Source organism: Astatotilapia calliptera, chromosome 18 (assembly GCF_900246225.1).
Source record: "Astatotilapia calliptera chromosome 18, fAstCal1.2, whole genome shotgun sequence".
NCBI classification, from domain to species: domain Eukaryota; kingdom Metazoa; phylum Chordata; class Actinopteri; order Cichliformes; family Cichlidae; genus Astatotilapia; species Astatotilapia calliptera.
The window spans coordinates 24,446,287-24,571,791 of record NC_039319.1 but is presented as its reverse complement, the minus strand read 5'-3'; the positions used below and the strand labels follow the sequence as shown (position 1 = coordinate 24,571,791).

The 125,505-nt window shown below is 41.6% G+C and overlaps 6 protein-coding genes across 22 annotated transcripts; 3 read left to right on the top strand and 3 right to left on the bottom strand.

Moving 5' to 3' along the window:
- Window positions 1-34,850: 34,850 nt before the first annotated feature.
- On the bottom strand, window positions 34,851-51,708 carry mfsd8l2 (major facilitator superfamily domain containing 8-like 2). 9 transcript variants are annotated; one of them, XR_003270369.1, is made up of 14 exons: window positions 51,593-51,708; window positions 50,769-50,855; window positions 48,131-48,447; window positions 47,846-48,031; window positions 45,116-45,178; window positions 44,903-45,022; window positions 44,567-44,646; window positions 43,828-44,098; window positions 40,331-40,404; window positions 39,839-40,052; window positions 38,754-38,876; window positions 38,448-38,578; window positions 35,451-35,691; window positions 34,851-35,132 (listed from the first exon to the last, which is right to left on the bottom strand). XR_003270369.1 is itself a non-coding variant. In XM_026149759.1 (13 exons), exons 3-13 carry the CDS (start codon window positions 48,204-48,206, stop codon window positions 35,611-35,613), a joined length of 1,419 nt encoding a protein of 472 aa, XP_026005544.1. In that variant the 5' UTR covers window positions 48,207-48,447; window positions 50,769-50,855; window positions 51,593-51,708; the 3' UTR covers window positions 35,202-35,610. The 9 variants fall into 9 exon arrangements, 8 of the variants coding, with proteins under 8 accessions (XP_026005544.1, XP_026005545.1, XP_026005547.1 ...); XM_026149759.1 differs by lacking the exon at window positions 34,851-35,132 and having other exon boundaries at window positions 35,202-35,691; XM_026149760.1 differs by lacking the exons at window positions 34,851-35,132; window positions 38,448-38,578 and having other exon boundaries at window positions 35,202-35,691.
- A 115-nt stretch (window positions 51,709-51,823) lies between these two features.
- Window positions 51,824-55,562, top strand: kcnmb3 (potassium calcium-activated channel subfamily M regulatory beta subunit 3). 3 transcript variants are annotated; one of them, XM_026149804.1, is made up of 4 exons: window positions 51,824-51,894; window positions 52,827-53,036; window positions 53,863-54,046; window positions 54,581-55,562. In XM_026149804.1, exons 1-4 carry the CDS (start codon window positions 51,890-51,892, stop codon window positions 54,947-54,949), a joined length of 768 nt encoding a protein of 255 aa, XP_026005589.1. In that variant the 5' UTR covers window positions 51,824-51,889; the 3' UTR covers window positions 54,950-55,562. The 3 variants fall into 3 exon arrangements, with proteins under 3 accessions (XP_026005589.1, XP_026005588.1, XP_026005590.1); XM_026149803.1 differs by lacking the exon at window positions 51,824-51,894 and adding an exon at window positions 52,502-52,715; XM_026149805.1 differs by lacking the exons at window positions 51,824-51,894; window positions 54,581-55,562 and adding exons at window positions 52,502-52,715; window positions 54,213-54,473.
- A 1,898-nt stretch (window positions 55,563-57,460) lies between these two features.
- On the bottom strand, window positions 57,461-72,190 carry LOC113010568 (phosphatidylinositol 4,5-bisphosphate 3-kinase catalytic subunit alpha isoform). Its single transcript, XM_026149686.1, has 21 exons — window positions 71,668-72,190; window positions 70,445-70,860; window positions 70,091-70,300; window positions 69,738-69,988; window positions 69,121-69,366; window positions 68,808-68,893; window positions 68,601-68,706; window positions 67,107-67,259; window positions 66,569-66,703; window positions 65,915-66,039; window positions 65,338-65,419; window positions 64,674-64,838; window positions 64,469-64,572; window positions 64,070-64,241; window positions 62,962-63,068; window positions 62,543-62,664; window positions 62,116-62,194; window positions 61,722-61,892; window positions 61,458-61,575; window positions 61,199-61,350; window positions 57,461-60,412 (listed from the first exon to the last, which is right to left on the bottom strand). The coding sequence occupies exons 2-21, from the start codon at window positions 70,794-70,796 to the stop codon at window positions 60,142-60,144; spliced, it is 3,207 nt and encodes a 1,068-aa protein (XP_026005471.1). The 5' UTR covers window positions 70,797-70,860; window positions 71,668-72,190; the 3' UTR covers window positions 57,461-60,141.
- Window positions 72,191-73,232: 1,042 nt separating this feature from the next.
- kcnmb2a (potassium large conductance calcium-activated channel, subfamily M, beta member 2a) lies at window positions 73,233-78,066 on the bottom strand. The gene is made up of 5 exons (XM_026149829.1): window positions 77,946-78,066; window positions 75,012-75,149; window positions 74,715-74,885; window positions 74,243-74,438; window positions 73,233-74,019 (listed from the first exon to the last, which is right to left on the bottom strand). The coding sequence occupies exons 2-5, from the start codon at window positions 75,068-75,070 to the stop codon at window positions 73,735-73,737; spliced, it is 711 nt and encodes a 236-aa protein (XP_026005614.1). The 5' UTR covers window positions 75,071-75,149; window positions 77,946-78,066; the 3' UTR covers window positions 73,233-73,734.
- A 4,626-nt stretch (window positions 78,067-82,692) lies between these two features.
- tbl1xr1b (TBL1X/Y related 1b) lies at window positions 82,693-109,065 on the top strand. 6 transcript variants are annotated; one of them, XM_026149745.1, is made up of 17 exons: window positions 83,018-83,334; window positions 84,851-84,917; window positions 87,319-87,429; window positions 89,356-89,459; window positions 89,633-89,778; window positions 90,282-90,498; window positions 91,892-92,024; window positions 95,364-95,505; window positions 95,883-95,946; window positions 96,035-96,132; window positions 96,835-96,895; window positions 97,282-97,403; window positions 98,894-98,968; window positions 100,582-100,709; window positions 101,439-101,604; window positions 101,712-101,813; window positions 107,347-109,065. In XM_026149745.1, exons 4-17 carry the CDS (start codon window positions 89,402-89,404, stop codon window positions 107,371-107,373), a joined length of 1,539 nt encoding a protein of 512 aa, XP_026005530.1. In that variant the 5' UTR covers window positions 83,018-83,334; window positions 84,851-84,917; window positions 87,319-87,429; window positions 89,356-89,401; the 3' UTR covers window positions 107,374-109,065. The 6 variants fall into 6 exon arrangements, with proteins under 6 accessions (XP_026005528.1, XP_026005526.1, XP_026005530.1 ...); XM_026149743.1 differs by lacking the exons at window positions 83,018-83,334; window positions 87,319-87,429 and adding an exon at window positions 82,693-82,712; XM_026149741.1 differs by lacking the exons at window positions 83,018-83,334; window positions 87,319-87,429 and adding an exon at window positions 82,765-82,914.
- A 4,264-nt stretch (window positions 109,066-113,329) lies between these two features.
- b3gnt5b (UDP-GlcNAc:betaGal beta-1,3-N-acetylglucosaminyltransferase 5b) lies at window positions 113,330-124,923 on the top strand. Of its 2 annotated transcripts, none has more exons than XM_026149782.1 (3): window positions 113,330-113,420; window positions 120,469-120,575; window positions 122,196-124,923. In XM_026149782.1, the coding sequence occupies exon 3, from the start codon at window positions 122,493-122,495 to the stop codon at window positions 123,654-123,656; it is 1,164 nt and encodes a 387-aa protein (XP_026005567.1). In that variant the 5' UTR covers window positions 113,330-113,420; window positions 120,469-120,575; window positions 122,196-122,492; the 3' UTR covers window positions 123,657-124,923. The 2 variants fall into 2 exon arrangements, with proteins under 2 accessions (XP_026005567.1, XP_026005566.1); XM_026149781.1 differs by having other exon boundaries at window positions 120,400-120,575.
- The last annotated feature ends 582 nt before the right edge of the window (window positions 124,924-125,505 follow it).

The window sequence follows — 125,505 nt, the reverse complement described above, 5'->3', positions numbered from 1 at the left end:
CATGCCAAAGTGGAAACGTCTTCACGAGAAAAGGATGAATAACGGTCCTCCTTAACTGTTGCTTTGTCGGCATCTTGCTGGATGGGCTTTAATGTCCACGTTTTTTCTTAATCTTGTTTGACTCACGGACGCATTGTTTTGAATGCTAACTTATTATCTGGCGAAGAGGTGATTCCTACCTGGACTTACCTTCTTTTTTTTTAATCACTTGTTTTCTGACATAAACAAAGCAGACAGACATGAATGGGTGAATTAGGAATCAATAGTTCTGCTCACACAGAGTACATTACCTTTAAACCCACTGAGCAGACATGTTCAAGGGCCTGTCTTTTCATTTTGTTTTTGGTTGTTGTTGGATTTGGGGATTTTTTTTTTCCTCAAATTAAAAGCGCCTGTGGTAATGCTGTGTTGTACATTAAACTCTGGTGTTGCAGGTCAGTGTGAATCTAAAAGGTCGTTATCCAGATGATAGCTTGGTGACCTTAATAGCGACCAGACCTACAAACACGGATGTAAAATCGACCGCTCGCTGGTTCATCTCTCCTCACGTGTTTTCTCCAGCACGCCGGCTCTCAGCGCAGTTTCCTATTAAAACGACTGCCTGTATATAACACTATATTTGTATTAGACCAACCTGCTCGGCATTTACAACTATCTGACCTGACTTTGGCCTCTCTATGACCCTCGTTTATATGCTTGTTTGTTTAATGTTGAGGAGCAGACAAATAGAGGAAAATTACAGTTAAATGGTCATTAAATATCTGAAACTATATGTCACGCTGAAAGAAAATGTGTCTGTTAGGGCAGACTCTTTTTTTTTTTTTTCCTGTGCAAGTAAAGGTGTATTAGATTGTAAAGAAGAAAAAAATTTGCCAGAAAAACTAGAACAAAAATAAGCATTTCTCTTTCAGTATTTTTACGATAATCATATGCAAATAAATTATTAAATGGATCTCTGGTATTCTCTTTGATTTCTCCGTGGGTTCACTAGGCCGAAGTTCCCGGCCTCCTCTCATCCAGCCGTGGGATGAAACTAGGCGAGAAGCGAGCGTGTTTTACCTCCTCGGTCGGAATATCACAGCGGCTTTGGATGAACTCATTAAGATTTAAGATTAATCAAAGCCCCGTCCGCACAGCTCGCCAATTAGCGAGACCACAGGACTATTCTGGGGATTTTGCAGTCTCTGTTGCTGCTGGAGAGGCTTCAAGGAGGCAAAGTTAATCTGGCTTCACACCAAATGTCAGCGTTATTTGGCTTTAATCTGTCTGCCAGGACACAAACCAGGTCCCTGCGTACTGCCGCGGTTGAGTGAAGCTGTCACCCACTGTTTTTATTGACTGAGAGGAAGCTCGACTGTCGGGGGGTTCATACTTAACCATCTCTGACTCACAGCTCAGGCTGCTGCTGTATGATCAGCCACCAAAGGGAAGACTGCTGCCGTGTTCTCCACATGTTCTCTAATCATCTCTGCAGCTCCCACAGGATGTGCACACAGCAGTCAACACACAGCCCCGTGGCATTTATCAAGTGTGTCAGATTCTCAGGTAGATAAGGTAGATAGATGCTTTGTGGTGGGGTTTTTATGGATACATCAAAAAAGGAAAACAAAGAAATAGAAATGCCCGACCTTGGGGAGCAGTGTTCTGCACACGGGCCTGCAGAGGAGGAAGTCTGTCGGGGGGAAGCTGCATTTGGGGGGGGCCTTGCTTTTAATCACGGTCTCTTGGTTTTCACCGCTACATCTGAGATCTGACACGGTGTCAAAAGTGAGAATTTGCATCCTGTTTATCATCAAAACCTTTGAAGCGTTTCCAGTTTTTGCAGGCCGCTTCAGCCTGCTGCTCACTATAAACCAGCCTTCACGTCCCTTCCAATCACAGCAGAGCTGCTGCGGGGCCCTGATAGATGACGCAGGACGGCAGCAAACCTAAAGGAAAATATCTGGATTTGTTGTACCATCAGCTGAAACGCTTCCTCACAGAGATTTTAATGAGCGTGCTCCGTGGAGGGGAGGGGGGGGGGGAGCCGAGGAAGCGGTGGCAGGATGACAGGCAGGTTTTTATTTCGCAGGCTGCTCGCTGCTCATCACTAACCCCGACCGTCTGCGGTTCAACATCAAATCGCTGCGTCGCCGCAGCGATCCCAACGATTACTGAAAGATTAACACCAGCCCAGCCGTTATACTGGATGTATATAATCACACGAGAACACCAGCCAAGACAGGACCCACAGAAGACATGAAAATAACACACACACACACAAACACACAGGCTCACTACAAACATGCCCGCGTCGCTCACGCTCAGATCTGCTGGATTGGCAGCAATTAGTCAGATTTAGCTGCATCTACTGCTGTAGCCCTTCTGAATGCAGCAGTCAGTTCTCTTCCAAGCTCAAAGCACTCATTTGCCATCCTGTCCAAAGCAAGTTTAATGCCTCCAATTACAGGGGGTCTGCAAGCAGGCAGATTTGGAGCGAGGCGGCTTGGCAGGAGTGTTTGCTACGCATCAGGGCCTTTTAACAGAGCAGTGATTTGCTGTTGCTTGCTGCTGCTGCTGCTGCTGCTGCTGCTGCTGCTGGTGGTGGTGAAGCCGCCTGCGCCGGCTCATCAATGGAAAACTACCCTCTTTATGGTGAAGCGCATGCAGCACTAAGCCAAAACTGTGAGGAGACACACACACGCACACAAAGGACAAAAAAAGAAGACGAAATCTCGGGCTTTTTAACGAGTTGTTGCTGGCTGTTTCTTCACACTCTCTGCGTGGAGGAATTTCTGCATCTCTGCACCGCAAGCACAAACGGAAATCAAAGTCTTTTCAGCAGCCATTTGGATGTAAAACGGGCTCTATTTTAATTGATACTGTACAGCAGAGTGTCAAGGGTGTAAAGCGAGCGAAATGAAGGAATGGGTGCAAGAGGATAAGATAGTTGGCGTAAGACTGACACGAAGCACGGGATGTGCTGCATTAATTATATATGATAGTCAAGGAAAAAAAGAACTTTTCATCTCCCCAAAATTTATATATATATATTCTTTATACTAAAACTGGCTTTGATTTGATTTTTTCAAATTATATAGTTAAACGGATTAGCTATATCCTGTTTGTATGTACATATATATATCATGCAGTAGTAGATTTGACTAATCCATGTCCATATTATTAATGTGCACCACCATCTGCAATAAAAAATTCAAGGGGGCCTATTATGAAGAGCTTTACATGATTTACAGAGCAAAATCTCATATCTCTTATCTCACACTGAGTCTTGGTGACTTTCAGACTTGCCTCTGATTGACTGCTCCTAGTAAACAAAACAGAACTGGAGGTGGGCGGGGCTTCTGATATGACCATATAAGGGATATGTGCTCTTACTGACATCATACAGATCCAAAAGTAGAAAAAAATGTCTGAGATGGCACAATTAGAGCTTTCATTCACAGCGATTACTTGTACACATGCTAAGATCATTATGTCAAGCTCTGGATATTTTTATCATGAACATCAACTATTCAAAGATTATAGCAGCCATGTGAAAAGGGAAGTTTTCACAGCAGCAGTTTTTTTTGTATTACTTTCTTAGTGTCACACATCTTTGGAATTTGCATTTATTCATGCACTGCTCTCTTAAAGTTCCACTGCAGCATTTCAGACAGGTTAAAGTCTGGAGTTTGACTGGGCTGTTGCAGATTTGCTGCTGTGCTTGGGACTATTGTCCTGATGCATGACCCACTTGCAGTCAAGCTTTATCTGTCGAGCAGATGGCCTCACATACTTTGGTATTGAAGTTTCTCACGTTACGTCATGCGCTCGTTGCTCAAGAGTCATCACCCATACTAGACGTAATACAAGGACCGGTTGCTAGGGAAAAATATGTATTTCCCGACTTCCTGGCGGTGGTTTCTTGAGGTTTCTGACTGTCGGTGACTGAAATTGGTTGCAAAAAAAGGTGCTGCACTAAAAACCTCCTGCTTATTGACTTGGTTGCTAGCAGTTTGCAATGGCTGCCTGTAATATCCCTGTAATTTGTCATGATTGTCTGCAAATGCTTGCTAACTACTAGCCGAGCAATAGCAAAGCTTGAAAAACCCCAACACAGACCAGAAATTGAGGTTTGTCTTTAAAGTGTTTTAAAAATGTGTTGAAGGCAAATGCTCTCCACAGTTTCACTGCACCTCGAAGAGCAGCTGGATGTTTGTAGATAAGACTCACTACCATTCAAACTATGACCACAGCAATATGCTAGCAACTAAACCCAAGACAGATTTTACCACCCAGCTGGAGAATACATATTTTTTTCCCAGCAACATGTGGTTGCCAGATAGTCATGGACTGGTCACAAGGCCTGCGTGACAGAAGTTAGTCTCATGTGGTTAGCAGCCACGTGTCTGCAAAACATCAGCACAGAGGAGTGCATGCAATTGCTGCAAGGTGCCCATGTCCTGTGGCTGCAAGACAAACTCCATCACTCCTCCCCCACCGTGCATGATAGTTGGCATGAGACCATTGTGCTGATATGATGTGTTTGGCTTTCTCTAAATATGGTGCTATACATACAAATGGTGCTATGGTGCTATACATATCTCCACTTTGGTCTTCTCTGTCTGAAAGATATTCTTTCAGAAGTCTTGTGGGGGGGTTTTCAGATGTGACTTTGCAAACCTAAGCTGTGCTGCCATGTTCTTTTAGAGACAAGATGTTTTTTCCTGGCAGCCTTTTCAAACAAGCTGTACACATTCAGCGTTTTTCTAATTGTACTGTCATGAACTTTAACATTCAACATGCTAACTGAGGCCTGGAAAGTCTGAGATGTTACTCTGGGTTTTGCTGGGAATTTGCTGGGATGTCTGCTCCGGCAAAGATTGTGACCTTACAAACCTGAATGCTCCAGACCACACAACTTTTGCTTTTATTGAGGTGTTCACAGTAGCAGCACCTGGCTGCTACTTACCATCTTAATTCCTATGAAAGCAGTCGGGTGTAGTTAGTTTTTCACTTCATAGAGTCTTGTGAAGGACTTTCTTTTTCACTTGACTGTGTATGACAGAAAATAAGAAAAATCCTTAAAGGTCTGTTTGATAGCTGCAGTTATATTTTATTATTAAAATGAAAAAATGCCTCGGCAACACATTCCGTATTTCAACAGTATTACTAGGCATGAAATTTTCCGTACTGATAGACACTAATTCATCATTAAGAACCTTTAGAAAATGAACAGAATTTCCCAATCTGCCCACAATTTAACACTGAAATCTGAAACTCATTATAAAGCTATAAAGTTATGTGACATTCGTCTTCTTTTAATCCAAATTAATGGATTACGTTTAACATTTCTTGTAACCAGATTATTGTAATCTTGTTAAAGATAATCCCTCACCCTGGTCTTCAAGTAGCCCATTATATCTGAACATTTCTGCAAAGCAGCTGGCGCTAAATGCAACTGTAATCTGAGCTGCAGCCTCGCACCTAATGAAAAATATATGGGGAGCTGCAGAATATCTCATTACAGAAATATTCAATTTTCCCCTCAAATGATTTGTTCACATTTAATTAAAAAAGAGCTACACAGAAACTCTCACACGTACACACACATGCACATCTGGGATAGTAAATAATGCTTTCCAATTTCGCCTTTACCTCCCAGCACTTTCCCTATAAAAGCCCTCAGTGTTGCAGGGACGGGTGATTAGCATGACAGTGCATTTTGTGCACAGAAAGGCTTCCCCACCTCTGCCAGTCTCTGGCTCTATCTCTGCAGTGTGAGCCATTAAATGGCCTCTGAAGCCCCAGCCATTGATTAACGGGTGTCAGTACCCTGTTGGGTTTGAAGGACGGGATGCATGTGCATTAGAAAAGTGCCTGCTAGCTGCTAACCCCCCCTCCCATTCTCTCGCCACCTCCACAATCACCACCCCCGTTCCACTACTGTTGCTGCCAGGGCTGCTGATCTCTGGGCCACAGCCGCCACAGTTTGAAGGGAATCAGAGCTGGCGAACGAGGTCAGGAGGAGGAAGGGAGCGAGGGAAGACTTAGGAGCGGAGGAAATGTAAAGGATGAGGAGGGATTGGGGATAAATCGCTGCAGTTTAAAGCTGCGCCGTATTAAACATTTTCAGACTCACGCTTATTCACTCTCTAGCAGAAAGTTGATTGTGTCTGTTACGTGTGACGCTTTATTCACCCTAGCTTGGCAGGAAAACTAGATACTTCAATTGCCACACAATATTCTGCATGCACAGTAAAAAACGAGTGCATGCTGTTTTAAGTGCAGCTACATGTTGAAGTCAAGTATCTTTTCCATCTGGCAAGATAAACAAATAAGGCTCCTATTATGTTACTTATTTCTTCGTAAGCCCGGAAGGTTACCATTATGTGTGCATGTGCAGAGGAGGGATAGTGGACATACTGGGCAAAGGATGTTGAAGCTGCCGGGCATACTAGAAATTGGAAAGTAAAAGACAGAACCATGCTTTATCATTTTTTAAAGACTTTCAAAATAAATGTTAAATTACAGGTGACATATAGGTTCTAAAACCTAAAAATAACACAACTTTAACTGCGTTTAACTGTAAAAGTAAAGGTTCCTGTTACATTACATGAATAAAAATATAATCAGTAGATGTTTTATGACTTTTTGATATACTTTATATAAGACATTGACAATACAATGCCACTGTAATATAACCCACTTGGTTTTAGAGTCCACAAGCTAGCAGGCTAAAGTGATTCATCCACTCATAATGCAACACAATAACTGTTGTGTTCACTTAACAACACTCCCTGCCCAGTATTATTGCAGCTCTCTTGGATTGGTTTCTTCCTGTTTAAAGGGAGTTTTTCCTTCCCACTGTTGCCAAGTGCTTTCTGATAAGGAGTAGTATCTGGGTTTTCTCTGTATAATTGTTGGGTCTTTACCTTACAATATAAAGTGACTGTTGTGAATTGGCGCTATACGAAATGAATTGAACTGAACAGCAAAGTCGTGCGGCTTCCCAGCTTGAGAGAGCCTTCTAGCTAAAAGAAAATCTGACTTGGAACTCAAGATTTCCGACTTCCCACTTCAAAAGGAACACGGCATGTTGACAATTTTAACCCTCCATTTTTTGGACTGGGCTGTAAACATGTTTTTTAATGCTGCTAACTTGTAAATGGGACTCACTTCTAGAGGAAGTGCAGCAAAACTCTGGGACTTAATTTTTTAGCTCCAGGCGTTGCTGCTTGGTTTTTATGCAGGCCTACATGGATGACAAGCTTCTCCATCTAAGCACAAAAACAAATAACTGTATTTCCTAAATCGTTAGCTGCTATCTGTGATGGATAAGGATCTAACATTTAACAGCTCAGTTGTGTGTTTGACTGAGAGGCCGTGACTGCGCTGTCACGTTGCCATGAGATGAAACATCACAGGGAACACTGTAACAAATCTCCATTGTCCAGCATAAAGAAAACAAAAACACAAACAAAACCAAGCCCGATGCAGCATGTGAAAGACCACATCTGACTGCCAGGGCGTGTGTGTTTCAAAGCCCTGAAGCAGTGAGCTCTGTGTGAAAAGAGAGGCCAGCAGAGATCATTAGCATGCATGTGAATGGATGGAAAGAAAGAGCAGATTATGCATTTGTATGTTTGCCGATGAGATAGAGGGGTTTAGGTCCCTTAACCCAGTTTGAATCACAAATCCCCCACCAGGGGAGGAGAGGGGCTATGGATAGAGAGAGCAGGAAGAGACCGACTTTAGGCTTTTGAGTAAACGTAGAGGGGGTGTGCAGTGCTGTGGTCTCAGAGCAGATGTCCCAAATTGGCAAAGAAAAGAAAAGAAGACCAAAAGGGATTGGTGGTTCCCGAGCTTAACTCCTATCTCAGTGAATCTGCAAAGTGTCTGCGCGGAGCATCAGGGCGGATCGCATCACCAGGCTGCCAGTCAAAGTTTTGAGAGCTTGTTTTCAGAGCTGCTTTTGTTGTGGCCTGTGGGGCGTGTTAGCAACAAGGCCGAGAGTGAGAAGGCCGAGAGGCCGACTGGCTCCGGGGACTCTTCCCCCTACATGTGGACGACTTTACAGTTCGCTGCAAAGATGAGGAGAGACAAGGAGCAAAAACACTTCCTCGCAATCCGCGCAGAGAGCGGCGATGAGCCAGTGCGTCACACTGTCTCGTCCCGTTACCGGGGTCAGCGGTGCCGATGCTGACAGTGATGGGTGTCACTGCGGGTTTGTAATTAAATGGCAAGAGGCTGTTTGAAATTCAGTGCCATTTCTTTCTTCTTCTTTTTTTGCCTATATCACAAAGAGACACAAACACACACACACACACACACAGGCTGATTCTTATCGCCCGAAACTACCTGTATATTCGAAATAAATGGCCTGCCAAGCAGTTGATGGGTTGGCTAGAAATCCCAAATGCTTATACTGCCTTGGCTGCTTTCAAGTAATCATCCCCATGGTAACACCTGACACCAGCTATTCATCATGCAGCCCATATAAACTCCAGCATATTCACAACAACAAGTCAGAGTCAACTTTTTATACCAGCCGCTGACAAGTAGCCACACAAAACATGTCAGCGCATGATGACGCGTTCAAAATCTAACGATCTGCCGCGCACGTGTGTCGCCTTGCATCATGCTCTTCCCTCGGCATTAATTGTCAGTCGTTAGAGCTAACGTGACAGGGGGAAAGTGAATTTGTTAAGATGGAGCTGACTCTCATGTGCCGCCACGGTTCACATCAGTCAGCGGGGGATACCGAGGAAGCAGGCCTTCATTTAGCATTTATACAAACAGAAATGGAAATTCTTTGGCTTTAAATTAAACAGGATGAGGATGCGCGCACGGCACAAATAGTCAGACTGTATGAAGATGTTATTTTTTTTCCCTCCCTCACTCTTGCTGTGCTTCTACCATCTGTCAGAGATATTGATGTTTCTCACAAAGGGCTAAGGGGTGCGGGATGAAGGAAAGGAGCGAGCGTGAGGAAATATTTGTGGGATGTAGACATACACATCTTCTCGTCACTCCTGGGGACAGATGTAGAGACCTGGAGGGTTTATGTCGACGCTGGACCGCGCTCGCTCAGTTTTAGTCAGCGGTGAATTGATCTGATACCAAGTAATTATACGTCCAGTTTTGCAGATACTTTCAACTAAAAGGCAGCTTATGTAGGGGAGAGCAGTGTGTCATGATTTATGAGATGACTTTGCAATTTCCACAATAATTACTTAATACGACATAAAACACCTTTCAGCTTTTCATGTATTTTGAAACATGGGTGTTATTAGAGACCTGGAGGGCAAAAATGTGCCTGTCTGTAAAGAATTTTGGGTCAACTTCTGTGGTTTGAAAGTGCTGTAGGCTATAAATTAAAATAGAGGTGACAGTCAACACAAAAGGGTTCAGACGTTTTTCATTATGCATGCTTGAGGTATATCGTTTCGTTTCCAAAAAATAATTTATTTTAAAGGGTTCAGTGGGCTGTATGCTGAAGCTTGGAGGATAGAAACAAAGTATCGATCATATCGCCCTAGTAACAATCCGATATTAGTACCAGTGTCGGTATCGATCAGCCCTCCTCTAGTTCCTGCATAAGAGCAGAGGAGTTTGTGCAGACGTGTCTCCCTTCTGATGAACAGGAACAGCATATTGAAGCCGATACCAATACCAACGATGCATCGATACTATCCATACTTGGATCGATCCGCCCACCCCTCGTCATGGGTGTTGCGTGTTAATTTCCACTCCTCGTTAGCATTGCAAGCGGTGCAGTTTTAAGAAATATGCAATGCCTGCCTTCGGTCAACCACTTTGGTTCGGGCTGAAATATATAAACACTAAACATGTGGACAGGGGATCAAGCCGTTTCAGTCAACAAAGCCTCAGCTCACCCGCACTGCAGCATCCGCAAACACAGATTTTTCTCCATCCATGGCGGCACATAGATGCTCCTTGTGGTTCAGATCTCGTTTCTGGCCTAAATCCCATAGCTAAGGCTCGAATTTCTCTCGGAAGGGAAAATATTCTTTCAGCGTGTGGCTGCTATCCTTAAACACTTCAGAGTTTATGCTTCCATCTATAAATACAAGTTCACCTAAACCGCTGTAAGAAAAACAGCACCAGACTTTGTTGTTCCCACCTTCTTCCACCACTATACCCTTAGTGCAGGCTGGTTGGAGCTCGCGCTTCACAGAAACTTTCTGCCTACAGATCAGTCTAGGTGGGATTTGGTCTCATCTCAAAATAACTCATGTTCACATGCTGCTATTGTGCAGTTTTTGTGTTTTTGTGCTTATGAAATAGGCTTCCTTTGCTAATAGCTTTAACTGTCCATCTATGTTTTTTGGGGGGAGAAACAAATGATCTTATAGTGGAGAAATGGATGAGTTTCAGCTCTGTTTGATGCAGATATTCATGTTCCTCTAAGGGTGTTTTCACACCAGTCCCATTTAATCTGTTTAAGTCAAACTCTGGTTTGTTTTCCCCCTTGGTGCAGTTCATTTGTGCAGATGCTTGGACCAGAGGAAATGGACTATTGGTGTGAAAATACCCTAAAGGTGAGCTATCATTAATTGCTGGTTCAATCCCCGGCCTCTTTCACATACTGAAATGGAGGAGAATGACACTGAACCCAAAGTTTGCTGCTTCTTTGCCGTGCCATTTCTGCCACCATTGTCATGAGAACATACACTGTATATAAAATATGGGCATAATCACCACTGTCTGAAAACAGACGTCACTGGCTTGAGACTCAGGCTCGGGGAGAATGTGCTCCGCGCAGAAAATCTATTTAATCTATTTAATATGAGGCAACAGTGTTTGAACAAGTACATGATGAAGTTATCTCTCAGCTCTCTGTTGTAGAGTTACTTAGCACATTAACACATCATCTAAATCAAGGATGGGTCATTAATTTTCCAAACGGGGCACAATTAGTGCCTGGCTGTGCTGTCTTCTGTTACCGGTAGCAGTTTATAAAGAGATTAAATTAATATTGAAGAAAGTTGAGTTCAGCTTATTGGTGCAGTTCTGGTTCAAACCAGTTCTAGTTTCTCACGTGGCCTCCTTGGTAAAATTAATTTCCCACCCTGCTCTGAGTCCAACATGTAAACACAATCATTTTGCACATGTTAGCATGGATGCTAATAATAGCATTAAATAGTAAACGGACTGAGTCTTATAGCGCTTTTCTACTCGACTACTACAGTACAGCTTCCCTCATTCACCCAGATGTACAAGCACTTTTTAACCATCTTCACCCTCCGATGGATGCACCAGAGTTCAACTTGGGGTCAGTATCTTGCCCAAGGATATTTGGCATGCAGACTGGAGCAGCCCGGGATCGAACTACCAACCTTCCCACTCTGCCTCCTGAGCTGCAGCCACACATATTAGCAGTTCATCATCAGATGGCGAGTGCAAAGATCTGCGTGGACAGTTGCTTGCCTTCCAGTTTTTTGCGGCCGTGCAGACTCCTCCGCGAGGTCACATCATCAGGAGGGAACCAGGAGTGGGCGAACACACCACTTTCTCACTTTCCTCACTTCAGCTTTTTTTTGTTGTTGTTGTTTGTTTGTTTGGGCCAAATACAAGAAACAAAGCGGCTCTTCTTTCTCGTGCATGGATGTCGCCAACTGACCCGAGAAGCAGACAATGACAGCGGTGAGCAAGGTTGGAGGTTTTATTTACAAAAGCAGAAACTTTAGAAATCAAGGTAGAGGGAACGGAGCAGGAACTAAAATCTAGGCTGGTGGTCGGGGAGGGTCTGTGGAGATGGGAGAGACATGGTTAGAGAGGGTGGATGGACAGGGGCCATATGGATAGGTGTGGGTTGAGTGGATGTCTTACTTGCAGTCCAGGGAAAGGTACTTGAGAGAGGGGTGGTCAGAGGGCAGGCTGTTATCCGGTGGTACCTTGGAATGAGCAGGCAGGTTATAATCCAGAGAGAGGTGTTTACCAGAGTGAGGTGGCTGGCTGGGTGGACGAGTGGAGTTGGATCCATCTCAGCATAGAAACCAGAAAAAACCCACAGCCTGCCCGGACCCTGACAAAATCCTTTGCTTGGACTTTTGCAGGTCTTTGTGACTGCGTCCATGTAATTGTTCCTTTATGCTGCAGACTCTTAGTATTGTGTAGCTAATAGATATTCATTGTTCACTCAGTGAATATACAGACAAGCTTTAAATGTTATCATACTCTGGCTGATGATAAAGTACCTGCAAAAATGACTTTCCAGTCAATCTCAGCTAAACTTTAGTGTTAGTGCGCAGCAATTAGCAAGCAAGCCTTTAACTCAAAGAGCCCCACAGCCTCGTCAAGCTGCTAGCATGGCTTCAAACTCTTTAGCCCTTTTTCCATCTGGATATATTTTTTTTCCTTTTCATAGCCTGCAAAGTATTTTAAATAAATTATTTGGCACAAAAGAGAGCTTTCTTTGCACGGGGTTCGTCAGGCTGAAATTGTGGAGTTCATTGTTTTGGGTTTTTTTCCCTTTTTTTTTTTTGCTCTAGCTTCAAAGAGCGGAGCAGAAGAAAGCCGGGCTTCTAACTGCTAGAGGTTCCCTATCTGTGGACTGCAGATAATGAGGTGGTTGGTATCTGTTAGCTTGAAGAGAGCAGCCTAGCCGGACCGGAGCATCTGTCCGCAGAGAATTGACTTCTCGTCCGGTCACAACGGTAGCGCGAGGTTTTGTTAGGTATATCCTGAATTCCTCCAGGTTTAATGTCTCCATCAAAAGGAGATCAAAAGGATGGGATTAGAGCTGCATAACAGAGGTAAGTGCGGAGAGGAGTCTTCACTAAACTCCGGCGCGCTTTTGATACCACTCATCCCTGCCAAAACCGTAGCCATGGCAACAGTGGAGAGGGAAAGTGTGCAGCATTGATAAGAGTGCGACAGGGGATGAAGGGGTTGACAGATCATTTTGGAGGAGTCTGACCCTTCCGCGGAAGGACCGTCGTCTTGTCTGGGAAATTAATACCATACGCAGATGGTGTGTAGAGATTGACAGTCTTGGACCCAGTTCTCTCTGTGAGAGCAATTTAACACATATCATACTACAAAGTGTTAACTTCAGACACTAGTGAGGGTATTTTCACACTGTAAATGCCTGTGACTGTGGGTCTCTTCTTCAAGTCCTTTAGGATTTATCTGCTGTGCCGAGCTTACTCTGCCTCTCATTGTTAGGAAAATATGCACATAACTCCGCTGCCATGCCTTTAGCTGGGCTTTAGCACGCTGCCACGGTAACGAACGTCACGCGGAAACGGATGTTCGGCTTCTAGTTTAAACGGGATCAGGTAAAGAGACAAATTAAACATCAACGCTTTTTCCTTTCACCTAATTTTTTTTCCTTTTAAACTTACTAAGTTTGAGTTTGTGTCAACAAGGCCGGTACATGTATATGTGTATGTACCAGCTCTGGAAAACCGCGGGGAATTCTTCATTTCTTCTCTTCTTCTCTGAACACATGAAGACAGATAAAAAAGAAAAAACAAGAAGAAGAGAAAGAGCAATGTACAGTATAAGGGCCTCCAGCCTGCCTCAGGGGCAGCAAGCCGGATACAGCCTATGATTTGACAAACAACGTTTTTGCACCACTGATTCAGACGGAGTGTACTTAATTAGCAAAAATGGACACTAATTGAGCCCCAGCTGTATGTGTGGGGGGAGAAAAAGGAAAAAAAAAAGATGTGAATCTCTAAGCACACACCAACCCAAGAGCTCCAAGTCTCTCTGATCCTCTTCTCCCCCCCTGAGCTCCGTCTGTTCACTCACTGAGCGTAGCGGCTTGTTAGCACACTGGGAGATTTGTAAGGATAATGAAAAGTCGAGAGAAAAGCATGAAGAAGAGGGACTTCAGGATTTGTTCTTTGCTAAACAACACCTTGTCCTGCAAGTCTTGACGAAGCGCTAAAGAAAGAAAGAAAGAAAGAAAGAAAGGCTTCATTTTTCACTACCACTCTAGTGGATGATTTAATCCCAAATGTTTAGCCCTTTATATTGCAATAAAGCGTGGTATTGCATTGAGCATTTCATAACACGCGCAGAGATTGTTTTGCTGCATCATTTGCACAATTTTTTTTCCTCTGTGAAGGAGTGTCCGACTGTAAATGCGATTCCCGAATCTCAGCCAGACTGACTCGGGCGCTGCGGATAAATGAACGAGCACAACAAACTCAAAAGCAGACTTCACTAAAACATGTAAATGAGCTTTTCACTATGCTAATGAATATGTAAATTTCCCACCCTTAAAAAATAAACTATACAGCCAGAAGGCAAAGTGGAAAGAGTAAAATACAATAAATTTGTCCTTCTTCTTCTTGGGAATCCACAGGGGCAGGATTCATGTTTTTACACAAATCCCTGGAAATTATTTAAATCAGCTCCTGCTTCGCTCTAGCATGTAGTGCATGTTTGTTTTCACTTGACAGTGGGCTATACGTTTTAGGCTGGCACATGTCGTCATGTTCACGCAGACTAATCATGATGATCTTTGCATTTGTGCCACAGCTGCTTGGTATTTTTCAGTCTTCTGTTTGTTGTGATCATGCACTACATAGCCTTATGTGTCCCTTTAGAGGCACAAACCAACAAGCAAATATATTATTACAGCATACACTTTGGACCAGGAAGAAAATACCAACAATACGACCTGTTCAAGACGTTTTGAGCCACCATTCATTTCTCCATATTTTCCTGCCAAGGAGCCAGACTTTCTTGTCTTGAGCAGTAGTTCTCCAGGATGCCTGAAGGTCTTTCAATGTTATTATTTGGACATTGGCTGCTTTTTCACTCATTTTCAGTGCACTCCTTCTGCCTGACCATGTTAAGAGGAATGTTTCGATATTTTTTAACCCATTTAACTCTGACCTATCACTCATCCAAGCATAAAAAGGCACCTAACTAAAAGTTTGAACCAGTTTTATGTACACACTTGGCAAAGAACCCGTTTTAAATGGTATCTTTAGGTGCTTTCTTAGCAGCCTGTTGTAAAAAGACATCATTTGTTCCCATTTGTTTTGTTGAATCTATGAGAAATGCCAAAGACAGCACAGTTTGACGGGCATAAAATGGCATTTTTGCACCAACAAGGTGATTCTCAAAGAGATGAAAACTCCTATACCTCTGCGTGGTGTGCAGTGTGTCCTAAAACAACATCTAGAGCTCATAAAAAGTCTCTGAAAGTCATAGTGGCTGTCAAGAAGATGTTCTTTAAGAAGGAAAGCAAAGAGAAAACGCTGAGGTATGCCAAATTACAGAAATAGTGGACTGCATTGTCAACATGTATGATGGAGGTCAAGAAACAGTACAACAGCGAGTGTCTAAAGCAGGGGTGGGGAACTCCAGGCCTCAAGGGCTGGTGTCCTGCAGGCTTTAGATACCATCCTGGGTCAGCACACCTGAATGAAATGATTAGTTCATTACCAGACCTCTGGAGAACTTCAAGACCTGTTGAGGACATAATTTAGTCATTTAAATGATCTATGTTCGATCAAGGACACATCTAAAACCTGCAGGACACCGGCCCTTGAGGCCTGGAGTTCCCCCATCCTTGGTCTACAGCAATCTGTAAAACACTGAGAAGCTTCTGGTTTGGATCTGCATTTCAGCCAGTGCTGCTGGAGAAACTCATGGAATTGTGAACATAAAATTCAATTCAATTCAATTTTATTTATATAGCACCAAATTACAACAACAGTTGCCTCAAGGCGCTTTATATTGTAAGGTATACCCTACAATAATACATACAGAGAAAAACCCAACAATCATATGACCCCCTATGAGCAAGCACTTCGGCGACAGTGGGAAGGAAAAACTCTCTTTTAACAGGAAGAAACCTCCGGCAGAACCAGGCTCAGGGAGGGGCGGGGCCATCTGCTGCGACCGGTTGGGGTGAGAGAAGGAAGACAGGATAGAAGACTTGCTGTGGAAGAGAGACAGGGGTTAATAACAGGTATGATTCAATGCATAAAAAAGTACCATCAAAATTTTGATTGACCATGTAATACATCTGGTCCAGATGAACAGAATCAACCTTTTGGGACTTACTTACCTGGATGATTGAACATGCATCAAGACCTAGTCATAGATTGGCCTCCCCAAAACCCAAACCTCAACAATACTGAAGCAGTGTGAGATCATCTTCACAGAGAACAGAACAAAAAGCAGCCAACGTCCAAAGAAGAGCTTTAAATGTCCTTGAAGAAGCCTGGAGGAGTATTCCTGAAGACTACTGGAAGAAATGACAAGAAAGCTGCCTGAGAGAGTTCAGGCTGTGTTGAAGTATAAAGGTGATGATACCAAATATTGACTCTCAAGTTTGTTGGAATGGCAAACTCTGTTTTTCTTTATATATTATATGTTTGCACAGATTTATTGCACCTCTTTCACATTCTTTTAGCGAAACACAGAGGAATGAGGAGCGGCTCGAGACTTTTGCACAGACGCCGTAGTCTTAAAAGAGCCATCTCTTTAAAAATCATCGTACAGATGTGTGCGTGTATAGGTCAACTAACTAATCTAATCAGTCCTAATAAGTTAAAAAGCATAATGCAAGACATGCTCACAGTTAATGATGTATTTTTTTGTTATTAAAGGAAAGTCCAATTAGTAATATCCCAGAAAACCTGTTAAATCTGTCTCAGTGAACCCAATTAAACTAATTCACATCTTTAAAATGAAATATTTATGGCAGATATTCAGTCCAGTAGCAGCGCCTGCTGTTTATTCTTTCAGTTTACTGAATGAAATATATCAGCGATGGCCAGTCTGGAGGACATCTTGATGCTAACTGTTGATAGCTTACAAGTTTCTCTCAACAATGCTGCAAAAGCAGACACTGTCTGTTCCCCCCCCCCCCCCCCCATAAGAGTCTAAAAAAACCATGTTTTCTTGTGAGTTTTCTTGTCTTCCTGTCATCAAAGTATTGGCAGGAATACAGACTCTGTAATCAGATTTTAGGAGGCCAGGAGAAGCGGAGACTTTCCTGCTGGTTTTGGTATAAACAATCAGAAGGAGAAACAGTAACTGAGACAACACAAGCCAGACTGTGCATACAGACATGTGTTGGAGGAGGTAAAGATGCTTTTCATATGTGAAGATTTTGAGAAATTGTGAACATTTGGAGCTCTGTAGACACATGGTGTGTACATTTTTTTAAATACCTTGTTATATTCATCTTGATAAATGGTAAATGCTGATTAGGAACTAGGCAAGATTTCTATTTTAACTTCAACTTTATGTAGTAAATGTCACTCGACGGTGTAGTGGCTATAAATTAATAACATCTATAAGCCTCCTTTTAACTATTCACTTGTCTTTCTAACGGGCACTGAAGTCTCCTGAGATAGTGAAGGCTTTATTGTGCTACCTGAACAGGAAGAGGAAAGCGCTTCTGTTTTGCCCAGCAGCCATTTATATCTTTCCCCAGGTAGCTGAAACCGTGGACAGCAAAACAACTGGGGTACCCGTGGAAACACTGCCTGGAAAAAAAAAAAAGAAATCCATTGTCGGTGTGCCAAAAAAGGTGAGAGAAACTGAAGGTAAAACAAGAGTGAACTTCAGAGAGCTCAAGGACCTGTGAGGGCTCAGAAGCAGCTTTCAGTCAGCAATATTCCTCTCAGTAACAACACAAAGCTTTGTAGTCTTTGCAACAGGGTCAGTGGGGGGAACGATGTCAATCTACTAATCACAGAACAAGCCGGTGCCACTGATCTTGGAGGTCACTGCAAGTAACTGTACGCTGGAATCTGCCACTTGTATCTACATCATCTGGTTGGACATTAAGCTTTTCATATTTGATTCAGTGGGCTGATGCTTTTATCCAGACCAAGAGACAAGAACTGAAAAATAAACCCAAAGCTTGAGGCTGTCTCCTAAAAAAGAGTCACTCCCAATAGACTCCCATGTTAAAATGTCCAACTTTTAACCATTAAAAGCATTTTTACAGCGTAGATCTCCATGGATAGCTTCCCCTTCATAACAACTATGAGTGCGGTGATTTTCTTTCTTTTATTCTTCTTTTTAACTCCTCCACCTGGATTATTGATTTAGTGGGCGTGGCTGCATTGACCGACAGAACACAGGCAGCGGGAATCGACTGGTGTGCTCCACCACATCCATTAAAATAGATCGCTTCACTGAGCGACTAATGTTGTAGCTCGTTGGGTTGTGCTTCAGTTTTGGGGGGTAAAATTCTAATATCTTATCAGTCTTAGCACTAATAGCTGATATGTGTGTTTGTGTGTGTGTGCATTGCACCCATGCAGTTCATGGACGTATATCGCTAACCATGCAGGAGCGCGTTGGCTGATGAGTCACGACTAAAAACTTCGAGCTCTAAAAAGCATCACGTTGGTGGTCAAAAATGTGAAGTTCAAAACCAGTTAGGTGGCATCATAGTGGCTACATCTGTCTTTCTAAATCATCAATTTTAGAGTAAAACATACTGTAGTGTTTAAGATGACTCAGGATTGCACTTCTCCTTATTCGTCTCCAAATGTATGAGGTTAAATATGTGCCAAAATTATGTTCCCATGGACACTGGACCGTCTCACTGCAGCATTAAAAGCTACATTTTAGCTATTAGCAGTGGCTCATGGTCAAAGTAGCCATTCGTTTTACCTAAATCCCCTCTCTTCCTTATGATATCACTCCATCTATTATCCTACCCCCATCTCTTCCTTGCAGCTAACTGTAACAACAGCAGCCTCCTGTGACTGCAGGGCCTGTTTCTAGTTGTTTCTGGTAGTACTGTTGACGGCGCAGCAGCTGCAGCCCCAACAGCTATCAATGCAGGTTCATTCGAAACATTTTGCTGCATCTATTTTTAGTTTAGTTTATCTCTTTGCTTTTCAGCTCCACCTTTTTTGCTGTTGTTTGTCTATATTTATCAACCACCTCTTCTACTCTGTTCCATTAGGTGCATGAGTGCGGTAAAGGTAGGGGAGGGGCCAGCTCGTTAAGAGATTTGATTGGCCAATCCAGTGCCAGTAATGAAAATGAACGAATGGGCTATTATCAGTGCATACAAGGCCAGCGCATAGTGGCCCTTCAATTGATCAATGGTCCTAAAAGTGCATCGGCCCACCAGGCAAATGCCAGATCACCAGTCCAGCCCTGTCCCCATGTATCACCTGACTTATGTTTGCATTGGTCTCGATATTCGGCACTTATTCTTGAGTAGTTGATGTAATCGACTGTACCGTAGCAGTTGTACTAATTTGTGAATGATACCTGGCATCATGTTCATTCTATTGATCATTTCATACTATTTGTAAGATGTTATAACTAATCTAATATTCTTATTTCTGCCTGATCCATTGTGAGGTGTTGATTTTTGCGATGATGGTTTTTGTAGTTATGAAGAAGATTTTTAAACTTGTATAAATGTGACTCACAATTACTCACATTGATGTTTCTGCTAATATCATCACCCGACTAATCACATCACATGATGTTTATTGGGTTTATTAGGCAGTAACCTCTAACTGGATGATTGAAGGTTTTCCGGTGGATGTGTGGGAATACACAGATATTCCCATTATGCCCGATGAAGGTCAGTAGGAACAAAACATTTTAATTTAATAAATGTATTAGCAGGCTGTAGGAGTTACATTGAAATGCAGGGGTTTTTTCTGCAAATATGAGACACATGAGCACAACCTGCAGAGCAGCAAAGAAACAGTCAAACAACAGGAAGTGGAAGAAGACGACTCAAGTACTGACACAAAAGTGTTGTAAAGAATAGACAGTCTGGTAGTCATGAGTGAAAACGTACAGCTAAACATTAAAAATAAAAAGGTTTGACAAAATTAAGTAAATCAGAATCCCATTAAAAATTGTAACATTGTGTTCATTTATTCCCTGTCATCTTCTGTCTGGGTGTAAAATAACGTGAACTACATTTCCCACGTATAATCCAGCCTTGAACGCCGGGTTCGTCACTTTGAGCGCTAGAACTGTTTGACAGCTTACGTAGATGGTTGGAGACTTGATGAATGACTGACTTCCATATCCTCAGACTGAACACAAAGATAAACGCATGAGAAACACATGTTAAAGCAGCATTTCTGACTGTTATCAGAGATACATGATGAACACCTGCCACAGAGGGATGTTTTCTACAACCTGGAAACTTCTTCTCACTGATTGCCTGTAACAGATGGATAAATAATTAGTTAGTGTTTTAAATAAAACCAGGCTTTAGATGCTTAATTATAGCAACACTCCTCATAGGCAGATGTGCTGCTTATTAGAGGACAGAACTTTGATTAAATGCTCTAAATAACATTTTAATGTTCTCCTTTTAATGACTTTTCATAATGTGACGCTCTATATTTTCTAGAAGAGAATGAGGATCAATCTAGCATTTCCCTCCTTGCACAAAAAAGTGAAAACACGATTAATTAACTTGTTTTTAAGCCTTTCTGAGATTAGCTGGCTACGTTTATTTTATTTTATTTGAAGTCTGCATCTCATTGCCGCAGTTGCCAGTCTGAGGCCTCAGAGTAGTGGACCTTCTGTCTGCATCAAACCGAACCTTTCGCTCGAGTGATTTCCATTTAAGGACGCTGATGAAAACTGCGAGAAGCAGAGTTTAATCTAATTCAGGGACTTTATTTTTCAGACATCCTGTGCAGGTTACCAGCGGCCACCACGGGATCAAAACAAGATCTGGAAGTTTAGTGAAGTGAAGAGTACGCTTGATTTAATTAGAAGGGAGATTTTTTTTTCTTCTGTTGCTGGCTTGTTTTTCCTCTGCTGCGCCTTCCCATTATTCGCCAACATACAGTAATGAAAGTCTGTGCTGATTGCAACCACATTGGTGGATCCTTTTGCTCGTTTTAACACATTAACATAGTTTGCAACAACTAGATGAGCTCTTGATGAAAGCGATTTGATTAGAAAATGCTGGATGGTTATGAAACGGAGGCCGAAACACCTCAGTTAATTCAGCTTTGAAGTGTTTTATTTGACAGTCACTGATTGCACTCATCTTAAAAAAAGGACCCTTTAACACAGACAAATTCTCTCTTATTATTCACATTACTCGCAAGTTACCTAAAAAAAAACACACACACATAGCAAATGTTGGTTTTAACAACATGAGCACCAAGCCAGATTTCCAGGAATTGTTTCTGATATAATTAGTGCCATTTCATGAGGAAAATAACATTTGGGTATTATCGCAGCAGAGTGGTCCATTAAATAGAGACCTGATAACTGTTCTGTCCTGAGCTTTTGTTTCTTATAGCACCCACTTGACCACACCACCAGAGGGTAATTGCAAATGTTCGAGGGAGGAATATCACCAGAAGTGGGAAAAGTAAACCTCAGGTGGGTTGACAACACCATAAATGTCACTTATGGCCAAATTTCTAAAATTTTGACACCAAGGGCAGAGTTTCTATAAACTGTTTGGCAGATGTCCACTTGAAACTGCCAGTCATAGGCAAAATACAGCAGTCCAGAAAGTTGAAATAGACGGTCCACATTAGACACTTTTAATCCTACACAGAATTCTCCAACATTTAGAGACAGAGAGGAGTTCTAGATAAATATAATTTAGCAAACCCCATAGGGATTGGGGGGGTTCGAATCTATAATATTTTGAAATAACACCCAATAAAAACGTTGACCATGTTGATTATGTTCATTCTAATCTGCAGAGATTGGCTAACCTGACCAGGGAGTGCAATAAACAGGACTGTCAGAACAGTCGGCGTTAAAGTCACTTTTGACAGTCCACAAATCCTTAATCACGGCAGCACATCAGTACATTTAGGCACGAGACAGGGTCAAGATGACCCGCTGAAGTTCAAATCTCACAAATCCCGATCTTGAAATCAAATCTTTAGAGGAAGAAAGGGGATTTAACTAATTTTGAACGCACAACTATCTCCACGGTTTAGAGAGAATAGTCCAAAAAAAGATCAGATACCCGTGAATGTAATGTTAATGTGGGAGCAGAATGGAAAGATGTTTTTGAGCTAACAGGAAGGCAGCAGTAACTCAAATAACTACTCGTTGCAACTAAGGTATGCAGAAGAGCATAGCAGATGGGCTACAGCAGCAGAAGACCACACAGAAATCTGAGGCTCTAATTCACAACTGGTCATTAAAGATTGGAAAACTGTTGCCTGGTTTGATGCGACTTGATTTCTTACACTTTTGGATGGCAGGTTCAAACTTTAGTCTAAACAACATGAAAGCATGCTGCTGGTGTGATAGTGTGGAGGATATCTTCTTGAGCATTGTTGCTGTCTGCAGTTTGTGTTTGTGGCCACAATTTACCCATCTTATGGGCACACTTGTGGGTACACTGAGTACTTCCAGCACGATAATGCACCATGTCAAAAAGTAATCATCTCAAACTGCTTTCTTGAACATGACAATGGGTTCACTGTAGTCAGATGGTCTTCACAGGCACCAGATATCAGACCTATAGAGCAGCTTTGGGATGTGACGAAACAGGAGATTCACTTCATGTTTCTCCAGCTGACAAATCTGCAGCAACTGTGTGATGGTATCAGGTCAATGTGAACCAAAATCTGTGAGGAGTGAAGTGACCTGTGAGTGGAAATGATCAGCATGGCCCACAAGGGATGCAGCTAATGTAAATTACAATTGCTTTTTCCACGCTTCCATTTTTCACACACTAAAACGTGCTTGTTATAAAGCCTTGTGTGAAGCGCTTTGGAAAACCGCTCTTAACTACATCTGCTGCTGCATAATTAATCCTGGTTAAAGTGCAGTTGGATCCTCGGAGAAAGACAGCCACGGCATTCAAAGTTCTTAAACATTCAGATTTTTTTACTGAAAGGTGATCAGAAAAGACACGGAACATTTTTCTTTTTACAAGTTGAGTCAAAATACTGAGCGTGACCTATAACCTCCCTGTGAAAGAGGGACAAGGATACCCTTGGGAGAGTATGGACACCAATAAAATTATCCACAGTGTAAATCAGCTGAAAGGGAACAAAACTATCAGTGTGTTGCTTCCAATTAAAATAAATTTTGTGGGGAGAATTCACTGCAGTCACTTAAACTAATAATCTAGTGATCAAAGTGGAAGATTTATATGAAATAATTGATTTTACAGTGATAAATAATCATCTCGAGGGCCTAGATGCTTGAACGGATCTTAAGTTTAACAAATAGTTTTTATTACTAGAAAATATCCCCTGATGAATGTTGTATTGTGCCCTAACACCGTTGTGTTGAAATTATTCAAGGACAAGGCAGCTGATACTCATTACTTTAGTCCAACATGTCCTTTAGTTTATGACCTGCAAATGTAATAGCATTCAGCGGTTTGTGCTTAGCATTAATTAACAAATGCTAACACGGTAGCACACTAAACCAAGCTGGTGAATCTGGAAAACATGATACCTGCAGCATGTTAGCGTTCTTCTTACTGTTTTTAGCATTTAGCTCAAAGCACCGTCTAATTACAACCTAACGGTGCCCCTAGCGCGCCTGCAGACACGTAGCTGCCAGTGTGCTACAATAAAAGCTAAGAGAAGGTCAGAAATTTGCTAAAGCGGCTGAGCGCTGAACTTTACAGGGTTTTATTTGAAGAGGCCACTTTTAATGAGTAACTTTTCACCTGTGGATTAACTTGTATTAGTGCAGTGGCTCTGTGGAACAACTAATTGCAAGTTTGCAGCTCCCACGAGAAGCAAAGGCGACAGGAACGAGGGACTGAAGTCGTTCACCTCAGCCTCCCGCCACCACAGCAGTCGACCTCCTTTGAGACTGAGCAGAGAAAAGAGTTACATTGTTTTTTATTTAAAGATTTCTTAAAAAAACACGACTTATCTGAGTATCTTTGGGATTAAACCTGGGTTTTCAGTGTTCACCTCTTACCAGGGTACATCGCCATGGTAACTTAAGCTCCAGGTTTAACCTTCTTGGCAGCAGGTTGTGTTCCAGATTAGAGATCAGTCAGCTGTCCAGAAAATAACATCACCAGTCCTGGAAGATTCCTGTGTCTGTGCACAGATAGCAACAGGATCTAGAGTTTTCTATTTCCAATTTATCAAGAAGAAATATCGATTCTTTGACACTAATCATTTCACTGCAGTTTTTTTTCTAAGCTTTAATATATTGTACTGTGCAAAAATCTTGAGCTGTTCCTCTATTCTTTATATAATATTTCCGGAGAGCCAGACTTTCTTCTAATTTTGCAAAAATAGTTCTTTCAGAGTTTTTCTTTGCAAATTGGCTGCTTTTTTACTCATTTTTATGGTGGCGTTAGATGTTGGATTTGTTATTGATCTAATTACAAACACAGAAACATACAGTCTGAATCTGATCTGATATGCAGAACCATGTGGAAAGCATATGATCCACGGTGGCTTCATTTTTCAGCATGAAGATGACCCCAAACACACTGCCAGTGCGTATCAATCATGCCTTCTCCTCCACAGAACCAGAGCACAACATTGCTGAAGCAGTGTGGGATCATGTTGACAGAGAACAGAACAAAAGGCAGAAACATCCAAAGAAGAGCTTCAAGAACTATTCCTGAAGACGACTTAAAGAAATGACAAGAAAGCTCTATCAAATGCACATTTCAAATGCTGTGACGACAGAGCATTGATCCTCAGACACTTACATGCACAGTCAGCGTTTTTGCTGGCTTTCCTTCCTGGTTTCAAAAAAAACTTTATTAGTGTAGTAGGTCTTGTCCAGTGTTACTGACCAAAGCACAAACATTCATATAGCTCTTTGAACACTAACACTTTCACTTTGTCAGTATGTATCATGTGTTTAAGCTCTTCATATTTTCCTCATATTATCTCCTTTAGTAAAATCAGCCGCTCGGCTGCCAGCACACTTATCCATGTTTGTGATTGGTCACATCCTGCCAGTGCCAACCCTTTTCATGTGAACGTGCTGCAGCTAGACTGATAAACCCTGGATTAGCCTGTTGAGTTTATAACCACCTTCGTGCGACGGCTTCATCTGATGGCTGATGTCAGGGAAAGTGAAGCCAGATTGTGTAAAGATACTTTGGGTGTACTCAAAACCCAACTTTTAGCCTAAATTTGAGAACAGCCCACCCAAATGACTTAAAACTCGACACTGCACTTACTGTGGCCTCCAGCAATATACCTGCCAAGGCTGAAGTAAATCATATCACCCGAACACACACGTTCAGAGATTCCTTCCTTTAGATTTAATGCCCTAGTGAGTATTTACAGCAGCATATGTGGGACCGACTTAAAATAAACAAAGGGTTCGTGGCGGTTATAATGAAGGAAAACGCGTCCCAGTGCAACAGCATGGCTCACTGGTGTGTTTTAATAGTTTTTGAACAACAATTAAGTTATGACACAGAGGAATAAGTAATATCAGGCTACTGCTACGCATACAGTACTTGCAAGGAGGCACAATTCTCCGTTGGTTTTCCTATTTTGGAAGGGATTTAATGACAATTAGAAAATATTTTTAATAATCTCAGAGCTTTTGAGGTTTCTGCACATGCATCCTTTTACTGATCGGGTTTGTGGGCAAAGGCCAGTGTATCTGCATTCTTTTCTGAGACTGAATTTATGCCTCACCATTCCTTTTCTATGAATCATAAGCAGAGCTAAAAAAAAAAAGAAGAAGAAGAATAAAAAAACGTTCTCAAGGCCCACAAACATGAAAACAGCAAGGTCAGTGTGTTTACTCTGCCGTTGGTAATATAAAGCTCATCTCAGTGCGAGTGTCTCCAATTACAACAAACCACTGGGCTCGCTGCTATTCCTTAATAGCTTCTTCCATATCTGACACTCTTCATTTCACGTAATGAGGGTCTTCAAGATGTGAATAAAGGTATGCATATGATTTGGTGCGAGGGCTGAAAATGAGACGTGCCTCGGGGTTCACTTCAAACAAGACAAAATTTGCAGCTCGAGAGAAACTCGGTGGCTTTAAAGCCGACATCTGTTCTTCGTCCCTCGTTTGGGGGCCAGAAAGGAAGCAGCCTGGGCTTCTGTGCCAAGGAGCCTCTTGTCTAAATCTCTGCCAACTTATTTGTCGCTGTGGCCTCATTGCCCGAAGAACCAGCCAGCCACTCCAGCCTAATGGTACGGTCATCTGTCGGTTCATCTCACAGCTCGCAGCTAAAACCTGGTGGCACAGAACATCAGAGAGCAGAAAGGAGGAGGAGGGAGGGATTGAGAAAGGGAGGGGAAAGTGAAACCAAATCCCCGAGACTGGAGTCGGTCCTCGCTGTTAACACCGTGAAGTCACCTAAAGTTTATTGCTTGTCCATTTGCCAGCAATCCAAAGAGAGGCTTAACTCTCCCAGGAAGCCACAGAAAGCTCTTTAACTGCCTGACCTTCCTGTGTTTTTATGGAGCCGGGGAGCAATTTAACATGTTTTAGTTAGTCTGCTTCACCTCAGCGGAGATGCTAGAAAGTGATACGATGCTCGGAAATCAGCATTAGCCGAGCCTGATAGGCCCAAAGCCCATATCTGCCTCGAACATCTCAACTGCATTCACATTTCCAGCAGGAATTCATCATTAGACTGGCCTTGAAGTGCATTATACCGCTACCTTGAAGTCTAATGGCCTGTAATAGAGACATGTAAGTATACAATGAAGTTAAGGCTGCGAGACAGAAGCTGAACGGATCCCCCCAAAAAAGAAGAATAGACGGGGTGAAATTCTGCTACCTCTGGGATAAAGAAACTGTCACACAGGCACGGCTTCCAGTTTATCTTTTAATTAACGTCTCATACACCGAGACAAACACACCATCAATAATGCAGCGGCAACATGCTACAATATTAATGCCAGACGAAATGAGGTAATTAGACGGGGGGAACTATTTCCAGCGCATGTGTGCGCCCAGCTAGCTAGCATCACCGAGCGGGAATTACTCGGCGGGATACAAAAGGGATACCGCTACAATGGAGTCATGAGAAGAGGGGAGCAGCTGATCCCATGTGTGCCAGGGCCAAACGGGAGGGGACAGAGGGCCAACGTTTTGTTTGTCAGGATGAACAAATGGTGACAAACGATAGCAAATTGGAGTGAAGGCCCCCTGCTGAGCTATGGTCTGCCCACTGAGGTCTCAATAGAGCAGAGGTGCTATGGCTCGGGAGGATAAAGACACACATATATAAAGTTATCGAAATGTAATAAAGTTCTAAGGCGTGCCGCGCATACAGAAGCAGGCCCAGCCACGACAATAAGATGCCAGAGACAGGAGCCATTGGAAGCTTGGAGACGACACACAGAAACAAAGGGCTCCCCTGACTATCTAATCCAATGTTTCACATGAAAGGCTTGAGCCTCTGCCGAGGACTAAAACAGCATTTGGCCTAATCCTATAAATCTATATGATCGAGACAGATGGAAAGTAAGTTCTCTCAGTCTGTGCCACTGGGAAAGAAAGAGAAAAAGCCTCATACCTCTCACCCCCATAGCCCTTGTTTCCAGCCTCATCTGCGGCAAGCTGCATAGCATAGCAGGCGTATAACCACAACACGGTCTAAAATAGATTTCGGGGGCCAGCTCAAGCCACGTACAAAAAAAAAGTGTATTTCATTTAATTGGCTGGAGAAGACAAAGATTTTTTAATTTCCCCTGAGATACGGGTTGCCAACTTGTGTTTTTACACTGAAAGAAGAAGAACTGTACTCAGAGCAGTGCCAAGAATTTACAATGTTCTCTCTCTGTTTCTTTTTTTTTTTCCACGGGCGATGCTGCGTTTTTTTCTCTCTCCTCGGAGAGCTCTGCAGATATTGGATTAATTATGCAGATGTTTAAATATCAACCTCGATCAAAGACTCCTTCTAGTCTGCGAACCTTAGTTTGTCTGCGCTCCGTCTCCTAAGACCTGTCGTGGCATATGCTCCGGCACGGAGGACACACTTTCAGCTTTTCCTCTCCGTTTCGTGATTCTCCTTCCCTTCCTCCCTCCTCAACACAGACAGGCCATTGTGTGCGGGCACAGATGAGATTTGCATGCATGTTAGACTGGATTACACATGCAGGCTCTGGGAACCCGGACCCCTGTGGTCTCCCTTCACCGTTTGGGCCCGAAAAACCGGCGAGTTCTCCTTTCAATCAGCAACTTCAAACAAATCTCACAGCTTAATTGGCTCAGGAAGATACAGAATCAAAGGTTACATTCCTTAAAATTTGAGAGAGTGGGAGAAGAAGAAAAAAGTTTTGCAGTCTCTCTGCAGCTGCCCGTTTAAATTTGTCTCAAAATCAACTGCAGTGAAGCGGGGCCCTCATCAAGTTTTACATCCATCAGCAGCCAGGTTCCTAACTCGGGGAGATAAGGGTTAATCCTCTAAGTGATACGTTTAATCCCCGATCTTAAGATGCTGTGTGTAAGAGGGTGGGAGATGCCAGATAAGAGAAGGCAAATCTCCTTAAAAATAGCTGAGAACGCAGCATCAATCTGCCAGGAGATGCAACAAACATTTGATGATTTGATTTTAATTTCATATTGCCTCTTTCGTCAATACATCCTTGATCATGCACGTGTGTGTGTGTGTGCATGCGCGCACGCTTTCCGGTCAAGCCTCTCCAGCCTCGTCAGTGTATTTATAGAGCATTTGTTGACACTGACACAGTATTAAAGTGGCTGCCAAACAGACAATGAAAACATCTCGTCTCCAAGCATTTGTGTGTCATTACATTTATTCATACGAACATTAAAGTAAATTGTCAGCGCTGTCTTCTTTAAGCAGCTAAGCCCCGCGGAGCGCCTCTCCTCAGCGGGATTATAAATGAGATAGGATTTAATATTGATCCTCCGCTGACCTCCTATGAAGTTCTCATCATTTCATAATATTCTCCACAAATGCTGCTGATGCGATCAATGAACTCCCACAGGTCCGCGCGCGTAAACCTTGACCTTAGCGCTTGAGCATGACCGGGCTGTGCGCGGCCACAGGAGAGAGAAGGCGAGGGACGACGCACGAGGATGCCTTGTTTACTTGATATGGCGACTCTCCGTGCGAGCCCCCATCACCCCCCCGGTTCTCATCATCTCTTCATGCTTGCATCTCTAGTTTGGACACTATTACATTTTTAGGCTCCACAGCACGCCGCTGAGTAACGCCACCTTCAAAGGGCTAGACCGTGAAGTATTGGATAATTTTTTACCTCGCACTGGAACGAAACTGGTTGATGAGCAAATTTACTGTCAGCTCTGAGGCTGTCTGATGCTGCTCCTCAGATGAAAAGAGGAAGGAAGGAGGAAAAAAAAGGAAAAAGAATCTGTCTCCTCACAAAACACGGGGCTCATAAGCAAGCCACATAAATAAATGAGCTTGATAATTATCGGAATATATTTCCATTCCTCTTACAATGGTCCCCAATCAATGAGCCTGCCTTTAAAAGTCAGAGCTCGCATATGTCCCAAAGGCATTCATTTCACTGACGCTCACATATGAGTTTGGGGGTGGATGCTTGGTGTGGGTGGAGGCAATTGATTCAATGTATCTGAGGCGATGCCAGCCGTACATAATACACAAAAAACAGCGACGGAGGAAGGGTGTGGGCGGCGGGGTGTGTGTGTTTGTGTGTGTGTCAGAGTAGGGAGGCTACCTGAGTGACTGTAGCCTCTAATAAATCAAATCATTTGCCTTCCCGCCAGCTAGTCCTGTTTTGGAGTCTAAAGCTGCTTATGAGAAAAAAGACATGAGGAATTGTGATTTGTATTCATCGATACTGAGCCACAAGCACACGATGTCCCCTCTCCCACTCCCCTGTCAGCTCATTAGTCGCCCATCTCGATATTGCTATAAGGTGTAGATTCAAGCTCTCATCTAATTATGCCTGCACACACAGAGAATTAGATAAAGAAAACCTTTGCATAATTGGTCCAGAAATGTCCCTCCTTTAGTCCTGTGTGTATGGGTGTGTGTGTGTGTGTGTTGGGGGGGGACAGAGACACACACACATATTATTGGACAGGAGCCACACCCTGGCAATGACATCCAGAAGTTAGATTTTTAAGCCGGTAACAATAATGTGTGTGAAACTGTAAATCTTCGGCCAAGCTGGCAGGAGACCAACCGCCGACATCTATTTAAAAGATTTTTTTGATGGATAGTCTCCTCCGAGGAAACAGAATCACATCCTGGATATATACATTCCTGTATAATTAAACCTCTTAATAAATGATTTGCGAGGACAAATCTTTCTGCACAAAAATATGGATGGCAACCAGAAAAGGAAAAAGAAAGAAAGAAAGAAAGTTGTGGAATGAATATATCTGGCCTGATTCCTCCCCCCTCCCCCCACCTCCGTAGCTAATAACTCATTTATCATCTGCGACCTATTAATGACCATCTTCAGTAGAGCCGTAATACCATCAGGAAGAGGAGAGACACTCTTTGCCTTCCTGTTGCTGCTAACATAATTGTTACAGATCATCTCCATTCGAATGCGGGTGCAGGTGTTTGGTTTTTTTCTTTGCTTTGGGACCGAGTACCTTTATCTTTGTCAGATGACAGTGTCAATTTGGCTTCAAAGCCGGTCAATGCTAAAAACAGCCGTTTGTACATTTTTCCCTTGATAAAAGTGGAGTGGATGCATTTGATCAAATCTCTGTTGCATTTAAATTTCTATGGGGAGGAGGAAAAAAAGTCATCTTATGTTGACTAATGTGTTAATTAAAAAAGCACCCCAAACCAAATAAATTATAATACAAAAACACCACAAAATTTACATTCTTGCATATGGAAATGTGTGCATTAGAAAGGTGATAGAAGATACAGTTCATGTAATGCATGTAATTACATATTCTGTCTTCACTCTGTGGTTTCACATTACTATACTGCCCGAAGCTGGCACTTTTCAATCCATGAAATCCACAGACTGTATATTAAATATAGACATCCTTAAACCCCCAGACTCTAGCTTGATCATCCATGCTATCAGAAGTAACCAAGTATGCTAAGCTAACATCGAACTCCAGTAAGGATAGTTACCAAGCTTGTTCCATAGACTCCGTGTGTGCATCATATACAGATACCTGCTGAAGTAATGTGAAAATAAAACATTACCACACAGCAGTGAATATTATTCCCAGGAGGATATCTTTACAAACTAGTACAGAAAGAACCAACATCACAAACAGGTTATTGCAGTAAGTAAATAAGTAAGCTATAGAAAAATTAAAAACCTGTTTATTTCTGCTGTGAAGTTAGTTTTGGAGCATGGACGATGAAAAAAGATGGATTTAGCTTCTGCGCTGAAAATATGAAGCCAATTCTGAAGTGACTTAAATCTGCTTTCTATCTCAAGGCCACCAGATGGCGATAGCTGTGGTTAGCCTATTAGCCCCTTTCCACCAGTACTTATTCGGCTCGATCCGACTAAGTTTGTAGGGTTTTTGATTAGGTGGTAGTACCTGCACCACTAAAATTTTTAGTAACAGCTCAGCCGGTATGACACCAACAGACAGCATGCCACCGACTGGCAAGTCACTGCCGTCACTCAATGAGTGAAATGGCAACGAGACAATGGCAACACAAAAATCAGCACCCTGGTCTCAGAGCCTGACAAAAAGCCATACTTAGATATACCAGCGCCTCGACATCCTCCGTTTTAGTGTTGTGTTCGTGTCACATAGATATGACCTCACAGGGTTTTCGGCCGCGTTGTTATAGCAACCTGATGCACATTAGGTGGCACTCAATTGTAATGGAAAAAGAGAGAAACCCAGTAGAGTTGAGTCAAAGCACGCCGAGTTGCACTATGTACAACTGGAAAACAGCTACATGTGAAATGGCTTTCTGCTCTGACCTCTGTAAACACTTTCCTGCTGAGTTATGGTCTCACTAACTCAATATGAATTATATTGAATTATAAAATTAAATCTATTTTGTTACTTGTGGTCGCACAATGTTTCAAACTGGAACCTTATCAGTGATATGAAACCGTCGTTATCCAATGAGTGTGTGGTTACACAGTCAGACCCGCTGCTCCCCACCAGCCTTCAAAACCAAAGGGTGATGTCATTATGCTACACATTATCAAGTCACTTTAACCTGTGGGTTATTGATGGGGTCAGTTAAGTAGCAGAGGGGATTGTTAATCAGTTTTAGCTACTTTGGTATTAATGAAATTAACAACTGTTGCACTAGAGGGGTAACAATGAGACAATCCACAAAGCAGGAATGTTTTTACAGCTGGAGGCCACGGACATTTTATCTGACTGGATTTACATTATTTTAGCATTTGGCTAAGATCAGTGTCGTTGCTGGTAGCACGAGGCGATACCTGGACCCTACAGAGGTTGCACAGGTAGTCCACCATCTCCAGGGTGGCACATCAATATGTGACATTGGCAGAAGGTTTGCTGAGTCTCCCAGCACAGTCTCAAGATCATGGAAGCGATTCAAGGGGACAGGCAGTTACTCTAGGAGAGCTGGACAGGGCCGTAGAAGGTCCGTAATCCAACAGCAGGATCAGTATCTGTTCCTTTGTCCAAGGATGGACAGGATGAGCACTGCCAGAAGTAGAGCCCTACAGAATGACCTCCATCAGGCCAATGGTGTGAATGTGTCTGACCAAACAATATGAAAAATGGGCTTCACGAGGGTGGCATGAGACCCCGAAGTCCTCTGGTGGACCTGTGCTCCCTGCAGAATTGGCAGGTCAATCACTGGTGACCTGTACTTTTCACAGATGAGAGTTTGGTGGTGGGTTGGTGATGGTCTGTGGATGCTTATCCATGGAGTGCTGCACTGCCCTCTATAGACTAGGCAACAGCACCCTGACTGCCATTAGGTATCTGGATGAAATCCTTGTGCTTGTTGTCAGACCCTACGCTGGTGCAGTGGGTCCTAGTGCATGACAATTCCCGGCCTCATGTGGGGAGAGTATGCGGCAGTTCCTGGACCCCACACTCGCCTGACCTAAATCCACCAAAACACCTCCGGGACGTTTTGTTTTGGTCCGACACCACAAAGTTGCTCCTCAGACAGCCCAGGAGCTCATTGATGCCCTGGTCCAGATCTGGGAGGAGATCCCCGAGGACACCATCTGTTGTCTCATTAAGAGCATCCCCGACGCTATCAGCCATGCATACAAGTATGCAGGGACCATACAAACTACCAAGTACCATTTCAAGTTGCTGCAAATTAATTTTCTGTCAAATGGACAAGCCTGCCGCATTGTTTTTCCACTTTGATTTTCAGGGATCTTTGAATTCAGCCCTCTGTAGGGTCCTGTCACTCCTAACACATTATCCAGTCCGTATCAGTCCAGATATCCAACATATTTTTTTTCCTCATTGAGATCTGGTGTATATTAAAAACTTTCTTTTAGCTTTTTATTCATGAGAAAAATGTCATGACAGTAAAACCACAAAGACCTGGCACGACTGGTTCAGACTGAGTGTAACACATTAAACTGTAGTTACTTCACTGTTCACAGCTCGGTTCACCACAGAGCAGCAGTAACATAAAAACCCGGAGTAATGGCTACATCCAGCAAGATATTTTTACACGATAGCTAAAATAACCGCACACAGCAGACTGATTGTTCCTCGACATGGCATGAAAACAGTTTGTACACAGAAAGCAGACTGAGTCATTTATAGTTATGTGGTACTACAACATGCAGATGCATTCACTAAAGCTCCACGGCACCTTCATCTGTTCCACAACCAGAATAGCCAGGGTTTCCGCTCTCCAATTACACAACATTACTTCATCTTTTGGCCTCTTTCTATCCCACTCACAAAAAAAATAAAAAATCCCATCTCCATAGCAACAAACTCTCATCCATAGTTCACAAAAATAATTGTTTGCTCCCGCATCAAACAGTTGTTCCGTGGAAGCTGTTAAATTTTGAGAACTTGTGCGTCTGTGCCCACCTTTGGTATATTTAACATAAAAGCCCAAGGCCTCTGACTTTTCTATTTATGTCCTTTGTGTGCTTCTGCCTCTATACGCTGCTGCAGAGGCTGAGGTGGAAGATAGTTGACTGCGCCGGTCCAGACGGTCTTAAAAGCAGGACTGTTCATTATTCACATGTCCTTGGGTTGAGTGGATGCATGTCTGTATTGCTTGTTATTGGTCAGCTCGGCTCTGATGCTATCACATAAAGGCACAGATGCTGGAAAAAAAAGCACTTAAATAAAAAAGATGTCAATGTTTCTCCTGCTTGTTGCCCCAGAAAGACAAAAGAACTTGTCGCCTGGTGATGCGATGACGCCACCATGTTTACCTGTTACAAAGGTGGTAAGACCACACTAAGCTAGCTTAGACTTCTGAAATTAGCAAGAGCACATTCGACTAATTTAAGTTTATTAAACCGCAGATATTTAACAGATTTAAATGTCTTTTGTTTATATTTATGTTGCAGTATAGGAATTTCTTTCAACCCACAGGATAGCAGGAATCATGCTGGAAAAAAGGAGAGTAAATTCAGGATTGACCTGATTCTACGCTCCCTCTTATCTCCCTTAAAATGTCAAGTACCTGAATGCGCTGATCAGGCCATGAAAGTACTTATATATATTATGTCCTTGAGTCCCAGAGATTAGAATTTCCATTTCAGGCAGAAAGCCTCTAGAAAAACCAAACATCACATGCTGAGTGAAGAAAACTGGAAAGGTTACTGAGCCTTATCTGCAATTATGCAAAAACAGAGAGATTGGCCAAACCCATGTTCATTGCTACAAAGGGAATCTACAATGCCTTGATGTTGCATTCTCGTCTCGTAGTGCAGATATGTAGCACGCAGCACATCCTAGAGGAGGCTATAGGCAAGAACAGCTGACTGTACACTACTCACACCTAGTCATGTTTTGAATTATGAACACAGGCAATTAAACTTTAAATCCCCCCTTAGTAAGAAGATAGAGCCGACTAATTAAGTAAGTCCTTTTTAAATTTGGTTTTAATTCAGAGCTCCTCGAATGCCAAGCCGGCGTAGAGGATCAGATCAAAACAAGCTTGGTTTACTTTCATTCAAAGCTTTGCATTTTTGTTTGTGTTACATTCAAGTACCTAGTTTATTCCAGCATTAGAAGGGAACAAAACAACAAATCTGAAAATCTTCACTCTGTCTGACCTTCTTCTATCAGCAGCACTGACATGGAGCTTCTCAGATGTTGACAACTCCACTTCTGGACTCATTGTGTCATCTGTTCTCCGTCTCTCTCTTTTTTTTTTCCAAAGGAAGAAAGACAAGAAACAAAGCTTTGCTACAAAGGTCACTCGGAAAAACCTGCTTCTTTCTCTCATTTATTTATTTTTTTCCAACAAACACCGGGGGAATAAAAATAGTTTGGTTTAAAAATAATGGCTTTCATCTTCATTTATGCCTCTGAATATTCAATATGAGAGCAATGGTGCCCCCTTGTGTAAAATATAATTAACAGTCTGATAGTAAATATGCACCTAAGGTCAATTATAATTGAATCTGATAGCACAGCTTAGAAACGAACAGTGTTATTTAACCGTGAAAGAGTGTGATCACCTTTACAGCAGCTTCTGAGGTCCAGCATGTGTTTTGAACATTTTTTATTCCACATTCATACAATTCCCTCTGCAGTAAACCTGTATTGATTCTCTCAGAGGTGAAGGGCGCTCCCTCTGTCCGTCTTTAGCCTCTCCTGCTCTTCACAAGGACTGCAGCTCTATCCTCCGCTGTCAGAGCTCTGTGCACTCTGCACCGCTCGCGGCTCAGTCAGGCGGTCGTAGGACAGCGCTGTCATAACCTGTGAAAATGTACAGTGTGATATGGCTTTGGAGAATAGAGAGAAGCAAGTAATAAGTAGAGGCTATCAAAGACATGCTGAGTTAAAGATTTTACTGGCTAGAACAGCCTGTGGCTACTGTTTTTCACACTGGATTGGTGAAAAAAAATTTTTTTAAGCAGTAGCTTCGGCTAGTTTCAAACAGGGAAGGTAGATGAAGGACAGAAAACAGAGCTCTTTCTCTCTGCTGACATTAAAATTAAAATAACCATTAAAGATTTTGTAAGCGTTAAATGATCAGTCTGAAGCCACACTCGTGTCTATGCTAAATGTGAAGCTACAGCTAACCACACAGCTTAACTTAGTTTAGCATGCAGAATAAACATAAATTCAAAAGAACTATTTGGAATTTTATCACCAAATTACTTTTTTTTTTAAAAACAACAGTAGAATGTAACATGTTATATTCCAGTGAGCTTTCCCACCTGCTAGTTTGTAGCGTCTGTTTTCAGTCTCAACGCTATGTGAAGCTAAAGTAAGCTATCCTTTAGCAGAAGGCGATTTTCTTAAAGCCATACACAGTCAGTCTGCCTAATGACCAAGACTATATTAGAGAGACACACTACCCAGACAATCACGAAATGAACTATGGGATAATCCAAAGCACAGATGGCTGTATTAAATATAAGTTTAAAGGGGAGAAAGGCGTTTTAAACCGTATTTTGAGCTTTTAACAGATTATGGAGTATATATATAATCTAGGGAAAACTAAAAGGAACATTTTTGGTTCAGTCGCACTATAGCAAAAATTGAGCAACAACCTTCTTGCAACTAGGAAAAATTGGTGATTGCAGGGTTTATGCACTGATGTTGTTTGTTGTGTTTTGTCTTTCTCCCCTCTCACCCTCAATCGGTCGTGGCAGATGGCCACCCTTCACTAAGCCCGTTTCTGCCGGAGGTTTCTTCCTGTTAAAAGGGAATTTTTCCTTCCCACTGTGACCAAAGCACTTGCTCATAAGGGGTCATCTGATTGTTGGATTTTTTTTTCTGTATTCTATGTATTATTTTAGGACCTTTACTTAGGGCTTAAAATCTGGGACTGTCCACCAATTGCTCTTAGAACTGAAGAAGCTTCTCAGAGGAGAGATGAAACGTCTTCAAGAAACCTAAAGAAGTCCAGACGCTTTTCTTTTAAACCTCCTTAGACTATGATGACCTGGATGACTGAGAACCTTCACAGACATAGGTCTTAACCTTACAATCTGGTTGTTCAGTGATGACACGACGAATCCTACTTCCGGGCCTAAAGTAGTCTGCGTTTAATATGGCTTTTGTGTTGTTAACATGTTTAATGTTATGTATTTTCTTCTATTTGATCTCAAAAAGCTCCTAAAACAGTCAGTGATCACTGTTGACCTCCCTCGGCTTTTATTACCGCTAATCATTTATTTAAGCTCAGTTTTTAAAACCTTAGGATGTAACTACAGCCCAGCCCATGCAGCAGTATATGAATGACTAACCTCGTATTGTGAATGGATTATCTCAGTTGTTCTCCTGGCTGAAGTTTGGTCCTTTTACAGCATCCTGCCATGTGATTACATTTGTTCCTGACCACCGAGAACACTCACGTTAACTTTTATCGAGTGGGAAAAAAAGTTAGCTTGTTTATATTATGCTAACATAGCTGTGTCGCTAGCGGTCACGTAGCACATCATTATATACCAGCTAGCCCAACTTCAGTAACCCTTCAAACGTCACTGCTGTTTAGTTTTCTGTCTTCATTTATGCTGGAAGTGATAACAGAGCTGTACGTTTTAATTTCTTTCCAAAACCCTGCAGTCAGGACATGCTATATTGTATTTAGATAGAAGCTAGCGAGCTAACTCCCTGCTAACTTCTAACTCCGTTAAATGTCATAAATTCCGTTTTCATGGATGCCTGGATGTTAAACTCAATTGTTACACCTGGTAGAGCAGAACGCTGATCATTTTATTAAAGATGAAAGACTTTAGACAGTTTTTCAACTCTCAGTAATGCCATAGTAATGTTTGATATATGGACCTGCAGCGGAGTTTAGGTCCAGACACGGCTAGTGACGTCAGACTGAACAACCGGATAAAAAGTGCATGGAGGCAACTGTTGTTGTGATTTGGTGCTATATAAAAAGAATTGAGCTGAACAGAAAAGTTTGTGGCGCGCACTTTTAATACTAAGGCAACTGCACAGGTGGATGATCATGGTCCCCCTCAGACTGACTGCAATCACTCTCAGATACCTTGTAGAGGTTGCCAGCTCACTGCAATCAATCAATTATTCTGCACCAAAGAGTGCAACCTGTCTGCAATAGGTCTCCTTGCAACAGGGGACTTGACTCAAGTGATTGCAAAACAAAATTAATTCTCTATTTAAGCAAGCTTGCTGAACGCTTATGTCATTTTGCAGTTAAATCGCTGTCCTGCAGCAGCTACATCACTACTTCTGGAGGAATTTCAGGTCTGGATCTATGACGTAAACGCTACAAGCTATAGCTTAGCTTAGCACTCTATAAAGAATAAAAATTTGAACAACACAAAACTTTCCAGTTTCTCTTTTGTATCGGTTAAATAACTGTATATGGCATGTCTTATCCCGTTGGTTTATCAGTGATAGTAGATATGTGTTAGTACCACATAATAGATTACATGCTAAGCCAAGCTAAGCTAAACACCTGACAGAACACAGCCACATAGCCAGTCTGTGTAACACTACACTATTACTGAGCGCCTTGTTCTACTTACTGTGATCATAAGAAGTAGTGCCAGCATCATGCCCAACATTATGTACAAATTATTAGTCAATCCTCCAGCCCACAAGGGACCCAAGATTGTGGCCAGGCCCCCAACTGAGCGTCTGACACCTTGGCTGAATCCTTTTGGTGAGGTATCACAAAATATTAGGTTATTTATTTCAGATATAAACATAACAATATGGCTTTAAAGTTCGCTACGTGTAATTTTTTTTTCTATGCATCACATGCGCTGAGCAACAATCTGTTGTTTTAATGTGTTGAGCCAGCACACGGTGCCAAGGTAATATGAGCCAACCTTGTGTTTTCTCAGCAGTGACTTTGGAGAAGAGAGACACCTGAGACACGGCCACAAAGGGAAGCCCCAGCAGCTGCAGAAACACTCCGATGATGAAGGCCGACAGCTCCCATCCATAACCACCTGGCAGGGGTGGGAAGATGATATCACAGGATCGCTAAATTAAAGTAGTTTATCACAGAGTAAATGGAATACATAATTCAGCAATTACCTTTAGCGCAATCCAACATAAACCCTCGCATACCTATATTTGATAGACCTAGTGGCCAATAAATATGACAGTTCTGAAGCTTCTTATTTCTCATGTGGAGTCATGATCATTCAAAGAGTGTGGCAGATCATGCTTCGGTTGCCCAGCTCGTCCGTCCGTCAGTTTTTAAGTTTCTCCCACAAATGGGCTGGCAACACCAGAGACGGCTCAATCCGAAAAACGAAACCCCTGCCAAGCTGGCAACCACTTGATTTTTGTTCTCTGCTGCTTTGCATCATGCACATGCCTGTATGAATTTGTGCCGACTCTAATTGTTGGAAGTTCTTGCATGAGCTGAAAGTCTATCATTTTACGATCAAATTACAGTTTCACCAATCAAACATGCCTCTCGGTGGCCCCAAAGGATAAAATAGTTTTTCTTTAGGTGTCTTTCTTTCGGGTTTTATGTCTTTGTTCGGTTGCTTTAACCACAACGGTTAACAAATGGCAAACAAATGACAGCCACGCTTTAACAAATAGCATTTTTGCTAAATTTGATTACTCTAATCCTTTTATATGTACTCAGGCACTACCCAGCTCCAGCACCTGTCACTTGTAATCAGAGCGATAAACGTGACGAGCTGCAACAGACGCAGGCCAACATTAACATACAGGATCCGGTTTGCCTCTATGGTATCCTGCTGAATGATATCATTTACAGAGCACACTCAGTTCAGCCAGTGTGTAACCCAATATGGCTCTGCTGTGCTCTACACACCGACACTGGTGGAACAGAAAGGATTTGGCTCAGAAAAAGAGGCATTTTTGTGTCTGTGTGTGCCTGCATTTGTGTGTGTGTGTCTGTGGGTGTGGTTTTTCACAGGCAGGTTAGCACCTCGGGGGTTGCAGAGGAAGATGAGGCACCAGATACAGGCGGTGCAGCAGATGACCAGGCCCGCTGCCAGCACGGCGCGGTCCGCCACCTTCCTGCTCAGCCAGCGTACAAAGAAGAAGCCCAGGATGACCTCCACCCCGCACAGGCTGTACATGAGGCTGTTGCCCAGCTCGCCAAAGTTGAAGTGGCGCTGCGTAAGAGGGGTCACCATGGTCTGTGAATTTTTAGAAAGACACCAGTCATTTAGGCAAAGCGGTCCATTCAGAGGTAAAGAAAGGTAACCAGAGTATCCAGTTAGGTCAGTTTAATAAGAGGTGAGAATGGATCTTTACACAGAGGCTGATTATGTGCTTCAGCATTTAACTGATTATTTTCCCAAAAGTTTAGGTCTTAGAAGACTCAGTGTTATTCACTCTGGATGATAAACAGTGTGACATAGTGTGAAATGTTTGGAATCGCTGCCTGATGGATCTCGATGGTCGCTGCTCTCACCTCCAGCGCCGTCTGATTGAAGAGAGTGATGAACTGAGCCGTGAGGACAACAACTACCTCTTCTCTCAGGAACTCTGTGCAGAGAAGGACAGAGAGAGAGATACCAGAAGAAATAAAATAGGGAAGTCAGGGAGAAAAATCCCCAAAAATCTTCAACTGCTAGCTTCAAATCGAAAGTTTCAACTGGCAAGTTAATTCGAGATCAAGAAGTTTTAAGAGAAAAGAAAAGTTGGACGATCTCAAAGCGGTTGTAAGATAGAAGGAGGCGTGACAAATCCTGGCCGCCTGGTCGTGTTGATCATGTCGTCCAAGACGCTCTATATCTATTTCTTTTGATGGAGAGAAGTATGGATTCTGATATTTATCTTATATCCAAAACATGATTACACAGGAAAAAAGGGGGGGGAAGCTTTCAATAAATTCCAAATTTTGATACCAGCTTTTCCTGGAACAAATTCCTCCTTATGGGCTTGGAGAGGAGGAAAACGAGCTGGGCTTGCTGCTAAATTTGGATGCCAGATGGCTGGAGAATCGGCTTGATATTACACTGTGTGATCCACTACAGTTCAGTTCTCTGTGTTCAGCGTTTGCACTGCTATTGACATGGTTTGATTATTTTATGTCACTGGATGTGTATGTGTGCAGGTAAATACCTGATGTGGCTTTAAAATGATTTATTGTACCTCAGAAAGTTCTGAGACAGATTTTTTTCCCCAAGATTTCCCAGCTTTTATTCCAAAGTCTGAATCTACAGACTGATTATTAGAATCAAAAATGCTTAATAATGGACAAAAAAAGTTACAAAGTGGTTGCTAGGGTTGCCAGGTCTTTGGTATTAAAGCAAAGGGCAACCACTGGAGCTGAAAATTGCCTTGCTCTAAAAGAAGGTCAATCCTAATGTTAAAATATCCAGACAGTAGAAAGCATCGTTAAAGAACAAAAAATAGTTTGTGCATTTTTTCACTTATTACAAAATCTCTGAGCAGAGAGGGGTTTTTTAAGGACTCTGGATACTAGAAGCTGGGGGCGCGGCCAATTTGACCAACAGGCATCCAGACACAAGCAACTGTAAGCAGTTTGGGTCTTCTAGGTATCACCTCTGCTAATTCAAGCCACTGAGCTGGATCTTACCTCCATGCTTGTGCTGTTGGTGCCTTTTATGACAATTTTAATTGGCTAATATGATGTGTTTCTGCGTGGTACGAACTCTCCCAGAAGTTTGTGTTTCTGGTTTGGTGAGTAAAAGTCTAATATTTGATTATTATCTTTGTTAATCAGAATCAGAATCAGAATCAGAATACTTTATTGATCCCTGGGGGAAATTATTTCACTAACTTAATTTAACACTAATTAGCTGATTTGTTTGTCTGTTCATTGATCCTATGAAGTTTATGGAAGCAGACTGGTAACCAAACCTGCTAGAGTGAGCTGAAAACCTGATTCTTCATCCAAACATCAACTCTGTCTTCAAACACCCCCCCCCCCCAAAAAAATGGTGACAGCAAAAACATCAAAGCATCAATTCAAACGGCAAACGACTCGGAAACTAGTTTTTATCCCATCTATGGATAAAAGCAGCTCAGCGGCCAATCCAAATTAGCCCAAGATTTATTTATACTTTTTTTTAAAAATCCAGGTGGCCACTTTGATGCTTTTCCTTTGGACCTTAAAGACATGCTCTTGCTCAGCCGATACATTTTACATTTGATGCTGCACAGAAAATAAGTAATAAAAAGATCTATGAGGAAAATGCTTTGACCTAAAGATGGTTTTCTGGTGACGCCACAAGTAGACAAAGCAAAACAGCAAGTTCCACCGTTTTATTCATTGTATAGCTTAGCTTAGGAAAGAGACTAGCTAGCATGGCATTAAAATTAGCTTACCATTACTTCTAAACATTTCATCACTCGTGAGAGGAGGGGTACAACCTGAAAATATCAACCCAAAATTCAACCCTAAAACTAATCATACTTTCTTGATCTAACTGAAAAAACTAAGAAGCTATATAGCCTAGAACTGTTTTAAACCACATATTGACTTCATTGATATCATTGTTGTTAGTTATCCAGGAAGACATTTACTAGCAGAGGATCTAGCACAGAGTAAAACCTGCATTTCTTTTATTTCTATATTTTTATACATGTTAAACAAATGAAGGCATTCACTCCTGCATCTGGACTTTTTGCTCAGTATGAAAGTGGAATCTAACTCTTGATTACAAAATATCTCTTAAGTATATTTCAGATAATACATCTTTGAATGTTTCAGTCTTTTCAAGGGAGAAGAACTAGAGCGTGAAACAGAGCAGGCTACAAACCTGCAGTGCCGTGTAAGCATGTGTAAAATCTGATCCAGTTCAGATACAATACAAGTACATGGACTAAAAAAGGCAGTTGTGTAGTTTTCCTTGTTCCAAAAGCAAAGATTCACAGAGATTTTACTGGTGCTGTTATGTACTTTTTTCTTTCCACGACACCTACCAGAAAAATCAAGATTTGATGAAAGAAAGTGAAAGATCTGCCCTGATTTTCAAAGCTTCTCCACAAAAAGTCAGAAAAGATCAATAATTAAAGAGAGCGAATACCAGACACGCTGTAAGGGCTAACAGACACTCCTACTGCATGTGCCAGAGAAAACATCCTCCGCTCCTGCTGCGTTTCTGGTGTTGTAGCTTCTCTTCGTACAAAAAGGAATCAATAAGAGGAATGTTGGCCACATTACCAATTCTGTCTCCATTTCATCCACAAGTCAACCACAGCAAGTCAGTCAATAAAAAAGGAAGTCTTCCATCCTTCCCTCTACCACGTCTTCAAAGAGTGAGAGAATCAATACAGCACATACACACAAACACACGCACTCGCAGTTGTGTCTTTAGAGGACACAACACCGACTCGCATTTCCTGGAGAGTTACTTCAGTCTTAAACACAACTCTGACCCCAACACTCACCTCGACCGTAAGCTTTAAACACGTCTGCAGCTTAAATTTAACGACGTCCCCAAAAGAAAAATAAATCCCCAGAATGTGAGTGCGTAAATCTACGATCAAAGCTTTAGGTCCTCACAACATGGTTAAGACAAATGAGTAAGTACTCAACCCACTCACTCCCAAGACACACACACAGTCAAAGAAAGTACAGAAAGGATATTGAGTAGTGGCAAACAATCGCAATCGCCATGTAAACGTACTATGACACTAATCCAATAGTGCACCTGACATCATGTATATACATGCTCTGACATAAACCAGACATGTACACGCAAGTCCAATCAATACACCGGGAATCTGATCTGACATGCTGCAGAAAATTCCTCAGAGAGACCTGGAGAATGGAAAGTGTGTGCGAGACTGAGTGAGCAAATACAAGCAAAATCAATAGAGCAGATATGAAACATGTGCATTGGCAGTGACACCTCTTCCTACCTGAACGCTGCAAAATGGGGCAGAGGAAAGCTGACTGTAATTGCTCGAGACAGGCAGTCAAACCTGCCGGCTCACCTCTGCTGGCGCTGAAGTTTCGGAAGGGGTCCGAAGCTCTGTGGACGGGTTGCATGTCAGACGAGGTGGAGGTCTCCAGTTGGTCGGAGTTGAGGGCTCTGTAGGTGTGCACCGGCTCCTCGTCAGACCCCATCAGCGGCACCTCTTCCTCTACCTCCTCCTGTTTCATCTCCATCATCGTGGCTCCCCCCTCGCAGCTAACGGGTGGTACATCCCAGTACATAGCCAGGACGACAAACTGGAGCAGCATCCACAACAGGCACATGAAGATCTGACAGCATGGAGGAAAAACCCACATGTCTTCAAAGATCTTACAGTTTAAACACACAAAAAAAGATATTTTCACAGGACCAGAATCCCTGGAAGCTTTCAGGAGAGATAAAGTGGTTCAGCTATGGAAGCGCTGCCTGGCAGAGTGAACTCTAGAGAGGGATTCTGGGTCATATTATGCGGAAAAAAATGGAAGCAGGCATATAAGAGCTTTGTTAAGTCTCATTTAAGCTTCATCCACGCTACAGGTGTTTTATTGAGGCACACTTAGATAGAAACAGATCGATACAGGTTGTTACGGGACCGAGTACCGCTGCAGGTGTTTTGTATTCCTCTTACTCACAGGAGAACAAAGGAGGAAAAATATATATGTGAGCACAGAATGTAGAGCGACTATTTCTGAAGGTTATTTCTGTATTCATGAGCCTTTCACAGAACCTTAGATTACTGATTATCTGGATGCTGTTACCCCAGGAGACGTATACTTGTTCACAACAAAGGGCCCCAGTTTGAAATCACACAGCCGCAGGAACAGGTTGAACGCCGGCCCTGTAGAGACAGGAGGAAGTGCTTTAAAGATGAGATAAATGGAAGATGTGTGGAAACAGTAGCCTGCTCCTTAGTGATTTTATTGAATGTTTTTTTCTGCTCACAGTTTAAATGAAACATCAAAAAAGAAAAAAGGGGAAAAAAGGATCACGAAATCCTTCCCGTTGTCTGATATTTCCTCACAGGGCAGAAGGGGTGGTGAGAGGTGAAATAACACCTATTTCTCTGTGGATAAGTGGAAAGGGTAGAAACTGACCAACAAGAAGACCGGCTTGTCGACCAGCCATGATGGCGGCAAATATTCCAGCTCGCTCCTCCGGCTGAGTGCTCCGAGTCAAAAAGCCAAAGATGGAGGACCCAGCTCCTGCTCCGACACCTTAGGGCAAACATATCAAACTATGATATATTACATGCATTGAGTGTTAACCGTTTTACGTAATGCATGCGTGCATGTGTGTGCATTTGTCACCTGCTACAATCCGACTGCATAACAAAAGCCACTTTGAGTATCCAATGAAATACATAAAGTTACCTGAGAAGAAATTAAAAAAAAATAAAAAATTGTTGTGAAATGCATCTTCATCTGAGGCAAGATCTTTGTTTAAATGTTTCCAAAAAAGTACTGGCTTCACCCTGTAACAATTCCATTAACTTCTATACTATTCTATACTTTGGCTAGTTGGCTAATGTTAGCATGCTAACACGCCAACCAATGACTGTATAAAAAAAAACTTTTCTTTTACTAAAAAGGTCTACAGTCATTGATTCCAACACATTCGGTGACAATAGAAAAACACTGTATCTAGTAAAGTGCACATTAACAATAATAGACGATCATGTGGTACTGCTGTTTTAGTTAGTTGATTTTAGCTGATAGTAGCTAGGTTTTAGCTAGTATTTACTAATATTTAGCTACTATTTAGAATATACTGTTAGTCTAATAGCATTCAGGTGATTTTGTTGTTTGGTTGACAACATAAATTTCTTAACAATGACTCACATCATCCCTATAATGCTTTGCTTAAAGAACAAATAAATACCGTATTTCCCGGACTACAAAGCGCACCTAAATATTAGCCGCACAAGCTAAAATCAGGGGAAAATCCTGTTTTGTACATACATTAGCCGCACCTGACCAAAAGCCGCAGGTGTTTCAATGTTGACTTATCATATGTAAGAGAATATGCACAAAGGGAATTGTCAGGAAAGAGATGGCTGTTTGGAGACATCACTTTTATTAATATTTTGAAAAACAAGTTATGGGTACATATTTGCACATGTAGTACATAACAGTAGCCTACAGCACACCAGAAAAATAGATTCGGACTACCTTTTAGGCTCAGGTGCAGTGACACAGCTTTAACAAGAAGAAAAGTCAGTCATTCACCACCATCTTTCTCAATTTCCCCCAGGGATCAATAAAGTATTCTGATTCTGATTCTGATTCTGATTCTTCCTGCGCACTAAAACCACCAAAGTCCTCTTCTCCAGTGTCGGATACAAACAGGCTCAGGATGGCTTCGTCATCCACTCTTCTTCTCTCCTTCGTTGTCACTTTCAAAACCAAAGAAATCCTCATTGTCAGTGTCAGAGTCGAACACCCTCAGAAGGGCCGTGGCGGTGTCCTCCTCTCCATCATGCAGCAGTCCAGCCCTTCAAAATCCGTTGGTGATCGTGGATGTTTTCACACTTTTCCACGCTGTCAGAATCCACCGGTGGAGTTGGGCATAACTTGCTTTTTGGGCATAACTTGCAAGTTTATCGCCGCTCATCATCCACGACTCCCGCTGAACGCGTACCGCTACTTTGAAGTTTGTTTTTCGCGCTACTTCGTACGGCACTACGTTGCCTGGCGGACGGACATGTGACTAACATACCACTCTTGAACCCCGATCCTTCCGCCAGGCAACGTAGTGCCGTACAACAGCGGAACACACAAAACAAATCGTCTTACGATATCACAAAAATCATGGACAATCCATAGAAAAGCCGCACCTGACTAAAAGCCGCAGGGTTCAAAGCTTGTGCAAAAAGTAGCGGCTTATAGCCCGACATTTACGGTAGTTATTTTAGAAATTCCCATAATCCATTGTGTGCATCCTGTAGATAAAAATTTGAATCGCAGAGGCAGCTAGAGAGTTCTCTTTTGAAGCCTGTACCTTCACACAAGCCTAGAGACTAGTCAGTGGCTATCTGGTAACTATGGTCACTATGGAAACATGTGCATCAACTAACAGATTAGCCAGTGGCTGCAGGAGGTTAAAGGTCCACTGTTAATAGCCCTCTCACCACTCACCAACCACAACTGCTTGGAGAGTGGTTGCTAGAGGTTGGCACGCACTAGCATGAAATTGGTCACAAAGCGGTATGGAGGTATACCGTGCGCTACCAGGAACCTTCTTGCAGTTGCTTTGGTCTCTAGCAAGTTGCTGCTGTCACCAGTAGTTTGCATGGAAGACACGTGAACCTTCTCTGTTTCAAGTCTTATTTTAGTTTTACAACAGCAAGCTATGGGGCAACTGCAGCAATCTGCTATCAACAAAAGCAATCACAAGGACGTTGTTGGTACAGTACCCTCTTTGTGACTGATTTCACCTAGTAACCTCCAGCAAACACTGACCAACACAACCCAGTGGGTGGTTGCCATGGGGTTGCCAGCCAGTATAGGTCTACATAACTAAAGCCTTTTTTTTTCTTTTTATGAAACCACACGTGATGAAGTGTGACTGACAATCACATGGCAGGAAATGGCCAAACACAATTTAGCAAGCACTTCCTGCTTAACTGTGTCTTTTATTCTAAATGAGACTCAGAACAGAATCAATATTTTGGGAAGGGACCAGTAGGGTGATTTCCTCTTTGACTTTTCTACAATCAGACTTCTTTTTGCAACTGCAGAAGCCACCTTCTGCTGGCCATTAGAAAGAAAGCAGGTTTAAATCAATTCTGCGCCTCTTTCACTATTCACTTGACTTTCTTCCTCCCGGAGGCTACGTTCAAAGAGAAATTTAGATTGCATTCAGATGAAAGGAATGACCTGATATCAGATTTTTTGTAAGCTCGGTCATCTATAAGGAATTCTCTGTGTTGCATGAGGTGAAAATAAATGCGTAAAAGATGACCCACAGAGTCTCTTCATACAGAAGCGTGACGCAGAGTCTAAATTAGTCATGTGATGTCTCGTGGCTTGACTACTTACCAACAATCTCGAAAACATTTGAGAAAAGGACAATGGACTTTGTAGTTTTGCTTCGATCTGACCAGATGCCAAATAGCGGGCCCGTGACCAGTGCACTCAAGCTGAAGGCAGACAGACCGAGACCTAGGAAGTAAGGTGGAGCCTCCAAAATCTGTAGATACCTCCATATTGTAGGAAGAATGACAGCTGAGGCCACCACAGAGGAACAACAGAGAAGGGTTGAGACGTGTGCATTAATATGCCAAAAGCAACCCTGAAATGATATCCAGTTCGATATGAACTTACCGTACTCTATGCCACTCAGCATGAATATCAGTCCAATGGTGAGAAAAGTAAGATTCCTCTTTTGGTGATTATCCATTGTCCTCACTGACTTGCTTCTTTTTACATGCCAACCTCTATCTGCGCATGCTGCTCTGAAACATTCTTCAGAGCCATAATCAGATAACAAGAGACACCATGCATCCTATTACAGCTGCCGGCCCAGATAATCAGAGGAATCTGTTGCAGCGCTTTACAAGGTCACAGCAAAACTTCTTAGAGATGGACAACAAAGACGATGGGAGGCTTTTCTTACAGAAAAAGCTCAGGACGAACGAAGCCTGGACCACGTCACAGCAAACATGGAAACAATACAAACAAATATGAAATGATTGCAGTAGTCCAATTCCATTAGGCATTTATGTTAAAGATGAAATTCTGTTTGACTCCAGTCCTCGGTGTAGCACCACGCTGCGAGATCGAGGCAAGTTCTCAGGTTGCCCGGTGAGGTAAAGTACCCTGAGGTTTATACATATTTAAACTTGTTTGCTTCAGTTTCATCAAAAGCACCTCACAACCTTGTGAAAAAATGTGCAAGGCCTATCTGCCCCTTTTGGTTACACAGTAATATGCAAAAGTCTTGAGACACTCCTCATTTCTTTATACTTTTCTTCCAAGGAGGCAGACTAAAGAAGAACATCTAAAGAAGAGCCAGGGCAATAGTTCTCCAGGCCTTCTGAAGGAGTTTCAGAGTTTTTCTTGGAACTGACCGTTTTCATAGTAAATCTTTTTTTTGTTGTTGCTTTGCTTTGTTTTGTTTTTTCTGTTAAGCCACTTAACACTGACCCATGAATCATTCAAGCATAATAAAAGCTCCTACACATAACAGAGAATAGGACAAATTGTATCTTTAAGGCACTTTGTTACTTGAAGCCTGTTGCAAAAACACATCTTCTGTTCAATTTCTGTAGTTAAATCTATGAAAAATGCCAATGATAACATAAAATAGTAGTTTTGGCGTAGTAATGTGATTCCCAAAGAGCTATTAGCTGAAAACTCGGCATATCCCGGCATGGTGTGCAGTTTGTCCTTAAGGATTTTAGGAAACTGCTGAAGAAATCCAGCAAAGACTTGACACAGGACCTGACAGATGCATCTGGTGCTTAAGTTGATCCATCTACTGTTCACTGAAGCCTAATGAGAAATGATCTCAATGAAAGGAAGAAGCCAAAGGAAGAGAAACAGGGACAAAAGGCTGAGGTTATCATGTAATGCCAGATTTTACAATAACTAAACTAAAAATGAGAAACAACAGATGGAGTGGTGAATCCAAATATGAAATACTTGGTTCAAGTATGTACAGAGGTCAGGAAAGAGGTACAACATAGAGTGTGTACAACATGGTGGAAGCTCTATCATGGTTTTGGGCTCCATTTCGGTCAGTGGTGTTGGAGATCTTGTCCAAATTGATGAACACAGAAAAGCACCATCAAATTTGGATCCATCATGTAGTACAATCTGGAAAGCTTCTGATAATGTTTTAGCATGACAACGATCCCAAACACACTGCCAATGCAGTAAACACACAGTGAAACACTACCAGTCATGAATTGGCCTCCCCAGAGCTCGGACCTCAACAAGCAGTGTGGGATCGTGTTGACAAAGAACAGAAGAAAAAAGGCAGCCAACATAAAGTCACACCAATTATTGCCGTTCATGTTTGTTAGAATTGTACAAACTCTGTTTTTGCCTCACATACTGTGTGTTTCCATGCATGTTTGCACATGCTTCAATAAATCCCTGCACCTGTTTCCTATTTCTATAGCACAATATAAAGAAATAAGAGGTGGTTTGAGTCTTTTGCACAGGTCTTTAAATAGGAATTGTGCTTTTTACAAGCATGGGGCTAAATTTAGCTGTTCAAAAACACAATAAATCACACAGTGATAAAACAAAAAGTAATGAAATACATCAGATAAACAAGGACTATAGCTTATGGAGCTTTAACAGCAGAGCGGGCAACGGAGGAAACTATTCAGCTTAACGCTGCAATGTATTCAATACTGAATAAATTAGGTATGACACTGCTGTCTGTTGTGTTGAGCTGTAGCTCCTTTTTTCAAGCTGCTGTGGTGTTCCTAGCCTTGGGCTCGCTGTATTAAACAGAACTGTCACCAAGTTAATACCGCCATATGTTTTTCAGCAACCCATGAATAATACAAAACATTTGATTGTTTGAATAGCAGATATAAACTCGCTCAGCATCATGTGCTCATGCCAAATAACGTCCAGACAATCTGAGAGGTTTCGAGCTCACCAGGCCCCTGCAGTGATGAAAAGTCGCAGGACTCATGTATTTGGGTAGGAATCTACTATATATGTATGCGTGCATTTGTTGGCCATAGTGTTGACCTTTCTGTAATTTTTTTAATGAAAAATGATTTCATAGAGCATGTGTACTCACCAGTGTAGCGTCACTGCGTGTGTTTCATTCTGTGGAAACGGTAATCAAGGAGGGATTCATCCGGCTCGGCTTTTCCGTGACAAACGGCTGCTGCTGAGTGTCACAGGCCCGCTGAGAGGCCATTAGCATCCTACCTGCCTTACCTGTGGTGGTTTCTATAGAAACACATATGAGGGTGGAAGGTGTTTTTGCACTCACCTTTGAGCCTTGGTAAACAACAGGAAGTTCCCCGGTGACTAAACTGATATCGAGTCCACTCAGCCAGTCACAGCAGTGCCCCGGAGCCTGTTGGAGATATGAAATGATCAGCTGCTGGCAGAAGGACATTTGACTTTCAGATAGAGAGGAGCTTGTTAGGTGGATATACTGTACAGGAGGTAGCTCAGATAGGAGTGGGCATGTGGTTGAACACAGATTCTCCCCGGAGGTCATCCGGCATCCCCATTAACATTAACCTGCACGGTGCTCGCAGGCGGCAGACACGGTAAGAGCCGGCAATCGACTGGGCCAGGCAGCAACACTTTTGGGTTCATTATGAAGGAAAAGCACGGCTGAATTTAAACAGAGCTTCACATTATACACGCTATAGGTGCTCACTGGGTATGTATAAAAACCAGTTTGTGGTGACATCAGTCAGTTCATACTGCATTCCACTGATTGGGCATAGGATTACTACTATAAGCCTGGAAAATGTACATCTTCTGTTTGTAAAGTTTTAAAAAAAAGCCTATATTTTGTATCCTGTCCTGCCTCCAACAGGTTACAAAACCAGTAAGTTTCATGACATCCTGCTGGTCTGTTAATGGCGTCGGTTAAAAAGAAATATTGTATAAATATACAAACAACTGCAGCAGTCTGTAACAGATATGCACTGTTGTAAACAAAGGACTAGTCAAGATTTTAGAAAAAACGATTCAACATATATGCATGTGTGAGATTACAGCACATGCACAGCACAGAGTATTTCTAAATGTATGGCTTGAAGGGGAATGATATATCAGAAATAACCTGTATACACTCACCAGCCACTTGCTACACGTTGCTAGTACCAGATCAGCCCCACTTTTGTCTTCTTTCGTTTTAATTCCTCATGGCACAGATTCAACAAGGTGCAGGAAGCATTCCTCAGAGATTTTAGTTCATCGCACAGGTTGTCAGCTGCACATCCATGATGAGAATCTCCCATTCCACTGCATCCCAAAGGTGCACTGCAATGTTCAAGAAACCAGTTTGAGCTGATTTGAGTTTTCTGACACGGTGCATTATCCTGCTAGAAGGAGCCATCAGAAGACGGGGACACTGTGGGCATAAAGGGATGGATGTGGTCAGTAGCAAAACTGTGTTAACAAAATATCCCATGAAGCTGAACTGTTGATACAAGGCAGGCTAGATCCATGCTTTTGTGTTATTTATACCAAATTCTGATCCAACCATCTAAATGGTGCAGCAAAAATCAAGTCTTATCAGACCAGGCAACATTTTCCCAGTCTTCTGTTTTCCCATTGTAATGTAGCCTCAGTTTCCTGCTCTTAGATGACAGGAGCAGCACCCAGTGTTGTCTTCTGCTGTTGCTGTAACAAATCTGCTTCAAGATTCAACCTGTCCTGATCTTCTGCTTACATTTGGTGTAACGAGTGGTTATTTGAGATACTGTTGTTTTTCCATCTCACAGCAGTCTGGCTAGCCTATGTTTATATGGCTAGATGCATTGCTTGCTGCTGTGTGATAGGCATGAACAAGCAGCGAACAGGTGCAGCTAACAAACTGCCGATTAAAGGAAATACTAAGGCCCACATTATTAACACAGGACTAATTAAAATGATTCCTCCAGCTTGACCTCTAATCACTGATTTATTGTTTATGGGCAGTGTTTTTCTCTTACAGTGTTCATGTCTAGCTAAATAAGCTAGTTCCTAAACTAATGACCTTCCCATGAGCCTCTGCTGCGCTTCCTGTTTATTGCTAATTAGCAAGTGGTACAATGGCATGCTACCATGCTAAGTGGCGTTTAGCTCAAACCACCCGTATTTTCAAACACAGCCTTACAGAGCTGCTAGCATGGCTCATTTTTTTGAAGTATTGGTTACATTTTGTTGTATTTCATTTCATTTTTATCACTTACATTACTTTAAATACATTTTGTATGTAAGTCATTTATTGTTTTAAAGAGTGTAAAATTAACCAAACGTGAAATCATTTAAGTTTGAATCACTTCTGAATTAAATCCCTGTATGTGTGTGTGTCTGTGTGTGTGAGGCCCGGGGAATTCTGTCACACTATGGTGGCTCAGGACCGCGATCGAAGCCGAGGAGCTGACGGGCACGGAGAACAGGGGATTCGGACACAGGTGCCAGGTGCAAGCGTCGGGGAGGACCGCGCCATCCTGCTGGGCTGCACCATGATGGCCTTCTCTGTGCTCATGTTCTTTGTAGTCGGCATCACAATGATCAAACCCTTTGTTAACAGGTACACTGGGGAGTGTTGTCTCGTTTCCAGGCTCAGTTACAAATGCATCCCCTCACTGAAGGCTTGTTCTCCCCGTGTCTGTGCGTCCAAAGACGTGTGTGTTAAGAGTGAATGCGAGTGTGAATGGTTGCCTGTCTCTCTGCGTGTTAGTCCTGAGATAGAGTGGTGACCTGCCTCTTGCCCTGTGACAGCTGGTGTATATTTTTCCTTCTGCTGAGCTTTCTTAATCATTTTGAAAGATTTCTCCGCAACAAACTGATAAAAGGCACTTAAAAACACATGACATGTGATTGTTGTTGCACCCTATTCTCCTGCAATAGCTTTTACAAGTTTTATTGGCATTCACCATCAGTTGTGTCACATAATCTCCTGTCAGAATAACAAAGCCGGTATAACAGGAATCACTGATGATGCTTATGCTCTGTATTCCTGCATGGGATTTTTATTCCAGTAGTTTTTCTTGCCTGTCTGAGAGTTCCCAGAAGAATTCAGCACAACAATGGACAATGACCGACAGACCAATGACAGACGATGCTGAGCAAGTCTAAAGCTTCCACGTTCAGGATCTTAATTTAACTGTTAACATGCTAAATATTGGCTAACTGCACTGAACCACATAGATGAAGTAAGAAATTATAAAAACTTGGGCAGGAACCCTGCTCCTGTGGAAAAGTTGATGGGTCAGTCTATCCCACACTAATTTTGCTACTACAAATTGCAGTAGCAATCCTTTATGCAGCTGTTTTAATTAGTGCCATTGAGGTGTGCATGTGAATTATGTAAGTCTGAAGGCTTCTCTGAAGCTTCCCTGCTGGTTGTCTTCCAGTGGCTGGGATGATGGTAATGCCAGCTGTGTGCTGCAGAAGAGTGAGATACTGGAGGAGTGGGTGGACTGCAGAGGTGTGAGCACAGTGCCGTGCCTCAAGGCGACGGTGACGGTTTACTTCAATGGCTCCACCGAGGAGGCCGTGCTCCACTTAAATGAGGATTCTGTTCTCCTCGCGACCGAGGTGTGGATTTAAAACACAAAATTCCAGGTTTTAGGAATTGTTACATGAACTGCTCAGGAGGAGGACATCAGCTCTGGAGCATTAAATCTGAATATTAGGTCTTTATATCTATATAGCACAGCATGTAAGATTACTTTGTTTAGTAATTCTTAATTTTAATTCTCAGGTGTTTTATTATCCATCTAAGCATGGACCTGGGAATGCATGTGAGAAAGCGATGAAGGCTGAAGTAGCTGACAGGATGGAAAAGCAGCAACACTTTTAATGCCTGTGCCCTTGTGAATAAGCCAGTAGATATTATTAGGAGATGCTCTCACACTGCACTTCTGCTCCATTCAGAGAGATGCTATGAAGTATTTTTCGGCACCGGTGCAGAAAACGGAGGCTTGTAAATTCCCTTTGCTTTTTTTAACAGACACCAAAAAAAAAAGACCCTTGCAGCTCGTCGCACTGATTGCAATCAGTCCTGCCAACTGTAAGGGGTAGGTCACTTGATAAAAAATTACACTTGAATCTTATCTTTTTCTCTCTCAGTGTTTCTACATGCCCAAATGCCAAATGGACAGAAAAGCACTTCAGGATCAAGTCCAGAAAGTGAACGGCAGCCTGGACAGTCTGCTCGGGAACAACACCGCATGTTTAACTGATCAGACGAGGTATCCCAACCACGCCATCTTACGCAGGAAGTACACTTTGCAGATGGTCCTGTTTGCACTGCTGTGGCCCTGTATACTTCTGGGCGGTGGAGCTCTGCTGGTGGGCCTTGTGAAACTGACTCAGTGTCTAGCCCATCTGTCCACAGAGGTGATCAGTGAAGCTGCAGGGAGCCGGCTGACTTCAAGATACACTCAGGGCAAACTGTACAGGCTGCTCCGTAGGTCCAGCGCACAATCTCCCTCATGACATGTCCAGAGCTTAAGCTGTAATATGCCAAAAAATGCCATTTTTGTAAGCCTTTTAACTGGTACATAAAGTTATCTAGTGTTGATTTGTAAAAGGTTAGTCAAAGTAAAATGTTGGTCTGAAGTGTGAGAATTGAAAATCTATACAGTTTTTGCCTCCTTATTAAAAAGTGCCTTCCTCTGTTATTAAATAGACACTGATGTCCAAATGTTGGCAGAAAGAAACAAAGTCTGCTTGACCAGCCACACCATTCATGATGTTTCACACTCAGTCAGCACCAATTAGTACCTCTCATGTTTAATTAGGCATATATTCAATATTTGTTAAGTGTCGAGCAGGTAGCGCTCCAACTTTCTCGGGCCAGGGATCACTTACAGGAGAGAAGCATTCCATTGCTCTCCTGATAATCCAAACACTGATTTATCTAGCCTGGGCTCTGGGTCACTGACTAATACTTTTTAATGTTTTCCAGATAGCAAGCTGGCTAATAAGTCAGTTTATGAGGGATGATTATTTGCACCCTGAGAGAAGTGAGGAAATTCGTGACAGATTGATGTTATGTGTCACAGTTGGATGAGAGTTTCTATTGGTCCAATGATAATATGCGAGGGAGTACTGGACACAATATATTTAGAATAATAACAGACTCTGCTTGAATGTCTTTGCATGATTCATGGTTAAAAATAATTCTCATCCTGGAGTTTTGTGTAAAACTCTCAATGCACTTCCCGTGTCTTTATGTTTCACTTCAAAGGATTCAGACTCTCTTGTTATTTTTAAAGTGCTTTTGAGAGATAGATCTACAGGTTTTTTGAAGCTTTTTCACAGTATCTCTTTTTGGACACTTGTTGTTCTTCATTCATTTTCAGTGCAATCCTTGAATAACTGAACATGTCCAGAGGATTTCTTCTTTGTTTGGCGTTTGTTTTTAAGCCACTTAACACTGGCCTATAAATCAGTCAAGCATAAAAAAGCAACTAACTCAACGGATGAACCAGTGTTGTGTCTACATGCAACAGACAACTTGACAAAGACCATTTTAAATTGTATCTTTAGGCACTCTGTTAACTTGTACCCATTTGCTTAGATGAAAAATTCTAAGAAAGATGTATAAAATAACAGAGACAAACATGAAGTAGTATTTTTACACCAACAAGGTGATTCCCAAAGCGCCAGTAGCAGAAAACATGACCTAACTCAGCACGGTGTGCAGTGTGCCCTTAAAAAACCATCTATAGCAGATGAACTGTATCTGAAAGTCATGTCTGTAAGAGATAATATCCAGAAAAGACCTGACACAGGACCTAAAGATACATCTGGCACTACTGTTCACTGAAGCCTAATAAGAAACAACCTAAGTGGAAGGGTGGGTGTTAAGATGCCTCTCTTAATGAGTGGACTGGACTTAAAATCAGTGGCAACTGACATTTTTTGTTAAAATCATTGTCAGTATGTATGGAGGAGTGGAGGAGAGAGGTACAACAGTGGGTGTCTACAGCCTTCTGTAAAACACGGTGGAGGCTGTGTCGTGGTTTGGGGCAGCGTTTCAGCCATTGGTGTTGGTGATCTTAACAAAATTTGTAGAACAGATCAGCATGAATGATCCCGAACACACTGCCAATGCAGTGAAAGTATACCGGGATAGAAAAATGCAGAATGCAACATTATCGCTCCCTAGATCCTGGACCTCACAAAAAACAGTAAACATCCAAAGATACGCTTTGAATGTCCTTCAAGAAGCCTGGAGAACTATTCCTGAGGACTACGCGATCGTGGCTCAAAAGTTGGCAGTTCGTCTTGTAATCGGAAGGTTGCCGGTTCGAGCCCCGGCTCGGACAGTCTCGGTCGTTGTGTCCTTGGGCAAGACACTTCACCCGTTGCCCACTGGTGGTGGTCAGAGGGCCCGGCAGCCTCGCCGCTATTGCCCCGGGCAATGTAGCTTGCCGTCACCAGTGTGTGAATGGGTGGATGACTGAACGTGTAAAGCGCTTCGGGGTCCTTAGGGTAAAGCTAAGTAAAGCGCTATACAAATACAGACCATTTACTTAACAAAATGACAAGAAAGCTGCCCAAAAGGGTTCAGGCTGTGATGAAGAATAAAGGTAGTCATATAAAGTACTCACTGCCAACCTTCACCTTGTATACAGTTTCCATGTTTTTACTTTTCAATAAATGTATGCACTTATTTCTCAATTCTGAGCAACATATAAAAACATGAGGAATGACTCAAGACTTTTGCACAGTAGTATCAATTACGGTACTCTTACCGTAATCATTTAATGTTAGATAATGTTAATGGGAGTCATTTCACAAGTGTGCCATATTGCACAGACCCTTCTAATAAGTCTTTTTTTGTATTTTTCTATGGAAACCTTTATAATGCTTCTCTTCATGGCTTTGGCTCACTGTGTAAATATTATTCTGGAGTTGTTTTTTTGTAAGCATGGAAATGAAAAAGTGGCTTGTAAATGACCTAAATTTTTAAACGAGTAAAATAAACCGACAGACTTATTCACGAGGAGAAATGTTTTTATTCAACAGCACAATAAATGAATGCATACAGACATGGTGATATGAGGATGACTAAAAAGAAGTATTTGAGGTGTTTTTTTTCTGACATATACAGGTGGAAAGATAACTAGCATGGGTCTGGATCATTTTAAAACATGCAGGGTAGTTTCTTTGTACGCGTTGTGCTTAGAGACTTCCACTTGGGGCAAAAATTCCCTCCACTTGATGTGAGAATGGTACTCCAACTGCAGCACCAAGTCCTTGTCCTTCAGTCACATCCTTTTCGATGACAAGAGGCTGTTTGCTGGATTTTGCGTGAGGATGGTGAATGTTACACGTGACTCCTCCTTTTTTTTTTTTAACTTTTTTTTTTGCCTTTTTCCTGGTTAGCCGTTACTCATGAGATTGCTTACATTTAAAAAATACAAAAATATATTACCTCTGTAGTTATTCAAGGAAAGCATTTGCACACGTATCAGTATCTGTTAACTTCACTGTGACTTTGTTGTACCTTAAACAAGTAACAAGGTCATTTCTATACATGAAATTCAAGTAGACAACATCAGGTCGAAGAAAAAAAAAAAAAGTAGATAGTCATGCATAATGCAGTGTGAGAAACAAAACAAGTACAAAGGGAGAGAGCGTGGTTTAGATAGGGCTTCTATAAAGTATATGTGAGGGTTAGTTCTGTCAGTTCGGGTCCGGCCCACTGCTCTGTATCCCGTACAGAAGTGCGTGCATGTCAGTCGACAGTTTCCTGAGCAGTTTTAAGTCCTCGCTCAAACTTCGCTTACTTTAACAGACTTAACGTTTCCAGGAAACCGCCCTGTTAGGCATCACTTTAGTAAAGCTACAACACTTATGGACGCGTACGAGAGTCTGTGCAGCGATAACGCCGGCCACGCTTCCACGCACAGGGCAACAATCACAGGTATGGAAGAAGACACTTGGAAGGTTTCAAAAATATAACTTCGGATACTTTTCTTTCTTTGCTCTCTGTGATTGAGAGCAAAAAAGTTTTGTTTTTTGTTTTATTTTTTAAACACATGGCTTAGACCGAAGCTCCAAAGTTTCTCAAGGACAAGTAAAAGGCAGGGTGCAGAGGTGTTTTGCACAGCTCTTTCTGCTGGGAAGTAGACGATACTGTTACACGGCAACTTAAGTGAGTTTTTTTGGGTTTTTTCCTTCTTCCATGCACTTTCTATACAAAGTCCACCGACGGTTCTCTGTGCGAGCACGCCAGGGGGAAGATGCGATTCCCTCTGTGCCCGACATCAGTATACAGTACATGTTATAGTATTATGACTTGCATAGAGTAACTGCACAGCACACGAAATGAACACCGCACATCCTTTGTTTCCCACCCGTGTTAGCTAAACGACAATAAAACCACCAAACAGGAAAAAACAGGGATCTGCTGATATCGAGTTATCGAGCCTGACGTTTATCGACCTGTCAGTGTCGTCCAACATGAATCTGGTGCTGGCTAAATGTTCCGAGACTCTGTGATGAGGATGACCTTAAAAAATGTTTTTTCTAACTAACGTATTGAGCAAAAACTTTGTTTTCCTGAAACAAACTAGCGCAATACAAAAACAAAAAGGGGGGAAAAAAACAAAAAACGCTTTTGGCCAAATTCATATTTTGGGGCATCCAAAAAAGAAAAGAAAAAGAAAGACGAACCCTAACCAGCTGGTCATCAGAAAGGTTTTCTCGGGTCCATGTGCACTGAATAGATGACACGTTTGTGCCTCTACATGTGACACAAACTAATACTGACAGACAAGAAAAAAAACAAATACTGCAGACATCAGTGCTAAGAGTACACACAAGACTTGGAATAGTAGTGATTATTTGGGGGGGGGGTTTGTTTGTTTTTAACAATAAGACTGCTGACTAGTGGAGTTATGCATGTAGTACTTTGGCTCAGTAGAGAATAGATTCAAAAAGGAATATGTGCACCAAATGCATACAAGTATATGGATATACTGCTGTACAAAAAGTCACTTATATGACGGGACATGATTTGTACACGGGTAGGTTACAAATAGGTCATCATTGCAATTTCTTCAAATAGTGTTAAATGCTTAGTTGAGGTTTTCCCAAAAAACTTTGAGGTTTGTTCAGTGTTTATATAATCTTATTGGAAAATTCTGAGAGTACCTGGCAGGTGAGCTGCCCGCTGCAACAACAGCCCCATCTTCACCTGGCCCCGCCTTCATCAGTTCAAAAATAGGTAGTTGAAATCATTCGGTTTCAATCTCTCTTTATAAAAAGCTAGCTGTGCTCATCGTGTATCACTTCATGAAGTTCCTCTCTTAATGTTGATGGTTGTAGAAGCTTTGAAAATAAAAAGATAAAATGTAACCTGTCTATACTTGGTTCACATAAAGGCCAATGCTGTCCAGGTCCACGCTAGCTTAGCTCCTATGAAGACAACAGGTGAAATTTAACTCCACCTTCTTAAGTTCATAATGCAGGGAGAGAAATTTCAGAAGGAAAAGGAGCATTTAGGCATTTCTTCTGAGCGTGCTCGTTTTGAGTCTCGCTGGCAGGCAAAGTTTCAGAGTCAAGCACTGGCAGAAATATTCACCAGGCCTTAGTGTGTTAGGGGAAACAACTTGCTTATTTTTTATTGTTCTTGTGGTTCTTCGTGTCCTGCTGCTGCCACCATTCTTTCCTCAGTTCATGGCATGCTGGCGAATCGTGTGGAAGATCCAGTCCATCTTGGTAGTCCAGCCGCCGTGGTGAGCGTCGTTCATCTGCTTCATGAAGTAGTCCAGGGCCTCCTGCTCCGACTTGTCCAGGGCCAGGGTCTTCCTGATGTAAGCGATGTCGTCGAACGACTGCAGCTCAGGCATTCCCGAGCCCAGCATCATGGAGAAGAGGTTGATGAAGAGGTTGGCGTGCTGCCGGATTGCCAGGTACGCTTTGTAGCACATCTCCTGGAATCTGAAGAGGGAAGCAAAACGAGCAGGGTCAAGTTCTGTTACCCACCCCAGTTACCCACCAGAGACTGCTGCTATTTTAAATCTGGCACTGTGTGCAGTCAAAGACAACAGAAGAATCATCGACTTTCTTACATTTGAAGTGCAAGACCTCAATTAGAACCTATTCACACTGTGATTGGCTGTGTCCAAAAATTCATTCCCTAGACATTTTTGCAGGAGGTGCAAAAGATACTGGGAGAGTCTTTGAACATGGACCCCTTTATCTCTTTCGGGACATCCAATTTGGAACAATATTGCGGACATCAGCTTCATTAGACTACATCCTTGCATACGCTGCAAGGAAAAACATTTCCATGTCTTGGATAAATGACAAACCTGATCCAGAATTTCTATGGAACATTTGAGCAGCTTGCGTCATTCCGCCAGGAAACAGTTTATGAGAATCTGGGCTCCGGATCTTTGTTTCACAAACTCTTCAGTCACTTTGTTGCTCTCAGATCTCATCAGTGACAGAAAACCTTTGGTGTGTGTTTACAATAAGATCACTAGCGGCCACATCTGTCACGGCTTGACTGTCTGATCTTTTGTCTTTGCTACAAGCCTGTGGTGCCTACCATTTGATTTATATTTATTTACTTCTTCCGTTTCTCTCCTAACACCTTCAGATTTTTATTTTTACACAGACTAGTTACTGTGCTGAGTCATTTGTTGTAACAAAAAAGTTTAAAAAGAGGACTCAAAAAGCACCTCATCCACCCTTTCAGCGTCGCTGTGGGTGAAGCATTACCTTTCAAACTCCCTCGTTTTGGTGCACTCTTGCGTTCCTTTGCTAATAACAATCAAAAAGTCCTGTGTGAGCACAAAGGGGACGCGCTCCCTCTTGTACCCAAACTTCTTCTTTTTGTGGTCAAGGAAGTGACCAAAATCTATGTGGAACAGCTGAGAACACAGAAAATATGACACATTAAATTATAAAGGATAAACCAAAAAATCTAAAGTATAGAGATGAAGTTTAACTCAGAAAGAGAAGCGGCTGTAATCATTACCTGCCCATCATCTTTAACCATGATGTTGCTGTTGTGCCTATCTCCTATGCCCAGGATAAATGTAGCTACACAGTAGCCTGCGCACGACCGTGTGAACAGATCGATGGCCTGGTCGTACCTGAGACGGCAAAAAAAAAAAAAAAGGCAAAATCATTTGAGGCAGTCTAGGAAATTTATGCAGATGTCGTCACAAAGGAAGTAGAAATAGAAAAAAAAGGCTTGGCATTAATAATTAACATTAATTAACATCTCTACTGAGCTCACATCTCTCCCTTGTTCTTATCCTTGAGCCACTGATGTAGAGTGTGGCTGTTGAACTGCAGCGCCCCCTTTAGGCCTCCTTTGCACTGGATCTGCATGATGGTGTGAGAGTTCCTCACCACCTCGATCAAACCCACGCAGTCGCCGATAGACAAACAGCCATAGGGCAGCATCCTGGAAGAGGAAGCGTAGAAAACATGAGAGGCAAGGCGATAAAGAAAAAAAATATATATATATATCAAGACAGCACTGATGGACTTTATATTAAATGACGTGAGGTGGCTGGCAGGGTCTGCCTGCTAATCTGCATTCAAGTATGGCTCGCAGAACATGAAAGGTCCGGTGCCTGTTAATGGATACCTGCATCCCTGCTGTCATGACGAAGTGAGGAGCCTACCTGAGATCAAGGCCTTGGTTCTGCCAGATGTTCTCCATTATCCTAATGATCTGTAGCGTCAGCATGTCCTGCCTCAGATCTGCAGAGGCAAAGAGAGACAAGGAGGTGGATAACGGTGAGGTGAATATGAGCTGCTGAGCTGCTTTGATCAACTCCATGATGCATTATGGAGCAGAGCTTTCAAAGTCATGTTGGTCACAGACGCTGCAGCAAAAAAGCACAACCTGCTGCCGTGAAGCGGGGGTCAAATACGAGCACTGCTCCTTCTGAGTTCTGCATTAAGAGCGCAGTTATAGTTGTATTTATGTAGCATGAAACGACGCAGCGCAGGCTGAACTGTGCGCATGCTCGGCAGGTCTGTGTGTGTGTGCTGAGAGTGTCAGCGCTGAGGAGAGGACAGACAGGCGGAGGTAGAGGCACAACTCACCATCTCCATTTTTGAAGATGATTTCATTGTTCTGAAAGAGCAGCTCCGACATCATATCTGGGTTTTCCCAGTTAAGCCACAGAGGTCTCTTTGCTGACGACATCATCCTGCATTCCTCCAGGCTAAAGTAAAGACATGGATATGTTTTAGCAGGAAAAATACACATACATGTATATAAAAGGAAAGGAGGAAAGCCCTCTGTAATTGTGGTTGTGTTCATCACAGCAACAGAGCTCTACAAGCATTCAGTTCATAATGGTCCTAATGTGCTTGATATGAACCAAACTGTTCAGCTCTTATCACATCTGGTAATACTTCAAGCCTCGGAGAGGAGAGGGCGAAAGCATCACCTGCAGGGGGAATAAAAATCAAATGCCAACCATTTGAGCGGACTGCGTTAGATAAGAGTGCTGAAGTACCGGAGGTTTCCCAGCTGATGTGCCGGATTCAGCGGAGAGGTGAAGCTTTGCAGTGCATCCATGTAGTCAGGTCTTTTCATCTGCTCCACCAGAAACTTCATTTGAACCTTAGAGGGGATTAAACAAATGTGACAGTTAGTTTCCTCAGGTGCTGAGCAACTGGATAAACGGGCTGGCCTAAGTTCATATGCAGCAATCACAGTCAACTTTCTGCTGCTTCTCTTCAGCAAAATCTCTCACAATGAGGTAATGCTCCTTCACTGAGGGCTTTCAGGCAATGACATACACCCTCTGGTGGCCATGCTGAACCATCTAAGAAGCACCAGGTAGATTTAGATTGGATGGGCACTTCATACTGGTTTAATACATGACCAAGCCATCCAAGCTAACCCCTGTGACTGGCATAGCAACTAGTAGCAAAACATTTTTATAGCCTGTAGCTACATATTAAGTTCACTAACTACTAACGACTGCTAACCTTAAGTTCCATATTTAACTGGAACTAGTACTATAAGGATAAGAGACCCATTGTTCTCATTTCAATGAAATATTTTCATTTGACTCTTCTGGGTTTGCTCTGCATGAGTCACAGTTTAAAATAATCCTTGTTTATTTCATGCTGAGCCTTTGTGGAGTCCCTCGGGTCATCCTCTGTCTTAAACGAGGAGGTTGCTGATTAAGTCCAGCATCCCTTCTTCTGATTGGCTACCCCTCACAAACAGAAAATTGGAACAGCAGGTGGGTGGGGCTTCTGTTATCTATGTTTCTGAGATGATTGAGGTTTTTCACTCTCACTGATGTCATAAAGACCCAAAAGCAAAATAATAATAATAATAATAATAATAATAATAATGATAACAAAAAATACACTGAATGAGTGATTACAAAAAGCTTTTTAAAAAGATGAAATATCTTATGCCAGTGTGGCTGAATATTTTACTACAAGCAATTAAGAGGGAAAAAAAAAAGAGAGAAAAAGCAAAGCTCCAAATTCTATCACTGCACTCTAATGTGGTGTCCCTGCGGCCAGGCCGGTCCAGATGTTGTCAAGATTAAACCAAACGATTCAGTGGATCACATTCAAAACAGCTGCCAGCTGTCAGATTACCTTCTGAGCCTCATCTTTTTTCTCCTGTTTGAGGAGGTCAGTGAGATTGATGAGCTTCTCCATGGCCTCCACCTGTCTGCTCAAGTGCTTCAGATACATGCCACAGGCCCGGCAGTAGGACTCCAGAAGCAGACCAAACCGCTGGCTCACTGTCTTGTTGTGCATCTCTGACCTTCACGCATAAAAACAAGGAAAGAAAAAAAGTTTAAGAGGTTCTGTCCCAAAGAAAATACACTCTGCCTCCCTGGAAATCCTAAAACATAAACCAATGTGAGGCATCTTCAAAGTATGTTTTTTAAATTCATCCGTACCCGAGGCCAAACACTCAAACAAGACTTTAACCTTTCGCTTACAAACAGTTCCAACTTCCTGAAAGAAAATCCTTTTAAATAAACTCACTTTAAATGCCAGAAGAAGAAATGTCCTATCCTCTGATTGGTTAACGCCTTTTTCAGCAGGAACCGTGCGAGTGGGTTATCAAGGTACTGCTCGTACTTCAGAACCTAAGACACGGCCACAGAGAATATATTGAAAATACCTTCAGTCCATCAAGCAAAACATGTGACTCATCAGCAAAACATGGCTTAGTTTGATCTAAACACACCTGAACCAGCTGAATGAGATACTGGGAGAGTTTGTCATCAGTTAGGTATTTCTCAAGGCACTTCACAGCAAACTCTCTGACCATAGGATCGGGGAAGTTGCAATCCAACAACTCCATGGCTTGTTCTGGTTTGATAGCAGGCCAGTCCTTTAGAAGGCAATACATCTGAAATGAGAAAAGGCAGCTAAATACAGAACACAGATTGTGAACAACCCTGTAATACACAGCTGTATAAGGACTATGAGAAGTTGCCCCTTCATACATGTTGCAGACAACAGATTCTCTGTGTCAGAGTTGTATTCTCACCACTGCAAAGTTCTCCTATAGATTTAGGTGTGTAGTGTTCCCTAGGTAGCTGCTGAAGGAGGCAGGACACATTACACTCACTCACTCCCCGTGAAATCTCCAGCCTGCCTGCTCTATTCTCACACTGGCTCAATCTGACATCACACAGACTTTGTACTAGGGAGCTGGCAGGGTGAAGACTGCTCGAGTTCAATCCATCTGAGTATGACATTTAGGTTCTCGCATCAAGCCCTGCTGGGTCTAGAAAAGTCATGCTGTGGCTCATGTGCAAAAACAGGTCGAGAACTTGAGTAAGCATATTCAATCACTGTTAAAAAGTGATATCAAGGTGTATGAGCTGTAGAAACCCCGCACTCACCTGTGCAACCTCATCTCTGGAGTTCCACTTCACAGCCAGGAGGATCTTGGGAAGGATCTCTGGCATATTGATGCAGTCATGTCTAAAATAAAATTGGTGACAAAACAAATAAGTTATAACTTTTTCCACCATCAGCATTAAAGACTTCTGTGTACAAATCTAGCAGCTACTCGTCCTACTGCTCATTTTGTCATTAGAGTTTTCCATTAGGTGGTACTGGTGGTGTATTGTATTGCCTACTCTTCCAGGGATCCAAGCGAACTGAGTCAATCTGAAAACGTGACATCAACAGGCTGCATGCCACTGATTAGACTGGACAGTGGCGTCGTGAGAGCCGGCAACGGCTACACAAAAAACAAAATCGTGCTACCCCAGTCTGAGAAAAAGCCATACACTGAGCTTCAGGTGTACCCTCTCCTCTACATCCTCCATTGTTGTGTTGCATACAAATGATGTCGGCACATTAGGTGCTATTCAATTGTAATGGAAAAAGACTGAAGCAGAGTAAAGACGAATCGCCCCGAGTGGGTACTAGCTCAAAAGCCCTTTATAAAAGCATACCAGCACACATCATTACCTGTGTCTCCACAGGAAGTCCTTCTCCTGCTCAGTGATTTCAGAAAGCGGGTCTCTGTTACACACTTGCCGTAGCTGCTCATTGTCGCCGTCAGTCAGGGGGTTGTCCCGTGCCAGTCTGTTACTCTATGACACCAAAATAACACAGTTTAGCAAAACAAACCAAGGAGGTCAGAGTCGGTTCTAGAGCCACTTGTCATATAACAGCGGGATGATTATTCTCATTTCCAGCTCCACATTTGCTATAGTGACTGCATGATTCACAGTTCAAAATAGTCTAAGTCTATCTTGTACTGAGCCTTGGTGAGGCCCATCGGTTCATCCTTTGTCTAAAACGATCCGTTTCAGCTCCTCTCCCTTTAAGGAAAACCTTTCTTCTGATTGGCTGCACCTGATTGAGTCCCTGAGATGACATTATTAGGGATATCCACTCTCAATCACATCACAGAGCCAAGAGGCGAAGAAAATGACCTTATTATATAACTGTGTATATATTTAACAGAAAGATAAACCTTATAGGCCCCCATACTTTCTGTGTAGAGTGCACATGAACTATGATGTGGCAGCTCTTCAATGAAAATCACGTCAGATAATGTGTTCATGTATCTGACCAGCAAAGCAAAACAGAAACCAACAAACACGTGTTTACTCTTACCAAACCAGTGTGGCAGTAATTAAAGCCAAGCTCTCTGGATATGTTCCAGTTTGCATGATCCTCAATGGTAGACATATCAGGAAACTTGACAGGGGAGCTGTAATGGTCAAACTCCAGCTCCAGACATGGGGTTTCCTGTATGTTTAGAAAACGGTAAAGAGGGGAAAAGGTCATTCAAGGTGTTTATTGTAATCAAATTAAGGCGCCCGTGTCAATGAGTAATTAATTAATTGGGATAAGGAGCTAGGTTGCTTAAATCGAGCAGCTTAAGCAGCAGCTGCTGCATTACTGAAACTGTACAAGGTGTCGCCAGCTTTGCTATAACTGGGTCACGAGGCTTAAAAGTTATTATTATGCATAATGCGTGTATGTGAAAAGCTTCAGATGCTGGCAAAAACTCAAGTGTTTATAAACTGCATCCTGATCCATTCAGGTTTATGCAAATTAAAGATACAATGCTACTATTATCAACATGTTTGTATATACAGAACAGAGAAACACTGGAAGTGCAAACAACAAAGAAAGTTTTGCCACTTGCCTTGTTAGGGTTGGAGCCCGTGACACCGATAGGGTTGAGCAGGTCTTCCAGGCCATGTGGGACAGGCCACAGGTTGAGAGCCATCTTCCCTGCTACTAGTGTGTGGGTGTAGTCAAACAGGTTAATGTTGCCCCAGGCGAGGGGACAGTGTTCCTACAGGAAACGAGTAAAAAGGATCCATGTGAAAATCATCAGCAAGGCAACATCTGGTGGATACGGAGCAGACAGGTGCAGTGGAATAAAAACAAACAGGGAAGTTGGTGATAATAAAGTAAGAACAGGTAAGACGATAATGAAATGTCCAAAGTACATGTGCATCATTGGTTTGGCTGATCATAACTGTTAATAGAAACATGGTTTTTAAACAAAAAACCGCAAGAAGAGAAAAAATAGCTGCAGCAGGCAGACTGCACAGCTCCAACTCCTGCCCTGCTCCTGTATGGAAATCCATTTAAACCACGCACACCATGAAACTTAATCGCATCTGCTGCTGGTCTGCTGGGAAAAGGGCCAATTACTGATTGACTTCTTAATTAAAACCATGCTAGTTTGTTTGGCTGTCGGGCAGATACACCACTTGTGCTTTTGATACATTTCTGACAGAATAATTTCTCCACGAGTGTTTGCTGTAATATTAAAACACACTTGTTGGCCAAAATCAACAAGGTGTTAAATCGTGGCCTCTTTCACCCCGGAGGGGGCAAACAAAACAAACCAACCACTCTGTGGCTAATGAGATGGTACAAGAAAAACACAATAGCTAAGATTAATGTGCTTCATTTCTGTTGCACCAAATTCAGTGGAGGTGCAGAGAATAATTTTGAGAACAGTTTCGATAACATCTGAGGCACTGATTGGTTTATATTAGGCTGTTATTCACTCTCCATATTAAAGGTTTGATTCAAGAGGAGCAAAGACCATTTTTGAGGCTGTTTTTCAACCCTTGTAAGTCACACGATGAGACACGGATAGAATAAACCAGTCGAGTTCGATGCATGAGGTTGCGTGATTGACAATGCCTACTGAATCACAGGCTATGACACACCAACGCAACATCGACGCTGTTTCTTTCTCTGCTACACCCTCCTTGGCACAGACACGATCATAGTTAAAGAGCATGTCATTTTAAAAGATCAGCTACATTTTTTTCTTGGTTGGCATCCCAAACATTTTTTTTGGCACATTTTACTTCCATCAATTCGGTTTGTGTTTTTTAACAAGTGCCCGTGTCGAGTAGATCGGGGCATGAGTTGTAGTTGCATTCCAGTTGGCTGACTGGCGAACACAGGTCCCAGAAGCAGTTGATGAAAGATTAATTTCTAACAATGCCTTACTGTCAACAACCATCTTTGGCTACTGGACCATTATAAGGGCCAACTTCACTTACTGTGCCGTGACTGATTCAATTTCGGGATTTTTTAAAAAGAAAATATGCGAATTTTACGACAATACCTTGAAGATTTTAATATAAAATGCTGACATTTCAGTGCTAACCTCTTTAGCTCCCTTCCGTCCTTTGACAGAGCAAATGGAGAGGCAGAGTCGGGCAGCTCGGGGGACTTCTGGAATGTACATGTCGTAAGTCAGCCACTCGTTCCACCTGCCACAAACAGGAACATAACCACAGATATGAATCAGTCACATTAGTGCCACAAAGCTCAGTAAAATCATAGAGTACAAAACACTTTGATTATGCACAACCTGGGGTTTGAGCACGGCACACGTAGCGTGTTGACATTGTCGCACAGCTGCTCTCCACCATGGTATATCCCAGTCCTGACATAGATCTAGATCAGCAACAAATCAAAAGATTTATAAAGTAATCTAAGCGATAACGATTTCTTTCAGCACATTTCTGACTGAGAGAGACGGCTAGACGCAGTGCAACATCTTTTAATAATCTCCAAGCTACTGAGATGGAATATTACAGTCAGAATAAATTTTACTCAAATGAGAAACAAGCCAGATGAGCTTTAAAGAAAAACAAGATGACAACAATGTACTGCAGTTGTACCTTGTCAATGTCTCTGATGTTGACATTGACATAAGTGGCGCACAGTATCTTAATCCTTAGCGTTCCGTTGATAGTCCACAGATTCTTGGTGGCTGTTTCCCCATTCATGTAGGGTGTTGCTGTGGATATTCGCCTTGCATATGACGGCATGGTGAAGAAATCCATGGGCAGTTGGGAATACAGGCTGTCTTTTGACATTAGCATCAGGTTAGGCATTCTTCCCAGCATGATACAGCTGCGCACATACTGTTGAGGACAGATAAAAGTGACATTTTGAAGTAGATGCGATTGTGACATTTTGACGCCGCTCGTGTCATTTTGACATTTTGAAGCCATTCGTACACATCTGGGCCTATCAAAATGTAAATTCCAAGAATTTATAATTGCAGCTCAGCAATAACTGACGCACTCAGCACTTTGTACTTGTGTGATGTGTGTGGGGCTTTTCTCGAACGTGCACACTTGACTGGCCGAACATTTCCTCAGAAATTTAATTTCATGCCCTAAGTGTCGAACACATTTGTGTTGGATGATAATTTGATGTGAGGTGGATCTGTCTCTCCCCCTCTAAGTACAATAGAATCAGCTGCAGCTAAGCTAAGATTTAATTAGATTACCTTGTACTGACTCAGAGGGTATTTCTCCAGTAAGTACTCATCACAGCCGCAGACTTTGAGGATGTACTTTCCCTGATACTCCTGCACACACATCTTTAACTGCTCCTGGGAGAGCAGCATGCTGCGCGTCTTCTTCCGAATGGCTTCTGCAATCACTTGCTCTGGTACATAATCATGATTGATCTTCAGGGTGTACTTCTGTTTGTCATTGGTGGGCGAAACAATGACCCAAATGACCACAATGATTTGACCTGAGGGAAATAAAGTAACAGATGAAACGGAGGGCAAAAGCATTGGCAAAACAGCTCCAGCACAGTGAGGGGTGCTGCCCACCTCGGAGTAAAATGCCTCACCTTTGTCTAGCTTGCTATAGATGTGCCTGGGAAGCTCTGCTGAGGATTCAACATTGGGAGGGTAGACGTACAATGCTCTGCTGTGGGGTCCGTTGCTGTCTCTGAGGTCCACGGCTTCTTTGCAAACGTTTAAAATGTTCCTTCTGAAGTCCTGCACCTCAGGGTCTTTCACCAAATCAAACTCACATATAGGCATACCAATAGCAAAACCTGAAAGGGGAAAAAAGCAATTGCGTTTTGTTATTATGTATTAAAAAGGAGAGCCAACGACAACACAATACAGTGTATATAACACACAGTATAACCAAATAAATACGGGCTGTTTTTAACTGCATAGTAACTCAGGAACTGTACCTATCTCTCTGTTGAGAATCTTCTCTTCTCTGTTGCCTACTGGCTCAATAACCTTGAGGAAGGCCTGGAAAAGCCTAAGATCACATAACCTCCTGGTCTCATCATAAAACTCCTCCCGCTCTGCTTCCTGGGTGACACTAACAAAGATGTAGGAGCTCTCCTCCTGCAGCAGATGGTAGAGAGGGTACTTCCTGGCCTCTTTGAAAAGCTCATGCTTGACTGTAGTAAGTGTGGCCTCCCGGAGGCACTCCAACGTGAGAATCATGCCATTTGGCAGAAGGCAGTCCACTAGAATGCTGGGGGGCATCAAGTGCATCCCCCATAGTTCTCCCGATGATGGTCTGGGAGCCATGGCTTCGCCAGCAGATCCTCTCTATTCTGAGCCCAGTAATTACCAGATGAGCAATTTCGACCAACTGAGAAACAGAAAGGAGCAGAATTACGCCTGTGGTAAATATTTCACTACAGTTATGGCAGCTGCTTCTCAGTGACAGGATATACAAAAATGTAACTATATCCAAGGGAGTTGGAAACATCAAACTTTAACTGATTATGAAGAATTTTAGAAGAATTGCGAACAAAAATAATTGTAGAATACCTGTAGTGTCACTCTTTAGTATTTGTGTGCTACTTATATAACAGATGTTTCTTTGGCTCGGTTAACACAAGAGCGGCAGCACAACATATGCCAACAACTTGACGTTACAAACTGATCCAATGATAACAAAAATTGTCAACTCATCAGATGCGCAAAATCGACCACATGTGTCAGCTGGTGTTGAATTAGCTCAAGTTAAAGTGGACAGAAATGAACTGATGCAGGGCTGTGGACTCAAAAGGTCTTTGAGAATCATGTAAACAAACTTGTTAGCTAGCAAATTTCCCCATATATTGGTTTATCACGGCTAACACAGCTAAGCCTTGAACTTGACATACACATTGACTGGTTGGATGTGTACTGCTGTCTGGTGGTTTAACTTTAGATAATGTTTCTTTGACGAGCTAGCTAGCCACGCTAGCCAAGTTCACCAAGAAGATCAATGTCATATACAGTATGAAGACCTCTCCTCATGCACACGCTATTTTCACGCTGGCCCTAATGTAATTAAAGGGTAAGAGTGAACAGTGTTGTGTGAGTAACTGGATAGCTTTATCGATCAACAGCAAAACCAAACACACTGCAAAAAAACAAAACAACAACAAAATTAACATGTTAGGTTTACCTGTGTCAGCTAACGGCAACCGGTTAGCCGTAAAGCTAGTCGGACTGCTCAATCATTAGCCGCGGCTAGCTGAGTAAATCCCATCCGCTCCAGAACTCCCAAGCAGCCGCGCTACTTTAGTCCATCCGAAGAGTGACACGGGGTGGTCGGGACAGTGCCGCTTTTCAGAAGGAAACACGTCCCTAGCTCCCACCGAGGTTGTCAATATTCTGTAGTGGAGTAAGTCTATAACACTTCTTGTTGTTCGTCATCGTGCCGTCCCGAAAATATACTGCACTGCTTGGTAACACGCTAGCTCCACACAGCTAGCCTGTTCGAGGGATGCTAACAGGCTCATCGTCTCGGACCGCCTTCCCACACTGACCGAGCTGGTGGAGGAGTTTGTCATGAGATAAGACTGGGGAATTAACGGGAAACTGCCTGCTCGCTGTTTTCTTGAAATGAAATGTCTCCAAAGAAAAGCTATCAGATTGCACATGCAGAGTCCAAACCCTTTATAGAAACGTGAAGTGAACAAGCCTACAAAATACGATTGCAGCACTATTTTATTTAATTATATATGTACACTCAGGGGCAGCACGGTGGCACGGTGGTTAGCACTGTTGCCGCACAGCAAGAAGGTCCTGAGTTCAATTCCACCATCAGGCGGGGGTCTTTCTGTGTGGAGTTTGCATGTTCTCCCCGTGTTTGCGTGGGTTCTCTCCGGGTTCTCCGGCTTCCTCCCACCGTCCAAAGACATGCAGCTTGTGGGGATAGGTTAATTGATTAATCCAAATTGTCACTAGGTGTGAATGTGAGTGTGAATGGTTGTCTGTCCCTATGTGTTAGCCCTGCGACAGACTGGCGACCTGTCCAGGGTGTACCCTGCCTTTCGCCCTATGACAGCTGGGATAGGCTCCAGCGCCCCCCGCGACCCTGAAAAGGATAAGCGGAAGCGAATGGATGGATGGATGGATGTACACTCAGGGCATTATATTTCCACACATTTCTCGAGTATCTGTAAAACAAACAGTCTATATTCAATAAGCAAAGGAATAGATTAAATGGTCAAGATTACTGAGTGATTAGAGTGTGAGCAGCTTAAAACTTTGAAAAATTGATAATTGAAGAAGCCATATTCAAGCAGAGGTGCATCTGTATTTGTTTTCTACCTTGTAAATGCTGAGGGATTGATCATTTGTTACAGTTACAAGCCAGACACAGCCAGCGAACTACCACAATGTAAGATGTAATTTCAAATAGAAAATTATTATAGAGATGTAATCAATAAAAATTGTGATCCTGGAATACAAAATCAATTTATTTAGTCTGGTAGGCTGAGTCAGCGCACATGTACGCTGTGTCATGATGTCTCTGATTTTTCACTCATTTTCAGTCCAGTCCTTGTACATGAACATTTTCAAAACAATGTTCTATTTGTTTGTTAAGCCACATAACATCTATGAATCATTCACCACAGAACAGACAACCTGGCAGCGCTGCCATGTTGTTACTAGTAGTCTGTCACAAAAACACACAATTTGCTCCCATTTCTTTAGTTGCCAAACACAGTTTGACAGGCATAAAACAATACAACCAACAAAAAAGCTATTAGCTGAAAACTTCACTTATCATGGCATGCTGTGGAGTGTAGCCTTAAAAATTCTGAAGAAACTGGACAACTGATGAACAAAAGAAGAAGCGGCACATGTTTATCAAAATGCTTTCCTATCATTGTCACATTGTTCGACATCATCAGCCACAGACACTTCTGCTCAGACAGCGATGTTTTTCTCCATCGGTTCAAATATTGATTCGTTTTCGTCGGGTATGTAACACTTGTAAACAAGCACTCTCAGACATTTTTACCATGCTTTAACATCTTCCCAACCGCGCTCAGATCTTTATACAGCTGACAGTTCATTCACATTTATACACTTGCTCTGAGGTGAAAATCAGCTGCTCTGAGTGTCTCAGCTGAAGAGAACGGTTTGCGAGATGCAACAAAACATTCATTTGGTTCCCAGCAATTCCTTTATGTCGTGCGTCCCTCACAAACCATCAATTTCTTGGTTTATTTTGATTTTTTCATGTCTTGAGCTTCCCTATCTCTTCACACAGTCTGGAGAGGTACTGCGTTAGCTTCACCATCATGATGATTAGGGCCCCTCCTGCGAGCGTGCAAGACGGCCAGAGCAGCGAGTGGAAGACGGCGCTGTGATCGTACAGGCGAATCAAGAGAGTCATCTCCTGCTGCTCGCTGGGGTCGTAGTAACACGGGACCTGCTGGTTCGCCTTCAGTCGCTCAGAAATGTTCAAAATCATGGCGTGCATGGCTGTGCTGTCCTTCTGACACCTGGGCACATAGAAACACTGCAAGGACAGGAGTGAGGGACACAGAGGTCATCCAGAGGGCAATCAGCCAGTCATACTTTTTTGTTTTTTGGCACTCAGAGCTACTTTTGTTTTATTTCACAACACGCTATCTGACATTTCTGAATTGGGCATCTATCGCCGGGCCAACATCTGACAGCCATTGTCAACATTTGAAACAGTTCAGTAATTCCCAGTATTTTCTCTCTGGCACCGTACTCACTTCAGAGCTGGCATCACGGGTCTCTTCATTGTGAGATAAACGGCTGACACGGCCTGTGTTATTGACGCTCACATAGACCTGCAGGCAAGGGTATCTGGATATCCTCCAGCAGTCTGACCCACAGCTGTAGGAACAGTTCATGTCTGCTGTGACCGTGGAGTTGAGAACAATACACACACCCTCCTCCGTCCACACGCTGCGTTGACATTTAAAGGAAGATCCAATTTATTACGACAACAAAAAAGAAGAAGAGGAAAGAAAGACAGCATTCGGGATGTTATGCCATGAAACGAGCTCAGTTTGGAAAGTGTAATCTGCTCCTGGAGATCTGGTTTCATAAAGTATTCATTTTTGCATTTTTCCCGCTTGAACGAGCAAAGAAACAGTTTGCCAACAAGCACATCTGATGAATAAAACATGTTTCTGAAAGAAATATCAGAGCCGCCTCCTCCAAACACTAGCAGGCCTGTACCTGTCTGCATAGGACCGCAATATGGTGATACCCAGGACAAAGTACATCATGACTGAAGAGAGGATCATCCCAAGTCCCAGAAGAATGGCCCGATCTTCTCCGGGCTTCAGAGCGGTCACCGTCTTCTTCTTGTCCAATATATCTACCTCTCGAAATTTCTGGTAAATTGTCCTGATGATGGAAAATTAGAAGGAGTTAATTTTTTTTTTTTAAAGCTGTAGCTGAAATACTTTTGGCAATCGAAGTCCTCTTGACATTTCATACTTTTTCAAGCCTGAAATGATGAGAATCTGTTACCTCCTTTCATTTCCTCTTCCCGATCCTGCTGTATTTCTGGCCCCTGCCACAAAGAACATCTTTCCTGGCGACGACAATGATGGTGATGCACGTCCGCCTGTGTCTGATGAAGCAGAATGGAAAGGCTGCTGGAAAGACCTGTGAAAGAGTGCAGCCGGTTTTATTTTTAAGATCCTAAACCAGTGGTTCTTAACCTTGTTGGAGGTACCGAACCCCACCAGTTTCATATGCGCATTCACTGAACCCCTCTTTAGTGAAAAATAAAATATGATTTTTTTCAAATTCAAGACATAGATTTGTTTTTTATTGGTGCACAAAATGAGCCGTGCATGTCACGGTGGAGGCTCTGCCGAACCCCTGAGACCGACTCACCGAACCCCTAGGGTTCAATCGAACCCAGGTTAAGAACCGCTGTCCTAAACAGAGCACAAATCCCGAGTCGGTGGTTCCAAGGGAGATTTGTAAGACGTGAGAATCGCAAATCACGCTTTACCTCTGGTGCATATTGGCTGTCAAAACACACTACGTTCCGGTTAAAGTAAACACTACTTCAAATAGCCCTCGAACAACAGTTCCTCATTATGCTGCACTTGATATGGCACGCCCCGCCAGGTAAACATCTCATTTTGAACACAAAGAATTCTACAAGATGACGGACTGCCACTGATGAAAGGCGTTCATGCTGACGTGGCACACGTGAAAAGAAAAAAAGAAAAAACCTACCTGCTGTTTTCTGAACACTGTCAACACAAAGTCATTTGCACCTATTGAGACACAAGAGCAACACCTTGCATGGGCCTCCTCCACAGGTCCTACCACTGCAAGAAAACATGCAGCATTCAGTGCCGCTGTACGTACAGCTTCTTTAATATCATTAGCTTTCATGTAATTGAATAAGCACCTGAGACATTAGGAGTAATTGGTCATCTTTAAGTTCTTAAAACACTATTAAGACTGCATGTGCACGCTGTAACTTGGGGTGAATTTCCCATATTGTCACTGCTTTTATTTGAAAATCAAAAATCAGTTCCTCCGCAGGCTGGAATTTATTTAGAAAAAGCTTCTATTTACGCCCCAACAGCCCTCCAAAGAAAACATTAGCTTCATTCAAGGCTCAAAATGGAAGCAGAATGAACACGGCCTCTTTCTTTTCTTTCTTTTTTTTTCTTTTTTGTTTGTGAGGGGATAACAACCCTGCCAGAATGCTGGGACCAGAATAGTTAGAAAACAAGCCAGCAAGTTCCTCTTAGATGAGTAATTTCCTTATTGTATCACATTCCCAGCTGCTTAGGGGAAATGTAGCTGAGAGACAGCTCCAGTGTGACACAAGACATCTGAAGGAAACCATTAATGTTATCAACAAAATGCGCTTCTCTCCAAACACTCCACACGAATTTGCATGCATCCCCACAACAAAGGGAGTCACTCACACAAATTTTACGCTGTGTCTTATTACTTTTAACCAGCCCCCCACACACACACACCCTGCCGTTGCCCCTCGAGGGCCTCAAGCTCGGTGCATAACTGTATTGATTTCAGCTAAACGTGGACACCCGCACACACAATTTCAGAGAGAGACCCCCTAACTCCATGTGTCTACTTAACTGTCAAGCAAAACATTTTAAAGGCTTTGAAAGCTGTAAACGTGTTGGCAGCTGAGCCTTGTGCTCAGTGCAGGTTTGATTTACACTGGCAGCACAACAGCCTGTGAGGAATGGGCCTCGACTGTTCTCGCTGGTAAGTGAGGCTAACCAAAAATGCAGCTGATGAGGTTTATTTAAAAGTGATGTTAACTCAAATATATTTCTAGAGATGTCTGGAAATGTGCTATTTATGTGAAATGTCTCAAACTGCAGTGAAATAGTGTTAGAGGCTCAAAGAGCCTGTCGACAGTTTCGAAAAACACGAATTTCTTCATGTCTCTGCTTTTTTTTTTAAAAGTCTACTTGGTCTGCATACTGTCCAACCCCACAAAGCTCTGCAGGGTGACAGTTTTTGCGTGCTTGAAGAGATTTTCCAGCACCGAGTGCTGGTGTGGAAATGCTTACAGCAGCAGGAACGTATTGTTCACACTTTCCTGTTATCATTTTAATGAACATCCTGAGCCAGAGGCCGATACGATCAGCCAGCGTCCCCTCATGTTTTCACGGGTGTGTCCTTAGTTCATGTTTCATCCAGCTGCCTCGCTTCAATCTCGGGAGCGCGAGCGAGACTGAATGATAGTGAACAGAGCTGGCACGTGGTAGCTCGCGTAATTGTGGAGCCACAAAAAAGAAACACAAGTGACCAAAAAATAAAAAATGAGAAAAGAGAGATTTAGAAAGATTGCAAAGGTGCACAAAACGGAGGCAGTGAAGAGATGACAACAAAGGTATGTTCATGTTGTCCTTCCAGTGATTATTGCTTTCCCATCATGTGTCCCAGTGCTGGTCCTGCCCCTCAGCAGCCCACATAGGTACAGTATAAGCGCTTTACAGAGGGCCACAGAGTAATGCTGTATAATATGCAGGGGAAAGTGAGCTGCATGTTAACTAAATCAGCTATTTATTATTGCAGCAGTTGTGAAGGTTGCAGCGCTGTTCCTCCGACTGAGTAAAAAACATATGATTCATTAGGCCACTCCAGGAGGAAAATCACAGTGTGCTCCATTCAACAGGTCAATGCACTGCATCTAAATCTGATCGCTTAGAAATAAATAGCACATGCACCAGATCTGTAAAAGATTCAAACTCTTTTGTATCCGTTTTGTGCTAAATGTCAGCTTTCCGCTGTGTGCCGGTTCTTTTTTTAAGCACACATGGCCTGTGTTTCTCCCCCGGTGTCCGTGATAATCTCTTTCTTTTCACAGCCGAAGTGAAGTAAGCCCCAGCTTTTGAATTAGCTTATGCTGAATTGAAACCGCAGCGATAACATGTCAATTCTGTGAAGTCCTACCTTTTGTCGCTCGTGGTGGGGGGGCTTGTTGTGATAATCCAGTCTTTGGTGTACAACTGTCAGCAGAAGCTCTTCCAAATGCTGCCCAGGCTCCTGGGGACAGCAGCTGGCTACGTCTTATTTAAACTCTTACCCCCAAGTGAACAGGATGCCTGCCATACCTGGGTCAGTAATTTGAGTTCCCTTTACAATGCCTTAAAATGTGTTGGGCAGCACAATGATCAGACCTCTGACTGGGCCTGTTACTATGTTTGTGCGCAGCAGTTACTTCAAACGCTTCTGGCCTTATATTGTACATATGTCTATATCCATTTACTTTCCTTTATCCAGTTCAGGGGCAGGCTACACCCTGGAGAGGTCACTAGTCTGTTACATGGCTAACGCTCAGAGACAGACAACCACTCACACTCACATTCACACCTATTACAATCACAGTTAACCACTGACTGCATGTCTTTGTGACTGTGGGAGGAAGCTGGAGCGCCTGGATAAAAACCACACAGATACGGGTTGGATATGCAAAAACCACACAGATGGTGGATTTGAACCCTTGCTGTAAGACAACAGTGCTACACACTGCACCATAGTGCTTCCCCATTTACAGGACGTTTAGGCAAATTCAAAGTCAAATGCTGTGACAAGACAAAAAAAAGAAGTTGCAGCTACATTGTGGCCACAAGGTGTCTCTGCAACCTCAAAAAGTGGAAAAAGATAAACGTGGAGGGTGGCTCTCCATCCACTGATTGAACATTAAACGTGTAACTCAATTCATTATGAGGGGTGATGCTTTCACTCTGGTGGAGACATGGGTGTTAAAGTGTGATTTATTTATTTTTTGTAGGGATATATTTATTATTACGTGTGTGAAAAGATCATGCTGATCAGGCAAACCACATCGCTGGGATATCCCTGCTTTTATTCTATACGGGGGAATCTTATTGCTTTTTAAACTTCTGGCTCTCTTCATTAAAAGCAAAAATGACAATTAAATCCACTTAAAAAATAAAGACTAAAGATAGCAAGAAAGAAAGAGTGAGAGCAAACATTCGCTCAGAATTTAATCTGCGAAATTTCTAAATCTTGAGTGATGTAATCACATGTGATGTATTTTATAAGGCTTTTACTGTTTCAAGTAACCATGAGTAGAGATTTTGTACACAAATGCTTTTTTAAGCTTGAAAATAAAACACAATTTGCAGATTAAATCTGTAGAGTTTTTTGGGAGGGTTTTTAACCTGTTTTTACCACTTCCCTTTAAACAGTAATTTCCTCAACAGCCTGACCAGATGGTGGATTTTACTTCACCGACCCTAGCTGATGAGCCATCTTGACTGCAATCTCTCCTCATCCCGTTTGGTTTTGAGCGATTGAGCGAACGTCTGCCCTTTTCAGTTATAGCACAAGATCTGATACTGTCACTGCTCACTACTTGACTTTCTCTGCATCGTCCAGCTGATTAACAGTGTACACTGTACAGTGTAACACAAGACAACCTCCCAGAAGAACCACAGAGCTCCTTCCTGCCACTCAGCTCACATGCTTGCTGCTGTAATTATACCCTGGCCTTGGATTTGGTCCTTAAAAATAATGGTCCCTTCTGCGTGTACAGTAAGACAGCAGGAAGAATTTGTGCATAGATATAGCAGGATGAGGGGGAAAAATGCTCAAGGGCAGATGGAAAGGCGTTTGTATTTATTTGAGGTTATATCTAAACTTAGCTACAAAGTGCAGGCTGTCTTCAAGCACCACATTTGGAGGTGAAATAACATGCTAACAGGGGGGTGGATGGGTGGGTGTGTGTGTGTGTGTGGGGGGGGGGGGGATGAAAGGCGATTCTGCGTCTTTGTTTCTCTGGATCTAAAAATAGCTCATGCTGAGCAGGCAGTGAAGCTGAGCTGCAGTCCCTTCTCTAGCTCCCTTTTTTCATTCTTATTCCATCTCTCACTTTCTCACACACAAAAATGCATCACCCTAACGGTGCACGGGAGGTGGCTTGGAGAGCCAGCGCGGAGCGGCGTTTTGGGCCAAGCTGTTCCACCCCTGTCTTTAAATTGCTGTCAACACAGAGCACCTTTGGACGCAGGGCCCGGTTTTAATATTTATGTGCTGACTGGCGTGTCACCTGTGCATCCATCCGCTGAAAGAAATGGCAACATGAGACTCCAGTCTAAAGGTTGGGATCCTCCAATGTACACATTAACATCAGCTGCTCAAAGTTCTGCATGTGAACTCTTCAGAAAGCGGTCAGAAGCAGGCGTTGCTTGTTCTGACAGGTTTGCAAACACCAAAAAACAGAAGAAACAAAGAAAGAAAAACTGACCCACTAGTGTCAAATTATTTGTCCTTATCTAAAATATACCCACTAATCTTCTGTTCATGATCTTTCACACACACACAAGAAAAAGACATACTGCAGTTGCTAAGGCACTTGATAAAGCCTGGTCTTGTTATTGTCCTGCAGATTAGTTTCCCGCCCACACACACACTCCTAGTCTCACAATTATAGAGGGAAGCTGTGCTAACCCTGTTTTAAGGGGTAACAGCTGAAACACAAGCAGACTTTGTAAACCAGGGGTTTCTGCACACATGCATGCAGAAATACCGTACATATATATCTATATATTCACATACAGTATAGAGTATGTGCACGTGGGTCAGGTGAAAATGGGTGAGCAGGATTTACACTTGCAGAAAAAGGTGAGTCGATTCACAATATTTGCCTCTGGAGTGAATCATGTATTGCGTAAAGGCTGGCGCTGGAGATGAGGAATTTGCTTCACATTTCTTCACTTGGCAGCCAAAACACCCTCACACAGTGGGAGTGATGGAGCACATATTTCTGTTTCTCATGGCTCGAGGAGAGAGCACCAGAGGCAGAACGTGGGAAATCACTCGGAAATTAACTAATGGAGACAAACAGCACTGGTGCCATGTTTTGTGAGATTTTATAGCAAAGTTTTGTGTTGTGGTCCTTTGTTTTTCCTCGTGGAGCTCCATCTCGACTGGGGATGCATCAGCTCTGGGCTGATACTGTCCATCCATCAGTTTTCTTCTGCTTAGGTGTGAAGAAAATGGGTTTGATCCTGGAAGCTTATATTGTGAAGTGGCAGTGCTAACCACAACACCAACCATCACCCGGAACCTCGGGTGATGGTGATATTTGCATTTTTATTGCAAGCAAACAATAGGTTTTTCTGCTTGGCCTCCCCTCTACACCAATCAGTCACGACAAATGCCTACTGCTTCTGCTGGAGCTTTCTTCCTGTTAATAGAGAGTTTTTCTTTTCCACTGTCACCAAGTGCTCGCTTGTAGATAGTCGTCTGACTCTTGAGGTTTTCTCTCCATTACCTTGCAAGATAAAGAAGCATGAGGTGATTATTGTTGGGATTTGGGAGCTATATAAACAAAAATGTATTTATTGTTTGTTTGTTTTTTACATTTTTTTCTCCACATACCCAGTAACACAACACAACAATAAATATTGGCCACCGACATATCAATATCAGTCTATTTGGCTAATAGTGGATCCGTAGCGTAGTGATTTGTATGATTGCTCTGCCAAGCAAACAACCCCTGGTTTAATCATGAGGGGACACACAAATCCCTTAGGGGTTGTGACAGGAAGGGCACACAGTGTTAAAATCTACCAAATCAAATGTGCATCGCTATCTGCTCTGGGGACCTCTTGTGAAGAAGGATAGGTGAAAATAGCTTCAGTCAATCTGGCCACTATCTGTCGCTATCAGTATTAAGTTGCTATATCAGTGCATCTCGAATCTAATATCTTCTGCACTTAAAAGTCTTGTTACATATTATCAACCCATACATACATGTGAATGCATGGCATAAGGTATTGGAAAGGAATTTTCAAATGGACAAGACGAGCTTTGAGATTATTGAGTGGGAGGATCAAACTGCTCAGAGGCTGGGGAGTAAAAAAAAAAAAAAAGCACTGCACTATCATACTTTATCTGCTACAGGCAAATCCATCTCTCAGCTACACAGTTAATAAGATACAAATGAATGCCCGTTTCACACGGCTTCCTTCTGATTACATGCAAATACTACACTACTGCTGTATTATCAGCGCTGCTTTGGTTACAGATGATGCGGCAGCTTTGGCAGAACTCTATTTAGCTGTGACTAATGACCAGTCGCTGGTAATTACCCACACATTACTGTGTTGTGGCGGTCGGGTTACGAACACGTGTGAGAATTAAAGTGTTCCACTCAAACACCATTGTTAGTGGTAACCGGGAAATGCAGTGTAACAAAGGCAGTACTAAATACTGTGTAATAGACATCTCACCTGGTGTCGTCACCCCGGTGTGTAAGACTTAAATGGGGGCATTCGTTTGTCACATTCAAACAATTCACTTTGTAATACAGCACACATTAGATTGCATTATGAAGATGGATTTGTTTTTAAAGCAGTGTTTTTTAAAGACACTATAAATCTTAAATGATTACAGTACAGCGTGACTGTGATTTTCATCGTGCACATGGCCGGAATTAGCATGATTATGGATTATGTGTGCAGCTAAAAAAAGCGCTCTGATAAATCTGTGTAAAACACAGATTGCAATGATGATGTAAGCTGTTGTTGACTTTCCCAGTCTGAATGACTGGGGAAAGGATAGGGGGTGGGGTGTCATTAATCCAGGGCTAGTGGTGACTCGCCAAGAGAAAATGGGGTGTAGTGGGGGATGGGCGAGGACACTGTTATGACTGGTGCTTGGCTGCGGGACAAACTCGCTGAGGCCTTGGTATGTTTTTTTTTTCTCCCTAATCCCCCCCCCCCCCCCCCCCCCAATCTTATCGCTCGGTTTCTGCGTGGAAATGCGGCTCCATGTTGGCGTGAACATATGAAACGGGCGAAGACATTATATTTAATCAACTCCGAGGACAGTTTCAGCATTTGCAAAACCCGGCGTGATTTTTGGTGGCTTTTTTTTTTGAGGGAAATAGGTTAGTTACCGCTCTATGGTTGTGTTTCAATTACATGTGGACGGAATTATAAAATACCCTGTTATTCTAACATGAGTGAGCTATTAGTTTTGATTATTTAACGGAACACACGTGGAATATTTTTGCATAATGGGCTCCCGTCGTCACGGGTTAATCTTTATATTGATCTTTAGTCCGCGCCGCTTTGAAATAACAGTTGTTACAGGAGCTCATTTTTGCATGTCGGGTCACTCCAATGTGTCTAATGTCTGAAGCCGTTACAGCCTCTCAACGCCTACCTTTAGCTTTAATACTATAACCTTATCGTAGTTCATATATGTGGGAAAACCACCATTCTTGCAGTCGGTTAAAGAGATGACACGGTTTGACTTGAACACGAGAGCTGTGGAAGATATCGCCAATTGAGAGGTTTTTGTCCAAGTAGGTAGGAAATTGTAGCTAACTTGTTAGCATAGCATGCTAGGTTAGCTAGTTAGCTTGTTGGAAGGCTCAGAGCGGCAGCGGGCTGACGACCTCACTGTATTCGTTTGAAATGCAGTTTCAGAGAAGCTAACTTTACTCTGTTGTCGTGAATTGCGTATATTTTTGTATGAATAAAAAAAAAGTTACGGGTTAATAGAACTTTAAAATATTTGATTAGCAGATGCGGCTAAGTGCTTGTGAGGAGCATTAAATGAAGTACAGACCGCCTTGCCTGGCTGGCATGTGTACTGACGGGTACGGCCGCCGCTGAGGCAAAACTAATGTTAACTCGCACGTTAGCTTTTGATTAGCTTTTATCACTGCACACTAGACACCACGTTAAAATTGCATCTACACAACTTTGAACTATTCTTTGGTGGTGAAGTTAAAGGGAATGAAACGCAAGTAATTAGCCTTCATTTGACAATTATATCTGGAATGCTAAGGCCGGTAGCGCCCTTTCGTACATTCGCATCTCCCCGTGACACATGACATGTGGACAATTGTCAGCCTACCTACAAATACAGCAGGAACTATTTAAGTCTATTTATTGCTACTCTGTTAATAGATGTGCTGATAGTAGAGAGTTTATTTTAAACAGAGTTGTCTTAAAGGCACTTGGGGGCAGTTTGAGTAATTTATGAGCACACACTGTGCTGATAGTGACTTGTCACACACCAAAGTTCAACTCATTCATTCATCGCTAGCTCCCTGCAGACTAACATGATGACAAATGTATTTAACTTGGCTCCAGTCAGACAGACGACCTTTCGCCTAAAATGGTAACCAAACAAAATCTGATTTGCCCAGTTGAAAGTACTAATATGCAAAATACCACACGAAGAAGTGAGCAATTGTTTGTTAATATTCTAGGCAACAGCCGCCTTTATTACATTGAATCAACAGTGGAACATCTGTATTTCGTTTCCTTTTTACTATTTAAGTGTATTTAAGGCATGCGTCTCTTTTAGAGAAGTACTGCAGGGATTGGTGCCAGGCATGGCACACATATCCATTTGGTGTATTCAGCTTTTTGCATTGCTGACCTAGATTCTCTCATTGTTTTGTGACACGCCCCTTCCTTCAGAGCATTTTACTCAGGTTGCCTTCTCATCCACTTGCTAACAAGCCATTGCTAAAATGTTCGTTCTCAGTAGGGTAATTTGTCATGACACTGATAGGGAAACTGTGTCCCACGTGAATGTGTGGCAGGGCCTGTCTGGTTCTCAGAAAGCTGGAGCAGATTATTTACCTCCACTACATGGGGAGAGTTGGGCTGCGAGTCATAAGGGTGCCACTCATGAGTCTGACTTTTCATATCAAACTTAAAAGATATGAAAATATGTTTTGTTCACTTTGTTTGTTTGTTTTAAGGAGTGATTACACACCAAGCAGCTTTTGTATGTATAATGAACTGTAGTGTAGTTACTGATTTTGTAATGGGGCATTTATGTTTGTATTTTTCTTCTCCTAGGGGCTGAAAATTGTTTCCGAGGACAAAAGCGCTATGATGCGCCTCTGAGGATATCACGATCACATGGGTAACACATATCACTATTTATTGTCCTTCCTTTGCCCTCCCACCCCCTTCCGTAGGTATTGCTTGGTGTCTTTCTCTTGGTTGTGTTGAAAATTATATCGCTAATGCCTAGTGTAGGGACTCTTCTAAAGAAGAGCACAGCAGTCTTTTATCTGTGGTCTAACCAGAAGTCTAAAGTACGGAGCAGGATTTGGGCTTATTGCGGTAATTTCAGGTTTAACCCAGTGTTTGTCAGTATTACAAAGGGGTTGTATTCGTACAGGGTTACATCACCGTAGTAACTTATGCTGCAGATATAACCTATTTACATTTGAGATAAGAGATCAGCAGGTACAAAATCACTACATGCTGACCAGTCAGTTCTCTGTAAAAACAAACAAACAAACAAACAAACAAAATGTTTCATCACTCTTTGAAAATCCCTCTGAACTTGGTTTGTGGATAATACTTAGGGCTAGAGTGTTTATTTTCTTCCTCCTTCATTTTTTTTTCTCCTTGTTGTTCTATTTGCCTTGATACGTGAAGCTGACACTTTCTCTAAGCCTACTTTTGAATTCTGTTTTTATAATTATTCTTTACTTGCTGTTAAACACCATCAGTGCTGGAGTTGAAAAAAGAAAATTGTCTTACACCCTAAACATGATTTAGTCCTTCTGATTATCCCATGTCCTTAAGGTGTAACACTGAGAAGTCCCTTAACTTACACAGTATTTTTTCCAGCTTTTCTTCCTTGCTTTAAATAAGCTGCACTTGAAGAGTTACTTTTAGCAACTCTTTTTCCAGTTTCACTGACCAAAGCACTTAAACCACACACACATTTATACAGTACTTTCAGTACTGTAATTTGCCCCTTAAGAGCACTCTTGTAGCTGATTTGTTGGCAACAGCTGTGTTCCTTTCAGCTTGTATTATATATATTCATATTTAATCCTGGGAATGTTGAAATGACTACTTATGTGGTACAGGTCCTAGTAATAGGAATGTGAAAGAAAATGTTGAGAATCCAGCATTAATAGATATCACCAGGAATGTCCTAAAATGCTTGGATTTTAATTAAAGTTGATGTTTGTTAATGATGTGAAATATTTATTTAGAGAATACGTCAATAAATCCTCCTGCTGCTTTTACAGAACACCATTAATAACATGTGTCATTATAGGTTTACAGTATGGGAGTGTCTTTGCAGGGTTTTTTTTTTGTTTGTTTGTACGGCTGACTCGTATGTTGTGTTTTTACACCTGTACAACTATTTTAAACATTTGGTGGGTGGTCATTGAAACTTCATCAGCTTGGTCTGCTGAATGTCTAGTTTTAAAAGAATAAATGAGGCTGAAATGAGAACCAGAGAAACTGGAGAGAGAGAGAGAGAGCAAAGTGGCATGTAGCATGAAATATATGAATAGTTTGTTTATGACTTTAAATGTCAACCAGTGCTGCCAAATTATTGTTATAAGAGGTTATTTTATGCTTGTAATCTCTAAATTCCTGCAGTTAATCAGGCTCAGTTTCATGATAAGTCACATATTTAACTCCATACTTTATCTTTAGGAATATCATGTTGATGTTAGTGAAGCTAATAAGAGAGTGAATTATCTGAAGATGAAATGCAGACTAAGAAAACTCACACAGACAGTGGAATATCAATGACATGCAGGAAGTTCAAGTGAAGGATCTGAGTCTTCTCGTAATTGAGGGGGAGATATTGAAGGACCTGCCATTGAAGACAAGCAGTATCACTGATTGAAATTTCAGGGGGTGGTGAATACATTAGAGGTTTAATATCACAACTCTATTATCATTTGTACTGGTGTAGCGGTTAACATATTTGCCTTCCACGCAAAAGATCCCAGGTTCAACACCAAGAGGGGACACAGTCTTGGCCTCAGGAGTTAAAAGTTAGTGGACTCCTAACTGTGAGTCAAGCTTGGAATAAGGGCGCAGCTGGAAGTATCTTCTCTTTGTTGGTTCTTCCTTTTTGACCTCAGAGTTGTTCAGTCTGTTTTTCTATGTTTAAAATGGCTTACCTGTCTCCTCCACGTCTCATCAGGCCCTTGCCTAATTAAGAGTGGAGTGGGTTGTCAGCTTTTTTACTGAGGGATCCCCTCCCCTCAGTGTTATGTGTGACTGAACCTGCAATGATAAATAAGCACATTTGCAGGTGCAGTCACATTGAGCCCTAAATTGAAAATCCACACAGCATCCAAAAATGTCCTTCTTTTTTCTCGCATTAATGAATAATTGTATTCTATTTATTTATTTTAAAAGTAGAACCTTGAGTCTTACATTAGCTGGTATAATGTTAGCATGTAACCAGCTGTTGTTGTTGTTGTTGTCCAAAGATGGGAAGGTGGCATGTCTAATTTGCTAAGAATATACAATTGTAACATGTTTTCTTGTGTTAGAGCTCTGACTGCAGTTTAGGAGATGAAGCTTGAGGTGAGAAGAAAGTATGAGGTGGAAATCAGGCAGGGGAGAGAGGAGTGATGGAGGCGATATGATGAAAATAAAAGAAGGCAAGGCAACATGGAGGCTTCCACAAACCAATGCCAATATGTATTTGTCTATGTATTTATGTATTCATTCTAAGTTGATGAGGATGCATCAGTTTGTTAGAAAAATGAATTACACACCCATCTGTGTATATTTATTAGTGCCATAATTTTTTTTCTATCAGATAATCTCGAATTACTTATTCTATCTTTAATCTTACTGTGAGTGGCTATGTGACAGACGTAGACCTGTTAGTTATTGTGACTTCATGTTGTCTTGGAAGCGATACATAAATATTAAAAGGTCTAAACTATTAAGATTGCCATGACAGTCTTTACAGAAAAGTGACCATGACTGATATTCAGATGAGAAGCCAGCATGTTCAGATGCTGTCAGATTAATCAAAAGAAATGCATGTCTGAAAGGGTTTTGGGTAGACAGCTGACTTATGATGCTTAAGCTTTGGGAGTTATGTCTCTGAGCTATTAAGCTGCTAATTAAAATTTCATAACAAGTTTGAAAGTTACCTAAGAGATACTCATAACTCTTTGCTCACCATTTAGACCTGACTGCATTCAGCTTCTATTTATGTTCGCTTTTAAAGATGCGGGTGGCTGCTGGAGTTTTCTAATGAACAATAGGTGTTGCTACTCAGACTGTACGCCACATCAGTTCAGAAATGGGAAGATGGGAAGGAGTCAAAACTGGAAGCAAAGACATTGGCGAAGTTATTTTTCCACAAGGTCTCGTGTTTTAAACTATTGACACATCCCCTTTTGTATAATCTGTGAATCACTGAGCTTCTGTATTGGCAGTAAAACCCAACACGATTGTACACTCAGGTTCTGCACCCAGCTGTGGAGGCACAAGCTGGGTTATAATAATCAAGAGGTTGAAGTGACACCAAAACTGCTGCTGTCACCAGCAGATGTGATGTCACGTTTGTGAGCATAAAAGCTCACACAGCAGGAGTGCTGCATCAGCTTACATTTATTTGTGCTATAACCATCAAACAGAGATTTTAAGGTGAAGACAGTGCTGTGACAGTAATACACTGGTGGCAAGGGGTGCATATTTTATTGAAATGTGTTGTTAGTTGTCATTTTTTGTTTCCTTCAGTAGAGCTTATCGGAGATTGTGATTTCTTTCAGGCTTTTTGCTAAGTTCTAGTCATACTGCTTCATTGTGAGAAAATGTATCCCGCAGGACTTTCTGACCACCTTGTTATGGATTACTGAAGGACTTGTACCAGATTCCAGCCCTTTTGGTTGAGTTGGTCTTGGATCTGAGCCTCTGGGATGTGGCAGGAGACATGTTGACTTTTTCAGCAGGCTGGCATCGTGGAAACAGTAGATGTTCTGTCCCTCGTCCAGTCTCCTTGTTTATTTCCACAGTCCCATTTAAACAGTGCAGGTTCTGCATGAACAAATATGGAGGACAGACACAAGTACTCGATGGATTATTGCCGAGGTTTAAATCCCATCTTTCCCAGACGTTTCAGTATAAAATAACCTGTCTGCCTCGTGAAGGCGGCTGGTAATTATTTCCTGTTGTAGGTTAATGAATGGAAACTGGTGCCCTGCCTAGAGCTAAGTGGTTTCTGCATCCACAAATAAAGAGGAACAAGATGTCGTCATTTATCAAATGACATTTGCGATTGCCTACTTCTGTTTTTGAATATCCAAGATGTAGGTCAAGCAAGTTAATTTATTTTTAATGATTTCATTTAAGGATTCATTTTCATTTTCAGTGCATGTATGACCCTTTTAAAACTGATTTAGCGCGCCAGAATACCAACTAATGTTTTTGCAGTCCATTTATGTTGTTGTTGATTTTAACACATGAGTGATCGAGATGTGTACCACTAGAACTCGTTTGCACTTCACTTCTGCAGTGTCTAATACCACTGGCTTTTAATGAACTCTGTGCTTTGTGCTTTACTTTTACAGGCTCCTATCCTGTGCTGACCCAATGGTTTAATCACCAGGACTAAAAATGAGCATAAGCAGTGATGAGGTTAATTTCCTGGTTTACAGATATCTGCAGGAGTCTGGTATGTCCAACAAATCAATATTTGATCAAACAGCTCTGCTTGCTGTTGTAGTAATCGCAGTGTTAGTAGTTTTAATATTTGGTCATGAATAACTTTTAATCTTGCAGCATTTGAGTCTGTGGAAATGAACTTTGACTTCATCCTACTTTTTGCATGATCCGTTCTTCCCGCAGGCTTCTCTCACTCTGCGTTCACCTTTGGCATAGAGAGCCACATCAGTCAGTCCAACATCAATGGAGCCTTGGTGCCCCCTGCTGCCCTCATTTCCATCATTCAGAAAGGCTTGCAGTATGTGGAGGCTGAAGTCAGCATCAATGAGGTCAGAGTCTGTCTTTGCATTGCTATCGACTGATTAGTTCACACTTGAAACATGCTGGAAAGAATGGGTGTAGTGTTTACTTATGTGTCGATTGCTCTGATAACAGTGTGACCACTTCAGTTAGAAATTCTTTTTGGAAATCATGAATGCCAGACCACCTGGCTTGTTATGAACACACTGTTAAAAAGCCAAAATTCATGTTGTTATGGAAGGGGTGAATCTTCAGCAATAATGCTGCTTTGCTTATTTCAGCAAGGCAATGCCAAACACATGCTGGCCGTGTCACAGCTGCTTGGCTCTGTTAAAAGAGCCTGGGTGCTAAACGGAGCAAGTAGTTTCACAGTCAGACCTGTTCCTCTTTATCACATTCAGTTTTTCAAAACTAAGATGGCTACTGTCAACGTGCCAATCTTCCAGCTTCCCCTTTCCCCCCCAATTTTCCACCCAATCATTCCAACTCCTTTGGTAATGGGGTTAAATAACACTGTATGTTCTCTTTGTAGGATGGCACCTTATTTGACGGGAGGCCAATTGAGTCCTTGTCTTTGATTGATGCCGTAATGCCAGATGTGGTCCAGACCAGGCAGCAGGCCTATAGAGACAAGCTGGCCCAGCAGCAGGCGGCAGCGAGCAGTGGCAGCAGCACGGGGCCACAGGGAAGCACCAAGAACGGAGAGGGTGCTGCCAACGGGGAGGAAAATGGATCCCACACCTTAGCCAGTAAGTTTAGCTCATGGTTGTAAACAATCTGAATCAGCTTGTGAACTACCTGTTGTGTTTTCTTGTCTCATGCAGGATGTTATTTTGAGCTAAATGTCTGATACACAGTTATAAAACAAAGGAGTGTTGGCACATTTTCAAACATGAGTACACAAAACACCTAGATGATCTACTTTTAGTGAGGCAACAGTACAACCTGAATTAATGTCACAATCAGGTTATGAGTCAAAAAAATTTTTTTTTGCTAATTTCACTAGAATGGCTTCATAATATTCTGAAAGATTGCATCTTGTTAAAGCTAACCTCTTTGATTTTTATTTTATTTTTTTGCATGATTCTGTCTGTGTGACCGGTTTAATCTTTCCCGTCATGGCTGCGTCACAGTTTGAGGGTTTTGTGTAAAGTGCTTTTGGTTTGGTTGGTTTTGGCCTGACTGTGTTGTACAATGGGCCGACATATCCTCAGCATAACCATGTATAATATCCACAAAGCTTATAAAGAGGTTATACACACACAATGCGGTAATATTATGTTGAAGCACAGTATGTATTACTCTGCGAGGCTCCCGACTACGGTAGCCATAATGCTCCGACAATCCATCAAGCGGTGCAGCTTCATAGCTTAGCAAAGTGGTACTAAAACATTTTTGACAGATTTTTGAGCGCCGTGTACCACATAAAATCGGTTCAGTAATAATGATGGTGCGTATGAAAGCAAAGGCATTGCGCATATGCATTTTACCCATATTCTATCACAATATTTCATTTTCTTATCATTGCCCAACATTATACCGATATTACCGTGAGCGGTATGATGTGGCCCAGCCCTACCTGCAATAGTTCATGTGTGCTGGAGCTTTAGGACTTCAAGAACGCCGATGACCTACAATTCAGTACACTGCTTAAATGCCTCCACATTGAGGATCCGGTTCCTGCTGTGTGGACACAGTGGTGATAACCATCTGACCTCAGCACCTCGTGCTTGCGGTTAAGCCACTTTTTATGAAATAAGTTCAAGCGATGACATACTCGCGTGCTGCTGTGGGAATGCTGTGGTTTGTAGGTTGGGTGATGTCAGATTCCCATCATGACTAATCTTGTACAGTGTGATGCGGTTTGCTAGGCTGGTTGTTGCACAATGATGTTTAGTGAAAACTGGTTACTCCTTTTCAAATTAACTTTTGTAGCAGTAGAACAGGACTCTACTTTTTCTTCTTTGCGTTCAATGAGAGGAAACTAGCATGTGCTCATATAACATACCTTTTCATTATTTTTTTCTCATCATTCATGTATTTGCTTCTCTTTTCCTGCTGCACTGCATTCGCTTTGCTTTCTGAAAAATTGCACAGTACTTAAAGAATACTCAAGTTTTTGTTTCACGCTCCTTCCTGTAGATCACCACTCGGAGATGATGGAGGTAGACAGGGATGTGGAGATCCCCCAGAGTAAAGCCATGGTCTTGAGGGGCCACGAATCGGAGGTTTTTATCTGTGCCTGGAACCCAGTGAACGACCTCCTCGCCTCTGGGTCAGTATTACAGTTTTCTGATGCAAACGTGGGATTGTTATGGGCGAGAGCTGGCGCAGCTAAGCGTGTTTCTTTGAGACCTTCACATTATCACCTTTTCACCTTGTAATTCAAATAACCAAAATGATTTAGCTTTTCCTTCTTGTCTTTTTTATATCGGTCGTAATTTAAGTATTTTTTACCCAGAGTTCACTCTTGATGATTTATTATAAAGAGTCCAGATCTGTAAACATAGTTGATCATTTTTAAATGGTTGATTTATAAAAAGAATAACTTGTGTGGAATAGTCAGTGAGCTTTTATCACAGCTAAATGAATGTTTCTCAGTTAGAGGAGTGTTTTCCTGGACATTTGCTGGTGCACTTCAGTGTAATCACCCGAGATTTGCAGTAACACGTTACTTTTTTCAATTAACAAGTAAAGTAAGGGATTACTATTGCAAAACAGTAACTAGATTACTGTTGCTTTCCCATTAGCACGCTGTGTTACTGCGTTACTAAACCTTGATTTTGTTTATGAGAGTGTCTAATGACAATGACGTCTGAGCGTGCGACATCCGTGGCAGCAGCAGCAGACGTGTGCAGATCAACAATGGATAATATGGAGTGTGGGAGAGAGTACGACCATGCAGCGTTTAAAGCTGGGAAGTACTGACATTACTCTGAGTTTGATTCCGTAAAAAGTGACAAAAACATTAGCGTGTGTTGTACACTCTGTGTGGGAAGAAAAGTTCTTTCTACAGCAAAAAATTTTAATTGAAATCTGAGCAAGTACCGAGCACGCTGCCACAGGAATGTGAAATTCAGAGAAACCCCCAGAACCCCTCACTGACATGACCGCTGCAGCACCGGGCAAACCTCCAACAGCCCCACTCCTGCGAAACAGGTGAAAATAGACTTAAGAGTGACAGGACTCAGTGCTGCTGAATCTTTGACTTTATTTATTTTGTGCTGTGTTTTACTTGCTTCTATTTGAAAGAGTGAGTGTAAACACAAAAAAATATTTTATTTTATATGCTGGGATATGCAGAAAATAGCTTGAAACAAATTTCTTCAAGTGAGAGAATGTTGCATATTTTTTAATTTTTGCTCGATGCAATGTGCATAAAGTTAAAAGATTAAAACAAATAAAACAAGTTTTAAAAAGAGTTTTTCATTTGATTTATATGATGGATTATGCAGAAGAAATAGAATTGGGCTGAAAGATCTGGTGCTTTAGGTTGTGTATCTTGTTTTTTTAAAAGTATCTAAGTAATAAAGTAATTAATTACTTTTGAAAATAGGTAAAGAGTAAAGTAACAGGATTACTTTCTTGGAGAAGTAATCAATGTAATAGTAACTATTTACTATATTCAAGTAACTTGACCAACACTGGTAAAATTTCACACGCGTGGGACTAATAAAGGTTATCTTATCTTATCTTAATCACACAGAGGGAATCTCTTTACATGGGTGGAGTATGTATTCAAGAACAAAACATGCTGCAAATGTGACACATTTTTCAGAAAACACATGAATCCAACGCAGCAGATTTCCTGACAGGTGTTGATTTATCCCTCACTGACAGATAAAGTGACAAGAATCACTTTTGGTGTTAACCCTCTGGGGTCCAGGGTATAATTGGCCGTTTTTGACTACTTTTGATCTTACCTCTATATTTCACATTTAAAAACTGTTTACCTTGCCTTGTTTGGTATCATTATTTTCAGCACAACCTCAAATATCTGAAATTTATTTTGTCATTTTGGCATACTATATTAGCACAATTAATCTAAATTCAGACAAAAAAATTCAAAATCCGAGTAGAAAAAAGTTATATTTTTTACTGTAAAACCTGCAAACATGTTTAACGAATCATTTTCATAACTTGAAATGCAAATAGAAATTGCACATTTCTAAAAAATTATACACAAGTTTTGCAAACAACAAAGTTATATGGTACCATTTACCTAAAAATGCAGCCAAGGCCTCAGGCGTTTTTTTATTTTATTTAACCATTTAACCAACTATTTACAGAACAATCACGTGTGCTGCATCAAAAAGAAGGCACACGAATTATTTGTGCCAGTCCAAAAATAGTTTGTTCAGTATAAGACAGAGGAGAACAGCACAGGCCTAAACCCTGCAGGTCTGACAGCAGGAGGTGTATCAGTCTAGTTTTCCATGTGGAGACAGTGTTTACACTGGAATCTGCCTTAAATGGCTTTTTTGGAGCAACTGTGACAGTATAACTGACACACAATACAAAACAATAACTACACAACACACTAACTATAGCCTCTAAACACGCTAAATATCATTAATGTCCCACATGTGAAAGCTGTGTCGTCTTAAAATGGTCATGTGATTTTGACGCGCCGGCGTGTCTGTCGACCCCAGAGGGTTAAACACAATGTTAAATTCTTCTCTATTTGCTTCAAGTGTCAAACTCTGTGCACTTTATTGCCGTTTTACAGTCAGTCTATCTATAGCTGGTGGCTTTTTTATGGCTTTAAAACCAGGCAGATAACCTCAAGAGTTGCACCTGTTAGGTAAATGGGCCGTACATTAAACGCTGTATTTGCTCTACTCTTATTTAATTACTCGGACCAAAGTTTGTTAAACTCTTAGTCAGACAAACCCACTCATAAATCAGCTCTCTCTGCGGTTACATCAGACACAAACTTCTCCACTCCTACGCTCCACTGTTTGTCAACATGGCTCAAGGGAAATGCCTGAATTTTTCAGCAGTTGAACAAGATGATATAGAAGAATAATGCATGCAATCCAACAGGATGCACAACCACTATGTGGACTAAAAAAGGCGAAAAATAACGATCATCTGAAAGAAAGCTCTGTTCAGCAGGAATTAAAAGCTGAAACATGCCAATAGCATTTTAAACCTTTTTTCCAAATTAAACCGGCGAGTCTTAATTTATAATGGTAGGCAACCAGAGGTAAGTATTCAGCTGGCTGTTTGCTGTGTATTCAACAGTCTTGCTCCTCAGTATGTGCATGCGTCTTAAAATAAAATGGAGAAAAAAAGCGATTACATCTGGAACAATCCTGTAATATAGGAGGGTCTGCGTAAAGGGCCAAGTATCCACATAAACCAACGTGAATGAGTTTTGTGCTTGTAAAATCTCTTTCTCCTTTTTCTTCAACAGATGATGTGAAAAGTTTTGATAGGGATTTTAAAAGATTTTGGATTTGATGATTTGGGTTCAGGTTCGATAAAATGCCTTTAAACCCCAACCCTACTCAGGAGCAATGATGGTCAGTTTTATAACCTTATCAGTACCGATTTTAGAAGTCCAAGTCATGTGGGTGTGCCTAACGCAAGGTTGTTTTGACTCCTTCAGGTCCGGGGACTCGACAGCACGGATCTGGAACCTGAGCGAGAACAGCACAGGCGGATCCACCCAGCTGGTTCTGAGGCACTGCATTCGGGAAGGGGGCCAGGACGTACCCAGCAACAAAGACGTCACCTCACTAGACTGGAATGTGAGTGAAAGTGGGATTGTGTCAAGTTAAACTGTGGAACCCACACACTAACACGATCATACTGAGTGCTCTGTGTTGGTCATCTAGTCTTCGGGTGTGGGTTTGTGTGCCTGTGTGCATGCTAATAAACACAGCTTTATCAAGAGGCATTCCTTCTAACTATAGCCATGTATAAGGAGGCACTCAGATGAGGGAAAAGGCCTTTTCCATAACCAAGCTGCAAACATTTTGTGCTCTTTTACTCTTATATGTTCCTGTTACCATTTTTTTGTAGTCAAAGTCGATGCACAACGCTTAAAATGAGCCTCATTCATTTACTCATAAATTAGTCATAATAATTTGGCTGCACCCAATGACACCACGCTTCTTTCCTTCAGAGCGAGGGGACGTTACTAGCAACCGGCTCATATGATGGCTTTGCTAGGATATGGACAAAAGATGGTAAGACTCTGGCATCTTCTGCATCGTAGCATTTCAGGCGTTTGTCCCTGGTCTCTTTCCAAGTGGCATTTGGTTATTTTTTTTTCAGGTAACTTGGCCAGTACTTTGGGTCAGCATAAAGGCCCTATATTTGCACTCAAGTGGAATAAGAAAGGAAACTTTATCCTTAGCGCTGGTGTGGATAAGGTGAGACACGTCGCTTTTCTTTGTATTTTTTTTATTATTATTTATGAATATTTTTGGGGTGGAAATCTTCGGTCATTGGTTTGGATTCCTGGTCTGACTAAAACAAACAATTTGAACACATTGTCTTGGGTTTGATTGGTCATTACTCAAAATATTGCCCATTTTTATAGAATCAAATTTAAAAGCAGAAAATTCGTAATGATATTCTGCTATAAAGGGAAAGTTAAAAATGAATTTGCATAAATGATAATTTAATGACAATTATTTTCTATAATTTTCTTCCTTTTAGCAATAGCAAATTGATGCCATGCACGTCTGTGTGGATATGTAACATAATCAGGTTGTTGTATGTCATAAATGTGAAGGGCAGCGTTTCATCTGAAATCACAAAGCTATTTGTTTGTCCAGTCAGAATTATCAACACATGGTTCAACATTGCCACCTAGTGTACAGAAGTATATTAAAACCTTGTCACCTTGGGATTCTCATGATTGACCAGGGGCTGGCGTATTGTGATATAAAAGTTTCGTCATGTTTGTGATATAGTGGTGTAGTTTTGTATTTTCTCTGCTTGTGCAACAAGCAAAATATGAAAAGATTGCAAGATGTTAAAAAGAGAGTGTTTTATTCTATGTAATGTTTTTGATTGTTTTTTATAAATGACACTAGTTCGTCATAAAAAGCATCTCTATCTTCACACAGACGACAATTATTTGGGATGCACACACGGGAGAGGCGAAGCAACAGTTTCCTTTCCACTCAGGTGAGTGACAGGAGTCAGCTGGATTGTTCACATGACGTTTCCTGGAGTGTTTCTGTTTTTAGGCATACGTTACCTTTAGTTGAACTGCAGTGTGAGAGCACAGTGAGAAGACCTTCACTTATTTCTGTCAAGTTTTTCTGGACATTGTGACTGAGCTTTGATCCTGTGATATTCAAGCTAGTATATCTTTACACACAAGGTATCATTTCAGCTTTAAATGAATAGACAAAGCTTTTTTTCTTTTGTTTTGTTTTAAAACCATATGTTGATCTGATGATCAGATCTAATGTGGAAGGAAGAAATCTTTACCGTGATTTGTTCGTTGTGATCTTCTACGTCAACTTACTGCTACATCAGCCTTAAGCTATATCTTTACCTCTCCACAGCGCCCGCTCTGGATGTCGACTGGCAAAGCAATAACACATTTGCCTCGTGTAGCACAGACATGTGCATCCATGTGTGTAAGCTGGGCCAGGACAGACCTGTAAAGACCTTCCAGGGACACACGGTGAGAATAGAACACTCCAGTGTTTGCACTCCATTGCACAAGTAGGAAAACAGCTCTGGTGCTCAAATGCGCTGTGTTTGATCAGTGACGTGCGGTGACTTTTACAGAAAGACAAAGGGAGAAGGTTGTTGCCCAGAGACACAAACAGAAACATGTTCCTTCATTATTTAACAAGATAAACTGGATCAGATTAAAACATTTATGCTGCCTGTCTACACTCCTTCCTGGCTGATGACTTGTAAAATATTACTTTTCTAGTTAAATGAATATCTGCTATACCAAAATGATTTACTATTAGCTGAAACTGACAAGTGTTAGATGAAGTTTTCAAACCATTCCTTTAGGTAGAGAAGCAATAAAACACGGTATGATCTGTATAATTGCAAAATTGTATCAAGTAAGTATCAAAAATAAGAATTTTTCAAATATTGCTGCTGCATGAATAAAAATGTTTTTAAAAAGTGTAATAAAATGTGTTAATAGCAAGAAATCAATAGAATGAAAAACGTTGACAGTACGATTAACTTTCAATATCTAAAATGTTAATGACAAATAAAGGTGGAGTGTTGGTTAACATCAAGTCAAACATCATTGTCACAACTTTCCTTGGTAATGTACTAAAGCAGCTAGTATCAACCTTTTCACTCTCCATTTTCTCTACATCACACACGTTGGCCACACTGATTAGCAAGAGGCAACTCGGTGATACTTGTTTACTTGCTAATACTAGCTGTGCTTCCACACAAAGCCCAGATCTGACTGATCTCAGAGCAGTAAAGGCAGAGCCAGGTCCGCTTGACCCGCACATTGGTCTGATCAGTTGACAATAGCAGACTGCGGCCACAAGATGGCAGTAAAGTAAAGGTGAATGCAAACTGGCAGGGAGCTTTGTGACAGCTGTCTGAGATGAAAGGAGAGGGATCACTTTACAGTGGTTCAGTTAAATTTATGTCTATTATTAGGTTTGACTATATTTAGATGAAACATTACTGTGTTACATAATATCAGGGTGGCACTCCCTCCTTTTGGTTTCTTATAAAAGTTATAGTGCTCATAAAGTGCATTCAGTCAGTGGTAAAAAAAAATATCTACAATTATCGTACCATTATGTGTCACTGCCATTATCATTTGTCTCTGTCATAAGCTGATGAGCCTGATAGGCTGGTTATTAACTAATTTATTTCATAGAAATATGTACTATGCAGGTCAACACGATTGTTCTGCAAATTGTTATGGCAAAGAGTCTGGTTTTTTTTTTTTTTTTTTTTTTTTTTTTTTACCCTTCTCATTTTTGGCCAGTTTGAAAATAAAAATGTGAGCTGGAGTAAATGAAACCTTAACCTTGGAAACGATTTGTTTAAAGTCTTGAATTTAGAAGAGATTTTTGTTTGGTCATAAGCCAGTGTTATCCTCATGTAGTGTATTGTATTATCTGTGGCCATGTGCGCCAGTCAGACTTTTTGTTTACACTCACGTCTTTCTCACCCTAGAATGAAGTGAACGCCATAAAGTGGGATCCTACTGGCAGCTTGCTGGCCTCCTGCTCCGATGACATGACCCTAAAGGTCGGTTCACTCAACGCAATGAGGCCTAACGGAAAAGAACAAGCCGGGCCTTCATAGGAACACTGTATCCTAAGTAGGGCTGCTCAATTAATCGAATTTTAATCACGATTGCGATCTGGGCTTTCAACGATCATTAAAAATGACTGAGCTGATTATTAGCCCCTCCCTCATGCTTTACTCTCGCGCTGCTCCGTGTGGCAAATCGAGCGCACCTCTCTGCATTTCGAACACCGTCACAACAATTAAGAGGACCCTAGGGAAGCTCGGAAAGCTAAGCAGAAGTTATTTGGAGAGGAGAGTGACTGCCGTTGGTTGAAAAGAGAGGTAAAAAAAAAAAAAACTTCAGTGGTGTGGAAACATTATGGGTTGGTGGAGTCAGACGTGGATCAAGTAGACACAGTGTGTAAATGCTATGGTGTAGTAGCTGCACCACAGAGCAACACTGCAAAGTTCACTAAACATAGATGTTTACATTTTTCATTTATTTCTTATATTGCAAACATTCGCACTGTTATCAGTATTTGCACACTATTTTATATTACTTTTTTAAAGTCATTATTCAATACATTGTTATTGTTAACCCTTTAAAGCCGGTCAGAGCAGCACGCTCTGTTTTGTGTAACTATTTTTAAATCCCTGTAGAACCTGAACCGCTTAAGCTAGCACAATAAATTTTTTTCCATATGAAACCGGAGGAGTTGTACTTACATCTCATGCCATCAGCTTGTCCTAGGTCACGGTTTCCTTCCACATATAGCTTTGCAAAAATTGCATAAAAAGCGCTTGCAGGAACAAAAACATAATATTCCAGAAACACTTCCCACATTGAAAAAGACGTCAACACGAACTATCGCATTTCCTGCCCGAAACCGGAAGTGACGTCATTTTCGCGGAAAATGTAGTTTTTTACTTGTAGGCCTTAAAAGCCTATACTGGTGTTTTCATAAGTCATGTTTGACTTTTCTGAATAGTTTCTGGGATGCTTAGAACTCGAATTGCACTGCTGGAAATAGTTTATTTTGATGCACATGCTGTTTTCTTTGCAAATTTGCATCATAGGATTGTTTTTTTGTTTTTCCTGCAGTATATAAAAATTGCTGTGTCTCCAAAATAAAACTATGAAGACACTCAAAATAAATTTCCTGTTGTTGTAAACTATTTTTTGCAACTTTTTTGTATTTAAAGTTTTGAGGGATAAACCTCATAAATTTCGCCAAGTAGAAATATATGTAAAAACAAAAAACAAAAACGATTTTCAATTTTTTTGTAGTTTATTGCACTTTTTTGCAATTAATGTAGTTACTATGGACTTAATGCATACATATTTTTAATATATGGGCTATAACAGTTGTATTGATGTATAGCAACTTGAAATGCTCCCACAAATGGCACTACAACATGTAAAAAAAAAAAATAATATAAGCTCTGGCGGACTTGGTTCTATGGTAGATCTTAAAGGGTTAAATAAATATCGTCAAATAATCGAGATCTCAATTTCAGTGAAAATAATCGTGATTATCATTTTTGCCATAATCGAGCAGCCCTAATCCCAAGCGTACATTACAAGTTAAATTAATAGCTTTTAAATGTTGCCTTGATTTTCTCTCATATAGATCTGGAGTATGAAGCAGGATTTGTGTGTCCATGACCTCCAGGCCCACAGTAAAGAAATCTACACCATCAAGTGGAGCCCCACAGGCCCTGGGACCAACAATCCCAACGCCAGCCTCATGCTGGCCAGGTAAGAATCGAATGAAACGTGTTCCTAGTTTTTCATCTTTTTTTCTCTCTATGTCATGTGTCAAAGGGGATTTCTATTTATAAGGGAATGTTAATGGTATGTAAATTGTTGTTGGTGGAACACCTTTAGAAAACAGTCACAAATATAAACAGATTGTTTATAGTAAATGGCCTTTTTAATACTAACATTTTGGGAGTTTTTCAGTTAAACGTAACTATGGCATGAGAGTTAAATGCTTGTTTGTTTGTCTGAGATCTGATGTATCCCTTTGAAAGAACAGTCCAGAGAAAAATGTTTGCTTTCAGTTGGATGTGCTCAGGATTTGGACATGGTTCACTACACAATGCAAATAAGAGTTGGCTGTGCATTAGCCAGCATTATTACTTCCTTGTATTTTCTCTGAATTCAGAGTTCATTAACTGCATGTTTAACTGAATAAAGAATCATTGTAAATAATTAAAGCTTAGAATGAGTTATTGGTTTGTTATTGGTAACATCGAGCAGCCTAAAAAAAATTCATCTTCATTTCTGCGTCTGGGATAATGCAGCTCTGCCATGTTTGCTTCCCATCAATTACTCTCTGGACTAGATTTTTAGATTTATTTAGGGGTGGGTTTCAGTTTCCGTTTTAAGTAGCAGTCATGCCACTGACGCAGTGTATTTTATATCTGGCACATGGTTCTTGACACATGACCCTTTGCATCCTCTCTCGTTCCCCTCTCTCTGCAGTGCGTCGTTTGACTCAACAGTGCGCCTGTGGGACGTGGAGCGGGGCGTGTGCATCCACACTCTGACCCGCCACCAGGAGCCCGTCTACAGCGTGGCCTTCAGCCCAGATGGCAGGCACCTGGCCAGCGGCTCCTTTGACAAGTGTGTCCATATCTGGAACACTCAGGTCTGTGATGCTACCTTCAAATTAAAAGCTGATCTGGTAATACATGCTGAACCACAATATTCTAAAGATGTTGCCTGTTATTGATGAATCTGTGCGTGTCTCTCCAGACGGGTGCTTTAGTCCACAGCTACCGAGGGACAGGTGGGATCTTTGAAGTGTGCTGGAATGCAACAGGGGACAAAGTAGGAGCCAGCGCATCTGATGGATCGGTGAGTTTTGCTGCCTGAGAGCTTCATCACTCCCAGTAGTATCCACCCACATGTGCTCTAGCCTGTGTCTACAACTTTCACACCACCTTCCTGACCATAGAAATGTGTCAGCCCCATTTAATATAGGTCCTGCCAAGCTGTTCTGATAGAATGGGCTGGGGGTCTACTACAAGTACATCTGCTGCTAGTATTACAGTAGCAGAAGTATTTGGTCATTTCTCTCGCTTAGAAACTTTCCTAAGCAAAATTGACTGTTTGACTGTAGCCATGACCTGAGCTGATTATTCTATGAGCTGTCAGCTAACAGCCTCTCATAAATGGTGAATTCAGAACTTTCTTCATATTTGTTGGATTTGTTAGCACTTTCGGCAGCCATGAATAAAGCACTTCAATCTGAAGGCTTCATTTAAAATGCTCAATCAGGGCAAGATTTATGGTCATCATGGCATCAAATAGCCGTCTGTCTGTTTACAGATGCTTCTTAACCAAACTCTAAAAGGTTTTTATCTGCATTTGAATGAAACTGCAGAAGTCCCATAAGAGGTTACAAGGAAGCGCAGAGTTGCATATAGACTTTCTTATGAGGGGATTGAAAAGGCTGGAGTACATCTACTGCTGAATTATTTAATTTGGATTATAGGCTGATATTGATAGCAGAATTGTTAATTGGCCTTAGAGTGCTGGCTTTTATGTGAGCTAAAAGCTCTGTTGTGTATGAAGCAGAGCACTGTTAGTAGTGTACCTTTCCCCAGGCACACCGAAAATGTTGTTCTTGTAGGTCTCGTGCTTTTCAAACATTATGCCTCTGCATTATGAAGTATTTGTCTCTTGCAAACTGACACAGCAGTGGGAATGGAAACATTCGACTAGTAAGCAGCTACGTGCTAAGCAGTAGGAGAAAATGAGGAACAGTGTAGATATGTTTCCTGTTTTTTGGGGCACAAAGCCAAAAAAAGGGAAAGGAAATTTGAACTGTTTGTATTTTTGTATTATTTCAAAGTACCCCTCAAGTTGAAATGCTCAACTTATGCATTCTATTGCTCATTGTGGCACAAAGTTACATTGCTCTAGCAAGGTACTGTATAGTATGTTTATAACATAACATCCCGGACTGGACCTTCCTATATAGAGTATGTGTCCTCTATATGTACCTATCTTGGACCACTCCTGAGAAAGACTTAAAAATGTTCCTTTTCTATTTTGCAGTTTGAAAGGTAATTTTGTTTTATTTTGAAATCCATGCTTTTATTTTGCAACAGGAAACTGGCGCAAAACCGTTAAAGGGCTTGTTAGTAACGTTTGTTTTAGGATATGATAAATAGTGTGCCTTAAAGTAGGGCTGCTCGATTATGGCAAAAATGATAATCACGATTATTTTCACTGAAATTGAGATCTCGATTATTTGACGATATTTATTTAACAATAACAATGTATTGAATAATGACTTTAAAGATTGTCAAAAAATAATATAAAATAGTGTGCAAATACTGACAACAGTGCAAATGTTTGCAATATAAAAAATAAATGAAAAATGTAAACATCTATGTTTAGTGAACTTTGCAGTGTTGCTCTGTACAGCTGTGCAGCTACAACACTGTAGCAAAGTTTACACACTGTGTCTACTTGATCCACGTCTGACTCCACCAACCCATAATGTTTCCACACCACTGAAGTTTTTTTTTTTTTGCCTCTCTTTTCAACCAACGACAGTCACTCTCCTCTCCAAATAACTTCTGCTTAGCTTCCCGAGCTTCCCTCGGGTCCTCTTAATTGTTGTGACGCGTATTCGAAATGCAGAGAGGTGCGCTCGATTTGCCACACGGAGCAGCGCGAGAGTAAAGCACGAGGGAGGGGCTAATAATCGGCTCAGTCATTTTTAATGATCGTTGAAAGCCCAGATCGTAATCGAGATTAAAATTCGATTAATTGAGCAGCCCTACCTTAAAGTGAAAAATATGTACATTTCCTGTGCCAGTTTGTACCTGGCTGACAGTGGCACAAGGTTTATTAATGTTTCCTTTAATGGAATAAGTTATGTGCAATCACAATGTCGTTTAATAGAGTTTATGTGTAGTTGTAAGTTAGTGAGGTGATATAGTGAATTGAGTGATGTAAATTTGATTTGTATGCTATATGTGAGCAGGAGAAATTTATTTCCTTGATATTTTGATGTTATGGTAGTTATATTGTTGGTTTTGTTTTGCTCCTAGCTCTTACGGTGTCTTCACTGAATATTTCAATAAAAACTTTTCCAATAAAACCTCTGTGAAGCATCAGTATAAGAGACCATCATTCAGTCAGGGATGCTACACCGTTATCAGCCAAAACAGTAGAACAATGACACAAACTGCTTAGCGGCTCGTCCTGTGACTCTCAAACTATATTTTAAGCTGAAACAAGTTGCCATATTTCCTACGAAACACAATTTCCATACGCTACCTAAAATTTGTGTTGATCTGTCACCACAAACCGATTTAAACTGTGACAAACAAAAGCGGTTAGGTTAAGTGAAGCAATGCTTTTGAAGTGTGAAAGGCATTTTGTGCATTGTTGAAACAGGCTATGCAATGCTGCTGATTTTTATCACTTTGGTTGATTGTGTGCTCATTTGTGGACTTTTTTGTAAAGGGCAACTGACATTTTGTTGTAGAGATGATTTTGCTGTGTGTGAAGAAGACTGATGTAGAGTGCTGTGGAGGTTTCCAAACTGAGGAACTTGTTTGTTTGAAATGTTGATTCTATATGTTTTAGAAAATGGCCTGAAATCTATAGATTTCAGATATACGGTAAGCCATCTCAGCTTCAACCCTCCTTTTCCGCAACCTACTTCTTCAGAATTATACATCTTGTCTTTCACACATGCTCTGAATTAAGGATATGACTGGCTGAGTAGCGTCACGTGGAACGAGTTCCTGCCATTGGTCTGTTTGCGTACATACACTGATTATCATAAAGACAAAGGAAAAAGTGGTGCAAGTTAAAATAAGCTTACTGTACATATGAGAAAGAGTCAAACAGAAAGGGTCTTAAGTTGGACTGTTGGTGCGCTAAACTATATGTTTATTATGCTGAAATGCCCACTAGTCTTCTTCACACTGCAGTGCGTTCAGTTTCCACAGTATCACACAGGGTTCATATGGGTGCTTGAAATCCTTGAAAATGCTTGAATTTTAATGTTGTCTTTTCAAGGTTTGAAAAGTGCTTGAATTTTAGATGTGGTGCTTGAAAGTGTAACTGTATTTCATTCACCACAAATAACTATCTGGTTGAATAGTTTTCTTATCAGATAGAGAAACAAAATGAGTCGCAAAATGTAAAAGCAAAATTTCGCGGTCTGGGCTCCCTTGCGCCTCCGTCTCTTTCAACATGTGGCCCCGCCCCTCCCTTGGAACAGTCGGGCATGAGTGCGCTAACATACCTGTAGGCTGCTGTTTTAATGAGTGTTTGATGGAACAAATGGCGGAGTTTGCGCTTTCCAGTCGCATGATAGGTGAGTGCTAGTAAATAATTTTCCAGTATGCATACGTTACACACGCTATTTTTTTTTTTTTTTAAATTATGATTATTATATTGCTGTCAAACTCGCTGGAGCAATGATTGAAATGCACTGAGTGTGATGCAGTATGGCAGCGCTTTTATGGAATATGCTGTGAACTTAGCTAACATTACATAGCAGTAATATGAGTTAATTTACTCAAGTGAAAGCTTTAAACATTAGCCCGATACATAACTAGCCAACTTAGGCTTTCTGATTAACCCTCTGGGGTCGACGGGCCCAGAGTCTCCATTTCAACTTGGGTCGAACGTGCAGATTTCAAACTATGTACCAGGTTTTAAATTGTGTTGATAGGCCACGTAAAACCGATGGGGTTTTTTCTGAATAAAACTGTCGTTTACTCCGGGAAGAAACGGTAAAAACAGCGTTTTCTAAGGAGAGCGCTAGCAAACACGCTTTGATTGTGAGTGAAAAAAGAAAAAACACTCCTTCCCTATTGGTGGAAAAATGTACCGTGTGGAACAATCAAAAAATGATATGGCAACATGTGGCATTTGGTTGTTTGGGAAGAGGGGGATGTTTTAGCAGTGAGAGAGAGAGAGTGAGCGAAAGAGAGAGAGCGAGAGTTTTGCTACGTGAGAGGTTTGTGACGTTTGCCGTGTTTGGAGTCTCAAGTTAGTGTGTTGTCTTGTGTAGTTAGTGTGTGGTGTAGTCGTTGTTTTGTTTTGTGTGTCAGTTCTACTAGTGAACATCACACTTGCTGCAAAAAAGCCACCAAAGGCAGATTGCAGTGTAAACACTGAGTGACACGCCTGCTGTCAGACCTGCAGGTTTATCCCTGTGCTGTTCTCATCTGTGTCATAGTGGACACAAACTATTTTTTGGAGTTGCATAAATAATTTGTGTCTTCTTCTTTGATGCAGAACACCTGATTGTTCTGTAAATAGTTTGAAATGGTTATATAAAAAAAAGTCTGAGCCTTGGCTGCATTTTAGGTAAATAGTACCATATAACTTTGTTGTTTGCAAAACTTGTGCATTTTTTTTTTTTTAAATGTACAATTTCTATTTGCATTTCAAGTTATGAAAATGATTAGTTAAACAAGCTTGTGGTTTTTACAGTCAAAAATATCACTTTCTACTCATGTTTTAAGCACAATATTTAATATTTACAGTATGTCAAAATGAGTAAATAACAGATTGGCAAACTGCCTGTTTATTTAAGGGAGATGAACAAAGTACAGTGGAATTGTACATAATAATATGACAGATGATACATTCAATAGATTTTAAGTAGATGCTTGTGCGTTCTTAAAGTCTCATATTTTGAATTGAACTATGTGATCTGTTCAAAGCCTCCCAGTCAGTGCTGTTCTCCATGCCTGTCTGACTGTACATGATGTTATTAGCACAAAAACACTTTAAAGGTGATCATTTAGGACTTCAGCAGTAATACAGACAGCAATGTAGTTAGTGATAGAACAGTTTTATTGGGAATTAACTTAAAAAACAAACAAACATCTGTCTCCTATTTTCTGTCACACAGGAAAGAAGCATCAATATCTGATGAGAAGACTTATTTATTTCTTTTGGGGGGGTTTTTCAACAGGAGAAGAATATCTCTAACAAGTTGATTTGTTCACATTTTCACATCTTAATTTTCAAGTGAAATGTGCATGTTGAGTTTATACTCTATGTATATAAGGCGACCGTCCTTTTGCAGTATTTTTGTGTGGTGCGTTTTTCTGTGTTAACAAAAGGGGAACAAAGGTGTTTAAGTTCACCTAGGATGATTTGTTTTAATTTCACATGGTCTTACTGAGGTGATGCGAATTGAAACATGCACTTTTTTTGGGAGGGGGGAGGGGACAACACAGTTGTTTAAACATGCCACAGGGGAAGTATGGCCCTCTGCTCTTTTTGGGTTCGGATTGGAAAATATTTGTACACCTTGAAGCGTTCACACAGCTTCTGACTACGGCAGAAACTGAAACTGGGTGACGTTTTGTCTAACCACATATGCCTTCCTGTTTGACAGGTATGCGTACTAGACCTGAGAAAATGACACTCATCGGGGGGAGCCATGGACCGACTACGAATGTGTACATAGCCAAAATGACTGTCCCTGCCTGTCCGCCACACTGCTGTAGTCCCACAGATGCCATGGCCCGCTGTTACAGCCAACTGGAGCACGCCCTCCATCAGACATAGACCCAAGGACCACACCATGGCAACAAACAGTTTATATGCAAATGCATCAGATATGCCAGGTCTGCATGGACATCAGTCTTTGCTCCTCAGACCTGCAGGAGTTAAACATTTCTTTGTTATCACACAGTATAAATGTGTCACCACAAGCAAACCAAAACACCAGGATTCCTCTTGATTTCACTCTTTTTGTCCTTTGTATCCGACTTGTAAAGACTTTTGTTCTCTGGTGTGTGCATATTGCATATGTCAGCATTTAGTGTCCTGTGGACATTGTTGTGTTGAGTTTGGACTTTATTGGTCTCTGTAAATTACATGTGAGATGGGAGAGAAGAGAGAGGAGATGGGAGATGTTTTTTTGTTTTTAAAGAAAAAAGATGTTTGTCTTTTAAAAAGTGGATGTTCAGAGTCGTGCATTTGGAGATAAATTCATTTACTGCAGTCTTTGAGGTTCAAAAATGCAGGTGTATAGTTTTGTCAACTCTATTTTTATCCAGTAGGTTTGTTCCATTTTTTGCCATTTAAAAAAAACAAACAAAAAAACTAAATATGAAGCAGTTAATCAAAGGTTGAACTGTCCTTTGTTTGCAACCTTTATCCTCAGAAATGGTTTTCAGGTAATCACAGTTCATCAGGTTGTGTTGGTGCCCTGAAGAATTCAAAATCTCCTGGCTGAAAAATGATCTGTGTAGCTTTTAACACTGATGACAGCAGTGCTGTTGAAGAGCGGTCAGCTTCAGGTTCACGTCTTTGAAACTCACCTCGTCCTTGATCTGTCGGTGCAGATATCACTTGGTGACAGAGACGGGAAAACCAGCCCATTACTTCATCGGATTTGTACAATTAATAGTCCTAATTGCACTTGTTTTCTCAGTTAATGGCTTGTTGCTGTCCATTGTTTTTCATAATGCAGCTTTGTTGGTCTAATTGCTTCTCGATACCGGAAACAATTAGACCAAGATGATCTGGAGTGTTGTTTCCTGCTGTTGTCAGGTAGTAGTTGACCAGCATTAACGTACGCACGCACACACACACACACACACACACACACACACACACTCTGGAGACAGGCTGTGTTCAGGCCTATGCACGGATAGACTGTGCTTTTGTGTGCAGTGTTCAGAGTTGGCATTTTGAGTCAAGTCTGCTTTTGAAAAGCAGACTCAGCATAGGACTCGTAACGTGTTGTTAGCTCAAATGACTTAGAACGCGTTCAGTAGGAAAAATAAGGTTAGCAGTGTCTCGTCTGGCTCGTTTTTGAGGCAAGTCTGTGTTGTTAAAATGCAGACTCTCAGCATAGGACTTGTTGTAACATGGTATCTGCATATAATATATATAAATACATTTATGAATATATATCTATGCTACTACAGGGGTTTTTTGTGTGTGTATGCCACTCCTACGTTATGGGTGGATTTTAAAGTAACCTTTTCAAGATTCATGAAATACAGTACGTGATGTTCTTGTGCATCACTGACAGTTGTGACCACGAGGAATGGTTTTTATTTATAAAATACCATTAAACAGTTAGAACTAAATTTAAAAGAAAAAGACAATGGTAGATTTTTTGATTATTATTATTTTTTTAACCTGCACTTTAGGTGCAAATGGAGAAACTGTCTCAGGCACATCTGATTTAAGAAGTCCCTGAGGACGGCTCAAATGATTTAGAACGCGTTCAGTAGGAAAAGTAAGGTCAGCGGTGTCTTGTCTGACTCGTAGGACACTTCAACGTTGAGATAAACTAACTTCATGGCATTCCCGCTCTCATCTCGTAGCCATAACAACACCCTCGGCTAGATATGTGCACACACGTCGCTGGATAATTCAGAGGTTTTGTTCAGCATGTTACTTGTCTTTTTAAAAAAAAAAAAAAAAATACTGAAGCTGAACTATGCTGAAGTTTGCTTTAATACAGTCAGCAGTACTTGGAGTGAATCACAAGGACACTATTTCAAATGATGTCTATGACGGTGGAATGGTATTTTATAATGGTTTGCTTTTAGACGATAAGCTTTTTACGCTGCATTCAAGTGTGTTCGCGATTTTATTTTATTTTTTAATTTTTGTTCCTTCCAAAAGTACTAATTCTATCTTTGCTAAGTTGGAGAGCCCTTGAAGGTTTTGTACTGATCAAAACTTTTGTAATTTTGATTTATTTGTAGCTGTATACTCAAAAGGAACAACAAAAAGAAAAATCTGGATTTAATTGTCGATGTATTATAACACAACGTGTAAATACTGATTTTAAGATTTGTTGGGGTTTTTTTCGTCTTTTCCCTTGTACTCTCTTTCTCTCTCACTCACATGGCTGCAGTCTGCAGCCTCCTGATCAGACTGTTGTAATATCACTCAGATCTCAAGGTCTAGAATAAAATCTATTTTGATAATATCAACGTCTTTGATCTTTTGCTTGTTGATTTCCTGTGTCTGAGTCATTTCTCTGGTACTAATTGAATGAATGTGTGTGGTCAATAAGCATTCTTTCACCTGTGTGTGAACAAATGTCACTCACTGCCCTTAAACCTGAAAACAGTTTTTTGTCTAGTTTTGTATTTGTTTTTTACTGATGGTGTTCCAAGCATTTGACAGCTAGGATGACTGGAGAGAAACGGCAATGCGTTACAGCATTTAAGAAACAAGTGTGGTCTTCAAAAAAGTGACGGCAAACATGAGGAAGGGTTTTTGTTTTTTTGTGAGCAAGCTTAAATCTATTTTCATGTTAGGAAACTAGATTAAGATCTGAAGTTTCCTGTAGCAAACAAAAATATTGTTTTCTAGACCAGTGTTGTGGCGCATGGAAATCAGATATCCAGTACCTCAAAATATTGTTTCCTAAAACCAATTAAAACCAATTTCCATATAGAAATGTCAAACATAACAAAACATGTTAATTCATGCACTCAGTACTTGGCTGGAGCTCATGGGAGTTGGCTGGTTATGACCACTGGAAAGGTAAGAACATGGTGGGCCAGTGCAAAGTCCCGCTGTAAAAGGAAATCTCCATAAAAAATGTATTCGTTTATTTCCTATGAAGTGCTCTGAAATGGCGTTGACTTTGGACTCGATAAAACACAACAGACCAATTGTGACCAGCACCAGTTGATCACACGGCACCTAAAATCCCCACAGACTGGACTTAATATGACTCCAGACTTTAAGACCTGGATTTCCTTTTGACCACTGGGCAAACACTTCTTTTATTTTTCTTACATCAGGTAAAACACTTCTGATGTCTCTGCTTCAAGTGCGTGCTCATATTAGTAAAGTGACAGTTGTAGCAACGTCTGCGCATGGTGGTTCTCCAAGCACCAACACTGGCCTCAGTCCACTCCTTGTGAAGTGCTCTCAGGTTCCTGAGATTCCTCTCGGGGCTGTGATTTTCCCTTTTCCTAACACGGTTTTCCCTTCCTTTCAATATCCTGTGAATATGCTTCAGCACAGCTCTCTGAGAACAGTCTGACAGAGTGTTAGGGCCACATTTAGAAAGAAGACTTTTGTTGATCGTTTTGAGAATAAAGCCTTTTCATTTTATACAAATACTCTCCCAGGTTTATATGCTTTTTCCATCTGATCAGACGCAGCTTTCTGCACCATCTTTTCAGCATCCCTATACTTATCACTACAGAAATCATTTCCTTCCTTGTTACTAAAAGTGATTCTGAAATACGATTTCACAAACTCTGAGAGTATAGCAGCCGTGGCACTTTGTCTTGAAACAACAACCGTTACCTCCTTTTGACTTTATTCTCTAAATCAATTCTATTTGTTTTCTTAATGTGTTTTCTTAATCTTAATTCTTCCTAATACTCCTTTTGTAGAATAGTCATAAGCCGAAATGAAGACAAAAGTATTATATAACATTTATTTATTATATAACATGTTCCGAACAAAGGAAATATATGAAAATTTATTTATTGAAATGCATTGGTATTTCTATGAACAAAGCGACAACTCTCACTTCACTTTGTTTCATAGGACTGAAAAGTCAGCTCTTGCGAAGGTGAAGCAATATTCCATTGCTTCAATATTTCTTGTTAAGCACCAATGCGATCTCCCTTTCGCCCCCGTACCTGGGGGCGTGGTGCTTAAGAAGTTATAGTAAAGGAAACAATGTATGTGGTATAGGCGAAGGCAGAGCCGTGCGATCTCTCGCCTGTGATGTTTGTGGTGAGGTTATTTGCCACTATAATGCGTGTGGATGTCATGGTGAACTTTTACTGATTTTTTCAAACTGTTCTTTTTTTCAGGCTGGAAACAGAATACATTCTTGAAAAGCAACAACTGGTCACACAAGTTTGAATTTTTTGGTTTTTCTCTAATACACACGGGCTGAACAGCGTACATTGAAGCTGAAATATACCACGTGTTTTAAATTAACAAGGCCTGTTAACCACTTGAGAGTGATCAGTGGTCGTTATTGACTAGAACTAGCATATTCTTTTTGACAGTATACTTTTACACATAAAGACGACCCCCGTACCCTTAATGACGAGTTTTGACGCCTCAGTATATATCTATAAAGATGTGGTTTCTGGGTTTTCCCGAGGGTAGCTGCATAGAGACCACCCTCGCCAACTTCGTATGGAAACTCAGTCATCTTGTTCTATGAGGATGTCTGAGACGTGGCACAAACAGCTCAGTAGGGTTACTTCTTTTTCTTCAGCTTTCCAGAGTTAAAGAGTTGAAAGATTTGTCTGACAGCACTCAGACCAATAGAAAAGTCCAAGAAACACAGTGATCCATTTTTAGCGTCACATATTTGTAATATCAGCTCAAATCTTGACTGACGTTCGTGTGTCATAATATGTTTACAGACACACTCCTGGACTTTGGGTTAAATAATGTGACAGATATTTGAAGTCATGTCAAAGCTGATAACACAGAAAACACCAACACTGGCCTCAGTCCACTCCTTGTAAACTCACATTCACTTTATTCTGTTCCAGCAGATGAATGATTGTAACCTGATCTTTTTCTAGGTAGCGAGTCAATGAGACATGAAAGCTGGCATGCTTTAAGCCCCATATACACGAAAACTAAAAAATAAAGGAAAGATTCTTAGAAATAGCTGTAAGCGACAAACAAAACTTCAGTTCCTGTTAAACATTTTGAGTCTCACAGATAATATCTTACAGTCAGATTGCTATGAAACTAGATTAACTACATCCAGTTTACGTTGGGGGTTTTAAGTGGCATGAATGTCACTTAAAACTGATCCATCTTTTAGATAGACAGATCAACATGGTTACTTGTCATGCCCTAAAGACAGCACTTTTAACTGTCATTAGAATTTGCATGTATTCAGTTGAGCGTTTATACTGATAGAATCAGAGTTGATAGATCATGGATAATAATCTGTGCCTGACGTTCAAACTAGTAGTGTTCAGTGGAGGGGAAAGTGGTGTGGACTTGCTATTATTATTTATAAAAGTTGTGTTTTGAGGCCTCTCACACTTGCTTTGTTAGTTTTCTTCAGCCCGTCACATGGCAGAAACATGAGACCTGGCAATCCTGATGGATCTGACGCTAACTAAACTAAAGCAGTTGTCGCTATGGAATCATTATTACTATTGTTATTATTGCTGGGTGATTTTTATGCCTGGTCGCTACAGGTGTCACTACTTTTCTTGTGGGGTGATGAGAGTCCTTTGGTTTATAAGATTAGATATCTATGGCATTGATAAACTCTGTTTCACAATGAATGACCCGTTTCAACAAGGCATAGACAAGAAACAGACTTTTAACAGACGGGTTTTTAACAGACTGTGTGCTTCTATGCAAATTAGCCCCCCCTCGCTCCGAGAGGGCGTTTGGTTCCTTCCAGCTACCGTGCGATCAATTAAACGGTGAGGATCGTGGAGTAGTCGGCAGCGGCTGGGGGAGTTCTGACCGTACTATAAGGTACGCACAGCCACTTACATTACACGAATTTAATGCTTTATTTCAGTTGCAAGATATTGAGAATTTCTTTGGTTAAATTAATTTTAGTGGTTAATTAAGTAATCGCCATTAAGCTAGCTCATCGTCTTCTGTTGCTACTTGAAGAGAAGTAGTTCTATATTTAAGAGCTCGCGCGCGCGCGAGCGAGAAACGATAAAGCTTTGGTTCCGTGTCAGTTATCTTTTCACAATAAAGAGATAGCAAAGTGTTTCCCATAGATTCATAAAAACACTTAGAGACAAAACAGGAAAGACAAAGTCAAGTGTTTCGGATGCTTTGAACCGTTTAGAGTGTCCGTTTGTAGCCGGTTTAAATCGGTGTTAATTATGAGTGTGACTCAGTCAAGCAGTGAAGCATCCTGCTTTCCCGTTGAGTGTTGAAGTGTGTTCCTTTTTAGGAATTATCTTGCGATCATGGTTGGGCTTTTATCATCATTGTTTGGGGAAGGGAACAGAAATGCATGGCATTGCTTTGTTCAGTGTACAGTGTCACAGTGGCTGCATTTTAAGCCTCAGCATTGAAGTTGTTGCTTTCTCTTGGCTGTAGGTTGTAATAATGCTTTTAAATACTGTAACGTTTCCTTTTTTCATATGAGGTCTATGGGGGCTGACTCGTTTTTATGCTAGCTTCAAGTGGGACATAGAGGAACTGCAGAAACTTACATAAAATATACATATATCTATTGTTTGAGAGCCTCTCTTGTAGATTACTTTTCAGATATGAGTGGACTTTCTGTCTTGTCTCTGATAAAAGAGGGCAGGGGTTCACAGACTTAGAAAGAAAAATATTGGTGATCATTTTGAGAATATAAAATGTGCAGATTACAGTTGTTGTTTTAAGATAAACTGCCACGTTAGTTATACCATCTACAAAACGGCTTGTTTAGCTGAGTTGGCAAAACAAATTGATCTGCCATCTTGTGATAAAACATCCTGTTTAGTGCACACGGGTGTAATCCACGACATTCTTATATCTGTGTGCCAGACTTTTCATTTTATACCAATACACTCTCCCACATATTTTTTTCTCCATCTGATCAGACGCAGTTTTCTGCACCATCTTTTCAGCATCCCTATACTCACCACAGAAATCATTTCCTTCCTTGTTGCTAAAAGTGATTCTGAAGTGCGATTTCACAAGTACAGCAGCCGTGGCACTTTGTTTTGAAACAACAACCGTTACCTCCACATTTTGACTTGTCAAAAGGTGGTGACTATTTCAACAGTTTAAATGTAACGTCACAAAGTGTTTGAAGATTTCCTTCCGCTCATCTGAATCGTTGTCAGTTTCAGCCCCTGAGGGACCCCTGCGTTTAGAGTAGACACTTGTCTGTTGATATTTTAAAATGAGATTGTTCATAAAACAAAACGAGACAAGAAACATTTTATTCGTCCCATATTTAGCAAATCCATTTGTCTGTCTTTTGTGCTGTTTCCAGTTAAATAAGATTTGAGGGATTTGTAAATAATTAGCTTTCTGTTGCATTTTCCATTGTTCAAAAAGTGTTTTATTTATACATTAGTAATCTTAGTAATCGACTGAGTCTCTTTAAAAGTTAGTCATTATGTCTTAAAATGAGGAAAGCACAAAGAGGAAGTTTAATACTTAAGCCATATAACTGTAAAAATCATTTGTTCTGTTAATGCAAATGGAATGAAACTTCCCAAAGGTGTGTATTTTTTTCAGATTTTTTTAATTTTCAACATCAGCTCCTTAATAATGTCAATAATATTCACTATACACCAAATTGTTCCTCTTGACTCTATCGTGGCCATTTGTGGCCAATTGAAACCCATTATAACCACCTTTTTTGATTCCTTGTTATTGATAGTACTATATCATGCGATTTAGGTAAAATTTCTTTCATTCTAAACTCAACACATGAAAATTGTAGTTTTTAATGTTTTTTAACAAATTACATCATTTACCCATTTTTGGCCAAGCAAACGATTTCATGTAATATTTCGAGTTTCTGGTAGCGGCCTTTGATGGCCTACCACACTCCAATGGACCAATATAATGAAACAATTTTGACATAGGTTTGATCTTAAGGATCTAATAGGTTGTGTTTGTGCATGACATTGCAGCACAAACATGTATTTGCAAGATAGACTGGAATAAATAATGACGCATCAAACATTACATAGGCTGCAGTGAATTTCTGTGGATGCAGGCTATTGAGCTTTGAGGTTCCCAGACAAACTCAGCTTTGAAGCACATGTTAAAAGCACTTTTACTCTTGTATTTTTCATAAAAAGATACCATACCCAAACTATTAACTCTAGAAACAAAAACAAAAATAAAAAACCCAATCACAGGACATTTTGCAGAGTTCAAAACTGCAGCTGCAGCGCAAACAACAACAAACACTGTTTGTAAACGTGTCCTGGAGTTTATGCAGATGCAGACGTTGTTGTAAGTAAGCCTAACAGCTTCCAGATCATTTATTCTGGCTATATGGCAAGAAGGTCATCACTGCTTCAAGCACTGCCTATATGATCTGGTCAGAGAGCAAGGACACCAAGCAGTCCTCTGTCCTTGAAGAAAAGACATCTGCCCAAGAGGAAGAAACTTACTCTCCAGAAGATGAGGGGACAATCTCCAAAGAGGCTGACTGCATCACCACTGATGATGAGTACTAGCCAGTGCCTGAATCCTCTTCTTTGGGGGAGGATTGGGGTTGGAGGGCATGGAGGTGGAGGTCGAGCAGCTGATGGAAAAGAACATAGGAGCATTTTCTGAGACCGAGGAGCCGGTGACTGAGTGGATCCCTCATGAAAGGAAAACCATGTGGGTCCCACCACTGAAGAGAGACTGCTCTACAATCCAGTACCCACTGGTATCAAACCAGGAGTCACCCTGTATGCAGTTTCCTGCATTAGCAGCCTGAGATCTACTTTTGACCTTTTTATAACAAAGGAGATCTTTTAGCTGCTGTGCACCCTTACAAACCTGCACGGGAGGCCAAGGTGTGAGGACTGGAGGATTATGGATGAAGTAGAGATAAAGCCTACACCAGAATAAAGCAATACATAGCATGTTGAATGACAACACTGGAAGTTCTCAGGAAGTAAAAAAAGGAAAGGGGTTCAGACTCCAACTGACGGAGGAGCTCCGAGGACGACGTCTTTCCTTCGGGCACCTTGGCAGAGGAGCCCCTCAGATGAAAACTGGCACAGGGGAAACAACCCAGAGCTTCCTCCCCAGCTCCTCCAGTTGCAACAGAGGACGATTTTGTTGTCTGTCTTTGGCTTCACCAAAACTACCACAGCAATATCCCACATGCCAAAGCAACGGAGGAATGTGCATTTTGACAGCAACACACAAGGAACCAGCAGTCAGTGATGGGGAATAAAGGATGCGTGAAAGCAAGAAGCAATCCTGGACTACAATAGGCACAAATATTGCTTGGATAACTTAGAGAGGATGCTGGCACCTCGAGTTGTAGAAAGAAAACTAACTGATGGCTGATGGCTCTTTTCTCCAATTTCCTGGATGTCTTGGGATACGATGCCTTTGTCCCGCCGGAAACAACTTCACTGAAGTGGAGGAGTCCTCTACAACCTACAAATGAAGACTGATCCTGAGAATCAGGGACACATGCTGGTGACCTCAACAACTGCAAGACACCCTTGTCCCTGATTCTCAGCCACTTCTGCCATTGATCTCAAGATACAGTAGTATGAACCAGAGTGTGACCCACATCCCACCAACGAAATGAGAAGAAGGTGCAAAAGGCGCACCTCCAGGACTGGAACAGCAGCCCCTTGCACCAGGTGTAGAAAGTGTGCCTACAAAAACCACTCTAATGTGGTTAGTACATCTTGCTGCTAATGAGGATGCACACAGAAGCTCACACTGGAATATAAATTTTGATCATTTTATTGGTCATTTCAGTGGTTATTTGGTCATTAAATTGCCTTTCTGGCCACTAACACACCATGTGTGATTTTCTTTTTGTCCATTCACCCCCCCCCCCCCCCCAAACCCCCAAAGAAAAGATAAATAAATAAAGTAAAAATAAATCATTGTTACTGTTACTGACCTGCAATGATGATAAAAAAAATATTAGGTTTCACCATTCATATGCTAAAAAATGTCAACTTTATTACTATTTTCCACCAAAAGCGTAGCAATAATACATAATCCGACTGGTATTCAAAGGGTATAATATCTGAATTTGAATTGTATTTTGGTTTTTATGACTAGAAGCGATGCTTATTTAAAAAATCAAGTCAACGAAAGTAGGAAAGTGTTTTAATATATATTAATTTTATAGTATTTTGTAAACATAAACAGGGGGCGGCCATTTTTGGCCACGAACAAGCTGAGAGGGAGTTTTTTTTTATTTTTCTGTCACTGCACAAAAAAACAAAGATGCATAAAACTCATTGATACTTTTAATTATTGCTACACATCTAACCTCCATCATGGTTAGAAAATAAATCAGTTTGCATGTATTATTTAGAAAAAAATGTGGATTTTATGCTTTTATCCCTATATAAATCATACAAATTATGTGAGTTAACTGGTATTTAAAGGGTTAAAATTATGGAGGAAATCCCTGGGAGGAAAGCTAACCTCTGAAAACAAGCTTTCAGCAATCATTTAAAACTGGTAACAGCATCAGCTGACCTGATAGACTCGAGCACAATTTATGGTCCAGCAAATGCGTCCATCCACGTACACTTTTCAGTCAGACAGAGGGCAGAGCAGGGTTTTCACCCAGCTGAGATGTGCTCCAGTGCAGTTCTCCAAGATCGAGACTGCAAATTGCTGGAAGTGGATGACGTAAGCGACTTCCGATTGTTGATTGGTCAACAAGTGTTTCAAGGCAGTTGAAGAATGCTCGTATTGACAAATGGAATGTCTTTATTTTTCCAATAGCTGTTGAGCTAAACATGCAGAAACATGCCTTCACGCTGGCGGCTGACTTTTACGTCATCAAAACAGTACAGGCGGGTCAGTAACCCGGAGCTGATTTATTGCTTTCCGGTATCCAGCAGACTGCACACGAGGTGTAAGTCTTGTTTGAGGATCTCTGACGATGGTTTAAGCCAGTAGTACTGACATGAACAACTGTTGCTGAGGCTTTGTGGTGGGTTTCCAACAGCTGCAGAGCGGTCAGAGTAATATCCTTCACACAGGCACTGGGATAGCAGAAGGTATGCCCACCGCGCACCGCCACATGTTGGAGCATAGAGGTGCCGAAAACAAGCACCGTAAATGTTCAGTACTGCAGTGTTGTTGAAATGGGAGCTTTCTTTGTTTAGTGTTGTGAATATTAACTATTTAAGCTACTGCTGAGAGGAGGGGCTGTATGTCTGCCTGTCTGCAGCTATGCAGTATCAACTTGGTAGCTGGAGGCATCACAGAGGGTGCTGTTGGTGTCACTAGTGTTCCAGTTGAAGATCTAATCCAGGGGTCTCAAACTTCAGGCCTCGAGGGCTGGTGTCCTGCAGGTTTTAGATCTCACCCTGGGTCAACACACCTGAATCAAATGATTAGTTCAGTACCAGCCTCTAGAGAACTTCAGGACATGTTGAGGAGGTCATTTAGCCATTTAAATCAGCTGCGTTGGATCAAGGACACATCTAAAACCTGCAGGACACCGGCCCTCGAGGCCTGGAGTCCGACACCTGTGATCTAATCCAATTTAGGAATTTATTACTTTCAGTATCAGTCGGTTTTTAAGTGCTAGATGGCTCATTACCAAGGTGTTACACAAAAAAACATCTTGTGACGGGGAAAACCAATGAGCTTTTGCGACACTTTATTGTTGCTAAACATATTGATGTCACTGGTTACAGAAGAATTTATAAACTACTGAAGATTTCAGTGAGCGCTGTTGGGTCCATAATCCGTCAGTGGAAAGAACATAATTTTACCATAAAGCGGTCTTGAGCAGGTGCTCTCTGCAGGATTCTAGAAAGAGACATGCATTACTTAAAGGGAAGCACCTGATCGTGGCCAGTTTCTGCTCCCGATTCAATGCAGGATGTGTTAAATGTTAATAAAGTAAATTAATGACACCTGTAAGTGGTTTTATGGCTTTCCCATAATTAAAAACTGTCCCAGTGATCTGAGATCCTTTTGTGTGCCTGCTGATCAAATAAGCATGTGAGCATTACTGTGAGTGTGCGAGTGGGAAGCCAACCCCGAGCACAACTTTTTCCTCACACTTTCCCAATACAGTTAGTCATATGCTGTGCAGAACCTGATGCATCATAGTGTAGTCTTTCACTTCTGTAACCTCCTGACAAACATTTCTGTCTAATCAGGTCATTTTGTATATTTTTAGACATCCAACGCACCGGCTCTCAGGTGAAATTCAGGGCACGCCGCTTTAGGATTTCATATTTCCTGTTTTAATGGAGTGGAGGCTGCTACATTTCATAATAAAGCTAAATAAATAAAAAGGGTTGTGATACTGAGGCTTTGGTGTGAACACTGAATGGATAAAGTGTGGGCTTTTTATAGTCAGAGCTGTCAGTACGTTGATTATGTTGCCTGTCACTGATTGCCTGCACATTTTGCATTAACACTCTTTTGAAGGTAGTCCTTTCCTGGTGTTAGACAAAGGGACCAATGATGTTGGCTAGTATACAGGATGCAGTGTGTTTATAGTGCATTTATCTTCAGATACCGATTGGTTCCTACAGGTTCAGAAAATCCAAAGGTGTGTGTGCGTGACGTGTGCAGGGAGTTTGCTTGTGAACTTGAAAGTAATGTTTGTCGGAGCAGGCTTACTCTTATTGTCCTTCCTGCACTACCAACCTACCGAAAACTGCCTGCAGTGCAAAAAAAGGGAGGGCGCAAGAGCAGAGATGGTTCATTCAGAAACAAGCAGAAGTCTGCACTGCACACACAGACCAAGAGAGGGAACAGGAAAAACAGGAAAAAAATTCCTACACACATTCTCATTCGGATCCTCCCACAGGTGGTTTGACTACTTCACAGAAGACTGATGCCAGCCTCTGTTGAGTCTTTTGCCTCTTGTCATCTGAAGGAGGGGTCAACGTCAGACAGCAGAGACGCACCGTGCAGTCAAGAAGGAAGTTCAGTATAGGAGAGGAGGCTGTCGCTGGATTCATACGGTGAAACTTTCTTTTGCCGGTAAGTGCTAGAATAATCATTCAGGTCACAGTTGGCCCCCATCTCCTTCTCATTTTGCTTCTGTGCTACAAGACTATTCATACAAGGGGGATAGATTAGGTTGAGAAACTGGCTTAAGGCTGCTGTCTGTCTACTGTATCCTGTAGCAGAATCATCCGTGTAGAGAAAAGTGCACAGTTTCAACTAACACAGGAGTCCTGAAGATTATCTATAAATGTGTAACAGATTAACTGGTTCATCGTTTATGAGAAATGCAACATGTTCTTCTTTACTCTGTGCATGTGAAGGCTATATTATCCTTCTGTAAACATTGCATATAGTTCCTCATTTCCACACGCATCTAAAAAGAGCTACAAGCTCTGACCTCAGCACATGCAGATAGCGCTAAATGGAAATGATTTTTGTTTGTGGCACTGCCTTCAAAGCTCGTGTTAGAACATTGCCTTTGTTAGCTGTGCATTGTTGCACGTCATCCCCTCTCTAGGGAGGCGCAACTCCCTCCATAAACAGATATCTCAAACCTTTAGAATAAATACCCAATAATGTCTCTCCCAGTTATTAAGGCTGAAGCATGTTTTTAATTCTATTGTGATTCGGGTAAACAAACCCTGTAAATTCATGCTAACATGTCACGCACCGTTAAGAACCCTCCCTTTGGCAGGCTTGTAATGAAGACATGAATGCATTCCCTCTTATAAAATATCTGCGAAAAATAATAATAAAAGGAGCGCATCACGCAGGCAGCAAAGTAATAAACTAGATGAAGTGTTAAGCGTTTCTGTGAAGCGTTTTTCATTATTGGGCAGAGAGAAACGAAAGCCATTCGGAGCCACTGACCCCATTAGGCACAGGCCACCCAGTGATGTTTAAAAAGCTCCCCCCCCCCCCGCTTTTAGCCTAGGCCTTGACGGAAGCGAGTTACTCTGTATTGTGCTGCTGAGCTATTCTGACACCGTCCATTGTATCAGTGTTTTCCATGACTCTCAGCGATTTCACTGGGTCTGCACAGTAAACCCCTCCATTATACAAGCTTGCATTGCAACATTTGCTGCGTTGGCTTTTGCATTCTTTTCGCTCACACCATGACCCCCAGATTCCCCACCAACACCACCATCTCCCATCGACCACAAACAATCTGCTCTTCAGCTAATGGTGCGACTCTGGGACTTGTACATGTGGGGTTCACGGGGTGATGGCGGGCAAAAAGTATGTTTGCGAAATTTGAATTTGACACGAGAGATGCATCTGCCATGCTTTGCCGCCAAGAAGGACGTTATGCCTTTTGAATGTTTCCGTTTCCTCCTGTCGAAATGCACGGAAGCAGCCTTATTACAGTTTTGCATTTTCTGATTAGTTTTTATTTCATTTAAAATTTTAGTTTTGAATTCAGTTTATTTTCAGTTAGTTTCCAGAGTGGACTTTTATTTTAGTTAACTAAAATGATTTTTCACATCTAGTTGTTGTTTTTAAATGTGGTTCTAGTTGCCTATAATCACCTTACACAGATTTTTTTTTCTAAATTAAACTATATTTAGTTTAATTTATATTTAATTTATATATAATATAAATTATTATTAATTTATATTTATTAAACTATAAATGCGCTCTCTCTCTTTGCAGAACCAAAAATTAAGTGGGCGAATAATGAGTCGTCTGCTGCTGAGTGACTGAGTGGCTTTCTCCCCCCACCCCGATGGATCACACTTCCCAGCAGCCCCCACTGAGTCTCACCACTGCCTCTGCCTCCTGCTGAATGTTGGAGAGCCTAGGATGGAATACCAAGCAAGTGATGCTCTGAGGCAATCAAACAACACTGTCGACCTCCATTACCTTACCCCCCCTGAACGCACCAACACCTGCTCCGCTGCCGCCTCCTCTCAGACAGGGACCGCAGCCACTAGTTGATCCCATTCCAGGATGTTTCTGAATTTCCGCCGTGTTCGAAAATGCCAGTTGGTGCAGGTGATGACCACCTGCCTTGTGCTCTCTGTGGTGATGGTCTGCTGGCAGCAGCTGGACAACGGCGTCGTCAGCCACGTCAAATCCTATTCCTATCGCTACCTGGTCAACCGGTTCACCTACATCAACAAGAGCCTCACCATCCCCCGAAAGCAAGCCAGAATGTTCAGCAACTTCCAGTACCTTATGGACCACCCCAATAAATGCGTCGGGAAAGATGTTCTCCTCCTCCTCTTTGTCAAAACGTCGCCAGAGAACATTGAAAGGCGAACGGCCATCAGGTCCACCTGGGGGAACGAGACCTACATCCAAAATACCCTGGGGGTGACGGTCAAGGTGGTGTTCGTTCTGGGAGCAGTTCAGACCAAGAAGACGGAGCCTCTGTGGAGCAAGAGGAGTGGCGTTGGTTTTCAGGATCAGCTCATCCAGGAGAATCGTCTCCACGGCGACTTGATCCAGCAAGACTTTTTAGACTCCTTCCACAACCTGACCCTGAAGCTGATCATGCAGTTCCACTGGATGCACAGCCGCTGCCCACACGCCCGCTTCCTCATGACCGCTGACGATGACATCTTCGTCCACATGCCCAACCTGGTGAGCTACCTGCAGGACGTGAGTAGCAGAGGTGTTAAAGACTTCTGGATCGGTCGAGTGCACAGAGGCGCGCCGCCCATCCGCGACAAGGAGAGCAAATACTACGTTTCCTATGAGATGTACCCCTGGGTGACCTACCCAGACTACACAGCTGGGGCTGCGTATGTTGTCTCCAGTGACGTCGCGGAGAAAATCTACCACGCCACGCTGACGCTGAACGCATCCATTTACATAGACGATGTGTTCATGGGCATCTGCGCCAACACCGTGGGTGTGTCACCACAGGAGCACACTTATTTCTCAGGAGAGGGCAAGGCGCCGTATCACCCATGTATCTACGCAAAGATGATGACATCACATGGACACATAGAAGACATTCACGCCGTTTGGAAGGCAGCAACGCACCCTCAGGTGAAGCAGCAGGTCTCCGGATTCTTAGGGGATCTGTACTGCACCGCTGTGAAAATGGCTCTGCTTTGTAAACCCTACTATTTCAACACCTACCCCTGCAAAGCAGCCTTTTCCTAGTATTACTCAACACTTTGTGCGTATCATCAGACTGTGAGTGCGAATGTGTCACACTGTAGATCATGAGCACATGCTGAGAATATTACCTCGGTCCTTTCAGTCGGACAGTCACGTTGAAGTGTTGTGTTCGAGACCCGGCGATTTGTGTCACTGTGGGTGTGAGATCAGTGTGTTTAGAGTTCAAACAATAGATTCTCATTCACAGCACAGTGTTTCAAAAGTCCTTCAATGTTCACACATCGCCGCAATTAAAACTCAGTAGTGGTGCAAATGACAAGACAACATCCTCATTGTCCTACTGTGAAATGTGAGGCTTAAATAAACGAGCCATGGTTATTAAAATTGACTGACTTATCTGTGAAAACGGAAGTGATTCATTTGGGTGATGACAATGATGTGTGAAACACCTAATCGAACAGACCTGTGACGCTTCCTCTCTACTTTTGCACTGGGGGGAAAAAAAAGACATTTGACTCACATTTGTAAAAATGTGTGTTATTTGTTTTTCGTTTGGGTTTTTTAAAATCAGAATGAAGACTGCACTCTGTTGCTGGTGAAGAACTTGAGAGTTTGTGTAAAAGGGAAACAAGGTCTGAGGAAACCTCAAGCCAGCCTTTTGAAGTACTGAAAGGTTTGTTTCCCCTGCTTTGCATTTCTCCAAAGTGCTTGCGTGTGTTTTTCGCGCCATACTAAAGATATTCAGGTCAGGTGGTTTGTAAACCCTTTGTGTGCCCCCTGTTCAGTACATATCTGTGGGACTGAGGCATAGCGGCACATAGTAATTCATGTATCTCACTTCAACAGATACAACAGTGTCATACCATCACAAAGATTGGCAATCAAGCCAAACCTGGTTCAAGTTTTAAAGAGTTGTAGCAGTGACTCAGCGTTGTCTGATACAATTTGACATATATGGGGAAAAAAACAACTTATTTGCTCGTTTTAAAAACAAAAACAAAAAAACAACAACAACAAATTTCCCTGGATGTATGATGTGGATGATAAATGTGGCCAGCATGTAAGAAACGAGTTACGAGTTAATGGAAAATCCTACCAGCAGCAGACTTTTGCACTTTGACTGCATATTTCAAAAAAGGTGATATGAATCTAAAGATGATGTTCGCTCATAAACATCTCCAGAGCATATTTTACTATCACTCTGCTGTCTGGTTTGTGCTTGTGTGAAAAACAAAGTGAAACTTCAGAACTTCAACTCTCACTCTCTATGTAAAAAGTTTAATGAATTAAATTGATTGAATTGAATGAATTAAATTACTTTTTTTTTTTTTTTTTTAAACATTTTGTTTTTAGTTGAAGCGGTTTATTCGCGCATCATCTCGCACCTACAGCTGTTAATGGAGGCCATAATGTATCTGCGGGCGGTGGTTTACTTTAACTGCCATCAGTTATGGTGGGAAGCTGTCAACCACAATGCAGAACGTTGCATTCAGACTGAGCAACGCAGCAAGTGTGCTGTCGAAACCTTGTGGTTTTTCCTGTGTTAAAATAAAAAGGTTCCCGAAACAGGCGTCCGTCTGACGCCACAGTCAGATCGACGGCACTGAGGCCAAAACATTTTTAACCTTTCATTTAATGAAAGCAGGGATTATGTTTTAATCAGTAAGAGATGCATACGCCTCCATTAATATACTCTTTGCCTTAAAGTTTTTCTATAACAAAAAACCCAAAGGAGCTACTACACACACAGACTGGAAGGCTCACTTGCTTCATGCTCCCCTCTTGGTTAAAATTGCTAAATTGTTTCCATTTCTTCTTTCCTGCAGCTGTATTTTGAATAAAAAATATTTTTAAAAACTTCCCTTTTGAATATTGAATTGAAGTTTTATTT

Excerpts from the sequence above, each read along its gene's own strand:
- kcnmb3 (XM_026149803.1), top strand. The coding sequence starts at position 52,552 with ATGGCATGCTACCATGCTAAGTGGCGTTTAGCTCAAACCACCCGTATT. Across the intron at positions 52,716-52,826 it reads ACTTTAAATACATTTTGTAT|GCCCGGGGAATTCTGTCACA; the intron begins GTAAGTCATTTA and ends TGTGTGTGTGAG. Across the intron at positions 54,047-54,580 it reads CTGTTCTCCTCGCGACCGAG|TGTTTCTACATGCCCAAATG; the intron begins GTGTGGATTTAA and ends TTTCTCTCTCAG.
- tbl1xr1b (XM_026149743.1), top strand. The coding sequence starts at position 89,402 with ATGAGCATAAGCAGTGATGAGGTTAATTTCCTGGTTTACAGATATCTG. Across the intron at positions 90,499-91,891 it reads TGGATCCCACACCTTAGCCA|ATCACCACTCGGAGATGATG; the intron begins GTAAGTTTAGCT and ends TCCTTCCTGTAG. Across the intron at positions 96,896-97,281 it reads ACAGTTTCCTTTCCACTCAG|CGCCCGCTCTGGATGTCGAC; the intron begins GTGAGTGACAGG and ends ACCTCTCCACAG.
- b3gnt5b (XM_026149782.1), top strand. The coding sequence starts at position 122,493 with ATGTTTCTGAATTTCCGCCGTGTTCGAAAATGCCAGTTGGTGCAGGTG.
- kcnmb2a (XM_026149829.1), bottom strand. The coding sequence starts at position 75,070 with ATGTTCTTTGTGGCAGGGGCCAGAAATACAGCAGGATCGGGAAGAGGA. Across the intron at positions 74,886-75,011 it reads GGAAGAGGAAATGAAAGGAG|GACAATTTACCAGAAATTTC; the intron begins GTAACAGATTCT and ends TTCCATCATCAG. Across the intron at positions 74,439-74,714 it reads TTGCGGTCCTATGCAGACAG|CGTGTGGACGGAGGAGGGTG; the intron begins GTACAGGCCTGC and ends ATGTCAACGCAG.
- mfsd8l2 (XM_026149759.1), bottom strand. The coding sequence starts at position 48,206 with ATGGATAATCACCAAAAGAGGAATCTTACTTTTCTCACCATTGGACTG. Across the intron at positions 48,032-48,130 it reads GCTGAGTGGCATAGAGTACG|CTGTCATTCTTCCTACAATA; the intron begins GTAAGTTCATAT and ends TGGTGGCCTCAG. Across the intron at positions 44,099-44,566 it reads ACAAGTATACGTCTCCTGGG|ATCTTCATGTGCCTGTTGTG; the intron begins GTAACAGCATCC and ends CCATGCTGTCAG.
- LOC113010568 (XM_026149686.1), bottom strand. The coding sequence starts at position 70,796 with ATGGCTCCCAGACCATCATCGGGAGAACTATGGGGGATGCACTTGATG. Across the intron at positions 63,069-64,069 it reads AAAAAGATGAGGCTCAGAAG|GTTCAAATGAAGTTTCTGGT; the intron begins GTAATCTGACAG and ends ATCCCCTCTAAG. Across the intron at positions 62,195-62,542 it reads CATCTTCAAAAATGGAGATG|ATCTGAGGCAGGACATGCTG; the intron begins GTGAGTTGTGCC and ends TTGCCTCTGCAG.